Source organism: Megalobrama amblycephala, linkage group LG5 (assembly GCF_018812025.1).
Source record: "Megalobrama amblycephala isolate DHTTF-2021 linkage group LG5, ASM1881202v1, whole genome shotgun sequence".
In the NCBI taxonomy this organism is placed as follows: Eukaryota; Metazoa; Chordata; class Actinopteri; order Cypriniformes; family Xenocyprididae; genus Megalobrama; species Megalobrama amblycephala.
Window position 1 is genome coordinate 7939324 of NC_063048.1, and position 121896 is coordinate 8061219.

At 37.1% G+C, this 121896-nt stretch overlaps 1 protein-coding gene across 2 annotated transcripts; it reads right to left on the minus strand.

Moving 5' to 3' along the window:
- Nucleotides 1-27316: 27316 nt before the first annotated feature.
- Nucleotides 27317-121103, minus strand: prkd3 (protein kinase D3). 2 transcript variants are annotated; one of them, XM_048190545.1, is made up of 19 exons: nt 120421-121103; nt 119489-120075; nt 76582-76720; nt 66330-66461; nt 58427-58584; nt 56483-56675; nt 56308-56379; nt 56036-56219; nt 45810-45933; nt 44834-44911; nt 39442-39733; nt 35724-35776; nt 35395-35467; nt 34653-34759; nt 34369-34530; nt 32429-32527; nt 31762-32029; nt 29024-29109; nt 27317-28934 (listed from the first exon to the last, which is right to left on the minus strand). In XM_048190545.1, the coding sequence occupies exons 2-19, from the start codon at nt 119771-119773 to the stop codon at nt 28761-28763; spliced, it is 2679 nt and encodes an 892-aa protein (XP_048046502.1). In that variant the 5' UTR covers nt 119774-120075; nt 120421-121103; the 3' UTR covers nt 27317-28760. The 2 variants fall into 2 exon arrangements, with proteins under 2 accessions (XP_048046502.1, XP_048046503.1); XM_048190546.1 differs by lacking the exons at nt 119489-120075; nt 120421-121103 and having other exon boundaries at nt 66330-66523; nt 76582-76718.
- Nucleotides 121104-121896: the final 793 nt, after the last annotated feature.

Sequence of the window (121896 nt, forward strand, 5' to 3'; positions counted from 1 at the left end):
CACAGCAAAAATGTAATATCGCATAACCCTCCATTGCTATTCATCGGTGAGGGAACTGCAAAGTCAACACACATTTTAATTACAAGCCAAAAGCAATTAAACGTGAGGACAAGCGTCAGTATGCTAATTAAATGGCAGGCTCCCGTGGGAAGAGAAGCTCTTAAATATCACTGCTATCAGTCCAGATTGAGCACTACGAGCTGCCATCGTTCACACTCACCTGACACATTTTCACCTCCGAGCTGCAGTAAAGTAAACACGGGCTTGACTGAAATCAATTCATTAGGGAAAGTTATTAAAGAGGTGACAGCATGTGTAACGAGAAGTTAGTAAGAGATTAGAGTTTCCTGTGCTTCCTTGCCATCTCTTTCTCTCATTTCATTAGGAAGGTTGGAAATGGTAATGGAGGAGTTTAAGACCAGCAGCGCTCCTTTTTAGATTTTTAAGATATAAGGATATGTTTCAAATCTTAATTGGTAGATTCAGTAAATCAATGCCAGTAATTACCGGTGTTTCCGCTGCTTGAACTGACTGATGCAGGCATTCAGACCCCCTTAAGAAAACGGTCACGTTTCCGTTTTACATCAGTAAGAAGGCATTTGACTGTTCCCATTTTCCATTATTCCCGTGTCTGCCGGAGGGCTGTCTTATCTGTATTCCGGGCTGATAGGTGATAGTGAGTTCGGGATTAAAGTAGCTGGAATGAAGGCTGACCCAAGACAACCATCACCAAGAGCTTTACTCTGTTTTCAGCTTCACATATTCGTATATTAACTTCTTTAACGCTTTCTATATGCCTAATAAATCTAATAATCATTGCAGAATTCTTTTAAGCCTTATGTAGTTTTTAACCCTATAAAGTATCATACTTGATACGTACAATTCTAAGACCTCTAAATTATCAAAATGAGCAAAACTTGTAGTACACAATCTTTTACAGTCCTTTCGTCATCTGTTTGATAGTTCATACTTTTTTAGCAAGTAAAAGGCCTTGTAGTATAATTGTAAAAACATCCTTCAGCTCAGGATTCATGTCTTTTTTTGGTGTGAAATCAGATTTTTATAAAGTAAACATATGAAGAACTTTTATATTGTTTTAAATAATTCAGTATGACCATTTATGAATATGATCAATCAGGCTTTTGAGGAAGGTTTATTTATTCATCTCTCAATCCTCATTATATTGTATAGAATTATATATTTTAAAACTACAGAGCTTTCATCATTAAACTCCACTTTTATTCAGAGGCCCAAATGAAGCAAAGATATGCAATTTAGTGCAGTTGCTGAAATTTAAATGACCAAAAAGATGAAATTCTGATAATGTAAATCAGTGAGATCTTTATAGCAGTATAGCAGACTGCTTGCATAACATGCATATAAATATGAGTTGTTACTCTGTATATCTCAATAATATGTCTTAGTAAGATGATATTTAAATATTATTAATTTCTTCCTAGAGTATGAGCTCCATATTCTCCTGTATGGGTCAATGACGTGACGGGTCATTTTTTTGTCCAAAGGCCTTAATAATAATAAAAAACAAAGATATGACATCCAAAGTATGTAAGGTAGTACAACTAGATCTCTTTTATTGAATCCAAAATGTTTTTTTATATATTTTGCTACATATTAAGGTATTTTAAAGATTTTTAAGAGTCAAAAGGCCATTCGGTTTAACCGTCCAAAAGCTAAATACAGTCATTTAATTTGTGATTAAATTTCTTAAAATGTAATAAATGTATATGTTTTTATTCTGGCATGATTTTATAACATCATATATCAAAATAGTGCAAAATGGTATTAAAATTATGAAGTTGTTGCTTTGTTATGACAAAAATGTCCGGAAAAATGAAAGCGACCATTTTGGATCAAGTCATTCGGTCAATATCATGTGACAGGATGTGACATCATCCATCTGCGAAGGACCACATGGTCATGAAGCAAAGTAACTAAATCTCTCTTAATTATTTGAAAAAAATCATGTTTTCACTTCCTCATACACGTGTCCCGAAACATCACGTCATTCGGTACAACTGCTATAAAACATGTTGTAATATTTTGAAAACTTGTACTAAATATAAAAGGTTTGATTGTTCTTTTGCTAGATAGCTAGAAATCAGCCTGTTAGCATTGTTTGAAAATATCGTCATTCGGTATAACCAAAAGTGTTATTCGGTAAAACCAAAATTTTGGTTAAACCAAATTACTTTTTGTCCATCTTGTAAAAAATGACAAAATCAGTGCTAATTGATTATAAAAACCACATAATCTCATTTTTAACATTGAATAAAACTTCAAAATTAATTCTATCTCCATTGTTTTTTTACACTTTTAAAAACCTTATTCGTCAATGACCCATATATGGGCCAAATATATCAAATGTGATACAAAACATAATTCATAAACATTCTTTTAGATTTTCTCTAAAGTTCAATAAACTGTTCCCTTTCTTTCTTTCTTTCTTTCTTTCTTTCTTTCTTTCTTTCTTTCTTTCTTTCTTTCTTTCTTTCTTTCTTCTGACTATAATTTCTTATGTCAGGCATTACAAGGTAAATCCTAAGTATGAATTCTTAGATGTTGGGCTATATATGCCCTAATAAACACTGATATGTGCTGATATCTACTCAGTCACCTGTCCCCCTGTGTCCCGTCAGACTCACGAGGGAATGTTATTAGAATTCTGCCCTGCAATTCCTTCCTGCCTCACCTGAAGATGCATCCATATGCAGATGGCTAATTTGTAATGTTTACTGAAAAGCAGCATGGGGGAACCGGGGAAGCTCAATCTTTTTGTCATCCCAGCCGTTCATTCAAAGGTCCCCCAGACACCACCGCCCCAACATCAGTGCCCAATCTGTGTTTGCTTACCCATGAACAGTGGCAGAATTCAGGGAGGGGAGCCCATAAATTCAAGCTCTGTTTTACAGGCCTGGATAGCTAACAAGCTAGCCCGCTAACAAGAAGACTCCAATGGCGAGGCCCTCAACAGATTAGCACCTCATCAGCCTCCCGTGGCTAAGGACAAATATAGCCTTCCCTCCCATAAAATACAATGGGACCGCCGGTGATAAACAACACCCCAGTGGGGGTCCGATTCCCCCTCACTAAACTTCCTGACCTTCCCCTTCTCTCTGCCTCACAGCTGCCTGAGCCACCAAGCCCTGCTCCAGCCCTGTGGCCCAATTGGAGAGTTGTGTGTATTTCAGGTGAGCAAATATTGCCACTTGCTTGAGAGTTCAATGGTTGCCCCCTTCAGAGGTTGCGTATTGCAGTCACTCACTTGCAGGAAGTAGGTGTGAAGCTATGGGAATTCCTCTCAGCACAGCTGGAGTCATCCAATCAGTCCATTCTTGGATTGGCCCTTAGATTTCAGCCTCTTTGTGGATTCTATCTGTCTCATTTATCTCTGACGTATGGACGCCAGAAAGGGAAAGTGTCATTTTTCTGAAACGGACACTCTTTGGATGGTCGATTCCATAATTAGACTGACCTAATCAAGCACTTGCTGTTTTTGAGACACATTTGTCCTCAATAAGCATTAACAAAGGTGCCAACTGGCTATTTAGCTCCTATCTTAATGCAAAGACGTTTGAAGTGACTGAGCCATAAATATGCACTAAAGAAGGAAATCATGTAAAGCTTGATTGTGTGTTTTCAGAAACCAGAAAAAAAAGCTTACTTTAGCTCTCTCTTCAAACCAAATCGAGTCACAAATCACAAGTGCACCTACACAGTTTTACAGACAGGAAAATGTACAGAACAGACAGTTTCAGAAAGTACTTAAAACAGTTCCAGTTGCAGTGTCAAAGAAATGGAATGCAGTAATTCTCCTTAGTTAACAGTCATCAAGTTTGTTATAATGTGAAAGATTTTTTTTTTTTTTTTTTCAGATTAGAAAGTCTGATTGTACCCTAAAGCTGGTCATTTCAAAAACCTTCACACTCACTGTTCCTTGGTGGTGAAACAGACTCCCAACCTTCATCTGAACAGTGGAATTCATTGCTTTGATCCCAACCCTCTTGGGAGAACTTGATAAACGATCTAGCACAAAAACAAATTAATGATTGAATAACTGAATAAAAGAATGAAGAAATACATTTGCACTTACCCATCCCACTACTAGAGCTGTACTACTCTGGTGCTTGCAGAAATTTGATATGGTAACATTTGTTTCCATCCAAAGTTGGGAATTTAAACATTTGCAAAAAAAGCAGCGTTTCCATCCCGTGCTCAAGAGAACATCATTTTTTTACTTCCTGGGAAATTGGCACGAAATATCTGCAATAAAAATGGAAGTTGCTGCAATCAGGGAAGAAACTGTGGCTCTTTTTTCCTACATCATAAATGAAATGCATGCAGACGAAAAGCAATAAACGCTGTCATGTTATCCTGCATTCAGATTATGTGAGACACTTCTTAAACCAAATCACTTTGATGACATACTTTGGCTCAGGGATTTCAGAATGATCAAACCAAATTTTGAGATGTTGTGCAATGTGATTGGTCTAACCATAGTCCAGTTATCCAATATTATCCTCACTTGAGGCAGTCACGTTAGTTTTTTGTTGCGCATTGATGGATTCATTTGGTAAATGTGTTTCCATTGTAGTTTATATGCATGTCTTAGCCATCTCAATAGTTTGCATAAGTTTTTATGCTCGTTTTTAGAATTTTAGATATTAGCATTTTTTATGCAATATCCCAAAATGCGCATAAAAATAGGTGGATATACGTAGCTACTGTGTTACTCTCTTGGTTTATTGGTTCTAGATGTGTTTGTATGTTGCAATGTGTAAATGTAAAATTCCTTTGCAGACTTAGATTATTTGTTAATAAATAAAAAAGCCATAGGCACTTTTGGCCCTGTGGACCTTTAGGAAATAAACTTTTAAAACTTTTTTTTTTTAAACTCACACTCGTTAATTGAATTTGTCCACCAACAATGTCCAACAGTCCACATTCATAACAGGAGAATTTTTCTAAAAATATGTCATAACTGAGGGACGGTCATAAGCTATGTAAAAATGTACATGAATCATTTTTAGACAGGAATATTTTATTCTGAGAAAAAAAAATGCTAAAATTGAGGGTAGTACCTCAAGTATAAGTATACTTCAAGTTCATTTTATTAAGTATACTTACAGTCATGTGAAAAAGAAAGGACACCCTTTTGGTTTTACCTATGAGGACATTACAACAAATCATCTGGTCCTTGGCAGGTCTTAATACAAACTCAGATGAACAACAGCACATGACATATTAGACAGTGTCATTATTTATTTAACAAAAATGAAGCCAAAATGGAGAAGCCATGCATGACAAACTAAGCACATACTATGATTCATTTGCTTGTAGAACCAACTTTAGCAGCAATAACTTGAAGTAATCATTTTCTGTATGACAGCATCAATCTCTCACATTATTCTGGAGGAATTCTGGCCTGCTCTTCTTTACAAAGTTGCTTCCGTTCACTGAGGTTTGTGGGCATTTGTTTATGCACATAACCCTTCCAAACATGCCATACTTGTCTGGTCATTTTCTAATTGTACTGTCATGAACTTTAACATTTAACATGTTAACTGAAGACTAGAATCTGAGGTGTAGTTCTTGGGTTTTTGCAATTTCTCTGAGCATTATACGGTCTAATCTTGGGGTGAATTTCCTGGAACATCCACTCATGGGAAGATTGGTGTCTGTTTTGAATGTCTTCCACTTGTGAATAATCTTACTTGTTGTAGAATGATGGATTTCATATTGTTTGGAAATGTCTGTATAACCCTTCCCAGATTGATGGCAGCGACAGTTGCTTCTCTAAGATCTTTGCTCATGTCTTTCCTCCTTGCTATAGACCAGCAAACTGACAGAACTTCAGTTTTTATAGAGGTGATTACACTTACTGATGATCACCAGCAGCACCTGACTGATTCTTACCCTCTTAATTCCTAAGGAAACAGTTAAGGGTGTCCTTAGTTTGTCATACTTGACTTATCCATGTTGGCCTAGTTTTTGTTAAATAAATAATGACACTGTGTAATATGTCATGTGTTGTTGTTCATCTGAAGTTGTATTTACCTAATTTTAAGAACTGCCAAGAACTGATACATAAAACCATAAAAATCAATAGTGTGTCCTTTATTTTTCACATGACTGTAAGTAAAGTTCAAGTATATTTTTAAGTATACTTTACATATTAAGTATACTAATATGAATGTACTAGTGTAAGGGTGCTATTTCAATACTACATGGGACTAAAATTGGCCCACTTTTTAGTGTATAAAAAGAATACTTTTAAGTATACTTTAAGTGTAACAGATTAGTATACTTTGAGTATGCAACTAGTTTACAACTATGTTTTTTGTTTGTACTGCAACTATACTACAAGTGAACTTATAGATATACTGATAGCTTAATAGTGAAATACTTTTTTAGTTTATGAAAGTACACTTTGAAGAGTACTCTCAGTAAACTAGTAGTTTTATACTGGAAGTATACTTGTAAGTTTTGTAAATAAACTTAACATCGTACTTTTAGGTTCAAATTTATATATTATTTTTGCACTTTAAGTAGGCCTACTACTATGTTCCTATTGAGGTATGAATTTTTATACTTGAAATACCTTTAACTGCACTTTAACTCTTTCCCAGCCAACATTTTTTTTTTTTTAAAGTTGCCAGCCAGCACCAGCATTTTTGATCATTTTCATAAACTTTCATGGCCCCCAATGAATCTAGAAAAGCTTCATTATTATTATTTTTTTTTTTTTTAATTAAAAAAAATAACAAAAAGTTGAGAAAATTGCATTTTCTCAAAGAATTCATCCAGATTCAGAATCATGATCAAAGCATAGATGAAGGAGATCGTCTCCATCAACACCCCCAAAGCTTCACAGTCCTATACCTCTTCCTGAGTCAATATTTCATTTGGTAACTGAATGAATGAACTGCAAAATTAATTGCCCATAGCAGATCTATACAGGTGGAGTCTGGAGCTGGGGAAGGTGGAGGGTTTCTGAAAGTGCACAGCAACTGCTACAGCAAATGCTTAGCAAGTACAGGTGCTGGTCATATAATTAGAATATCGTGAATTTTTTTTTATTGTAAATTATTTTAAAAAATGAAACTTTCATTTATACTAGATTCCCTACATGTAAAGTAAAACATTTCAAAAGTTTTTTTTTTTTTTTTTTTTAATTTGTTGATTAGAGCGTACAGCTAATGAAAGTCCAAAATCCAGTATCTCAAAATATTAGAATATTTACATAAATTCCGGGTATCTCTTGTTCTTTGAAACCACACTAATGGGGAAGACTGCTGACTTGGCAATGGTCCAGGAGACAATCATTGACACCCTCCACAAAGAGAGTAAGTCACAGATGGTCATTATTGAATGTGGTGGCTGTTTAGAGAGTGATGTATCAAAGCATATTAAATGCAAAGTTGACTAGAAGGAAGAAATTGGGTAGGCAAAGGTGCACAAGCAACAGGGATGAACAACAAGCTTGGGAGAGCTTCACAATGAGTCAAATGAAGCCGGAGTCAGTGCATCAAGAGTCACCACACACAGACATCTTCAGGAAAAGGTCTACCAAGCCACTTCTGAAACAGAAACAACGTCAGAAGCATCTTACCTTGGCTAAGGAGAAAAAGAACTGGACAGTGAACAGTGGTCGAAAGTCCTCTTTTCAGATAAAAGTAAATTTTGCATTTCATGTTGAAATCATGGTCCCAGAGTCTGAAGGAAGACTGGAAGCACAGAATCCAAGCTGTTTGAAGTCTATTGGGAAGTTTCTGAAGTTAGTAATGATTTGGGGGGCCGTGACATCTGCTGGTGTTGGTTCATTGTGTTTTATCAAGTGCAAAGTCAATGCAGCCATCTTCCAGGAGATTTTGGAGCACTTTATGCTTCCATCTGCTGACAAGCTTTATGGAGATGCTGATTTCCTTTTCCAGCAGGACTTTAGCCCCTGCCCACAGTGCAAAAACCACTTCCAAGTGGTTTGCTGACCATGATATTACTGTGTTTTATTGGCCAGCCAACATGCCTGACCCCTGAATCTATGGGATATTTTCAAGAGAAAGATGAGAAACAGTCGATCCAACAATATACAGATGATCTGAAGGCTCAATAATGCCTCAGCAGTGCCACAGGCTGATCACTTCCATGCCACACTTCACTGATGCTGTAATTTGTGCTAGGAGCAAGTCATTTGCTGTATTATGTGCTGCCGACCAAGTATTGAGTGTACAAATGAACATACTTTAAAGAACTTGAACTTTTCTGTTTTGAAAATCCATTTTTTGATTGATCTTAGGAAATATTCTAATATTTTGAGATACTGGATTTTGGACTTTCATGTACGCTCTAATCATCAAAATTTAAAAAAAAAAAAAAAAAACTTTTGAAATGTTTTACTTTACATGTAGGGAATCTAGAATATATGAAAGTTTCATTTTTAAAAATAATTTACAATAAAAATATGAACTTTTTCACGATATTCTAATTATATGACCAGCACCTGTATATGAAGGTTCAGCAACACGCTCATTAGCTACTGATACAGCAGGAACCAATCAGCTGTGCCTTATAGAGAATGATGTGATTGTCAGCGCCATCTAGAGTTTCTTGACAGAACTTATACACACAAGGCACTATATTTATGCGCACAATACACACATGGAACTTAAAATTAGTAAAGGAACACATAGTAAAATATTTACAACACAAGAATGAAATCTGTTAAAAGATTACATTTGTTCAATTAAGCCCTGAGTTATAAAAGTGCCCATAGCTGAAGAAACATCAGTTAGTTGGCTTTATATTCAGTGCCCTATGTTGAGCCCTCTAAACTCTTACAGTTGCCATGAAAACAGTTTTTTTGGCTTTTAGTATGAATATGTTAGCCTTACTCTTATCTATAAGTGTGCTCCAATACAATGACAAAATTCGTATTTAGAAGATATAAGCATTCAAACTTACAGTCTCTCACTTCCACCAAAATGGATCAGTGGTTTTGATGACATCACCCTGCACGTCAGCTTCTCATCAGATTTTCTGTTGAATCAAATGCTTTCTAGAATCTAAAGCGTCCCGCCCCCTAAATTATAAATAGATACTAAAGCTTTGGCTAAATCGGTCACTTGTTCACACATTTATTATTTTCTACATGGTGAAATGCACATAGTGCACTATATAGGGGATTCAAACAGTGTAAATATGCTTTCCACTGAGGATCTTATATGCGCGAGTTGGCGCAGATCACAAAACATATCGAACCCATTTGAATTCTGCACAGAATGCTATATATATATATATATATATATATATATATATATATATATATATATATATATATATATATATATATATATATATATATATATATTTGTTATAGTTTTTAAAGTTATATTTATGGGATTTTTTGTACAGACAGGAAAGCATTGGGCAGAATCGGCAAAGGACCTCGAGACGGGAATCAAACTTGGGTCACCGTGAACGCATTTGCGCCAGGTGTCGGCGCACTAACCACTAGGCTATCGACACCAACAGAATGCTATAATTTAAAGCGATATGGGGAAGATTAGGAGGAGAAACGGTTAGAGATTAGAAGAAAACTGAGGCTTTACCAAGCTCAACAGCTCTGGCCGAGCTGTGATATAAACAAAACGCTATTGGCTGTCTTAAAATAGGGGAGGAGCTGTTCAATATGTCTTCCTGTTTCACTGGAAATTACATCAACATACTGTGTGTTTCAAGGCATTTCAGTGGGCCTTTAAAAATAAAGATTCTTTATTGGCAATGATGATTCCATGAAGAAATCTCTTTCCATTGCACAAAAGATTCTTCACAGAGAAAAAGGTTCTTTCGATTAGATTGATTCAATTATTATGTTCTAAATGTTCTAGAATGGTGCTTTGGGAACTCTAAAACGAATTCTTCTGTGGTTCTTCTGCCAGAACACCCTTTTTAAAGTATATGTTGTCTTTACAGTAGTTTTTTTAATAGGATTTCAGGAATATCAAGATTATAGCAAGTAAAAATCAATCAAACAGCAAAACTAGAATTTCTGTTCACATTAGATGCATCTACAGACATCCACGGCCAAATGTCCACCTGTCAACAAAACCAGCATCATGTAACGTGAGGAGAACCAACAGGACAATGCATTCCAACAAGACGTAACGTCAAAGGCACACAGCGGGAGAGGGCTATACCTCTGTGGTCAATCAAAGCTCCAGATAGGCTCCTCTAGAGGGGGTGTCCATGAAAAAGACCCTCCTCTACTGCAATCAAATGAATCTGCTCCCTGATCCTGTTTACTCTTTGTGTGTTTGCTTGTTTGTTGGTTTGTTTGTTTGCTATAATGCCTGTCGATGCCTTGCATTGTGAAGGCAGACAGCAGCTAGACGACACTCCACATGGACCACCCTTGGAGATGGATGAGGAATGCTGATGCTAGACCGAATTATACTTAGATCATGGTGGGTTAATATGCATTCATGTTTGAGTGAAAGCAGAGTTTTGGAGTGGAAAGAAGGTGATGTTTATCAGCAGAAAATATTGATAGCATACACAGAGTAGCTCACAGATCCCATTCTTCAGGATAATCTGACAGACATATTTTATTGATTGCTATATAGAGCAGGTTATATTTCACTGATGTTTGGGCCATAGTGATTTCTGATATGTCATACATAAAGGTGAAGTTTATTCAACAGAATGCAATGAATGTGCTCTAAACAGCAGTGTTTTAAGACGGACAGATTGAGAGGGTTACGCAATAATTAAACAATAATTAAGCAATAATTAAACAATTGTTAATTAATAATTAAGTTGCATAAAATAAAATACCATTGTGGCTGCGTCCAAAATCGCATACTCTCTTGAGTAGGTGATTATTTTGAATAAGTACTAACTTTGCGACTGCTAAAAAAAGTATGTTCTATAGTACGAATATAATCTGGACGTACTACATTCACCATGTTGTCACTCTCATGTGACCTACCAGCCTCAGTTGTGCCATTCACAAATCCTCTCCTGTGGCCTAATGGGATAGTAAAGTGTCCATCGTATGCAGACTTCAGAATCTCGCTAGAAGATCATCCAGGTACGTTTGCTTACTCTTTTATGAGTGCTGTGAATCTAGACATACTTCTTTTGTCACATACTGTTTCCTGCCTACTATATAGTAAAGAAGTATGTGATTTTGGATGCAGCCGGTTTTTACATAGGGTGAGTTGTAACACTATGATTTAAAGGGTTAGTTCACCCAAAAATGAAAATTATGTCATTAATGACTCACCCTCATGTCGTTCCAAGCCCGTAAGACCTCTGTTCATCTTCATAACACAGTTTAAGATATTTTAGATTTAGTCCGAGAGCTTTCTGTCCCTCCATTGAAAATGTATGTACGGTATACTGTCCATGTCCAGAAAGGTAATAAAAAACATCATCAAAGTAGTCCATGTGACATCAGTGGGTTAGTTAGAAGTTTATGAAGCATCTACAATACATTTTGGTCCAAAAATAACAAAAAACTACGACTTTATTCATCATTGTCTTCTCTTCCGGATCTGTTGTCAATCCGCGTTCACGACTTAGTTCTTCGTCCATGTATTCGGGTTCAAATAAATATGGCTGAGCAAAAAAATGCAAGTCTTCCTCTATGTCGAAACCCTTAGACATGTTTGCGAAGGTTGTTTTGTTTACAGCGTGCGTCTCCCTCAGACTGTAAACGAAGCTCGGGCGCACCGGATAACACGTCAGCAGCGTCACTGTGGAGTCGTGAACGCGGATTGACAACAGACCCGGAAGAGAAGACAATGATGAATAAAGTCGTAGTTTTTGTTATTTTTGGACCAAAATGTATTGTTCGATGCTTCATACAACTTCTAACTAACCCACTGATGTCACATGGACTACTTTGATGATGTTTTTTATTACCTTTCTGGACATGGACAGTATACCGTACATACATTTTCAATGGAGGGACAGAAAGCTCTCGGACTAAATCTAAAATATCTTAAACTGTGTTATGAAGATGAACAGAGGTCTTACGGGCTTGGAACGACATGAGGGTGAGTCATTAATGACATAATTTTCATTTTTGGGTGAACTAACCCTTTAAGCTTATGAGAAACAAGATACAGGGGTGAAAGAACTATCATACATGACCACCTTCATCCTGAGAGGACAGCAGAAGCAGTTGTTGCAACAAATACTGGACTTACAGGACAAAACCATTTCTGAGCATTGTTTAAGGGACCTATTATCACATCTTAAATAAGTTAAAAATTCAAATTCATTGATTTATTTAATTATACCTTTATGTTCCCAACATTATTTTGATGAGCTTCTGTTGACATAACATTGATCATTACATCAACTTAATATTGTGTGTAATTTTAACTGAAATGTCTGCATGCAACTTAATGAAATTGCCTTGATAACTTTGAAAACTGAGCAGTGGATTTCCAGTTCCATTCATGCTTTGCATTGGACTGGATAATGAGAATAAATGTTGAAATTAAGTGTTATTTTGTGTGTCCCGTTAGGGTTTAATGCTGTTATGTTTGACATTTAAAAGCGTTTCTGCTATATTTCTGCTATTTACACTATTGTGCTGAAGAGTAGCGCTTGTTATTGGACGCTACATGACAGTAAATATTCACCATGTGAGCAATGACTGTGCTAATAGTGACAGATAATATCTTACTTGTTCATTAAATTTGCATGTTAAAGGGGTACTTCACCCCTGGAAAGATGAATGTGTATTTAAAATTGGTCATTTATGTAGTAGAAATGTGAAATTATTTTTGAATTTGGAGCTTTCTAGACTGAGAAAAGGCAGAAAATGTATTTTTGACTAATGTGGATGAAAGACAACAACTCCCAGAATGCACTTGTTTTGCTGCCCTTGCGAGGCCACGCCCAAACCACGCCTATCGGTTACAGGCGCCATTACCAGGAAAATTCAAACAACTAGGCTTGCTTTGTTACATATTAATTCTATAAATCGTGAGTTAGTTCATACATTTACAACAAAATTGTGCTAAATTGCTTTGTACCTGGATGTACACCCAAAACCAGGAAAGGACAAGTAAGTTTCCATCATTTTCCGATTAAGTTAAAGATTTGGAGCGATGTAAACAGTGGCTGCGGGCCATCAAACACCCGAAGTTTGGAGATGACACCGTTATAGAAAACCTAAAAAAACGCAGAATATGTAGTCTCCATTTCAAGCACGAGGACTACGAACCAAATATCCTTGCAATGAAGAGAACATTCTGAAGGACACCGCGATACCATCGATATTAACTTTCCCAGAGGACGAACAGCCTGGGCATCTGGTACTAAGCGTATTCGCCTAGAGGTAAGACTCGCTGATACTAGACTGATAACACAGTAGCCTATATGTAGTGTTGTAGGCAGCAGTAAAACTGCAAACTTAGCAAAGTAACGTTAGATAGACAATTACATATAAGTTGCATATAAGTTGACTGTTATCAAAGTAAAGCCACTGTTCTGTAAAACTGAGTTAGTCTATTTATCTATTTATGCTAACGTTACCACAAAAGCCTGTTGCTGTATTGGTTGAGATGACTGCAGAGGCCGATAAATTTGCGAGATGAACCACTGATGTAGTGCAGACAAAATAAAGTTAATTACTGTAAGCTTAAAAATATAATTGACACCCACTTTTGATAAAATCTTTGATTTATGTCCGTGAGTAACCTCAAACGCGCATATGTATGGGCGTGGTGAAAAAATGCGGAACTACCTGCTATTACTGGCTGTAGTTTTAAGCCTCTGGCCAAAAAAGCCTCCGATGACGCAAAATGACGATTTTTGCGTCATCGGAGGCTTTTTTACAGAATAAAAATGCATAAATCTCTCATCTCGGGCTGATATGAAGGGGGAAAGCACGGTAATTCGAAAAATACTAGTGGTATTCTACTAATACAAAGCTTAATGCTAAATCCTGAAGTAACCCTTTAAATAAGTTACATTTAGCATGTGTTATACTAGCTGCTAATTTTCACTGAAATACACAAGGTTAAAGGGTTAGTTCACCAAAAAATGAAATTTCTGTCATTAAGTACTCACTCTCATGTCGTTCCACACACCTTCGTTCATCTTCAGAACACAGAACACTTTTTTGATGAAATCTGAGAGATGTGTGAGTAAAAAGCCTAAATTAAATCTTTTAAAAAGCGATCAAGTCTTGATTGGATCAGTTTTCCGATCTCTTTATGAACTTTTTGAAGCATCAAAGTGGTAGTTGCAAAGGCAGTCAGGGACAGACATCTCTCAGATTTCGTCAAAAAGATCTTCATTTGTGTTAATTATAATTAATGGCATAATTTTAATTTTGGAGTGAACTAATCCTTTAATTGGTTTCAGGGCCACCACTCAATTATGTTAAGATTATTTAAAACTTTTTTTTTTAATAATCAACTTACAAATTTCTGTTTATGCTACAAGTTTGAGTTCCTCCAACTCACTGCAGTTTGTTGGTTGAACATAATTTCATTAGAAGTAGTCAATATGGCTGAGCAGACAGGAAGAAAGTTTTTTAATCTCCTTCAGTTTGTAGCAGAGAAGTATGGGAATATTATATCAAAGTTTAAGATGCATAGCGCAAACAAATAATACTGAATTAGACATTTAGAAACCTAATGTTATAAAACACTGCAGGTTTCTCCTATGGTACGAGCTTTTTCTGCTAAACCTAAAATTTTGGTGTTGATTATTTTTATGATTTGTCTTGCAATCTGACACTCCAGGAATTCCTCATTAAAGGTCTCTTTGATCTTGTGAACTATTTTAACATATAGTTTTATTTATTTATTTTTTATTTATTTATTTTGCACCCCCTAATACCTTTGTGGGTCATATACATGTTCTGTATGTTTACGACAGTATGCAATGCACTTGCATTAATCTGATAATACATTTTTCATTTTTATTTTCCATCTGCTATAACAAAACATTATCCAAATGTTAAACACAGTGTTCATGTTCATATCTATATGTAATACGCAAGTATGGTTGTCATTTAGATGATATTTTATCCAGCTAAACAGAACAGACAGAGTCCACATGAGGTTAGATGCATAGATTAAGGCATGAGCACAATAGTATAAGACTATCACTCCAATGACATGTCTTCTTTTTTCATTACAGCTCAACATTCCCAACAACATTCACTTTTTCACACTGAGGTTGCTGTTTTACTAGTTTATAACTTATTATGAAATATATTAGTATTAAACATTTGATCCTTGTCACGTAAAACTTCAGAACTGAATAAAAGTTACACGAATCAAATAAAAATATATTTTTTTAATATATATATTATTATTATTATTATTTATAATACCTTAGTCCTACATATTTTTGTTTATTTATTATTATTTATCATTATTCACTTATTTTAATGATAATCTGATTAATACTCTGAAATGAAACGGAACCAAAAAGCAGGGAGAGAAGGTATAGAACTGCAACATGACAGTCCGGATTCAAACCTGCGCATAACGGCTCTGGCGAAATGAATAGATTTTAATGACAGGCACATACACACCACAAAGACGCGTTGCCCACATAAGGTTTGCTCTGAATTCTATGAGCAGAATGCCCTCTAGTGGTCTGAGAATGAAATGAGGTCTGTCCGACCCCTCCAAGAAGAATAGATGATGGTTAGGTTGCAGAAAAACGAGTTCGTTTTTGTATTCCACGGAGGTTTAACTGTATCAGTCTATTTTGTAATTATTAGCTTAATCAAACACTATAATTAGGCTAGGCCTATATATAGTGCACACTGGACCGCATCACAATTTTTTTAAAGAGTTCATGCATGATCATGAATAATTTATATATTATAGGATTATATTATATATTATTATATAATATATGTAGGGTAGAGTGGGGTAAAAGCCCCCACACCCTTACTGTTTTTCCCACAATAAGATATGAGAATAAGGCCTGTAGTTAGGGAGAACATGTTATTTACGAATATAAATATAATTATATTTTCAGAATGACATTTTTCAAACCAAGTCTCTGGGGTAAAATGCCCCCTTGGTACAAATTTAATTTTTGTTAAAAATTCAATAACATGAAAACTCAGGACATTTTTCATACTTGGTTTATAATTTATGTCACTGAAAACCAGGATAACTATTCTAAACACACTGGCCCTCATTTATCAAACGATTGTACGCCAGAAGACTCTGCGTACGCTCGTTTCCACGCAAAATTTGGCATTTATCAATTTGAGTGTGAGCGGTGACTACGATCAAATCTCACGTCAGGTCTCAGCTCAGCTTTTGAGTCAGCGGGAACTTGCGTGCAGCATAATAAATCTGGTGGAGAACTGTTATGAGAACATTTAGATTATTTTCCTGAACGACAATCACTCACTAACCGATCATTAACCATTAAACGACACGATTTAAATGTCAAATTAAAATTAAATTAGATGCGTGTCTTAAAATACCACAAATGTTTTTTTTGTGTTTTTTTTTTCTTTCCAGGGAGTTAGCTTTGAATGCGCAAATGGCAACATCAACTGGGGCCTCATTTATAGAACTTCGCGTACGCACAAAACAGGCCCTGAAAGTGCGTACGCCAGTTCCGACGCATAAGTTGTGATTTATAAAAACAAACTTGACGGGAAAATTTGCGCACATCAACGCAAACTCATGCGTACGAACATTTTTTAGACAGAGCAGTTTGGCGACACCAATGGTGATCTGAGGGACTGGCGGCAGATGAAGGAAAACCACTTTAAATCCAAATTATGAGTCCTAATCATAAATGCAGTGCATTTTCAAAATAACAGTTTAAATAAATAAAAGAATGATTTAAACTCGCGTGGAAACTCACATTTTCATTTTGATATACACATTTGCATTATTATTACACTTTCACTAATGGCGATAAGCACTGAAATTACATTATGCAGTCATTACGCAGAAGTTAAACAAAAATGAGATGAATTTAGTTAGTAGATGTGCTACTTTCTATCACTTTTCCTGTGACACGCTGTTTTAATGACAGCGAGAAGTGATAGGAGCACAATAATTCCTCTTTAAACTAAACTGCAGATGTTATGACTAAATATTTTAGAAAGAACGATAATCATTGATGCACAAATAACTTGGATATTATGGAAGACACTGCTGGATTCGGTGGTCGAATGGTCCGTTGTCCAGTTTGAATAGGTCCAGTGATAGTATCTTTGACGGTGTTAACCATGGTGTCACGTGGATGGGAATATGCATGGAAATAATATGCAGATGAGCTTATGAATAGTAAAACTAGGCGTCGTAAGCTCCATATATGGTGATTTCGGGGAGGAGACAGGGTGGAGATGCACGTACGCACAATCTTCTGCTGACTGGGATTTATAAAGGGATTTGTGCGCAGGTTCTGGCGTACACATGGCTTTATAAATCTGAATTTTTTGTTCGTATGCAGAATCTAGCTTTTGCGCGTACGTACACTTTTAGGATGAAATCTACGCAAAGTTTTATAAATGAGGCCCCAGAACATTAGGATTCACACCTCATACACCTGCAACGCAGAGAAAAACAGAATAATATAGCCTACAAGGAATAAAAAAATAGGACTACCCTAAATATATTTCACTGAAATAATTAACAGATTAACAAAACAAAAGAGAAAAACTGTGCATCAAGTAGGGCTAGTACAGTCTACGCTCGTGTTGTATTTGTTTTCTTTATTTTATCAAAATATTTATCTTTATTTTATTAAATTCAATTGATCGCGCGGGCGCCTCACTCACACGCATGCGCTACATTTCAGTTCTAGCGTTGCTAATTTTACATTTTAGCCATTTATCAGCAAACTAAAATGCAGAGAAAGTTAACACTGCTCAGTTTAATGGTCCGCTATCCGTCTGTACCAGTCGGCGTGTGCAACGCCCAACCAAACACATTTTTGCGCATGCGAAGGATGATGTTTTACGTGGATATTGAAACAAGAGTGAAATAGAAAGCCTTGTTTACATAATGAACAGTAGTTCAGCAAGCAATAAATGTTACATCGCGAATATGGAAACGTTTGGATTCCTCCCGAATGAGAGAGGTAGGCTATGAGAACCCAATTCAGTTAAATTCATTTCTGCTTTATAATGAATGCCACTATAGTCTAATTTGTGTTTCAATTTATACTTATTTTTCGTTCTTGTTCTCTTCTGAATAAAATAAATTTAAAGGATTTTCAGTGGAGTGAGGTACTAAAATAACCAAGTTTATATATATTAATAATGTTTGTAAGTAGGCTATTTAGTTTAATCTACCGGTATTTTTATTTAAATTAATTTTATTGTTTGCAATTAGGAGGTTGAGGGGTGTTTTTAGAGTAAGATAAATTCCTTTTTCATGCGATTACTTCCTCTTCATGGCCGGGTTACGTTTCTCTGTGTCGTAAACTATAGGGCGAGGCTTCTAAAATTTGGGGCATGATATTTAAATGACGACAGTTTTCAGCCACCACATTTATCAACACTGATGGAATTGGCCGCATACGAAAGTTTAATGAATCACACGCGAGCGTTGTCGTAAGCTGATTTTTACGTTCGGATGTGCGCTGCTTTCTACGTTCGTTTGATAGATGAGGGCCGCTGAACTTTTGTTTCACAGAAAACAGTCCTTAAGGGGGCGTTTTCCCCCACTCTACCCTAATTGTTTTATAGGATTATTGCAGATCTTATCTTTACATTTCCATAAGAATCATTGTACATATGCATTCATGTGATGCCATTAATCGAGATTAATGGGCTGTGATTTAATCAACACACATATGCAAATGTGTTATCATGTTGTCTCATAATTGACTGAATGAGCTTATAATCCTTCAATGGTGTCTATAACAAATGTGTCTAGCAAGATCATAGGTATTGCAGATGAGAATGAATAAGACCTCAGGGCTCCACTTACACCCTGCTCCCCCTTCTGGAGCAGCATCTGGACTTCATTACCCATATTTACACAATATGTGCATTTAAGCCCGTTTTGATCTCTACGTTTTCCCTCAATCTTTCCAGCATTTAATGGACTGCCAAGCCTTACATCTAGAATGAGACTGAATCTACAGCAATAAATCTTGCCTCATGACCGCAAGCACAGAGCTCTGCTTCTCAGTGCTTCATGGTTTGCGTGGCATTGGATGGGTGTACTTTTCCTGAACGACAGGTCAAAGCAGCGCTGTCTGAGGCCGTGCCAAGCCCTGTGGCTGCGGCCAGCATGGTAAAGATGGTATATTCCAGGCTTTATGGAAAGTGAGACCACATGTGTGTTCCTGTGCAATAAAATGAATCAAGCATTCATTCATGATGACTGTGAGCAGGTTGGGATGAAATGATGATGATACAGTACAACCAGGGGCATTGATTGAATTATGAAACTGCTGTGCCTAGAACCCAGTAAAATATTACTGTCTGACACGGTCTGAGATTGTCTGATAATCCTTTTCCCTAGTAATATATAGCAATCATGTTGTTTGCTATTAAAGCTGTCTCTGTGGCAGTGCCCTTCCAAAAGGTACATGTTTAACTTATTTACCCCATAGGTGTGCATATTAGTACCTTAAAGGTAGGCCTACAAATTTGATCAGTCAAACGGGTTTACAAAAATGTCTGCAATTCAGTTTGATTTATTCAGACAGTTCAGTTCACTCACGCATTGAATCGTTTGTAGCGGTTTCTCACCGTAATGGGATACTTTATCCACCTTATTTTTCAGGTAAGAGCGGGCGCGGCCATTTGTAATTTTGATGGTTTCAGCTGTCATTCGCTTACAGTTATTTTTAGCTGTACAAAAAACTCGTTACGCTGCTTAATATTGCAAACTGGTATTTCTTGGTATGGAGAGATTCTGAATGAAGGAATGGTCTCTGATCTCTTGTCAGGTGTTCTCCAAACTCATCAGGCATTAAAGGTGAAGACTCAGAGCTGTTATCTTGGCAAAAGGAAGTTGCAAAAAGTATTGAATAAAAGAGTGCCAATAATTGTGGCCAACGTATTTTGGAGAAAAACATTTATTTCATAATGTGATTTTTCCCCCCACTTTCAATTCTTTTCCTTCAATGAAAGGTTAGATTTTTGCTAATTTTATGAATTAAAGATCAAAATGATAAACAATGCAGATTTATTTTTACAGTCATCTTTGATCATATTTACCAAGGGTGCCAATAATTCTGACCACCACTGTATGTAAACATAGCACCTATCTGAATGTTTGTTTAGACGCTTTTGTAGATGTGAGCTCCAGGCCATCAACGACGGTTCAGCGCTCATGTACCCGCAGAGAACAGCTTAATCTCAGCCAGGCTCTTGTGTAGATAGTGTTTAAACATGAGGTGTAATTCGTTTTGGGGTATATCAAATGGGCAATCTTTGGTCTTTGGAACACAAATTAAGATATTTTTGTTGAAATCCGATGGCTCAGTGAGGCCTCCATAGCCAGCAATGACATTTCCTCTCTCAAGATCCATTAATGTAATTTCATATGAGTACAGTTGGTCAATATTAATATTATAAAGCGACGAGAATATTTTTGGTGCCAAAAAAACAAAATAATGACTTATATAGTGATGGCCGATTTCAAAACACTGCTTCAGGAAGATTCAGAGCATTATGAATCAGTGTATCAAATCCGCGGTTTGGAGCACCAAAGTCACGTGATTTCAGCAGTTTGGCGGTTTGACACGCGATCCGAATCATGATTCGACACACTGATTCATTTGTGCTCCGATGCTTCATAAAGCAGTGTTTTGAAATCAGCCATCACTATACAAGTTGTTATTTTGTTTTTTTGGCACACCAAAAATATTCTCGTTGCTTTATAATTTTAATATTGAACCACTGTACTCACATGAACAGATTTAAATATGTTTTTAGTACATTTATGGATCTTGAGAGAGGAAATGTCATTGCTCCCTATGGAGGCCTCACTGAGTCATCGGATTTCAACTAAAATATCTTAATTTGTGTTCCGAAGATTAACGAAGGTCTTACGGGTTTGGAACGGCATGAGGGTAAGTAATAAATTACATTATTTTCATTTTTGGGTTAACTAACCCTTTAATTAAAATATTGTTCAATAAATAATATTTTATATAAATAAGATGCCATATTTTTGGTATTGAGAAAGTCCGTTAGTGATTTCGGCTTCAGTTAAAGTTACATTAATACGCCATTAGATGGCGCCAAAGACTGCCTTTATGAGTGAGTAAGTGAGTTAGTCACAAGGACTTTTATATTGAAATGGACTGAAACAAGGAAACAAGGACATTGTTTTTACTTTAAACAACATCTTGCGACCCGCAACTGACAAATGCATTGACTAGCGCTGTCATGGGAAATCCTCTCAAATGTTAAAAAGACAGAAAAAGATGTTGCTTTCCTCAGCGGACATTCAAACTGATTTTGTGATTATGAATGTAAGATTGACTTGAAGATTATCAGCTAGATGCAGGTAATGCACTTGCTTAGGCGATCTTTCTCTCATAATACTCTACATATTACAATGAACTTCAATGAAGCGACTCAGCGTTCCTTCATTATTAGTTCTAAAGTGACATTTTAGAATTAGTAACGGATCTTGGGCTCAACTGTTAAACTGTAAACTTGAGATTTGAATCCGTGGCAGAAGGTAGTAGTGCTGCACAAAAGAAGGTTTTAAAGACACTCCATTGTTGTTTATTATTTATTTACACACTCGTAGCCGTGCGATATGGCTCTATATCAGCACGGCTGTGATTCGGCAAAGGCATGAGGCCGAGCTGATATAGAGCAATATCTCATGGCTACGATATATCGCATGATATTGCTTATACAATCCATTCCTCTGTATAAAACAAAACTCACAAATGTCTTCTATCATTCGTGTGTCCACGACGAAGCAGCAGTTTATTGCGCGTGCAGCTTGTGAAGGAATAACACGCTCTGTGCGTATATGCACATCTTTGCTCTGTACTGCAGGTAAAGACATTTTATATCTACATATCCAAAAACAGTATCTAAAAGAATAAAAAATATGAGAACATTTTTTGATGGCGGGTTGTGGCCCAATGCTTATAAAAGGTTAGAAACACTCTAGAAACGAAGAGGCAGGTACTAGACCCACTGATTTTCATACACGTGTCAACTTCAGCCTCATTCCAAACATGTTTGACTTTTTTTCATGCACAAAAGATATTTTGAAGAATGTTTGTAACCAGGCAGTTTTGGTTGCCATTTAGCATTGTGTGGACAAAAAAAAACTAGACATTTCTTGAAATATCTTTGTTCCACGGAAGAAGAAAAAAAAAAAAGTAATGTCAACATAAGCATTGGAATTTTACTGTTGTTGAGTCTTTACCACTGAATAAAAAAAAAAGTCTAGTTTTATGTTAGCTCATATTATTCTGAGGAAGATTGTCTTATTTCCGATCTCAGGCCTGGAGGTCCCTTATCTAAACCAGTTTATGATAAAAACCAAATGTATCCTTGGTTTGTCAGGTCTGGTCATGAAATAAAATTTATCTGCCCAGTTTTCCTGTCTCCCGAAGATGAACACTTATCAGTCAGCCATGTGGCACGGCGCACATCTTTAAGCCATTTGCGGAGAGAGCAGATAAAGAAGCTCATTCAGGGGTCCCTTCATCTCAGGGGAAGTGGGTGAGACTCTCTCTCTTAAGAGACTGACGTTCAGCAGACCTCTGTGCGCCGCTGTCTTCATACCCTGCAGTTCTGACTACTTTAATGTGTTTTGATAGACGATCCTAAATACCTGCATATAGCTGAACTATTTTAATTAAAGAGACAGTTGACCCCAAAATTCTAATCCTGTAATTCATGTCATTCTAAAAATAAATAAATATATAAATAAAAAATAAGAATTCAGTGATAGTTATTGGGGTTCAGTGTTGCTTAGACTGCAATGTTCTTCAATATACAGGTTTGGAACCACATGAGAATTTTTTTGCTGCATTTATTTGATAAACAGTAATATTATTGTGAAATATTATTACAATTTAAATAGTGGTTCCCTTTCAGTCGGTCACTTTGATGTTATGTCAGAGACTGACGAAATGGGGTCTCGCCCAAGAGCCCAATCACCTTCGAGTGTAACAAAACGAGCCAATGATACGAAGAGTATCTTGGTCTGCGGAATTTGCATGCGCAAGCTCCACCCCACACTGTGGGTATATAAGGAGCAGCGCGAGCAACTCGCATTCAAGCTTTCGCTTCGGAGCCGAGCACATCGTTGCCTTCACTGGAGTGTTTCTTCAGAACGAGTTTGCAGTACTGGTGTGATGGCGCATTTCAGCGGATTCCAGTGTTCCTGCCTTGCCTGTTTCCCCTGAGTGCTTCAGTACTAAAAGAGTGTTTTTCTGAAAGAGCTTCACGGGTTTTAAAGGTCACGTCCTTTTAAAGATGTCGTACCGCCCGTGTGTTTCTGGGTGCGGTCGGTATATGGTTCCTCTTGACGGCCATGATCGCTGTCTCACGTGCTTGGGCTTCCAGCACGCTGAGGCGGCTTTTGTGGATGGTTCATGTTCTCATTGTGGGAACATGACCATCAAGATGCTTAGATCAAGACTCGATTACCTGAAACAGTATCGAGTCCCCCACCCCAACCTGCATCAGCCACACCCCAACCTAGTTCCTCTTCTCGTGAGGGGGCTATCTCGGCTGGTGGCCACGGTGATCTGAGGGTTATGGTGTGGAACACCCTGACGAGTCAGCCTCCTCGGGCCGCGCCCCCCTCCCAGGCATCTCAGCCGGTGGAGCTTCTGGATGGGCCTGCTGCCTCCTCCTTTGGGGGACCCAGCGTCTCATTTGGGGCTCCAGAGGATGATCGTATGTCGATCGCTGCATCTCAAGGCGGGTTTGAGTCCTTGGGAGATGATGATTCGGCTGTGTTGCCTCCCACTGGGAGAGCAGCGTCGTCCGCGTCAGATCCCGAGCTGACGGCCATGCTTGCCCGGGCAGCTGAGAGCATTGGGTTGGAGTGGAATCTTGGGTAGAGCTTCCCAACCCGTCCCGATGGCTCATTCGAACGATCAGGCTCGGCTATGTGATTCAGTTCGCTCGGCGTCCCCCCAGATTCTGCGGGGTCCGCGCTATGATGGTGGGCAAGGACGCCCCTGTCATGCGTTCGGAGATTGCTACTCTTTTGGCAAAGGGTGCAATAGAGCCGGTCTCTCCAGCCGAGATGAAGTCAGGGTTTTACAGCCCATACTTCATAGTACCCAAGAAAACAGGTGGGTTACGGCCAATCCTGGACCTTCGGGCCTTGAACCGGACTCTTCACAGACTCCCGTTCAAGATGTTAACGCCCAAACGCATTTTCGAATGTGTTCGTCCACTAGATTGGTTTGCAGCGATCGACCTGAAGGATGTGTACTTTCATGTCTCCATTCCGTATTTATCATAAATGTACCCCGACTCTAAAAAACACCAGGAGAAATATGCCCAGGGTCTCTGGTCACGTGTGTGAACATGCCATAGACCTGCTGCAAGGAGGCATGAGGACTGCAAATGAAGGACAGCTGATCCATGTGTAACCATATGACCCCAGACATGTTTAAGAACTTGCAAGTGCCTTGGTGGAAGAGTGGAGTAACATCTCATAGCAAGAACTGGCAAATCTGTCCATGAAGATGAGATGAACTTAAATCAGCTGGTGGAAACACCAAATATTGGCTGCTACTTACAATAGCAAACCCCCCTTGTTCAGGGAGTCTAAATATCTGTGAAACTTGTTCAGATTTTTCAAATATTTACGTTAAGACATTTGCTGGAAATTAAAGCAGTTGAAAGTGAGAAGATGTTTCTTTTTTTACTGAGTTTATATGCAAATCTCTGAGTAACATACTAGCTCATTTCAATATGAAAGTAAACTAAGCCAGTCCTCTTCCGTTTCATAAATGAGTGTTGTGAGGAAGGCCACAGTGCCTGATCTCAGCGGTTACATAATTGCATCCAGCTGCTGTTGATTGGATCTGATTTGTGGTGCCACTGTTATACTGTGGCTAACTGCTCTGGGGTGCGTTTCCCAAAGCGAACTATGGTCACAAGTTCCGTCTTTACCAATAGATTTCAATGGGACTTACGACCACAGTTGACTAAGGATGCTTTCGGGAAACTCACCCCTGGAGGACAGACTCACTGATAAAGGCTGGCCCACACTAATGTTGGTCTCTGAATAAAACTATTTGGTAACACTTTACAATACGGGTGCACTAATATGCATTAATTCATGCTTAACTAATGCACAGATAATCATGTGTTAATGTATGACTCATGAAGAACTAAACCATTAATTAATGTCATACATTAACATGTGTGAGTCATACATTAACATGTGTGAGTCATACATTAACATGTGTGAGTCATACATTAACACATGATTATCTATTATATAATTTTTAAGTTGACCAAGATTTTTAAAATCTTATCAGATTTTCAAAATGCGAGACCACAAACATGATGATAAAAAAAAAAATCATAGTTTTAGTCATAGTTTTGTTCTTATTCGCCTTTATCCTACGCCCCATGACGCTTTGCATGAATTATGGGAGTAACTTCCGTTCAACTGTAAACAATCAACAAAAGGTTCACTCTATGTATAATAAGCAATTTCAAAAACTGGGTGCAATGAGATCACAATCTGCTCACCCTTCAACTGCTGAACATTAAAAGGACGTTTAAAATTGTAAAAGCAACAGTACATGTTATATGTTTTTCATACTGTTACAGCAGAATACAAGCAAACTAAAAAAAGATCCATATTTAACACGTTATAAAGTAAAATAACTAGCTTCTGCCAGACCGCCTTCCGTATTCAACTTACGAAGTGTAACACCTTTCGCAGAAGGCCTTTATAAACCCCTCGGATCCGTGTGGAGTACATTTATGATGGAAGCGCTTTTTTGAGCTTCAAACAGGTGGTTTCTGTTCACTGCCATTATAAAGCTTTGGAACATTTATAATATAACTCAGATTGTGTTCATCAGAAAGAAGAAAGTCATATACACCCTAGGATGGCTTGAGTAAATCATGGGGTAATTTTTATCTTAAAGTTAACTTAATTCTTTAAGGCTGGCAGAAGTGGTTGGAGATTCTCTTATTTAGGCTCATCTTTCCATTAAACACAATGTTCTGTCATGAAACTCTAGATGGCGCAGGCTGATAGGTCCTTCTGCAATCTGCTCACAGTCACATCATTCTCTATAGGGCACAGCTGATTGGTTCCTGCTGTATCAGTAGAGGGTTTCTGAAAGCTCACTGCTCAACCAAATTACTTGGTCAGCATTTGCTATGCAGTTGCAGCACACTTTCAGAAACCCTCCACCTGTATAGATCTGCTACAGATCGGGTAATTCATATATGCTATATTGTACAGCAGCAGCAGCAGCAGCATGTCTTACTTGCTCACAGCAGTGTGTCGTGTATGTATTGACAGTAGCAAGTCCTGTACTTGATCTGCAGCAGCAGCATCAGCAGATCTATTCCGCCAAGACCAAACATATCAGCACTGTCATATCCATTACCATGCTAATAACCCTCATAGAGTTGTCATGATCGAAATGTATTTCTATATTATGTACACTTCTGTAATTGTAAAAAAAAAAAAAAAAAAAAAAAAAAAAGTAGTGCTAGCCCAGGGGTAGGCAAGTTCAGTCCAAGAGAGCCGCTGTCCAGCAGAGTTTAGCTCCAACCTTAATCAAACACACCTAATGCTGATTGCCCCCTAATGATGATTGGTTACACATTTGTTGTTGGTGTCTGCCCGACTAACTTCCAAACAGTGTTTTTTAAAACTACATACCCCACCTTTAAACAGGAAAAAAACAACAACTGAAAAGCAATGTAATTAAAATAAATACTTGAACACAACAACACACCAAAGTGGATATTGCATCGCTAGAAACCTATAACAATGCAATTACAGACTGGCTAAGAACACACAGCTATGTTTAAGTATTTCTGGCCTTATGCTTTGTTTACACATGGCAATTTGATGGTAACAATTTTTTTTTTCATCCCGGCAAATTTCCAGAACTGATTTACCTGCATTTCTCAAAAGGTCTTGTTCATACAAGATCCGTAAACAGAAATGTACCGGTAATTGTGCGGAAAGGGCTACATGTGTGAAAGCTTACAACCCAGGTTCCTCAAAATAATTGTCTACCTTCCCACCAATATATAACCTGCCGAGGCAAAAAGTAATGTCAAATCTCTCCTTAACAAGGGACAAATCCAAAACCTTCAAACTGAAAAATCACCCCACACACATGGAGTGTATATTTTTTATTGAATCAGTATGTACTAAAATATACAAAACACTGACACTTGCCAATCCAGCGGCAACATAGTGATGCAATGATTTAAAGGAATCCTCAATCCTTTTCTCCCAAATTTCAATGTGTACGGAACAGCTTTCATTTCATGGACACTGCATAGAAATGGCTTCTTTTACCCTGATATTTGTTACTTCTCACAAGGGGGTGTATGTGTGTGTTTGTAGGGGGATGTGGGTACAATATACTGCCTACATTCAGAAACCCAATTTTTCCAGCTTTATTTTAATATTGTAGGTAGTATTTACAACAAAAAGTCCATTACCGAAAGTATTTTTCAGATTTTCCAGTTCTGGTATTCATAGTTCGAAAGGTTCATTCTTTGGTACAGTACATACCACAAAAAGAAAAAAAAAAAAAAAAAAAAAGGAATAAAAGAATATAACATAACACTGTTCATCTTCTTTCTCTAATAAAAGTTGTTAGCAGTTATTTTCAATACATTACATGTTTCGTATTAAAAAGAGCTTTGCTAATAGATCATAAAGCTTTCTCACAGTAGGCTTTTGACCAACACATCTTTCTGCTCTGCTTCGCTGGTATTATATTTTAAGACTGCAGCATGAGGAATAAATAAAAAGAATGGCTCTGCAAAGAATGCTGGTGAAGACAACGGCTCTAAAACGACGTAAGAACAAGAGTCACGACAGACGCAAATGTCTTTGGTCCGCGGAAGATAATCTCTCCCATTCCATCTGGCAGATTCAATTCCCACATTTATTCAGAGTTCAAACGTACTGTAGCTTAAGTGTAGTTCTCGTTGTATTCGACGACACGAGCGCCTATCTTCTTTGTTCTTGAAGAATGGTGTGCTGTTATCTCTCATAATTCATTTAATTGTACCAGCTGCAGTGGTTGTATTGTTTAGTGCAAAAAAACAACCCTTTTGAAATCATTCAATCTGCTATGTTGTAAAATGAATGAGAAAATAATAGAAGAATAGGAATTTAAAAAATGCACGTTCCAGTTTGATGTTGAACACTAATATAAACGACCACATCGCTCTCTCCGATGAGTTTTGTTTACTTCATTCACATCTGTTACTATCCTTTAAACGATTGTAACGTGAGTTTCTGACATAGCGAGCACACACCTCGATAAGAAACAAACATAACAGCACCTTTTGGAAAAGAACAGTCATTAAGACTTCTGAATGCACTCCCAACGGAAACAGCCGTCATCTTCATTAGCAGTGTGGATCCACAGTTTCCATGACTCGCTGACATCCAGAGAGCGCTCAACCTCGCTGACCTTGTGACAGTTTGCTCTCCTCATCGTCCGCTTCAGATCGCTGATGTGTTTCAGTCTCCATAGCGACAGACCGTTAACAGGTTGCTGCCTTCAAATGAGCTCGGATTTTAGTTCGGCTCACATGGCCACTAGGGGTCCTCGTCCATATCATCCAGGTTTGGAGCCATGATGAAGTGCTTAGGGTACACCAGACTGTGCTCGTAAGCGTACTTTTCCCAGCGTGCGTCATCGCTCTCGTGAGTAATGTAGCGTTCCCCTCGGCGCGTCTCAAACTCTCGCAGATCAAGCCATGTCTGGTAGTCCTGGGACAGTGCAGACATGGACAGGTTGAGGTACAAAGCTCTAATAAAACGTTCAGAGAAGTCATTTTACAGGTCTGTAGGCTCCTTACCTGTAGCCATGGATGACTGAGGGTCTTATCCACACTGTAACGCTTCCTCATCTTGACTTGGAGAAGATTGTTGATCAGATCTGTAGCTGTGGAGTTCAAATACATGATTAGGATGTTACAAAATTATGGATCTGGGGCGCATTAACCAAAAGAGCAATATGTACACTTAGAAAAAAAAAAGTTAATTCAAGTGTGCTGTTAGTAAAAGAGTATACTTTCAGTCTAGGAGGTTTATGAACGTATCGGAGATATACATGCAAGAATGATGATAAACACAATTATGGGAAAATTGAAAGAAAATAAGAAAAGAATACTTGGCATATACTGACAAATACAGATTTTTTTATTTATTGTTTTTTTTTTTAAAGTGAAGTTAAAAAATATATATTTATTTCATATTTTATTTTTAAATCATGAAACTTTATGTAAAAAAAAAATGTGTCCAGCATTTTCATGTCACTACCGAAACAGTGTATGTTTTAGTCCACTGAATAAGATCAGGAAATATTCCTGTCCCTCTCTCTCATAGCCTCTCTTTCATATCAGATAGGACCATCATTTTGAGTTAAATGTGTTCAAAAGTCTGAAATCTGTGTGTAAATATAAAGAACGTCACTAACCAAACACTTTTTTCTGCAATTAAGCAATCTTTATTCCATTAAATGTAGTTTTTATGTGTACAACTGTTCAGAGCTGTGCTAGCTAACCATGTCTGATTATCATCTTTGAGCGGCTCAAAAGTGTCGAAAATTGTCACTACCGAAACAGTCAGTACCGAAACATGTGGTGAAGTTTCGGTAGTGACATCATTGTTTTTTTTTGAGTGTCATTTGATAACATTTAGTTTGTTTTCTGTGTACACCTGTTCAGAGCTGTGCTAATGAACATCTGTGAGCTAGGCTCAAAAATATCTCAAATTGTCACTACCGAAAATGTGCAATCATGACCGAAACATGTCATCATTGTACAAAAGGGAACACATAATCATTTATTTGGGGAAGATAAACAAAATTTTAGTAGTTATGCAAACCATTAGTATTTTAATGTTTTAGTATGAGAGTTAAAATTCTGTATTGTGATGTGGTCGATACCAACACATTACTGTCACTACCGAAAATATGCAGTCGTGACTGAAACATGGGATGTTTTGTCAAAAATAAAGTATACTGAATTATCAACTAAGATGTTCTGACAGTGTTTGGTTCAATGTATATTCAGACTAATGAATCCTTAATTTTGAAATCAGTATGATTAACTTTATGCCTTTTACAAAGAAAGACTGGATTCAAAATACAACAAATCTCATAAATTACACTTGAAATATTGTTAAAAGTGCAACTGTTATTGATTTACCTGTGAAAACTATTTTAAAAAATAACAAAAACTATATTTACGAGGTAGATGTAAACAAAATGTTAATAAGTCAATGTAACCCTTCTTATTAAAATATTTATTATTGTATTTCAGGTATCTGCCAATAATATGTCTTAGCGAGATAATATTCAAATGCTTAGTTTTATGATCAAAGCTGTTGTTTTTATTGAGAGATGAACAAATAAACGTTCCTCAAAAGCCTGATGGATCATTTTAAAAATAATAATGTATAGATAATCAAGTAAATCTAAGTTGCTTCAGTCCAGTAAGTGTTCATCTTGAAATTACTAACAATATAAAAGTTATTCTTATGTTTACTTTATAAAAATCAGTAAAGATTTCACAGCAAAAAGACACGTGAACCACGAGCTGAAGGGGGACGTTTTTACTATTATACTAAAAGACCTTTTACTTGCTAAAAAAGTCTAAACTATCAATCAGACGACAGAAGGACTGTAGTAGATTGTGTGCAACAGGTTTTTTTCTTCTGCTCACCAAGGCTGCTTTTTTTTTTTTTAAAACAGTTAAAACAGTAATATTGTGAAATATAAAGTAACTGTTTTCTATTTTAATATATTTAAAATATAAAATGCAATTTACTCCTGTGATGGCAAAGCTGAAATTTCAGCAACAGTCTTCGGTGTCACATGATCCTTCAGAAATCATCGATGCTTATATGCTGCTCAATGAATATTTTTCATTATCAATGTTGAAAACAGTTGTGCTGATTAAAGTTTTTCTAGTGCATTTGTAAAGGATTTTTTGATGAATAGAAAATTCCGAACAGCAGAAATATTTTGCAACATTATAAATGTCTTAATGTCATTTTCATCAAATTAATACAGTAATATAAAACTGCAGTAATATAAAACAAATAGAGAGCTGTACAGAGGGTTTCTTCACACACAGTTCAACTATAAATTAAACTTATGTAATGATGAATTTAAGTATAATTGCTCCCACAAAAATAAACCAAGCAATAAAACTAAATTTGTAATGATGTGAAATGTAGAGACAGAGAAATGACATTTATAGTGTTGTAGAGGAGTATGACAGACTGAAATTGGGAGAGGCAGGTATAATCTTTCAGGTCTCGGGCGGAAAGAACTATTCTAAACACACACGGGGGTGGACAGTCTGCTCGCTGTCTGACACACATCTACACCTCTCCCTTTCCTCTGCGGCAAAAGACAGAAATCACACAGCAAAGTAAATGAAAAACACCTTATCCTCAGTCGTTTGTAAAACAAAGTCATGCATTAATGCCTCTAAGACCCGTTTATATTTGGTTGCAATTGCAACTATTTTATCCTGTGTTTTTTGGAACAAAAACATGGTGGTGTTTTTAGAAAGTAGCTACTTACCATCTGCAGAGATCTCTTTCCAGGGTGTTGGTGGGTACATGAACGCTGCGTTCTGGATTTGGTCATTAATATCCTCGTCCTCATTAAAGGGGAAGGTGCCACTCAAACTGACATAGATAATGACTCCCACTGACCACATATCTAGGGAACGGTTGTAGCCTTTGCTGCGCAGCACCTCCGGGGCCAAGTACGCTGGTGTGCCCACCACTGAGCGCCGGAAAGATTTCTCCCCGATGATCCGAGCAAACCCAAAGTCACACAGTTTTACCTGGAACACGAGAGCAAGCGCTCTAATTTGGTCATGTGTTGTTACAGGGATTTCCAAACTTTTTTTGTAAGCCCAACCCCAAGTATTTACATAAATTGTTAATATTTCAATAATCATGGTTTTCTGATGACAAGACATTTTTGGTGTTTTATTTTTATATTAAATTATTTAGTTATTTTAATTTTACTTTCTTTCTTTTTTTTAATTATTAGCTTTTCATTTTTTTCCCCAAGCATGTTCCAGGTACATCCAACTTTATCCTCATACATACAGTATACTCTTATATTGCCATAAAATGACTTTACTTGAAAACCACCAGAGGTTCATCAAACTTTGTGAATAATGTGGTTTTGTATTGTAATTTCTCAAGGACAACATGGCATATTCACTGTCGTTTACCTGAGGAAACGGCTCCGCAGACGCCAACAGCACATTTTCTGGCTTCAGGTCACAGTGAACAATGTTCTTGAAATGGAGATGTCGCAAAGCCACGAGGATCTACGACAGTAAAGCAGTCACTTAATTCCATGCATTTATCAACTGGATGGTGTTTCTAAAGCTTTAACTGGCCATCAATGCAATATTCACTTCAAATGTCAAGAAAAACCTTATGATTATCATCAACATAAACACTGTCCTGTTGCTCTGTCTGATTGAATAAATCGGAGAATTTAATTTCTCCCCAATATGAAAGCATTTTAGATGAGCAGCTAATGGGGGGTTCACACCAGACGCGACTTGCGCGAATAAATCGCGTCTTTAGTAATGTCTTTAGTAAATCCCGACAGTAGTTTTGCAACACGAAAAGAGGGTTTGTGCTGGTGCGAGCTGTTAGTAAATCTGTCTCCAAACCTCATGAAAACCACATATAAATCATATACTATCGTAATCGTGTGTTTATTAGCTTCATATTTCATGCATAGAAGCATTTCTTTGGGAAGTGAAAACACAAACAGACAGCGCAGGAAGCCACCAATGGTCATCAGATTGTATAAATCAGTGGATAATGAATAGAAATGATGATTCTGTCTATAATTTAATCTTTCTAATGAAACAGTTGGTCTGGATCAATCAAGTGCAGTTCTTTGCATAAATTCAAGCACGCTCCCCATCTTTCCTGTCGCAGTAACCACGGCTTCACCCACAACCTCTTTCATTTTGTACACCCTCTTTTCAGGCGAAAAATAACATGTAAAGACTCAAAGTTTGTCAGTGTCTGTTGGGGCAGTGTGAACATGACAGTTATATTTCATAAAATTTTAAACTTAATTGTCTGTTTGTTGGCGTCTGTCTGTGCGGTGTGAATTGGCCTTTAGAAATTCTTAATTTTACAGGGGCAATAGTCTGGAAACACAAATATTTTTCCATTCTCTGTTTTCTTTTTTCCATATTTATCCAGACCTGGAAATAAAATTCCATACTTTTCCATACTGCGTGGACCTAAAACAAAACTCATGTCCATTAGGACCTTATCCATATCTCATATTACATTATATTCAAAAGTTTGGGGTCAGTAGCATTTAGTTATTTATTTAAAATAATTTAATACCTTAATTCAGAAGGGTTAAGTTCAATTAAATCAATTAAGTTGATCAAAAGTAAGAGTAAAGACTTTTGCATTTTTACAAATAATTAAAAATACATAGAAATTCATTGAAAACATCCTGAAAAAATGTTTCACATTTTTCAATAATTAGAACTTGAGCAGCAAATCAGCATATCAGAATGATTTCTGAAGGATCATGTGACACTGAAGACTGGAGTAATGATGCTGAAAATTCAGCTTTGATCACAGGAATAAATTACATTTTAAAATATATTCACATAGAAATCAGTTATGCTTAAATTGTTGTAATATTTTACAATTTTGTAGTTGTTACTGTATTTTTTAAGCAGCCTTGGTGAGAATAAGAAGCATTTTTCAAAAACATTAAAAAAAAATCTTACAGACCCCAAACCTTTGAAAGGAAGATAGTTGGGTTGTGCAGGGTATAAAATGGACAACAATAATCATTCCTTTCAATGTTTAAACCAAAAAGCAAAGGCACTGACTATGAGGGTGGAATCACAATCATTCAATGTTTCCATTTACTTTCACAGAAACACTGCAGACAGAAGCATCTTAACCACATCGCAGCGGATCTGTGGCTTTAGAGCCATGGCTAACGGACGAGCTCCCGCAGCCCCCCGGGGACCCCAGAGCTCTAATCAACCCACAGACTCGCCGCTCTAAATGAGATCCAGATTACTGCCTCGTCTAAACAAAATGCACTTCAGAATAGATAAACGGGGAGAAATTTGATTTGAAGGGATAGGATGAGAGAAAAATATCTGCTAACCTGTGTGACCAGAAACTTAGTGATGCGCTCTGGAAGTTTGCTCTTCTCACTGGACAGGATCATCTCCAGCATGTCGCCATGGAGTTTCTCCATGACAACAAAGACTCGTTCTGGAGTCTCAAACATACACTCCAGGTTTACAATGCCAGGATGGTGCAAATTCTGTAAGTAAAAGAACAACCACATAAATATATTGAAGAGAACAGCTCTCTCCATCATTATGCATTATGTGTCCATATCCACAACTCTGATTATGGAGAGATAACATTAAAAAGACTGATCACCTGTAAAATGGCAACCTCGTTTCTCAGCTGGCTCTCCTGTTTGGTGGGGAATCTCATTTTGTCTATTACTTTGATGGCCACATCTCTGCCTGTTTTTCTATGTTTCCCTTGAAACAGAATAGAAAAATCATTTGAAATGCAGCACAAGCACATTTTAAGGAAATTATTTAGCAAAAAAGACTAAGTGATAAAACTAAAGATCGTTCAAAATTAAGATGAAATGTATTTGGTGTGAATAGTGTATATTATAAATAGTACAAGTAGGGGACACAATTATAAACCCTACAAAAGAAACCCAGATACCAGATATTTAAAAAAATGTAATTAGTTACCACTTGAAGTAAACTTGAACCCATCTTTTATACACTTTGTTTTCATACACAGGTTCTTTTGTTCTTTGATTAACATTAATGACAGATGGCAGCAGGTTTATTAGGCTGCTGTCACTTTAAGACTGGACGCCCATGATGCGGATCTGACACACATCCCATTTTCTCACAACTCTACGTTCATTTAACACATTTTATCTCATTTAAGACTGTGGTTACGAGGATTCTTGAGAAAGTGGCATTTTGACATAATTTTGTGTGTTTTTGTCTGTTCAAGCACGAAAAAGAATGTGGCAGGCGGATTCACAGATATATATATATATATATATATATATATATATATATATATATATATATATATATATATATATATATATATATATATATATAGAATACTTAATCTTCCTCTGTACCTCCATAAACGATGCCAAACTGTCCAGAGCCCAACACTTCATCAGCAAAGATCTGATAGATTGAGCTGATGTCCTAAAGACAAAGCAAACAAAGTCATAAGTTTGACAAATATTAAAATCCATTATAATTTCACCATTACATTCAACCCGATTGCAATTTCTCAGTCTAAAGTTAATGCATGAATAATAACCCCTAATTTCCTCTCTCAGCTTTTCACAGTTTTTTTGTGGTGTGACTTGACCGTGGCCACTTGACCAAACAAGCAGAAGTGCGAATAATAAGAGTTGTAGTTGTGAAATATTGTCGGTAAACACAGTCAAACACTCACCACGTTTTCCTGGATTTGACTGTTAGATACAGAAATGCTGATGGACAGTTCCTCTGCAATACACACGCACACACACACACACACACACACACACACACACACACACACACACACACACACACACACACACACACACACACACACACACACACACACACACACAAAAGACAATACAGATATTTGGATTAGCTTTGGCATTTCATAATAGGTAATATGAGTTCAAATTTGTATGTTGGAAAATATGAGGCAGAAAAATATTTCATTTTAATTAGTATAACATCCAACAAATGCAACAGATTATTATGTGAACTAAGGTTGGACATTTATCAGTTTGATTGCTGAGACATATTAAACAGCCCTTTTCCTGTTTGCTTATGCAAAATGCGAATAATTTAAGCAAATCCTATTGAAATATATAATAAATTGCACATTACTAGAATGACAAAAAGGGTGAGCTAGACATTATTTGTTGGGATGGATTTGCCCTGGTTTCGCTTGTCTTCAGACAAACTCTTAATTAAGTATGTCATTCATCTCTGGGCTGAAATCTCCTCTGAATACTGAATTAAAAGTGTTTGTTTCATAACTAAACAGCTTTCATTAATCCAGACCTGTCAAACCTATTTAATCTTCTGTCTCTCAACACAATTAAATGGAGGTGCATCAGGATATTAAAGACTAAAGCTCAGCTGTTTACTCTCCAGAATAGAGCTGCAAATCTGCCTGAGAGTCACCGTTCAACCATTACATTACAGGTGCATTCAGTACATTTTTGTTTTTGTTTCACTTTTCGCTTTTCTTCTTTTCTGTTGTCTTGGGCTTTATACTGACACCTATCAACGTAGATGCATGAGATCTGTTTATTAAGTGCTGCTACGTTTTTTAAATTCCATTCATACAAAACAAATAAAAAGTGCATTCTTGAATCTTCTTGAATCACAATCTGTGTCATCAATGACTGCACAGCATTTTAATAATCAATATGTAGCAATAAAGGTAACATTACTGTTAAAAAAGTTTGGGTTGGTATGAGCTGTTAATATTTTTGAGAGATGTCTCTTCTGCTCACCAAAGCTGCATTTATTTTATCAAAAATACAGTAATGTAGTGAAATATAATTACAATTTAAAATAACTGTTCTTTATTTTAAAATTCTGTAAAATGTAATTTATTCCTGTGATCAAAGCTGAATTTTCAGCATCATTACTCCAGTCTTCAGTGTCACATGATCCTTCAGAAATCATTCTGATATGCTGATTTGCTGCTCAAGAAACATTTCTTATTATTATTCATGTTGAAAACAGCTGTTTTTTGCAGATAGTATTTTTTCAGGATTTTTGACGAATAGAACATTAATTTAAAAGAACAGAATGTATTTAAAATAGTCACTTTACTGTCACTTTTGATCAATTTAATGTATTTGTGCTGAACAAAAATATTAATATCTATCAAAAAAAAAAAAAAAAAACGACAACAACTACTGAACGGTAGATTAAATAATGCATTAATGCTTTTAAATGCACAAATCTTTGATTTGCCCTTTTTATTTTTTGTTGGTGTGTTTGTTGCTTTGACAAACAACTGAGAATCAATCTGTACCTGTTGAACAGCTGAACAGAACCTTTTTATTAAAGGAATAGTTCACCCAAAAATAAAAATTACCCCATAATTTACTCACCCTCAAAGCCATCCTAGGTATATATGACCTTCTTCTTTCAAACAAACACAATCAGAGTTATATTAAATCAGTGGTTCCCTAACTTTTTAGAGTGAAGTACCCCCTGAGGCATTCACCATCCTTCTGCGTACCCCCTCTCTTCCGCTTAGACTTTTCCGCACCTTTTCCATTAAGGGACAATATTTGCCCCCTAAATTGACTAACCTTTACAACATTAATAATGTTTTAAATAAAAAATGTGATTATTTTAAATACTAAAACTGCCAGTAGATGGCAGTAAGCTAAGGCGATTTGCTAAGGCAGCAGACACTGACGTAACTATATGCAGCCATATGAACGCTGCTTATGTGGAAATGGACGCTGTCAGATTTGACCGCAAAAGATGTGGTATTTTTATCGGATGTCATGTAGTTACGGCATTGTGCCTGTTAGAAAATACATGCTTGGTTTTAATGTTATTTTAAGGTGGGGAAGAATTAAATGAACAGTAAAATTCTGCATTTTGTTTGCGTACCCCCTCTGTCACCGGAACCACTGTATTAAATAATATACTGGCTCTTCCCAGCTTTGTAATGGCATTGAATAGTGGCCGAGATTTTGAAGCACAAAAAACACATCCATCCATCATAAAAGTAATCCATATGACTCCAGTGGGTTAAGTGAAGCGATGGGTTTTTGAACAAAAAATATCCACATTTAAAACTTGGATACGCTTTTTGGAACTTCGGAGTTTTTTTGAAAAAAAAAAATAAAAAAAAATAAAGTCATATACACCTAGGATGGCTTGAGGTAAATTATGGGATAATTTTCATTTTTGGGTGAACTATTCCTTTAACATGTTTGTAGAACCACCTCATAACAAGTCTTAAAGGGACAGTTTGTCTAAAAAAAGAAATTTCATGTGTCATGAAGTGCAAGACGCACAAAATCTACAAAGACAACTTAGGGGCCAGATTTACTATCAGATTGTGCCAGCGCAAACCCATTAAAAAACTACTGTCAGGATTTACACGCAGTGAAAAATTAGTGCTGAATAGGCATGGACAGTTGTTTTTGTGGCTGACCTTATTGCATATGCATTTGTAGGAGTTTCCCTTAGAGATGCAAAATTTATGAGAGTATATAAATGAATCATGCAAGGTGATTTACCAAGGTTTGCACTGGTCAGTTTACTGGTATTTTCACCATTATTTACCACCCAAAAAGCATTTCTTAAACCACATGCTAATTTGCGCCGCTCTTGGTAGATTGCTTTGGTCGTTATAGAAATGATCCGGCTGTGTCAGTATTGTTTAATTGGTCCCACTTTTTATTAAGTGGCCTTAACTACTTGTACTTACATTTAAATTAATAATTTGATACAATGCACTTATTGTGTACATACATGTTTTTACATTGTACTTATATTTTAAAAACACCTGCATGTATTTACATCTGTAATTAATTTCTGTAATTACACTGTTGACCCATCCCTTACAATTTACCCCTACCCTTAAAACTACCCATACCACCAAAGCCTTAGCTAACCTTACCTGTATCCCACCTCAATAGCAGCAAAAGTGTTTTGCAATTCAATATGAACCCAATAAGTACATTGTACTTATTTTTTGATGTAAGTACAGAGTAGTTAAGGCCACTAAATATAAAGTGGGACCCTTTAATTTGTGCGTTGTCAGTAGATCACATGCAGAACTTTCCATTCCTATCTGCACTTTTTTGGAATTGTGCTCTGACACTAATATGCCCTGTTTAGTAAATGTTTAAACAGTGCCCTGTTTAAGATTATTGGAGTACGTTTTACAAGAAAACACTATTTCAGTCCTTCTACTCCAAAAATTCACATTTATTCATTGTTACTGTATCCTTGTGAAATTAACTAGCAATTTCTAATTGAAAATAATTTTGTCTATAGTGCACTAGTCATATGGACTTCTTTTTTGAGCTTGATGGTAGAAACTGGCAACCAATTTAACTGTATGGAAAAGAGCAGTATGAACACTTCACATGTTTTTAAAGACTTTTGAAGACTTTACTACTCACTGTGATCTTTATTCTGTCCCGCAGTGGCGCCCACACTGGGCTGTGGTGTTACTGGAACGGGCATCAGGGCCTGGCGGATGGCCCTCTCCCAGCCCTGGGCCACCTCCAGCCCCACACCGCCGGCCGCCAGCGCAGGGTTGTGTATGTGGAGGTGGGGGCCGCCAGTGTTCTCCCCAACGTAGTACACCATGGTGGCTGTGATGACCTCAAAGCAGTGTGGATTGCCCCCCAGGGCTAAACTACTGAAGTCACGTGCAACCTCTACCTGCAAGATCTCTGACAGGGGAATCTCCTGTGGGTCAGACAATGAGTCAGAAATTCAGACGCTGACTCACTGATAGATAAGACCGTTTAAACAATTAAACAACCTCGCATTTGCTTCGAGTCTGAAAATGAGTCATTAAATGAATCTATGCGATGTTGAATATCTCCAGTCTAGTTTGAAGTCTGGATCGAAGAGTTCACAGAGTTCATCAACTCTGTGGTGTCTCGCTGATGAGAAGTAAAGAGCGGTCACTGCAAGTCCTTTCCAAGTCCATGTGGTTCCTCCAGATCAAACAGATTTTCCTTATCAAATTGTCTTTATCACGTCAAAAATAGCACCATCTACAAATGCAGCACAAGTTTGCCATCCAGAGTTGAGCGTCGATCTTCATTGACGATTCAAAGCCTAATGTGCCAAGTCTGATAATGACAGTCTCTTAAGAGTCCACCTTCTGCTCAGCCCCCAAACTTGCTCTCAGGAAAAACAGTAGCTGTGGCCAATCAGAGCGAAAGCTGCGCCTGCGGTCTTCTCTGAATATGAGATGAAGTGCTTGTGGTTTGGTGGGTGAATCATGTGACCCAACCCTATGAAGAGCTCCATGATTACAGGGCAGCACAGCAGAAGCGCTCGTGTGCATACGTGTATGATTGTGTAGGCAAGTCACACTCTAGCCACTGAAACATTATGTAGGAGGTGGTCACACTTAAGGGGGTGGGCTGCGGTTATCCTGAGAAAGGCCTGAAACCCCCCTACCCAAAAACCAAAAGTAGAGGGCTTCAATCTTCAAAAGAGAACACTATGATTTCCAAATGTGCAAATCTGACTGGTTCCGTAAAGTTACATATTGAAATCAAATGCATGATCATGTCTCTCTCTGTACTTAAGCTTAAGGTCGTTTTGGGGATCATATACCTTACTCATTCATTGTGCTGAGAAGTGTGTGTTTCTCATACCTCACAATCAATTTGGTTAAGAAAACTCTACAGTAAAGCCAAACAGAGATGGTCTTTGTTAACAAGTTGATTGAGTTACTTATTTAGAATAATGTAGTGCTTCATTAATGGTGAATCTCTCTTGGAATATGGATTCATGTCAAAACTTAAATGAAGTAGTATCTCTTTTAGCGTTTAAGACCCGAGCAAAGCGCCAAGACGATAATAAAGTGGTGTGTAAAACAGACTTAAACACACCCTGAAGTCTCACCCAGGGCGGTGAGGTTTCCTGACTTTAGTTTTACAGCTGGGAATACAGGAACATTCAAAGAAACACACATGTACTTAAAGAAAAACAAAAGGGCATTAAAACTATTTAGATTTTTTATTTATTTTTTTAATCTATGGCAATATGACCTCCACATCCACAGATGTGTGCACATTAAAAAAGACGTAACCAAAGCCCAATTCCCAATGGTAATCATTCATATACCCTGTTCTGAAGTTTGAGGTCAGTACGATTTTTTTTTTTTTTTTTTTTTTTTTTTAAGAAATCTGCATTTATCTGATCAAAGGCAAAGCTGAATTTTCAGCATCATTACTTCAGTCTTCAGTGTCACATGATCCTATGGTAATCATTCTAATATGATGGTTGCTGTTGTGCTGCTTGATAAATGATAGATTTTTTTTTTGTCAGCATTCTTTGATGAACAAAGTCTGGACCCACTTTATATTAAGGTTTTTTTTTTTTATGTACTAACATTTAAAAATGAATAATTTTATAACAAATCACTTATTGCGTACATATATGTTTTTTTTCATTGTACTTAATACCTGCATGGATTTACATTTGTAATTAATTTCTGTAATTACATCTACAATTACACTGTTGACCTTTCCCCACACCTTAACCCACCTTTAAACCTACACAAACCATCAAACCTGTCCCTAGCCTTACCCGTATCCTCAATAGCAGAACAAGTGTTTTGCAATACAATATGAACACTATTAAGTCAGGGGTGTAAAGGCCAATTCACACCGCACCGACAAACGCCAACAAACACCAACAAACGCCGACGAACAAGTTGGCCATTGGATTTAGAATTCTATGAGAAAAAACTGTCATGTTCACACCGCCCCAACAAACACCAACAAACGAGTGACATCTGACTGGGAAAATTCCACAACTACATACGTGTAACCATGACAATGTTGTCAGGCAAGTTTATTACATTAATAATATAGCATCATATATATTTTCATTGTATTAAAGTATTGAGGCAAAACAAAAATACTAACCTGAAATCCGAAGCGCTGTAGCCATCGATCTGATCGTAACCTATTGCGGTGCGGTTGGTATACACCGGTTTTTAAACTTTTTTTAGCGTGACCCTTTTTATTAACGAGACCCATAAGCATATAAAACCATGTAACTAAACAAGCCAAAACGAATTATTAAAAAACGAAACTGAAGGTAAACCTGCGTTGCTCCCATGGTGGTTATAACGTAAGTGGAGCAGCTGCTCTTGCTGAATGGCACGGATTGCAATCGACTATTGTACCTTTTGTATATTTTTATTTTTAACTGTATTTTATTTTTTATAACGAACAAGCTGCGATGTCACGTTTCCAGTACTTTGTTGTGTGTGCGTGAGGCGCAGGCGCGATCAAACAGCTGTCTATTCAGGGGACTTGCCTCATCGTCATGGCAACGGTTCGTGATCAGGTCAGATTACGTCAGAGTTTGTTGCCGTTTGTTGGAAAACTGTTCACACCGCGCAGACATTCCACGACCCGATAAACGCCGATTAAACATGTTCAGTCGGGTGAAAAACGACTCCGACCAACAGCAACAAACGGCAACAGTCGCCAACAGGGTTATCACACCGATCCAACAAACTCCAACAGACGAGTTTGTTGGCGTTTGTTGGCTGTTGTCGGGGCGGTGTGAATTGGCCTTAACGGTACATGTATTCATCCCGAACTGTATGGTACGGACGTCACTGTTTGGAGCATACATTTAGATGACAAATACAGTCATTCACAGGCGATCCACACTCCAAACCAGAAGGGGGCGTACGCGGTAATGCAATGCTGTTTGCTAACCAACACAACAGGAAAAAGAGCAGAAGAACAACAAACAATCTAGTGCTGCGTCCGAAAACTGGAAAATTCTGCCTTCGGATGACACATTTCAAGGTAGGAAGGCATCAAGGCACATCCGAATCCAATCCAAAATTCCTGTTTCCTGAGATACCTTCATCTGATCAATTTTTGAAGGCAGCATAGATGTATCCCACAATCCTGTGTGTTCCATTCTGTGACCGTTGGGCTAAAAAAATAAAGATGTCCGAAAGTTGCGTTTGTTGGTCAGTTTGTGTGTATATGTACGTTTTTGACCAACATTTTCCACTTTTTATGTCATTTCTAGCGAGAAATTACTACTCTAGTAATTCAATATTTGTTTAGTTCTCACTAAAGCTCACGCTATTTTGCTGAAGATCATTAAACTGTTATGCTGCCTCAGAAGTCTGTCTGAAATCAGTTTTGTGAGGTGCCTTTGTTTGCAAACACTACCTGCAAAGTCATTGCCTGATAGGGCAGCGAGGCAACAAGTCAGCTGTCTAGGTTTCCGGATGCAGCCTAGATACGCATGTAACCTCTCATCCGGTGTTTCAACCGTGGAAAAACATCAATGAAACAGCTTGAGAGTAATATCTCACATAGCATTACATTTACCTCAGGTAAGTCATGTAGTGTCCAAAGCATGTTAGTTCATGAGAGAAATGAACTCTAGAGGGGAACATTTCAGTATATATATATATATATATATATATATATATATATATATATATATATATATATATATATATATAGTGTGACCAGATCCAGCAAAATGAGTCACAGTGACCCAAATTTCAAAATTGAGATTTTGGTATCAATGATGGAAAGATGAGACAATAAGCTTTAAAATGATATCCTAGTCAAAGTCATACCTTGAATCGTTTTAAAGATATACCCATTTGAATTATGGTCATCTGCCCTCTTTTTCCAATTGAAAACCTGAGAAAATCGCTTTTAAAGTTGGAGAGCAGAGATAGTGACGTTTCAGGGGATACCGGGAAATGCTCATAAGTCTGTTCTTTGAAATTAGCTTAAAAAAAAAAAAAATCAATTTTTTCATTGTTTTTTCACATCATCGGCCCATATCTTAAAATAGAATGTTGCTCAATTAATATGGATTAGATTTACGATCTCTTTATGAACTTTTTGAAGCTTCAAATTGGTAGTTGCATAGCTGTCAATGGAGGGACAGAAAAGTCAGATTTCATCAAAAAGTTCTTCATTTGTGTTCTGAAGATGAACTAAAGTCTTAAATATTTAAATACTTAATACAGGCTATATAGTAAAAATGAATTTTCAAAGTTGTAAATAAAAAAAAAAGAACAGTATTGGAGCATGTTTGACAAGAAAATATTATTTTTGTCTTAAAAATGTAATGTTTAATTCAATGTGTTACTTGCGGTTTATGTGTAATTTTTGTGAAAAGTACTAGTAATTTCCGAGTGAAAAATTTACAAAGAGAAAATGAGAGCAGAATTAAATGCTCTACCACTACTTTAAGCAAGCATATACTGTACAAACACATACCGTATAATGCAATACAGAAATCCAGTGATGCCATTCAAGGCTCAGAATAAAAGTTATAATATTGGTTTGTTCAATACAGCAATAAAATTACAATAACCATATCACTTCATGCTGTATGTGATGCACTTCCTGTCTCTATCTCTGTCTAAATGGCTTTTGGCTGAGCTGAAGCAGAGGAGGAGGAGGGGGTATTCTGTGGTACTTACCAGAGACCTCAGCGGTATTTATGAGTGGGGAAAATACTGCTGCCTTTAGCTGTCTGCAATGCTCTAGATGAGCAATTAATTATAATGTTTTGACATTACAAAGATCAAAGATGGACTGCAGCATAATCAGTTTCGTTAGAAGTATATGAGCAATATTATAATTTCCAGTGTCACTCTAAAGGTTGTTCTCAATGACATTAAAATATATACATGAATGTCATATTTTTCAACCAACAGAGAATATAATATATACATGAACCCCAGCAATTATAAAACTAAATTTTTTTTTTTTTTTTTGTAATCAAAGTGTTTTAGTTAAATATGAGTAAAACTCTTACTTTGTAAAATTTGGCTCCCGAGTCATTCTGAAACAGAGTCAGACTCTTGCTGTCCAGTCTCCAGTAGTGTCTCTTTCTCTAAGGACAAAACAGATTTAAATGACTTCAAAATTGAGTGGGCAAACATATATAGTCCATTTACTCTACTGCAAATTGATTTTTAATGCCGTCAAGACATATAAGACAAAGGTTTATGTTACTTATAATGTGTAACTGCAAATAGGACATTCAAAATATCTTTTTTGTCTTTCAGAGAAAAGGAAAATCATACTGGTTTAAAACAACATGAGGTTAAGTAAATGATGACAGAATTATTTTTAGGTGAAGTAAAATTAATGCTTTACAACAGACAAAACCGTAAAACAATAAAATAACAAAAGTAAACTAAATAAAATAACTACATATAATCTACATAATAAATTTTTGGATAAAATGACTTAAAATGTCACAGGGAAACCTCTGTGTGGAAAAATAAATTAGCTCTCTAGTTTACACATTTTGTGTCAATAAGAAATAAAATGATGTTGGAAGAATTATTGTGTTAATATTACACATCTTTGTGTTAACCTTCCTGACTCATTCACTGTGTTAAATCTTTAGTCAAATTTGACAAGTGTTGTCCCAAAAGTCACCCATTGATGTGTAAGAATGTAACACATTTTGAGTCAGTTCACGCATCCTTTCTCAGAGTGTGGGAACATTACTGATTACTGAATGATGACTCAAATTAATCTGTGAATCTTTTGAACCAATTTGTGAAAGGAACTGTCCAAACAAACCAATTCATTAAAACAAAATCACCAAAAATGTGATATAAAAACAGCAATTAAGCATGTTGTAACATTACATCAGTAGTTTTATTCATGCGCATTGTATTACAGTTATTCCCTTAGCAGATGCTTTCTTAACAAAGTGCATACATCACATAAATAATCAAAGCAGCAGCTTTACATTTAAATATGGAATAAAATCTCACAAGATTGTCTCGACTGGTGTAGTGCACCATCCATCCTTCTTTGACCATTGTGGAGCTCCTCCGTTTGGTGTGCTTGATGGACTGAACCACACGCATCAGTGGGATATTGGTGCTGGTAGATGGGCTTCAAAGAGACACGAGAAACATCAGATCAAGATCAATATGTGGATCAGTGATCAAGAAAAACAGAACTTTGGTAAATTTGCATAGTCTCACTTTACTTTGTTGAGGAAGAAGGACTTTGATACAGAAATCTTGGAAAACGTCTTAGGATTATGTATGTAACCCCAGTTCCCTGAGAAGGGAACGAGATGCTGCGTCAGTTGCTGACGCTATGGGTATGTGTGCCATGGAACCCGGTGTCTGAGGCATGTGTGAAATCATGTCAATCTTAAAACCACACCTCAGCCAAGTCCTCAGTACTACGTCCAGCAGCTGAACCAACTGACACATGAAGTATGGAGCTGCTCACAGCAAATCTACATATCATCATACTGGCCACTAACACCCCAGCTTAAAGGGTTAGTTCACCCAAAAATGAAAATTATTCCATGATTTTCTCATCCTCAAGCCATCCTAGGTGTATGACTTTCTTCTTTCAGATGAACACAATCGGAGATATATTTAAAAATATCCTTGTTCCTCCAAGATTTATAATGGTTGTGAATGGCTGGCCAGATTTTGAAAAAAAAAAAGAAAAAAGAAAAAAAAAAAAGCATACGACCATATGACTCCAGGGGGTTAATAAAGGCCTTCTGAAGCAAATCAATGCATTTGTGTAAGAAAAATATCCTTATTTAAAACTTTATATTGTAAAATAACAAGCTTCCGGTGTGACAGCCATATGAATTTGATGTACGTCCAAAAAAACATCAACTTCCGTGATGTAGTACAACAATGCCATGAGTTTGAAGAAGGGTTTAAGGTCGTAAGTACTATGTTTTTCAGCAGGGTCATTCCCCATGTCCTCGAAGCGTGCTGTGAACACTTTTACTATTATTGAAGTGTGGGTTTGTTACAAGGGTAACATGTGAGAGAGTGGGCCGTTTCTAATGACTTAATTCACGTCCGCTCCACCTATCAAGCTCTCATAGAAATATTTGCCAGGGATTTAACCCGCAACCGATGCATTGGGGAGGGCGACAGATTTTTAACCGTCAAACTCTACCTTACAGATATTTACAAAGGAGCATAGCTTATCCCCAATCTTATTGAATGGGGAGGGCAAAAGATGAGAGTGGGTCGCTTCTTGCGAATTGGTCCATGTCAGCATTCCTCCGTCTAGCTCTGCATATAACAATGATTATACTAACTGATACCCAAAGGGGTTTAAGCCCCAATCTGAAAAACTGTGGAGGGCAACAAGTGTGCAACATAGACCACACTCAATATCACCTCATAAGTGGCTCTTGCACCGGGTAGTTATAGGAACTTAGGTATAGGAACTAGCCACCAGGGCAGTTACCAAGAACTAAGCGATCCTCTAGGGCAGTGGTCGGCAATAGGCGGCCCGTGGGCCAAAACTGGCCCGCCAGCAATAATATCTGGCCCGCACCTGCAGCCAGATTATTTTGATAGCAGCTGGTTCTGAAATAGATCTTAATCTCGTGGTGCTGTCTAATTATTATCACCATGTCTATAACAGATGGGATTTTTTCGCATCGCGCCGCGCAGCAACAGCTAAAAGCTGTCTACACTGAGTGCGACAAACCGACCATTGCAAAGCACTTGGATTACGTCAGAAACAGAATGGGCAATCCGTTTACTGTCGGGAATGTGTTGTGTCACGTGACTCGCGTCACACCTCGTTGCATCCAGTGTAGACAATATCACTGATTGTAAGGGGTTCTATTATCTTTCGACATGTCATGCCGCTCGCATCCGGTGTAGACATGGTGTTATATTCTTTGAAAACAGCGACGACTTCGTTGCATTCACAAAACTAGGTAAGAACGCATTGTTGCCTTTCTATTCTTTGTATACCCTATTTTCACTGACAACTTCCCTCTTTAGACTCTTTGATAGTGCCATTTTCTCTCACCAGCTAGCTTAAATGTTAACATCACTCTGCACACGATGTAATAGCATACCTCCATAACACAAACAATTTTAAAAAAATGCAGTTTAGTGCATGAGGATGCCAAGGAATAATTCTGAGTGTAAAAGTAGGCTACGTCAAATAATTATTACAATAAGTCAGGATCCATTGTGTAACAAGCAAATTAAAATGAGACATTTATTATTCACAATATGGAAAGAGGAAATACAACATAGTTTGTTAAGAGCATGACTCAAACATGCTATTAATGGGCTTATTCAAGTTATTTTTTCCATTACGCATCTCCCACATATGTGTGTTATAGCAAGGCTGTCTGTGTTGCAAGTTGGTGAATGAAGACCAGTGTTAACGAAAACTATGACAAAAAATGTTCGTTGACAAACCTTTTTTCCATGACAAAGACGAGACGATGAGAGACAACACCAATGTCATTTAACAATGACGTGACTAAAACTATACAATATAGTTGTCGAAAAAAGACGAGACTTAAATGTGGCTAAAAGACTAAACACATGACCAAAATCACTCTTTTGAAATCACTTTTTGTGTTGTCAAATAAAGGAGACAAAACATTATAGACTGTCTTTACGAGCGGTCACACTTACGGTTGCCAGATTTCCAGAATTTAAACCCCCTTTCAGAGCTTTTCTGTTAAAAGAACACGTTTACTTAATCTTTGCTATCTGGCAACCCCGCACACGAGCCCTCTCTACACTGAGGAAGAAGCGCAGATGATGAAAACACAGACAAGTAAGCTGGAGTTCAGCGCTCTTCATTTGAGATTTTCTACTTAAATTAAAATGTCTATATTGCGCTGCTCGATTACTGACTAAATCTGGGACCAAAGTGCAGGCTGATATCCAGCAGTGGTTCTCAAACTGTCTTACGCAAAAAGTGCTGAGCTTTGCTGTTCATTTTATTCTACTCCACCTTAAAATAACATGAAAACTGAACATGTATTTCTAGCAGGTAAAATGTCGTATATACACGACATTCAATCAAATTACCTCATCTTTCGCTGTCAAAACTGACTGCACCCACACAAGCTAGCATCGCGCTACATTAGTGCTGTTCTCGACAATATAACATTACCTTTGTAAAAGTGGGGATTTTGTACTTACTAGCATGAAGAACAAATATAGACACAGACTGCATGTAGATTTAAGATTAAAACTCTCTTCGATACAAAAACATACCCTTCTGCGAGTTACTGTTTTTAATGTTGATCATATTATACCAGCAAGAATACTGCTCAAATATAATATAATATATAATATCCCAAATACTGATTTTATACAACAATTCAACAAACAAAAGGATAATATTAAGTGATGTACATTTTAAACAGTATTGTCAGTATTTTTGCTCTATTTTGCAATGAAAGCCACAGCAGAACTGCAGCACACAAGCGGTTTCGTGAACGAATCTGTGGCTTTGAACGAATCTTCAATGATTCAATGATCTATTCAAAAATAATAGATACTGAAAAAATGAATGACTCGATGATTCACTCATAAAAACAGTGACCTACCACCACCAAATGGCGGTTTTAATGTTATATTTAAAAGTATCACTTCATTTTTATCATCATTGTATTTATTGAATTTTTAAAAAAAAAATATTTAAGGCATTTTTTATTTTACAAAGGTATTTATAAAGGTAAAAAATTCACTGAAAAAAATCGATTTAAGAAGGCAAATATTGTCCCTTAATGGAAATGTGTAACTGCAGTCTAAGTGGAAATGAGAGGGTATGACAGAAGAATGTTAAATCCCTCATGGGGTACGACACTCTAGAAAGTTTGAGAATTTTCTACTGCTAGTCTGCTAGAGTGCAATGTCAATACAGCCTGTTACCTTGATTAAAATTTTTCATAAGCTTAAATGAATTGGTCTAAAGAGACAAATTATGACTATTTTGCCTAAAGACTTAAAAAAAAAAAGCTATCAAAATTAACGTTGGTAACTGTAGCTTAACTAAAAGTAATGACTACGACTTGACAAAAATGTGATGAATTTTCGTCGACTAAAACATCAAAAACATCAAAAATATGAAAGACTAAAATGTGTTAAAAGTTTTTCTCTTTCAGGGTTGCTGCACATTTTTTAAAAGACAAATTTAAGACTTTTTAAGACCTGAAGAAATAAAAATTAATACTAGCCTATACATTATGGCTGTTACCAATCAACTTAAATCATTATCAACAAAATCCATCTTTGCAATACAGAGGTGACACAGAATGAGAAGTGACATATATTTACACAGCATTTACAATTTGTCTACATAAATTTAATTCAATATTTAAATATGGATTTTTTTTCTAATTTTAACTTTTTAATTCAAATGTCCCTTAAATATGAAACTAAACTAAACTGAAAGTAGGTGGCAGCAAGTCACTGTCTTAATGAGTGAGTGAGTCAACTGATTTGTTCAAATGAGTCAGTTAAACAAAAACATTTCTGTTGCACGGGGGCTCTGTTCTGCTGTTTCATTTTGAAATTTTCGTTGGAGAAATAAAGGAAAAAAACAATATTAACAATACTGTCTAAAATGTAACTCACATTGTTCATTTAACAATAAGTTGAAGGAACACTGCATTTGTGCTGATTTGGGGAAAACTGCACTTTTGCTCATGTGATATTGTAAAACAACTACATCTTATAATATGATATAATGACAAAAACTCGTCGGGGCAAAAAATGCCCGTGTATCTTGAATTTTGAGGGCATATAACTGCATAGCTATATCACGCTGAATAAGAATAAGTAAAGAAAACGCGGTACTTATTAAAAGAATTGCCCTTTATTTAAATATATGAACACAGAAAGTCGCTGTTAACAAGTTAATATAACATTTCCCATTCCATGACTAGTAAAATAATCACAACTTACTCTCTGTAGAATGGCGTAATCTGCAGGGTGATGGACACCGAGGTAGGTAGAAAGGTTGGTGGTGTTGCCACCCTTCGCACTGACTGTAGCTAGGCAAATCCTGTGGATTGGGCTGTCTAAGGAGCCGAAAAACTCCCATACTGTCGAGCTTACTTTACTTTTTTCTGGTGCAGACAGAGCCTCTCACTCTCCCGCTTGGAATAGCTGCGCGCTGCGTCTTCTTCTTGTTTGACAGGTGTCAGCGTTACGGTGCAATACTGTCACCTGAGAGCTCAGCCAGGTACTGGCGCTGGAGTATTTACATGTCATGATATCATAAGCGTCCTATTCATTTTAAATACTGTGATTATTGCCAATACCAGTATATTGTCACACCCTAAATTAACACGATATCGATATTTCATGCTTTGAATATCACTGTTATTGTCAATACCGGTATATTGCGACACTCCTGGACTAAATCAAAAATGGCTGCCCAAATTAACACTGATGAAGACACTTGCCAGGTCACTACTATACTTTATTAATTTATCCAGGTAAAACCTGGACACCGCCACACAAATGTGGCTTTCTGTTAATGACTGTCCTACAACAGGATTAGACGGCAATGTGGGAGACTTTAGTGAGGATGCCGACCCAAGGGAGAGATAGCTAATGAGGTTCTCTTTAACCCAGGGCATACTCACATGTCCCTGCTTGCATAGTCCCTCCACATTTGAATAATTCAGCTGCACAGAGGTAACTACGCAAGATGAATAAGGATTCCTCCATGAACCCATCACCTCAGTGATGAGAGCCAAGTTAGAGCGGAGCTTCCTCACTGTGAACTGATCACAATGATCACAATCATGTAATCATGCTAAACATGTATGCTCTGCTCCCAAACACGGGCAACAGAAAGTGTGCATCACGGACACGGTGATGTACACTTTCTAAAATGCTTTGTACTTGCCATACTTTCTTTTTCTTTTGGTGAGACATATAAACACACTTTCTTTCACACAGCACACAAACAAGCAGCCTCCTGAAGACAAAGAAGATGATGACATGTAACGCAGGCTCCATGAGGTGTCATATGACTGCCGTCGGACAATAAGTTAGGCGTGATTTCACACGTGCCTCAGACACCGGGTTCCGTGGGACACGTCCACATAGCATCAGCAACTGACGCAGAGAGGAGTTCCCTTGAAAGGGAACATGTTATTCTGGTAGCAGACAGTTGTTAAAGGTGCCCTAGAATTAAATATTGAATTTATATTGGCATAGTTAAATAACAAGAGTTCAGTACATGGAAAAGACATACATTGAGTTTCAAACCCCGTAACAGTAGGGATCATTAATATGTACGACCCCAATATTTGCATATATGCCAGCCCATGTTCAAGGCATTAGACAAGGAAAGGCAGTATTAACGTCTGGATCTGTGCACAGACAAGGTAAGCCAGCAAGAACAACAGCGAAAAATGGCAGATGGAGCAATAATAACTGACATGATCCATGATATCATGATATTTTTAGTGATATTTGTAAATTGTCTTTCTAAATGTTTCATTAGCATGTTGCTAATGTACTGTTAAATGTGGTTAAAGTTACCATCATTTCTTACTATATTCACGGAGACAAGAGCCGTCGCCATTTTCATTTTTAAACATGTGCAGTCTGTATAATGCATAAACACAACTTCATTCTTTATAAATCTCTCCAACAGTGTAGCATTAGCCGTTAGCCACAGAGCATATAGCCTCAAACTCATACAGAATCAAACGTAAACATCAAAATAAATACTTTACTCACATAATTCGAAGCATGCATACAGCATGCATGACGAACATCTTGTAAAGATGCATTTGAGGGTTATATTATCTGTGTGAACTTTGTAAATGTGCTGTAATACAATCGAGAGCTCGTGTGGCAGGGAGCACGCGATTTAAAGGGGCGGCGCTGCCAAAATCAGTGTATAGTTAATGATGCCCCAAAATAGGCAGTTAAAAAAATTAATAAAAAAAAAAAAAAATCTATGTGGTATTTTGAGCTGAAACTTCACAGACACATTCAGGGGACACCTTAGACTTATATTACATCTTGTGAAAAAGCATTCTTAGGCACCTTTAACCCTCTGGAGTCTGAGGCTGATTTGGGGCCTGGAGAAGTTTTGACATGCCCTGACATTTGTGCTTTTTTCAGTTGTTCATAAACATATTAATGACACAAGTGTCATTACACTGTATTCAGCACAAACTAGGCTACCATAATATGTGAGGAACATGTGTGTACATGTTTGTGTTTTTGAAGGAATAACGTTTATGCGTGGTTACTGAAAAAACAAAAAACTTAAGTCACTGATATAAGGCCAATAAAAGTATATTAAATCTGTGTTCACAAGACTTTTGGGTATTGAAGGTTGTAGACTAGAGTTTTTGCTTCAAAATTATGTAAAAATTATGCTGACTACTCTTTCATTTATAACAATATACTGATTTAGTTTTTGTAAGACACTTTTTGCCAAGAAACACGGTATGCGAGGAGGCGTGAATCTCCATGAATAATGGCTCATTCTCACCTGTGAAGACAAAAGAATTGAATAGTAATGACCTGAAAAGACTTGCATATTAATGAGGCATTTCAGTCAGGTAGGCTGTGAAAAAAAACTTCTGTGATGTCTCAAGCTCATCATGGTATATGAAACATACAGAAAAATGTTATTACAATGTAAAATAATGGTTTTATATTATACTTTAAAATATAATGTATTTCTGTGATGCAAAGAGTCTGAATATAGGCTTTTAGTTTAAAAGCATGCACATTTGGAGAAATATAGGATTCTCATATGTTTATGTCAATTTTCTATACAGAGGAGTTATTTTTTATTTAATATTCATTGTTATCTCTATGAGCGCTGGTGTTTGCAATTCATACTGCAGCCGGAGGGCGCTAAAGAAACAAAAACTCACTTAAAACTTATCAATAGAAGAAAACAAACAGGAATTTACTGCATGTCTTCCAGAGATCGCTAACCATGGCTTTTTCATCCAGATAAACAATTTTCAAGGCAATAAATACACGATTGAATTTGCCTGTGAATAGCGCTGGCTCCGTGGGCGTGGCCGCATTAGTGGGTAATGAGCTGAATCACGGACTTCTGACATGGCTCTCTTTTCATACAGATTACATAAACACAGAATGTTTGTTTTCGATTTGACTTGCACGATTTAAAACCTGACATTTCAACGTTTTGTTAGACATAAGTATGAATTTTTTGTGATTAGTATTCACTAAGTTACACTTCATTTTCTGAGAACTATCAGATTGGACTTCGTTCAGAGGGAGATGAGAGATCACGCATCATGTTAGTTTTCTTTATTTTACAAAAAGCACAACATTTTGTTTTTACTCTGAGTGTATACAAATAAAAGGAAATATTCTATATTTTCAATTGATGTATTACTTATGTCTCTATGACAACAAATGACAGAGTATTTTAAGTCTGTTTTGCTGCAATGTGAAAAAAAACCTGCAAAACGCGCCGGCGCGTTTTTAGACCTCAGAGTGTTAAATGAATAGTTCAGCTAAAAATGAATTATTTACAAAGCCAATTTTGTTATGAGTCTCAGACAAGATAGCATATAACATTTTGGTGCTTGACAGCCCCAATCCTTATTGCTTGAAAGGTGGCCTATTTCATGAAACTGGTTTGAGTTTATTTTCTGGTTTAATATAAGTTTAGTTTGAGTTTCAGGTTTTTTGGGTTTAATATGGATTGGTTTTTAGAGGTGAAACTTACACTACATGGCTAACCTGCCTTGGAACAGATTTTAATCAGGTTAAGAAATTGCAAACCAAAAATGGACCAATCAGCTATGAGCAAAGTGACATATGTCTGACACAGTAATGTTACTCCCCCTGTGCCTCTTGCACCAAATTAAAGGGGCTATATGTAGGAATGACACCCAGTGGTCGAAATAGGTACTGCAGTCCAAATTCAAAATATTGTTTGCCCCGCCCCCTCCTTCAAAGACACGGGTTGCCAGCTTGAGGACACGCAACAAGAGGGAGCGCAATTGACAATGAAAGCTGAGGAGACTTACACACTGTAAGCTGATGAGTTGACTTATCTGTTTTAATATCCTGTCGTTCATAGACATTTTTAGATTGATGCAGAGGCTTTTTAGGTCAGGTAGAATCTGCGATTCTCTGACCCAGTTTGTTTGCTGGTTTCCATGGCTGCAATATGCGGTGTTTTCCGCCAACTGGCAACCTGTGATGTCGAAATACTATTGGATAAACTGGCAGCACGAGGTTTCGCACAGACCAAAACAAAGACAGACATTCCGACACGGAACGCACATTTCAAAGTAGAATATCTGGCTGTAGCATTGTTTTTCTGAGAAACAAGAGCTTAGCATGTTTCCTAAATATCTGGAAACATATTGGAGTATTTTTATGCTTTATTAAAGTGAAAATCTTACATATAGCCCCTTTAAAAGCAAAAACACGCTTTTTTTTTTTTCATATTTATTTTTATTAAAAATAAATAAATAAATAAAATAAAATTGTATGTGTTTGTTGTAGAGTATCATATTTGATACATCAGGCTTTTATGGCTCATATATGATATTTATATGGCCTAAAAGTAAGATGAAATTCAGAAAGCTTATAATGTAAATCAATAAGATCTATATAACAGTATAACAGACTACTTGACTATAAATGTCAGTGTCAGTCTATATCTCCCAATATTATGTCTTAATAAGATGATATTTAAATTCTTAGTTTTATGTTCAAAGCTCTGTAGTTTTTATTGCATTGCATTATTTGTTTATATAATGCCCCTTTAGAACATTTGAAGCTTTTAAAATGGCTAAACTTGCATTTTTTTTTTCTTTTAAGCTCTTTGTGAACCTATATAACTGAGTTAAATTCAGTTGATTCACTTGCATCAATAATAAATCAATCTCAAACGTTCTTGGCAACGGCATTGTTTATTCCTGCCTTGTAAATGTGTTAAATTAAATTTAATATTTTTCATAACAATCTCTTAACCGTCAGCATATTTTAATTATGGCGACTCTCTCGTGAGAAATGAAATCAGTTTGAGAAGTGAACTCTGACGCTCTCCGTGTTTTATGTCAGACGTCTTCAACCCTGCTCCTGGGGACCATGAAAAAAATGGTCCTACAAGTTGGAAACCCTATTTGATTATAGAATTTTTTGGGTGAACTATTCCTTTATGCTTTCACTCAAACCTTCAAAAGATATTTATTATTCAAAGCATATACCTGATGGTCTTCACAGGTTCTTCATCTTTCTCACGGTCCATGAAAGGGGAGTCCATAAAGAAGATCTTGTCTTCTGGTGTGGTTGGTTCCTCTGAATCATCCAGACCCCGACTGCTATCGCTGTTCACATCACTGCTGTCTACTTCCATCGTGGTATCAGAGTCAGGACCAGGACTGGCCGGCTCTGAACGAACATACAGTATACTTATGTGATGATTTTTATTGTCAGCACATTTTATAATTTTAATTGAAAGTGTCTGAAATGACCATACCTCCATTGAAGACTCCAAGACAGTCTTTCGGTACCTTTGAAGCACATCGCTTGTGGCAATTAAATTTACAGTCTGGTGAAGAAAAAACCCTTTGTGATAACTTTTTTCTTTCTTCCTACATTGACTAGAAATATTTTCTTTATTAGAAAGAGTGAAGGAAGACAGCGATACACACCTTTGCACTGCATGCCCTGGCGGAAAAGCCCCTTGAGCAGCCGTTTGCAGTACTGACAGATGGTGGGACGGGTGTAGGTGTGAATCACAAAGGTGTGAGGAACCTTCACTCGTCCCAGCACCATCTTCTCCATCCAAATTGGCCGACCGCTCCATGACGGTATCCGCTTACCTGGCTCCTGAAGGAGGCGCTGCTGCAGTGGAGAGCAATGTAATATAAAAACAGGCTCAGAAAAGAATACTAGCTGCAATTCACATGCTGTGCACAGTACACATACTGCAAACCACAGAAACAGTATGAACAGTATGGTATGATGAACATGCACTCCTGTTCAAAAGAAAAGATTTGATTATTATTATTATTATTATTTTCTTTTTTTTTATTCAGCAAGGATACATTAAATTGACCAAAAGTCAAAGTAAAGTCTTTCACGTTGTTACATAATTTTTTATATATATCAAATAAATGCTGTTCTTTCTATCTGTTTATCAAAGGATGCTAAAAAGCATCACGGTTTCCACAAAAATATATATATTTCAACAATAATAAGAAGAATTTTTCTTGAGCAGCAAATCGGCATATTAGAATGATTTCTGAAGGATCATGTGATCCTGATTTGTTTTTCACAGCACACATTACAGTGACAGCATTCCAGAATGGCAGCTTAGATTCATTACTGTAAATAAATAGAGAACTGAGAACTTCATTGGGTTCTTCTCAAGTTTCAAAACTGACCACTCAGTTAAAATAAGACCGGTTCAACCACAGATGGCTTTGCAGACATAGATGATTTTTTAAACCGACCTCAACAAAACACAGAAATCAAAAAAATTCTTGATCTGATTTACCTTAATTTCATTTAAAAATGACCTTTTCTACAGGTCAGAAACATCACAAAAGACCATTTTCTTTTGTTTCTTATGCATTCATGCGCTTATGTAGAGAAAGTTTCATTAGGTCTGAACTGCTGCCAGCCTGATTTTGTTATATTTCACAATGTACTCTTGCTTTAAATACACCTGCATGGTTTGGTGTGGACAGCAAATAAAGTGTCAGGCCCTCAAGAGGTGTTTATTTTAAATAAAATAAGCATAACATTAAAAGGGAAAATAAAGTGTCCAAGGGGGATATTGTGAGACAACTAAAAGGGACACACTGTCCTTGTGATGTTTGGGTTTGGGCTAATGCAAGGCCATCGCTTAAACAGTATTCATTCCATTGCATAAAATAGCAAACCAAGTGGTATCTACAAAAAAATAATAATAGACATTTTCTCAGAACTAACCACCATTTTGGTTAGTATTCTTAACCAAATATTTTGGATTAAATTTGGGAAATATATTTTAAAAAGCATGTGTCCAGGTGTTTGCAGATGTATGATGTCAGTTCCCCAAATGTTTACACAGGTAACCTATAATATTTCATATTTTTTAAAAATAATAAATAATTTATAATAACCCCAATAAATGCCACTTGTTTTGATTGCACTGTAGTGTGCTATGGAAAGACTCAAAGATTTAATGAATAAATCCAAATGACATCAAATTTTGACAAATAAGTCACAAATGTCAAAAAAAAAAAAAAAAAAAAAAAAAAAAAAACTAATACATTTTGGTTAACATTCAGTAAATATATTATAAAATATATTGTGCCCAGGTATCTGCCTATGTGTGAAGTCAACTCCCTTAAGGTTTAAAGGTAAACTATTTTTTTTTTTTTAAATTAATATATTAAATAAAATACATGTATATTAATGTATTATAATAACATTTATATTTAACATTTTTTATAAATAAATAAATAATTTATAACTCTAATAAATGGCCATTGCTTTGACTGCATTGCAGTGTACTACGGAAATATTCATAGATTTCAAAACAAATAAATAAACTCCATGAAATTTAGACAAATAAGAAGTCAGAGATGTCAAGATTCGTTCCTCACCTCTTCTTGGCCCACGATAGCATGCTCGGCTGGAGCAGAACGAGGAACGGACAGCGAAGGGCCGGGCAGAGACACATTGGAAAGACGTCTTTTCCTTACACCGCTACAGTTGTTAGGGATCTTAAAGGCGCATCGCTTGTGATAGTTCAGGCCACATCCTAAAAATCCACAAGGAAAGCTTTAGTGTTCAGGGTTAGAGTCAGAAGTTTAAAACAGGAATATGGTTAGGGTTCAGGTATAAGGTAAAGTAGATAAAAATCAAGTATAAGTTTTAAAGACTCAAGATAAGAATACACAGACACACACAAGGCTAATTTCATCAGAATTGTACTCTTAAACTCCAGCAGAGGGCTCCCCTTCTCTTTTCAAACTTACAGACCTATGGGCACTTAAGCATGTTTAGATCCTCCTGAGAAACCAAATGACTCTCCTGAGGACTGGGTGGGGACTTTAGATCTAAACTTCATGAGTTTTTTTTTTCTTTTTTCTTCACAACAGTCTAGCATGCCTCTACATATGAACAGCTTGTATCCATCAGTGTGGCTTCTTACAACTGGAGCCCATAATCTTCATGCCGCTTTTGAATGTCGCATCCAGCGCTTGGCAGAAACACTGGGTTCCATTCAAACAGCCCCTGATTTCAACTTCAAAGCCAGACTGATGGCAGCACTGACACATCGCACCGCATGCCTGAATCCATCGCCTCCAGTCAGACTCAATCAGAGATCTTTAAAGCAGATTCCAGCATTTGAGCCAGACTCAATAAGAACACTCTGAACCAGAAGAATCCTTTGATTCAGATCACTTATTCTTCTGTTGTTGTCTTCTTGTGTCAATATTCTGTTATGTCATTTTCAACAACTCAAACTGAAATAATTTTAGTTGAAAAGAATTTCTGTTGATGTTAATGACAAAATGCAAAATGAAAAAAAGGTGTATCAAACTTTAAAAGGCTCCCCTACTTGTTTAATTACTCATTTATTTAATAAGCGCACAAAATGTTAATCATTGTCCAACATTTTGCGAGCAATTGTTGATAAAGAAAAAAGTCACGTCGCAATATTGGAAATATTTCCATTTTAAACCATGAAGGCGAGCCAGTGGATGTCACACAAGCAATGTGCAAACTGTGCTAGAGTTAAGCCGGAAAAGAAGTCTCAAACCTCAATCAATTATTCACTACAGAAACTGAAATTAACAACTGACTGATGAGAGCTGAATCTACTTCAACATGTAATGGTATGGTCTATAACAGTCTTAATTTATTTTCGTAATATTTCTCTGTGGCCCATACGTTGTGAAAAAAGAATGCGAAGATAAGTATTTCATGTTAAACAGGTTGTTTTTTAAATGAGGAGTAAGCTAAGATCATCGCAAGGGGGGCTTGAGATCATCATGAGCCATGTTTCCACTGTCGGGCCAAAGGCGGGTGTGCTAGTGCGTGCCAGGGCCGGTCGCGTTTCCACTGTCACTTCCGGGGCTTGATCGTGCCTCTTCAGTGCTTCCCCGGTGCCAAAGGCACGGGTTTTTCGGCCCGCCGAAAACCTTGGTCCAAAGCGGGCCAGCTGGGGCTTGAGGCGCGGTCGAGGTGAAAGGCGGAGCTAATCGTAGTCAGGTGATAGTCTACACACTGAAATGGGTTGGGTTGTGTGACGTTTGATCAAGGGAGGTGTGTTTAAGGGCTGGCTCGCACTGGCCCGACAGTGGAAAAGCGGCTATGGGGGGGCTAAGTCCAGTTTTCATGGACCAGCATTGACTGTTCCAACATGGCGGATGGCTTACGTATCGCGGTCCATAGTAACAGCCGCTAATGAGGCATCTATGTATTTATTTTTGCGATCAGAGCCACTCCCTCTGGAATTGCTGATATCATCAACAGTATCACTCTTCTTCTACTTCACTTTCCTCACTTTTTAAACTTCACTTTTTAAACTTCAGTATCACCACCTAGATCTAGGCATACAGATCGTATTACATAAATCACTAGATTCTGTAAGTCATCCCTTTATTTTCCTCAGTTTTTGAAGCATTTTAATGATCAAACTCTACTAGCTGCTATTTCATACTTCATAAGATTCGAAAGTTAGCCAATATAAGTCAGCCTTACAAACATTTCATACATAAAACATAAAATAATTTACTTCAAAAGATTGTTTTAGTCGACATCCATGCTTGTTTTTCCGTGGAAGGCATAATGGGAAGCAGACAGACCCTTCTTGTTTTCCATCCGATCAAGTGTTTACATGCCCCATCGAACAGATTAGGAAAGGTTTATTCCACCTCTCTAAAACCGATTGAATTTTTAATCAGTTTGTTCTTTTTTTATTCTGATTGAGGTGTTTACATGGAGCATTTTCATTCTGATTGGACATTTAAACCAATTGTTATCAGAATACAATGCAACACAATGCAATACAATGTAATACAATGTACAATACAATTACACTCCATGTAAACGTACCCATTGTGCTACGATTAGCTTATTACCCATAGCTGTTTTTTTACACCTGGTTTTAGAGGGTAGTTTATGTTCCGTAAAGTGACTATTATTAATAATAAAGACTTTGCACTCTGCTGACTTAAATTCATATGAACATGGATATGGGAGACCGAAAACAAAAGATGTTATGCATAAAAACCCAGATATACTTCAAGAGAAATCAAATAATGAACTAATGTGACATCATTTACAACAAAATCAGGCCAAAACAAAGTTCTTTTCAAGAGTTCTAAACAGCTTGGCATAGCAAATTTTCCAGAACAGTTCACTCCAGCTAGTAAGCACCTTCAAACTACCATTGGTTTGTGGCCATGACGTAATATATATGTGCTCTGATGCTTCACCTTCTTTGACATGGAACTTTTCTCTGGCTCATTACTTCTGTTCAGTTCCTCATGCTCAGACTCGAGTAAAAACATGAACACACTGGAGAGCTGCTTTATAGCCCCCCATGTTTAATACTGTAAAGCTGTTTGCATAAAAGAAATCTGTTGTATAAAGTGCTATATAAATAAACGTGATGTGACTTGACTGGAGTGCTGAATTGCAGAGCTTGTGCAAACATCCACATCGCTACGATCAGATGCTTTCTTAACTGCTGATTTCTCAATTGTATTGCATTTATTTTTGTTATTGAGTGAAAAACGTACAGTACATACTTGCATATTCATCGAAACACTGCTTACGGGATGTTCACTAACAGTATACCACTGCCGAGGTATTTCAAAGTTCTTTTATCCCCAAACAAATAAAAAAAACTTTGCTGTGAGTACATCCCCTTAAGTTTGGAGAAATCTGATGAATATGAATTTGCATAACAGGAAAACACATGACCAACAGATGATCTAAATGGCACAGATTGACCTCTTGGCTCAATACAAATACACAAAATTCAAACCTGCAGGCTTGCAGTGTTGTGGGAAACTGGAGTAGATGGTGTATTTTCACATTCTGAATTTAATTGTATTATTTATTAAAAACACAAGCCCTAGTTTGTGATATGTCCTGTTCATTACGCAGACAAACTGGCTATACCGACCGTCTGCTAGCCGCCTCACGTCACAGAACTCAGATAATTCACAGCACATAGAAACTCTTTCACCTAGATATTATCACATAGAGACTGTGTCTGTACCTCGAACTAGTAAATACAAAAAACTTCCGAAACCTTTTAAGGGTAAAAATTTAATTGATGTTCAAAAAATGAAAATCACAGATAAATTAGATAAACAAATGATAAAGCTTGGGTTACTGAATATTAGATCTATTTCTTCAAAAGCACTTATTGTAAATGAAATTATCACAGACAATAAACTAGACTTGCTGTGTTTGACAGAAACCTGGCTAAAACCAGACGATTACATTACTTTAAATGAATCTAGTCCTCAAGGTTATGATTATCGACACAATCCTCGACAGAAAGGCAAAGGGGGAGGTGTTGCTGTAATTTATAGTAATATATTCAGAATCATTCAAAAGAATTTCAAATATAATTCCTTTGAAGTGATGGTGCTGTATATAACATTATGTAAGTTGACATTTGTGCTGGCTACTGTATACAGGCCACCAGGGCACCATACTGACTTTATCAAAGAATTTGCTGATTTTCTATCAGAGTTAGTACTGGCTGCGGATAAAGTCCTTGTTGTTGGTGATTTTAATATCCATGTAGATAATAATAAAGACTCATTTGGATTGGCATTTGCAGACATTTTAAACTCTATTGGAGTTAGACAACACGTGTCAGGACCCACTCATTGTCGTAATCATACCTTAGATCTAATACTGTCGCATGGAATTGATATTGATGCTGTTGAAATTCTACCGCAGAGCGATGATATATCAGATCATTATTTAGTCTCGTGTATAATACAATTAGCCAAGGCTACAAAACCACCACCCAGCCATAAATATTGTAGAACCATCACGTCTACCACTAAAGATTGCTTTATAAATAATCTCCCCGAGCAGTTTCATCGCCTTAGTATACCTGACAACTTAGAAGAACTCGATGCTGCAACAGAAACTATTGGCTCTCTCTTTTCCAGCACATTAGATGCAGTCGCTCCTTTACGTCTAAAGAAGATTAAGGAAACTAATCCAACACCGTGGTATGATGAGCACACTCGGGCTCTAAAACGAGCTGTTAGAAAAGCTGAACGTAGTTGGAAGAAAACAAAACTAGAAGTTTTTCGCCTTTCGTGGAAAGAAAAAATGATTGAGTACAGAACGGCTATAAGAAATGCTAGATCTACTTATTTTTCAAATCTCTTAATAGAAAACAAACATAATCCTAGGTATTTATTTGACACAGTGGCTAAATTAACTAGAAACAGAGATTCAACTGCTGACGTTTCCATAGAGCACAGCAGTAATGACTTTATGAACTTCTTTACTTGCAAGATTGATAATATTAGAGAGAAAATTAAAAACATGCAACCGTCTACAGTTTCGCTTCAGACAGTGCACTGTAGTGTCCCTGAGGTAAAACTAGAATCATTCGCCGCTATAGGAGAGGAAGAATTATCTAAACTTATCAAATCATCAAAATCAACGACATGTATGTTAGACCCAATGCCGACTAAACTACTGAAAGAAATGCTTCCAGAGGTCGTAGGTCCACTTCTTGATATAATTAATTCATCGTTAACACTAGGATACGTGCCAAAAACCTTTAAGCAGGCTATTATTAAACCTCTTATTAAAAAACCTCAACTAGATCCGAGAGATTTAGTAAATTACAGGCCAATCTCGAATCTACCTTTTCTGTCAAAGATACTAGAAAAGGCAGTTTCATCACAACTGTGCTCCTTTTTAGAAAGAAATGGAATCTGTGAGGATTTCCAGTCAGGATTTAGACCGTACCATAGTACTGAGACTGCTCTCGTTAGAGTTACAAACGATCTACTCTTATCATCCGATCGTGGCTGTATTTCTCTATTAGTGTTATTAGATCTCAGTGCTGCTTTTGACACTATCGATCACAACATTCTTTTAAAAAGACTTGAAAACTATATTGGCATTAGTGGAATTGCTTTGGCATGGTTCAAATCGTACTTATCTGACCGTTATCAGTCTGTAATAATTAATGAAGAGATGTCGTATCGATCACAGGTTCAGTATGGAGTACCACAAGGCTCAGTACTAGGACCGTTGCTTTTCACTCTGTACATGCTGCCCTTAGGAGAGATAATTAGGAAGCATGGTGTTAGTTTTCACTGCTACGCTGACGATACTCAGCTCTATATTTCCTCGCGCCCTGACGAAACCTACAAATTCACAAAACTAACAGAATGCATAGCTGACATTAAAAACTGGATGACAAGAAATTTCTTATTATTAAATTCAGAAAAAACTGATATCCTAATCTTTGGACCAAAAACTTCCTCACGAAAAAACCTTGAATACTCTCTAACACTTGACGGGTGCTCCATTAAATCTTCGTCCTCAGTTAGGAACTTGGGTGTGCTCTTCGATACCAATCTTTCATTTGAAAGTCATGTTTCTAGTATCTGTAAAACCGCCTTCTTCCATCTAAAAAAATATATCTAAATTACGACATATGCTCTCAATGACAAATGCGGAACAGTTGATTCATGCATTCATGACCTCAAGACTAGATTATTGTAACGCTCTACTGGGTGGTTGTTCTGCTCGGCTTTTAAACAGACTACAGTTGGTCCAAAATGCGGCAGCTAGAGTTCTTACTAGAACCAGAAAGTATGACCATATTAGCCCAGTTCTGTCAACATTACATTGGCTCCCTATTAAACATCGTATAGATTTTAAAATCTTGCTACTTACTTATAAAGCACTAAATGGTTTAGCTCCCCAGTACCTAAGTGAGCTCTTAATGCATTATAGTCCTTCACGTTTATTGCGATCTCAGAATTCAGGCCAGTTGATAATACCCAGAATATCAAAATCAACTGAAGGCGGCAGATCCTTTTCCTATTTAGCACCTAAACTCTGGAACAATCTTCCTAGCATTGTTCGGGAAGCAGACACACTCTGTCAGTTTAAATCTAGACTAAAAACACATCTCTTTGCTCTTGCATACACATAACACATTATCAATACATTAACATTTTTCAAATCCGTTAAAGGATTGTTACGCTGCAATAATTAGGTCGGCCGGAACCGAGAACATTTCCTATAACACTAGATATACCTGTACATCAGAATAAGAATGGCATCTACGCTAATATCTGTCTCTCTGCTTATCCCGAGGTTTGCCGGGTGCTGGATCCAGGCCGTATCCAGATCAGATGGAGAACCTGTGTCTGGACCTGACTACAACGCAGCCCAGGAGACAATGGGCCTACAGATCCAGTTCTGGCTGCATAGATTTTTAAATCCCCGTATCCGCTTACAAATATATATATATAATCTATTTTTAATCTCTATAATAAAAATGTATAATTCAGATTTTGATCTCCATATCCATTTACATATATTATATATATCTTCCAAGGGGTTTTTTCCCTCCTAGGACTTTTTTCCCACGCTGGGTTTTCTCCTAGGGGGTTTTTTCCACCCCTGGGAGTCAGCCGACATTGGCTTAATGTAGCACCATCTTGTATATGTTACATATTACCACGCTTGTTTGTACAGCTTATTTTTAACCACTTCCCTTTTTTTCTGTGCTTCTAATATGTAAAGCTGCTTTGAAACAATTGCCAATTGTAAAAGCGCTATATAAATAAATTTGACTTGACTTGACGTGTCTGAAGAAATTTTGCATGCTCAAAAAAGTCTAGTGAGATGGCTTTAAAAAAATATACAGCCAATATGTTTTTTTTCACCTGTATTATCAGTTATTTTTGAAGCATTGAAAAGGGTTTTACAAACTTGAGATTCTGACTTTGTTTTAATAAACAGCATGTTATTATAAATATGCATATATATATATATATATATATATATATATATATATATATATATATATATATATATATATATATATATATAGGTAATATTAGGTATATATATTTGTTAGGTAATATTTAAGTAAATGGTTTTCAAACATCTTCTAACAAACAAATGTAACATGAATTTACATGTCATCCACCACTCCATGCACGTGAATTTATATCAAATATATGTAAATGTTTAAATGTTTATATTATATGTTTAAATGAATGTAAACAGTATAATTTGTCAAACTTCATACTTGAATAGTGAATGACTGTTGTGATGTTTAACATGGATAAATGTGATTTGGTTAATTTACAATATGCATGTGTCTTTTAACAGTTGTGTAACCCATGGTGGCGATATATATACACAATAGGATCAAATACTAAAATCATTACTTTAATTTTTCATTCACATGCTTAAACAATGATGAAACCTTTCGGCCAAATATTTCTTTGGAATATATATTTTTTATATGAGAGCTACCTTCACATTTGAGGCCCTGCCGGACGAGTCCCCACAGCATCTCTCCGCAGTAGTCGCAGAAGGTGGGCGCTTTGTAGGAGTGGACGTAAAGCGCATGAGGTCGGATCTGGAAATCTTCCACTGTAGCTTGAGCTGGAATCAAAATGCAACTTAAAAGGACAACTCAGGCAAAGAATGGATAATGCAACAAAATACTAGACAAAATAATACAAATGAGAAAAAAAAAAAGAAACAAAATACAAAAAAAAAAAAAAAAGACAGCATTAGAAGCATATAATTAAGGGTCTAGCAGTCATAATGTTTCATAACATTCCAAAGAACAATGAAACTACTTGTTTTATGTGCTTTTTAACAACTGGTCCAACCTTTTTTTTAGTCAGCACTCTACAAACCAATGGGAGATGAGCAGTTTGATCTCCTGAAGGCAAAATCGCAGACAAAACTACTCAAGGCTGTCCTTTAGTTTGATTCAAGGTCGGTGATTAACTGATGTGACTCAGACTGGAATGAATCCATTTAGATAATTCATGAGGTATGATTCAGAGGCTGAAAGAATTAAATATCACTTCATGTGTATAATGAGAACGTGAACATGTAAGCCTGTGGAACAACACTGTGCTACAAATGTGTTTCTACAGTTCCTGTTTAATGGTTTGTGGTTTTCTCTTAATATGCGACAGCTCTAAGTGTGAATCCAACACTGTGACTGTACTGGCAGTACAGTATGACTGTTCTTGGAAGAGCCTGAGGTTTAGTCTGATACGCACAAAACATTAGCACTTTCCTGTCAGTTGTTCGGTAAGAAAGCATCTGCCAAGGACATAAAATACACTCCTAAAATGAAAGTATAAAGTCTGGAAACATTTGGTGCTTGGCAAACAACATGCAGTCTCCCGTTTCAAACAAGCAGAAAGAAACTGTGCCCTAGATTTCTGTCACAGGTGGATGGTATTTCTTAAAATTACGAGCAACTAAAAAGCAACTTGTTCTTCCATTGTCGAAAACTGTAAATGCACACTTTTTTTTATTTTTTTTTATTCACTTGACAGAGTAATTTTTTTCCTCATTTTGTGGCATAAGAGTGAAACATTCAGTAAGGTCAGTAATCCACAAACCAGTAATCCACAAACTAGCATGTGACATCAATACAATTAGGGATGTCCCGATCAGGTTTTTTTGCCCTCGAGTCCGAGTCCGAGTCATTTGATTTTGAGTATCTGCGGATACCGAGTCCCGATCCGATACTTCTATAATACATCAAAAAAAGAATAAAGAAGAGCGAAAAAAAAAAACAGATCCAGGACGTTCCTTATTTTTTATTTAATTACAAACAGAGCACTTCTGTGAGGTAGCTTGAACAATCAAGTAATAAATAACATAAATTGTTCACTTCACTTCACTTTAGTGCAACAGTAAATATAAAAAAGGCTAATATAAAAACAAATATATTTGGTTTGATTTGGGTATGCTGCAGTCTGTGTAATAACTAAAATAATGTTTATATATATCATATTTTCTGGCTAGCTTACTTTAGTTTTTTTATAATACACCATATTTTAACCCAAACTGAATAATAAAAAACAAGTTTAAATGGGTAAATCTTCTATTATTATTTTTGATTCTTAATTTTCTTTTCTGTCATACTCAAATTCTTGTTAAAACACATTAGACATGCGTATTGTGTGCATTTTAAACACTTTTTGTGTGAAATTATATTTATTTTGTCCATCAAAAGTGTGCTTTCACTTTTCACTTTCACTCAATCAGCTCCCTAGTTCAGTAGTCAGGGCACTGATCAGGGTATCAGCCACATTCACTTTCATTATATACTGATTCACGACCTAGGGAGCTAGGGAGCTGATTGAGACACAGGGATAGACTCGGTGCCGAGACGATCGCGGCACTGCTGCTTACGCGACGCTCCTGCCTGACGCTTTACGAGCTGCTCCTGCTGCCTGTGTGAATGCATCCGTTGGTTGACATGCACGCTGAAAAAATATGCGCTACTCACGCGCCGCTTACGCTTGCAGTGTGAAACAGGCCTAACTCTGTGCCACCGCATCACTATAGATGTGTTAACAATGAGAATATATATACATATATATCCGAGTCCTGATCGGGAGGTAACGTCCGATTCCGATCGAGTCTGAAACCACATGATCGGGCCCGATTTCCGATCACGTGATCGGATCTGGACATCCCTAAATACAATATACAGTTAAACCAAAATTTATTCAGACACCTTGAACATTTCATTCATTAATTCAGTTTATTCACTATAGTTTAAAATTTTTTTAATAAAATAAGACAAGATCTCAGAGTTAAACTGTGTCAGAAAAAAATTATCTTAATTATGTCAGATAACACTTAAGCAAAACATGGTCAGGTCAAAGTGTCTGAATAATTTTTGGTAACAAATCTTTATAAATTTTTCTGGTAGTCCATTGCATGAAGAATGTTTGGGTATAATATGTCACAGTTTAATATATTTTGCTATCCTCACTTACATAAATGAACTATAGTGTCCTGCACCCACTAGTAAAAATATCAAAAATATAAAAATGTCTGAATAATTTTTGGTTTGACTGTAGCACCAAATTCACTTTGTAGTGATTTTGACGGAATGGGAAGGAGGGGATCTGACTATTCTGTTCTAAAGTACAAGAGAGTACCAAGTTTGCTGAATTTTTTTATGGCATGTAATTTTGTTAGTGATGGGATTTTAAAGGAATAGCTACCCACCAAAATAATAATTATATAACTAAATAAAAATATTTAATTTCTGTCATTATTCACTATGTCTAGTCTAAAAGGCGCCTTTCCACTGCAAACAGAGAAATGGTATAAAAACCATAAATCTGCCTTTACGCCAGGGCTCTATGCTAACATTTCTTTTTAAGAGCACTTGACAGACATTAACCTTCGCACTATGAGGCGATATTTGACTCCTTAATATTACTTTCTAGGGAATGTTTTAAATTTTATTTTATTTTTTACCTTTGTTAGGGCATTTTTTTTAACCTTATTACATGTCATCTTTTATGTCAAATTCATAAATTAATAATCTGAGTTCAATTTATCAGGAAGAATAAGTTACCAATTAAATGAAATCAGTATCAACAAAATTCGATTTTGCACTGCAGAGGTGGCACAAAAGAACAAAAAGGTGGCATTTGTTTGTTAAAATTGTTATTATAATTGTTGTATAAACTCAGTATTACATTTGCAAACTGCCTTAATAATCATTAAAAAGCTGTCACTTGTTTCATTTCATCGTGATCTCACAAACTTCCATTATAAGCAATGGAGTTGTTTGTTAAATTGTCTTATTTACATAGAGTCTATACTTTGTTATAATGAGAGGATTTGCGAGCTTGCATAACTCAGCACTGAACAAACTCTGATGTTGTGAGCGGTGAGTGGATTTTAACTTAAACACCTCTGATTGGCTATTGTGTTCAAGAAATCAACAGATATGTATGTGATTGGCTACATTGCTCAACGCTGCAAACTCCAAACGCTTTTTACTCCAAACTCACCTCATAATGACATTTGAGCATCCTTCTGTGAGATGATGTGGCTTCTCACACAGAATAAGGCAGTGTTTATTATGTGTTTATTAGTCATGTTTAATCAATCAAAGCGTTTCAATCTTCTGTTTATCAGCTACAGCGAATATGATGCGTGTTATCTTCTTCTGCGGCAGGGCATATTTTGAGTTTCTGCGCAAGAGCGCCCTCTGGCTTTCAGATGGAGAAGCATTTACTACTGATCACAGAGCCGTAGAGCTCTGACAAGCTGCGCATTAAATAATCGCAGCCTTTGCCAAATTGCGTGCGATTTAATCGCGATAAATCGTGCAGCCCAAATAGGCTCCATTGCGCAGTGAGTTGTTGCAATGCATCATATTTGTCATCAATCAACTTTATGAAATGTCAGGTTATGTACGTAGGACTAGGGTGGGGCAAGTGCATTAAATGCGTTAATAATTTTAATGTTATTTTTTACCCTAATTAATTAATCTAATTAACATGATAATTCGACAGTCCTAGTTTTTACATAAAACATCTATTGTAGCTTGTCAGAAACTAAAATACACACATATATACATATAAAAATAAGAAATTATAAACTCTTGTGTAAAAAAAGTTCCCCCCACAAAATTGACCCGCAACAGAATAAGTAGGCCATTGAACGAGTATGCATATAGACTTGCATATAGTGACTGAAAATTTACCAAACCAATGATTAAAATATCAATTAAATCTCATGTACAGGGAATAATGAACATCTATAAATCAAGCATGGTGACAAAATTATTTGTTTGGTGATTAGCCATGTTTTAAGTTGTTGGTCATTACTGCAGACAGGTGGAGCACATCATAACCCAATAACTATAATTATGCTGTATTCTCCAAATATTCCAGAATACACCCGTAATTGCTACCTATGCCGTATGACAAGGCCAAAGCTTAGGGTGGAGCTGATGCATATATTTTATGCATATTTTATTATGCTGCACAGTTCAAATTGGTGGAAGAATGAAGATGTTCCAGAAGTGTTAATGGAACTAAATATCTTGAAAATCATTTAGATTTGTTCCTGTCAATCTTCTTTGTACAATTGTGATTCTTCAATTCACTGTTTGTCTCCATTAGATGGCCACATTTTCAAATGTGGTTTATGACCTTCTGATGTTAGGATACAAACCAAAGGAACAAAGAATCTAAAACTTAATCAAACTGGGTAGAAGAGAGAAAAAAGAGAAAGAGTGCATTCCTTTTTGAACATCAAAGAGAGAAAGTAGAACATTTGAGCTTTCAGTGAATCACATGGTAGGCAGCAGTCCAGAGCACTGGAACACAGGCTCATAATGAGGCATTCATGAAGACACTACATACATTATGACAAATGAGGAAACCGACATCTCAAAACTCATCTATTTGTCTTCAGGCAAAAAATCCAAATATGGTTAATAAACTCTAAGCTCTTACTCTTGTAAACCGGGTAGAAACAATACATGCAGTCTTTTAGATCTTCTTCAAAGTCCTCCTCAGAAAGTGTTTCAGGAGTTCCTCAAATAAAGTGTGATGAGTTCCAATGCTGAACTTGAAATCGATCCAACACACACAGCTAACAGTTTGAAACTCTACTTGAATTCACAGAGCAAGGAAGGACAACAATGTCCAATACAGCAGATCCTGTCGACACACGATCTCAGACAAAAGCTCACAGTGATAGGCGTCCTGCTGTTCACTGAACCAGAGCTGCTCTCCACAAACCCTGTTTCTTCTCAGCAGAAGCACGACCATCACCTACTGCAACAAAAACAAGCTTTTGCCTTTGAGCTGAGCGCCAACAAAAAGATGTCGAGTGTTTTATTAGCACAGCCGATGGATGCAGGGAAGAGAAAGACGAGACAATATTGAGGGGCAGTGTGTGAAAGAATACTCATTTGTTTTGTCTAAACCAGAGGTTATCAACTAATGGATCGTGGTCCAACACTGGTTCTATCCAAACCATCTTAAATAATTTCTCATAATTGTCATAATATTAAACTATACGTTTAATGACGCACAGAAGTGGTATACATGTATTTACACAGGATTCAATGACTCAGCCCTATGTTTAAAGAAAACAAGAAACACACCGATGACAATTACATTGTGTAGAGACAGCTTTCGAGTAATTCCTCTTTGTCCATTTGCCAATTAAGACTCAAAGGAGAAATTCTCAATTTAAACCCTCATGTTTTATCATATGTCGGTTTATTTATTTCTTTTGTAAAAAATTGTGACTCTAAACTGGACAAATCAGCAGTCATGAGCCGCTTTTTCACCTTCGGAACAGGAACAGTTCCTGTTATATTTCCACTTAAAGGGTTAGTTCACCCAAAAATGAAATTTCTGTCATTAAGTACTCACCCTTATGTTGTTTCAAACCTGTAAGACCTTCGTTCATCTTCAGAACACAAATTAAAATATTTTTGATGAAATCCAAGGTTTTTTTTTTATCCTCCATAGAAAGCAACAAAATTACCATATTCAAGGTCCAGACAAGTAGTAAAAACACAGATAAAACAGTCAACGTGACAGCAGTGGCTCAACCTTAATATTACGAAGCGACAAAATTACTATTTTAACGACGTCTTTAATACCTTTCTGGACCTTAAATGACGGTAATTACATTGCTTTCTATGGGGGAACCTTAACAAACTTGGATTTCATCAAAAATATCTTAATTTGTGTTCTGAAGATGAATGAAGGTCTTACGGGTGTGGAACGACATGAGGGTGAGTAATAAATGACAGAAATTTTATTTTTGGGCCGGTAGTGGACCGGTAGTGTTTTTTGAAAAGTACTGGAACCGTGCAAAATTTCAAAGTTTCGGTTCCGAAAATGGTTCAAATGTGATGGGTGGGCGAAGTGAGGGGAGCATATCCTTTAATAGAGACGTCTCACCTCATGAATATTACAGCAATGAACGCACTGAAAAGCCCTTGTCCTAGTCATATACATCAGATATCAATGCAGAGAGGGATGCAAAAAGCTGCACAATTAATCTTAAAAAGCTCGCATTCTCGATTTCATCGCCCACATGATCTAATTCCTGAATGACAATGATTCACCCGTGTATTTTTGACAAAAAAAACATTCAAATGTGCGTTTGTGCTGCTGCTGCTCTTGAGAGAGCTGTTGGCATGTTTAGATATAAACAGCTTCACAAACAATATTTTCAAACACAATATCATTATTTCTGTGTTACAAATATTCCATTTATCACAGAAGTATAGAAAAGTTTATTATATAGATATAAATGCTGATGCGTATGTTTCCGATCAAAATAGAATAAATCACCTTTTGAAAGTAACTGGGTGCTTCAAATAATGACTGTATTGATTGCATTGTTACGCCACTAGGTGGCAACAAATTACTGTTAAAAATGTATCACTGAATCATTCTTTCAGAAACAAGTGAAGTCTTTATGAATCCAACTTACAAAATATTCTGTTTCACCTGTCTGGATCTTATTTTTGTTGAATTTGTGGAAACACTTTTACAATAAGGTTCATTAGTTAATATATTAACTAACATGAACTAACCATGAGCAATACATTTGTTACTGTATTTGTTAATCTTTGTTAACCTTCGTTAATAAAAATACAGATGTTCATATTGTTCATGTTAGTTCACAGTGCATTAACTGATGTTAACAAATACAACTCTTGATTTTAATAATGTAAATGTTGAAATTAACATTAACAAAGATGAATAAATGCTGTAGAAATGCAGTTCATTATTAGTTCATGTTAATGTAGTTAACTGATGTTAACTAATGAACCTTTTTGTAAAGTGAATTTGTTGAGATTAACTTCATTTTACAAGAATAATAAACATAAAAAGGACTATTACGGTTGAGTATTGTACATTTTTCCCCTTACTGCTATTTTTTATTATTTTTTTGGTCGTATAATAATTTTATTGGGACCAGAATCGAAATTGAAATCGGAAAATTTCTTACGATTTCCAACCCTACATATAATTACAAATAAATGGCAAGCAACACATTGAATTAAACTTGAAATTTTGAAGTAGAAAGACTGAATAAGAATCTGAGTTCTGGGAGACCACTTGGGATTTTACACAGAATAGTCCAGAATACTGGCTTGGAATCAGTCATGCATATTGTGTTGATTTCCAGTGCTGAACACATGAATGTGTGTTTGCCACTGAGTGAAGAGGATGTGAGGAGCAGGTGTGCTGTACAGCTCCCATGTGAACACCACCGGCAGGAAGATCAGTCTTCATTCAGCAAGCCTACACAGGATGTACAAAGCATTCTGCACGGGAACAGAGATGAGCTCAAACCCTCAGCGGTGGAAATCTACTATACTAAGTGACAGCAGAACAGGATAGTCCTAGTTGCAATATATTTATTACATAAATGTACCTGACAAAGTCACTTGTTCTTGTCAAGTAAACAGAACCCTTGAGCCAACATGACTGACCATAAATCTTTTAACACATGGCTCTGTACATTGAGCATGTGGTAAAATTAGAAAACTGATTGTGATATGTGGTCTTAGGGGAATTGGCCTGCCTGTGTTAACAGGCGTTTGAAGGGAAACCACCTGAAGCTCACATTGACTAGATTAACATGGGCCCCTCCATCTGGCACACATGTGCCATAACCGACTACAATCTAATCACAGAGTGAAACTCATCTGTTCTGTCTAACATAGATGCGAGCAATATACAGATATCAGTTTAGCCAGCTGCAGCCTGTAAAGCTAAACGTCACTGCATAATTTAAAGAAATTAAATCAAGTGAAGATAACCTGTAGGGTTTCTGGCTACACTACAAATTCCTAAAAAACTAACCAAGGAAGCTACTGTGCATATCAGTTTCTTCTTATGTGATTGTCACTTTTGCTATGGATATTTTAAATGGTATTTTTATTCCCAGAACCAGTTTAACTAGAATTTTTTTCACCATTCTACTGATTCTAATAGCTTGTTATTTAGTATATCCCAAGCACTGTACATATACGTTACAATTCAAATGTTTGTGGTTGGCAAGAATTTATGCTTTTAAAAGAAATCTCTTAAGACTATGGAATGGAAGCTTGTTTACAGCACAGAATAAAAAAATAAATAAATAAAAAAGCTAATAGTTTTTCTCTCACAATTTTCACTTTTTTCCCCTCACAATTGCAAGTTTTTATATCACAATTATGGCATTATTTCTTAGAATTTTGAAATATAATTCACAATTGAGAGTTAGAAAGTCTGAAATGTGAGAGAAGGTTGCAACTACCTTTTTTTTTTTAGTTTTTCTTGCAATTCAGGGTTTATATTGGGTTTATAAACTTGCAACTGCAAGAAAAAAGGCAGAATTGCGAGCATCATTACGCCAGTCTTCAATGTCACGTGATCCTTCATAAATTATTCTAATATACTGATTTGATGTTCAACAAACATTTTTTATTATCAATGTTGCGCTGTTTAATATTTGTGTGGAAATTGTGATAAATATTTTTAGGATTCTGTGATGAATAGAAAGTTTAAAAGAACAGTGTTTATTTGAAATAGAAATCTTTTGTAGCATTATAATTAGCCATTTTCACACTTCTAGGTTTTTGGCTTCCGGAATAGCCCAGGCCGGGTATAAGTTTTTCCGGTAACAGTGATAGACAGCCTAGTCTAAGAACCAGTTCAGGAATTTAAGTTTTTTTACAAATTAAATGTCATGAAAATGTTTGAACGGTCTTGGTGATTTACTGGTGAGACTACAGAGCTCTCATTTAGAGCTAAATTTATGAACTAATTCGAAGTGATGGCGGTTAAATTGGTTATATTCTTCGTGTCTGTTTGGTGCGGCTGTGCATTATCGCGCTCCATGTGCTGTAAAGACAGTGACTGCGTCTCAATGTGCATACCATCCGTCTTAAATAGTATGTGACATTAGTAATATTCAATACTTTTTATGGCAGATAGTATGCACATTTGGATGCAGGGAGTGTTTTTGGCGACGTGCTGGGGAAATGATCGGCTGGCAGCTCACTTATCACGCAGACCTGATCCTCTGATTCATCTCAATAAATTAGAATATCATGAAAAAGTTATTTTTTTCTGTAATTTATTTCAAAAAGTAAAACTGAAATATATTATAGATTTATTAGACAAAGTAAAATATTTCCAGACTTTTTTGTTTTCATTTTGATGATTACAGCTTATATTGGGAGTTTTGATTTTTTATGAATAAATTATATAAATAATGTTTGTTGTATGGTGATACGAGCTAGGGAATTTCTGAATGAGTAGCTGAGTAGCCTAAACTGTATGACAGCTGGTGAAATAAAACCACCCTCCGGTAAATTCAAGCAACGGTCTGAGTGGCCCTATAAGCTACAAACAAGTAGAAAATAATTTCTATGTAGATTATACAACAGCTACTTGGAAAACAGACAAAACAGAAAAGGTAAGAAGTGATTTCCAATTCTTGTGAAAAAGGCTAATTGTGTTTACGGTTTATTTTGATCAATTCTTGCTGAATAAAAGTATTAATTTGTTTAAAAAAAAAAACAACAACATTGTGCTGACCCTAAACGTTTGAACAGTGGTGTATGATAAATGGAATACATAAGAATTATATACATGAAATTTATAAGAATGGTGATGGCGTTATTTTAAAGTAATACTTGTTTCTCATACAATGCATATTATGAAAAGGCACAGCTAGTATAACTCACCAGACAGGACAACCTCAATCAGATCTCCCTCATGGATATCCTCTGCCGACGTTAGCCGCTGGAGGATGTTGTCTGAGTTCAGATCATGGCGGAAGAGCAAGATCTTATCGTACAAGCCAAAGAATCCACATTCTGGGAACTGAGGAGGGGAGGATGGGATATGTTATTAATAATCAAATCAAATATCAAAAGAGCTTTTTTTCTTCATCAGAACTTTTCATTTCATATTGTAAACTTTTGAGAGTATCTATCCATTCATCCATCCATCCATCCATCTAGAGTGTTGATATGAAAAGAACAGCATATGAAAGTAGCATCGGTATGTTGCTATGGAAAATTATGGAATATTAGCAGTCATTGCACAATAATATCTGAGCACTCAATGCCACACACGAACAATCAAAATCAGGTATTCCAGAGATCCATATAATGATGTGTGATGAATCCTAATTCCTGTGCTAGAGCCAAAGACAATATGACAAGAGAGGGAGACAGAAAGAAACATCCAGGCCTTGTTTTTCAACAATGGCTCCCCTCTAAGGAGATTACTAAAGCTGGGAGGCATGCAGAGCAGAGCGCCTGGAATATTAGCCCTGCAAAGGGAAGGTCTGTAAAACATCTGTTGAAATCAAGCCCACAGTGATGAGTCACACTACTGTTCTCCACTTCCTCCACCACAGCTCTTCTCCACGTGGAAAAAATGCCAAACACTAAAAGAAAATGACTTGCAAGATAGAGAGGGCTGATTAACCTTGCTTATATGACCTTTTTTATTTCTTTGCATTTTTAACATAGCTTTGTAATGGAGGCCAACTAGTAAAGAGCTGTGCAGGTAAACCTCACTCCTCTGGCCTCAAGAGGCGTACTAGGGACTGACGCTAGAGGCTGTGGTCTTTAGCGTCCGTGTTAACGCACCCACATCCCATGGCGGTGACGCTGGTTTGAATCGGAGCGAGCGTGAGTAGTTACACCTAAACATACCCATAAAAACAGAGCAAATATAGAAATATTTAATAAAACCTACAAAACAAATACACTGTAAAAATGATTTTCCAAAACTGTAATAAACCAAAGATTATTTGAGTACTTTTTTACAAGCAAATATTATTTCAGCCTTCCTTCATTTTTAATTCTCTGTGTTACTTACTTTTTCTTTAGAATTACTTGTTGATATTTACTAGCAATTTTTAGCTCCATTATGGTCAGGAATTTGAGCAATTGACCTGGTATATTAGTTGGTACTAGTTCAGTTAGTCAACTAAGTTTAGAGGAAAGCATAAACATTCCAAAGTGGAATAGTCACACAGTCAGAGGTGAGAAGTCCTGTCAGGATATGGTGATCACAGCCAATTCTGAGGTATTTCCTCTTATCAAGAATCACCAAACACCCTCCCATTCAGAATATTTCACACTGACATGTCCCTGGTGTACTCTGGAATCTCTGGGATCTACATCAGGTCTTCTTTAAACTTGCAGGGGTTTTGAGAGTATTTAGAGAAAGAATCATTGAATATGTCAAGCCAAGTTGTATTTGTGTAAACATGTATTTATGTAGCACTTTTTACAATACACATTTCTTCAAAGCAGCTTCACATCAAAATCATCATGATGTTAATGTTTATAAAATCTTAATATCTTCACGCTTTATAGTGGCATTTAGCAGATTAGAGCTGGGTAAGAATATTTTGCGATGATGCAAGCAATCAAGCAGTTGAGATTTTCTATATAGTATATCTTGCCATAACACAAGATATTCTGTATGTACGAGGATAAAGATGGACATACTTGTATATATAACTTTATATAAAGAGCTGGGTGATAATATAGCTACAAAAAAAAAAAAATCAAGCAGTTGAAACTTACTGTATATATTGCTTTACATGAATGTACTGTATGTATTGGAATAAAGTTGGATATCATATATCTTACGTTATATATACAGCTAATAATACAATTTATATTTTTGCAATGATATAAACAATCATGCATAGCATAATGATTAATAATTCCCTTTACTAAGGCAAGCATCACTGTAACTTGTAAACTGTTACAGATTTGAATCTTTTGCACTATGAGCATGAATGATACCTGAAATCATGTGAATTGATGGATAAAACATAAATATATTTATATATATATATATATATATATATATATATATATATATATATATATATATATATATATATATATATATATATATATATACACATATACGTATAATAATGTAATAAATACCCACAGACTTAAGCCTTGACTGTCATACAGTCTGACATTAATGACAGCTGAGATCCCACAGTGTGACAAGAGAATAATGTTTGTACAGTATGACAAGCAACAATCTTAAAGGACTATTATAAATCGCACAGTGTGCATCTGGCTTTACACTAAAGGTGAAAAAACCATAGAGGATCTGTGTTCATTCAGGGTCCGTGTATCATTTGTTCATTCATTTTTTGATTTACTGTAAGACTGAAAGTAGAACAATGAGAAAACGGCACATTTTTCGTTTTTCATTCAGTCTGTTGAATCTCATTAGTAGTGTGCTTCCGAAACATGCTCGAATCGGTTGATTGATCACAACACACTGGCCCAGCTGACCAATCAGAGCACATTGTGCTTTTGGGAGGAGGGGCTTCACAGAGACAGGAACTAAATAGGCCTGCGTTTCATAAAAGCATTGTGCGCTAACTTGATTGTAGAGACAATTGGTGCTACAATCTACTTAGGCTTACAAAGCTTTTGAGAAAAGCAGCCCAGAGCGTTACTGGCAGACTGGGAGGAGAGGTGATGTAACAATGTAAAATATGTGAAAAATAAGGTGTTGTTTCATTCAAGCATGAAAACCAAACAAAAGACTTTGTAAAAAGGGCATAATATGGCCTCTTTAACACTTTTAAAGGGGTGATGAACTGAGAAATCAAATTTTCCTTGAGCTTTTGACATATAAGAGGTCATCATACTTTAAGAATATCCTGTAAGTTTTAGAGCTGAAAACTTCCATGTTAGTCCAATAAAAGCTTTAATTGACACCAGACCCAGCAAACGACAGGATTTTCAAAGTGGGGATCTATGACGTCAAAGGGCAGCAAGCACCGCCTCTGCAGAAGAAGATCAACGCCTACTTCATCACTGCCTGTTTAGCCCCGCCCACCGATTCACACATGACATGCAATAGAATAGGTAGCCTAAGTAACAGGCCTACGTGGTGCTAAACCAGATTGAGATTGACTAAACGTCAACTTGCGTTGTTTCTCTTGGTAGGATGAAAATAATCTGTTATTTAACGGTGATTAAATTATATAAAGAAAGCGATCAAAGAAAGTCTCCTTTGCAATTGTTGGAGCAGCGCTTTAGAGCAGAGTTTATCAGTGACTGACGCGCAAAACTCCCGTTTTATTCAACGAATCTTTTAGCTATATCGCGTTTGCACTGTTAGTGAAGATGAAAGCATTTGTTAGTGTGAAAAAATTGAGTTGCAATAACGAGATGCTTTCATGCGCTCAACAACATGTCTACAGTGTTCATCTCTGCAACCTTTCATGCCACTATCTAAATATAATGCCATAGATCTAACTGTAATGCAACACTTTTCACAGTTAGTTAAACTTGAGAGCTGTAATAGTAAAAACACGCTAAAAGAGAGTAATACTTGGCTATTTCAAATGGAAAGATTTCAGCCAATTACAGCAGTGGGCATTTACACTGAAGTCTCTCAGCAGACACGCCCCTTAAAACAAGAGCGTTCAAACCAGAGGGCTAAAATCAGGGTAGGAAAAATTTCTTTTATTTATAAATTATGACAATTTTGGATGTAAAAAGCATACTAACATTATAAGTGCACCACAGGACACATTATAAAACATTAAAACAACGCATTTCATGACACATTTAATGTTAAAGTTTATTAAATACCAGCATTCTGTGTCTCGCACATTTCCAGGGATATTGTCTCTCTGTCTAGCAGGAAACATCTATATCTTTTTTTTTTTTTTTTTTTTTTTTTAAACCAAACAGTTCTTTGGAGTTTGCTAGCTCTCAGGAAACATTTCTGAAGCCTTTCACAACAGGCCAAATGGAAATATTGGATATCAGAAACGAGGGGATGAAAGATGGTGGAGAGGAAGAGAGGGGGAGATAGGAATAGATGGGTGAGGATCAAAGATGCCCCTTGGTGAAGGGTCTGGATGGGGTTACGCCTCACTGCCAACTAACACGTCTGAAAAAATCCATGTGACACAGCTGCTTCCCGGCTGGGTCCCGACACACAATGTACCTAAAACAATACTGTCCGTAATGCCAGGGCCAATGAAACTCACGGCCACTGTTTTTGGCATTGCCCCAATGTCACCTGTCTGGCTCTGGAACAGCTGTGTACTGACTCCAGACCAGGGTCCCACAATCACTCAACACAATGAATTCACCTCAACACACTCCCCATCAAAAAGAATATCAGCTGAAATCATGAAAGGCAAAAATAAGAATAAGAGTGAACTGTTGATTCACTGTTAGTCCACAACATATCATGTAGAGAAGGTTCACATAAAATGGATTTGCGAACAGTCAATGTTCTGGCAAACCAGCCACACTGTGAGACAATCTATGTTCTAATTAGAATACTATCATACTATTTCTGCAGCATGAAAATGTTCTGTATTGTGTCAATACCGCTAATACTGTTCACAGAACTTGTGCAAACGTATCCACATTGCTATGATCAAACTGTTGTTTTCTCACTGCTGTCATTTCTGCTGTGCGTTTATTTTGTTATTGAGAGGAAAGCACAAAGCACATATTTACATATTCATCTAAACGTCGCTCTCTTCAGTGTTGGGTTGTTTGCTAACAGTATATCCCTGCAATGGTATTTCCAATTTCTTTTCACCCCTAAGCGAAAAGCAAAAATTAATTTCGCCCCGAGTAAATTTGGGCCTTAAGTGTTCTCTTAGATTTGATGTGTTCTCTGAGTATTTGATTTTGGCATAGCTTATTCTGCAAAAAACAAATGAGTCCACACTTCAGCTATGTAGTGTACACCACAGTGGGCACTGGAATAATTCTTTCGTCGTCCATTGGTGGTAACTAGTGAGCTGGGTTTGCTAATGCTGATGTTAGCGGTGCACCCTTGCACTTCTCTGTGTCACGGTTTTACATTCATAGATAACAACATTGCCATCTAGTAGTCAGGGTTTAAACCCAAGACAAAGCCACTGTCTGTGAAAATGGAGTGAATTGCGGAAAAAGTAATTGGGCACCTGCCCTTCTATTTCCAATGTCATAAATAATAAAGTATTATTTCAAATTTCACATTTTTATTTCTTTTCTGCCAATCTTTTTAACACAAAATCAGGTTAAAAATGTAAACATATTAATTTATGTGATGATAGCCCTCCTTGGGTTAGGGTTAGTGGCTCATTTCTCACACATATGGTCAATTGGAGCTATACATTGATATACCAGCCAATATTTGGCCTTTTGAGAGCATTATATATTGATTATACTGAACAGTCACCCTGGTTTCTAGACATTGGTATCGACATCAACCACTGAAAAACACATATAGGCTGCACACTGAATGCATTGCATTGCATAATACATACTAGATCCTGAAAAAATAGTATGAGAAAAATCAATAGTGATATGCTTTTCTGAATATAGCCATTAGTTTCATAATGTCTTTTCACTCCTTAAACGACATTAAAATAACTAATCTGCAAAATGCAGCTGAAATCCATAAAATGGCTTGGTCATGTTAAAGCCAGCATAAATCCTTGCATCTAGGCATGCTTTATCCATTAATGTACAAGAAACATGAAAGCCTTAGTCTTTCTGTTGAATTACATAAACTCATTTGACACAGCTGGACACTGGTCATAATCTGCATCCACAATATGAGCATCCCTCGGCTGTCTAAATGACCCTGCTCAAGCTGGAGTTGTCTGCTGAAGATGCATACAGACACCAACAGAAGATCAGCTGTTAACTCAGTTGGACGCTAGCAACGCCAAAGTAATGGGTTTAACTCCCAGGGAATGCATGAACTGATCAAATGTATACCTTGAAGGTGTCTGCCAGATGCATATGTTATATTAAACAATAAAAAAAAAAATTATGTCATTGCTTCCTTTAAATAGCAAACCTGCCTCCATATGCTGCTTCTAACTTATGTCATACCCCTGCTGTTTTACAGGCTGCTCCTGACATGCATCCTTCCTGAGAGAAGAGTCACTGAGAGCTTTCCTCTGGATCTGGACCCTTCAACTTCCTCCTGCTGGCACAGCCCACACACTTTCCACCCTATATATCCCATTCCCTTTCATCAGCAGCTGGTGGTGACCAGGCTAACGGTTGCGAGAGGCCGCAGTGAGCCACACTACTGCTAGGGAGACACAAAGAAACTGCAAATGTTGCCCACACCAAGACAAAAAATCTGTAAGAACAGAATAAAAATACTCTGGTTATTGACTTGCATAAAAGGAAAGAACCGTCTTACAGATGCTGTGTGTGTGTTGTTTACAAAGCTGATTTATGGATGCATACCCACTCATAAGCACTGTGCAAGTCATGGGATTTAATCATTTAAGTCTCAAGCCATTTGTTGGTTGACTGTCCTAGACAGTGTAAACACTATAGAGCTTTTAAAACAAAATGTTTGAGCAGCCTGACATGTCTGCTTCTGGACATCTGACCAATTGCATGAGGTTGGGGCAGGATTTAAGTCCCTTTAAAAGGTTAGTTCACCTAAAAATGAAAATTCTGTCATTAATTACTCAACCTCATGTCGTTTCACACCCGTAAGACCTTCGCTCATCTTCAGAACATAAATTACGATATTTTTGATGAAATCTGAGAGGTATATGACTCCTCCATAGACAGAAATTTAACCACCACTTTCAATGTCCAGAAAGGTACTAAAGACATCGTTAAAACAGTCGACGTGACTACAGTGGTTCAAACTTAATTTTATGAAGCGACGAGAATACTTTTGGTGCCCAAAAACAAAACAAACTTAATGACTTTATCCAACAATCTCTTCTCTTCCTTGTCATTATCCTTACGTAGTTGCCGCAGTTAGCACAGTGAAGGCTTCCGTGTTTATGTCCGAATGCCGGCTCAGTATTGGCCAAAGCTGATCATGTGATCAGCACGACACATGCGTGTGATGCTGATACAGGAGCCGACCAATAATGAGTCACCGGTCTGACATAGAACCTGGAGGTGCTGGATGTAAACAAAGTATGAGAATGACACAGAAGAGAAGATATTGTTGAATAAAGTCGTTATTTGTGTTTTGTTTTTGTGCACAAAAAGTATTCTCATCGCTTCATAACATTAAGGTTGAACCACTGCAGTCACGTCGACTGTTTTAACAGAGAAAACCTTGAAAGTGTCAGTTAAATTGCTGTCTATGAATGAGAATATACCTCTCGGATTTCATAAAAAATATCTTCATTTGTGTTCTGAAGATGAACAAAGGTCTTACGAGTGTGGAACGACATGAGGGTTTTAATTTTTGGGTGAACTAACCCCTTAAATATGTATTAATGTTAGTGGAAGGATGTTTGCTAATAACTTTGAGAGAACCTTGCCAGAACGTTAATAGCCACTGTTCTGAGAACGTTTCCTGTTAGCTGGGTTTGCAATCTGTGCACTTTGCAATGCTGGTTGCAAATGTTCGTTAGCACTATGGTTTCGGTAATGACAGAACCTGCAACCGAAGTTTCCTAATGATGCTTTTGGTTCACTCACGAATACAGCTGATCTGGTTTTCGAGGTCCAGGCCATGACTCTGTGGCAGGAGTTAACAACTTAGGGGAAGATTGTCATTGGATATGGAAACATATTTAAAGTCTGTTTTCTGCACAAAGATATTGCAGAAATCAGAAGACTTGAAATACACTTTTATGATACGTCTGCAGTGCATTGGCATTCTTTTTGAAGCTTGAAAACTTGTTCAGTGTTCCTGCATGAAAAGCAGTCTTGTTTGCTTGCTTGTGTTTTGTGGAAGAAAAAAGTCATAGGAGTTTTGGAATTAAATGAGGAGTAAATTGTGACAGAATCTTCAATTTTGGTGAACTATTTCTGTAGGGTAATCGCAAAATAAGGCTTGGGGAAAAACCTGTTGAACAAACAGAATCAAATTTATGTCAAATCTGTATGTGAATTCTGAGGTTCAAACAATTGCCATATTTGTTTCTAATAAACATTACATTAATAAATACTGTAATATAGGCTTGCTGCAGTAGTCGGTCTTACCGGTGTTACACAGTATTTGGTCGTATACCAATTACATTACTTGCTTTTTTTAATAGAAATAAAAACCATTTTGTTTAGTTGGACAACGGATGCTACAATTAAAAAAACTGAAAGTGTCTGTTCCGTTCCATACAGCACGAGCTGCAGAGTCGCAGCAGGAGTCAGACTTCACTTATCACGTGACGAGAGTAAGGAGATGGCTGACAAGACGATGGTGGAGGATTTGGTGCACAACAGATCCTAAATGTCATCGACAAATACCATCTTGTAAAATGTGCTGTCAGTATCGCAGCTCTCTATAAAGTATGTGTAATTGCAAATTTGATCGTAAAAGGGAAAAATGAGCACATATTCAAAAGTGATTTCAAATACCATTATATAGTTAGCGGCTCCCTGATGCCTCCAAATTACAAGCCTATACACAGAGTATATGTAATTGCGAATTCAAAAGCGAAAAGACCAATCTTATAGAACAATAAAGTGTACATTTTTCAAGCATCTGTACTTAATCAGAGTATTTTTATTTTGGGAAACATTTACTTTTACTTCACTGCATCACAAGCATAATATTGTACTTTTTACTCCACTACATTCCATAAAAAAAATTAAAAAAAAAAACATCATTCCTCGTTATTTCGAACTGAAATTGACACCCCCTCTGAGACGCAAGAGTGATGTCTGATTCATGAATCGAGTTGATTCTTTCCAATTTACCTACTGAATAGTGTTGCTTCCGTCAACGAAAATTATGACTAAATATCGTCGTCAACGAACCTTTATCACGTGACGAAAACAAGACGAGACGCAACGTAAATGCTGGTCATGTGACGATGACTATAATTAAATGTATAACGCAATATTGTTGACGAATAAAATCGAGACTAAATGTGGTTTACAAAATAAAAACTATGTTAAAATGTCTCTTCATTTTCATTAACCAAAACGAGACGAGACAAAATGTTATAACGTTATTTTGTCTCGTTTAGTCGCGCTATTATTATTATTATTTTGCAGTATTTCTGTTTCCTGTGTCTCATTTCAGGGGCTGCATCAGGTTGCACTGCGCAGACGCAGGCGAAGTCACTTCCTCTGACATAGAGAAAGGGACCGATATATAGGTAAATATGTAGATTTCACGTGCTCATAACTTAATGAAAAATGCATCTTAAAACTTAGAAACTCAGCTTTTTAATGCATCTAACCATTTCGAAAAACTCCTAACAAGTGCTGAGAAGCGCCTCTAAACCGGCGTTTACTGCCCATGGGCGCCATCTAGCTGCGAAAAAATGAATAACACTTTATCACCACAAAATCTGAAAAAGATGCAGCTGTAGGAGAGCATCACCAAAAAATAATTTCTCTGATCTTATTGCCTTCCTGAGTTATTCCATGTCAAATAAAAAAAAAAGGAAAAATTATAAAATTAAATATATATATTTTTTGTCTTTTATCAGCAGTTTTTTTAGCATGAAAATGTCCTAATGTAATTTATATTTTCTAGCACATTAAAAAGTGTTCTATCAAATGATACCTATCTTTTGACTCTCCTTGATACAGTTTTGGAGTTATGAGTCTTTACTTTTGTATTTGTCGCTCAGAAAACAAAAACAAAAAAACAACTCCAGGTCTTAAAGGGATAAGAGACATTTCAAGGCATTATAAGGTATTATCTATATAATGTAGGTAACAATATAATAAGATAACCTTGTTTAAAATGGGTTTGGCTAAAAGAAAATTTTAGTTTCGTCTATACTACTAGGTACTATATTGATTGGGTTAAATAGAATTGCATTACTAAAAAGAGACTAAAAAATAATTTTCATTGACTAAAACTAGAATGAAATGAAAATGTCATCAGTTTTCGTCGACTAAAACTAGACTAAAGTAGTCAAGGATAATTCTGACTAAAATAAGACTAAAATGCTTAGACTTTTAGTCGACTGAAACTTGACTAGACTAAAAAAAAAAAAAAACTAAAACGTGACTAAAACTAATAAAAACTAAAATGACAGCTTGACACAAAGACTAGACTAAAACTAAAATTAAAATTAAAATTAAAACAGGATACCAAAAACAACACTACTGCTGAACTGGTTCACAAATAACACCACAATTTATTTGCAAACTCCATTTTTCAGCTGTTCGTTCACTGATTGAACACTTCGGTCAAAATGAGCCAAGAACAGGGCTATCGTCTGAGCTTGAATGTAAAAAGTTAAGTTCCTTACAAATTTTTAAATACTAATTATTGTCAATGAAATCATATTTGTGTCATGACTGTCAGTTTTGTGAACTAAATCTCCTATAAAAGGGCAAGCTATTTAAGTGCATTGAACTGTTTAAATGTGGACATGACGCATCTGTATGGGGTAGGTGATTTTTGGTAATATCGAACAAATTAATGCCCATGCATCTTTCCCACTGCTGGAGCAGTTTCAAATGATATAAACTAGTATGTTTGCATAGTATTCTTCTTAAAATGTTAATGCATTTTGCCCCATGTGACATCTGTACATTGTATTGTTATACTATTTGTTGCCACATATTTACACAAATTTAGATTTTCCCCATTTTTAAAATACTATATGGTATATTATTTCACTTTTTTGAATACTTAAACCCAACAGTAAATTTATATTTTAGTATAAGGTGTTTGAACACAGATGTATGTCCACAGTGTGTGTACACAACCAGCCTATAATGATAAAAATTTACCCACTCCTTTTTTTTTTTTTATAATCCCCATAAATCAAAAACAGTCCAAACAAGCGGTTACAGATTTCTCTCTATTCTCAGGGAAGCCCCACCCATTTACTGGCACGGAATCTGCCCTATTAGCTTAGCTCCTCCCCTGAGTGAGCTGTATAAAGTTAGGGTTAGGGCTATCTCCTCACCAGAGCATTTAACAGCAGCAAGTAAAACATTTATTCTTATTAAAGTTACTAAAGTTATTAAATCAAAGAGCAGTGAGTGATTTTCTGTTTTTCTTTTGTTGTTTGGTTTATATTAACAGCATGCAGCAGTTTGTTACCATAACCTTGTATGTATTTGACAGTTTAAGCACAATAACAGGTGAAAGATAACTTAGTTTAACCCTTTAAGACCTGAAGGCTTTTTTAGAGTTTTTTTTTTTTCTGAGCGACACACACAAAAGTAAAGACTCATAACTCCAAAACTCTAGCAAGGAGAGTCAAAAGGTAGGTATCATTTGATAGAAAACATTTTAAATTTTAAGAAAATATAAATTACATTACATTTGGACATTTTCTTGCTGAGAAAAAGCTGATAAAAGACAAAAAATACATATATTTTTTTTTAAATAATTTTTCTTTTTTTTTATTTGACATGGAATAACTCTGGAACGCAATAAGATCGCTAAAAAATTCTTTTTTTGGTGATGCTCTCCTATATGTGAGCTGCATCTGGTTCAAATTTCGTGGTGATAGCATAAAGAATAGTTTGAAAAATTGTTGTTCATCTTTTCCGCAGCCAGGTGGCGCCAACGGGCGGTACACTCCGGTTTAGCGGTGCTTCTCAGCACACGTTAGGAGTTTTTCAAAATGGTTAGATGCATTAAAAAGATGAGATTCTAAGCTTTAAAATGATATCTATTTTGTGTTATTCCACGTTGGAAAACGAACATGGATGGGTCCGGGAACATTGGATACACACTGCATCCCGGAGAGATGAGAGACATGTTTTTAGCCAAGTATGTTAAATCATTCCGTGAGTAATATCTTGTGATCAACGCAATATATTATATATTTTGGATTCATTTTAATCTTGAGAATCTGCTTTAAATATTGATGTGCCATTTTTATGATCTGTGCATTTTTCATGAAGTTATGAGCAAGTGAAATATACATACTTGTATTCAGTTAGCGGCTGGGCTGTTTTTGTTGTAAACGCATATTTCTCAGACTCATTAGTGTCACGGGTGCACAAGAACAAGATGTAAAAGATCCAAGTGCAGCATAAGTATTTATTGGGGAGTCCAGAAACGTAAATCCAAGGCAGGCAAGAGGTCAAAATCCAGGTAATCAGTCCACAAAACAACAAGCCAGAGATATAAAACAGTGCACATAACAAATACAACAAACCACAACCAAGGACAGACACAACTGAGTATAAATAGACAGACACTAATGATGAAACACAAAACAGCTGAGTGCAATGAGTGTAATAATGAGTCCAGGGGTGAATATGGGAATTGTAGTCCAAGGGGTGAAAACAAGAGTCCAAGATGGAGTGCCCTCTAGTGGCTGATGGGCACTCTCACAGGTGATCGTGACATTACCCCCCCTCAAAGGAGCGGCTACCAGACGCTCCACCAAAAAACAAACAAAAACACAAAAAACTCAGGAGGGAGGTGGACAGGAGGAGGATCAGGGGGAGGGATGGTGGGCCAGATCCAGGGTGCCCAACAGATAGCCAGGGCGGTGCTGGAGGAACTGACCAGGCTGGTTCCAGTGGTTCTGGAGTCCTGGCTGATTGCCAGGGTGGCGCTGGAGGAACTGACCAGGCTGGTTCCAGCGGGTCTGGAATCCTGGCTGATTGCCAGGGTGGTGCCGGAGGAACTGACCAGGCTGGTTCCAACGGTTCAGACGGCCTGGGCAGTGGCGGCAGGGCAGAAAGCCTGGGCGGCGGCGGCGGCAGGGCAGAAGGCTTGGATGATGGCGGCAGGACAGAAGATCCGGGCGGTGGCGACAGGGCTGGCCAAGGGTGCTTCGTGGCCGTATCAGGGAGAACGAGCAGCTCGGTGACGGCCTCCGTGGCCGTATCAGGGAGAGCGGACAGCTCGGTGACGGCCTCCGTGGTCGTATCAGGGAGAGCGGAGGACTCAGGGACGGCAGCGGGCTCAGACTGGAACTGCTCTGGGATGGCAACGTGTTCGGACTGGAGCTGCTCAGGGACGGCAACGTGTTCAGGCTGGAGCTGCTCTGGGACGGCCGCGTGCTCAGGCTGGGGCTGCTCTGGGACGGCAGCGTGCTCCGGCTGGGGCTGCTCTGGGACGGCAGCGTGCTCCGGCTGCTCTGGCGACGCCGGCAGGGCAAGGCGCTTCGTTGGCGCCGGCAGGGCAAGGCGCTTCGTTGGCGCCGGCAGGGCAAGGCGCTTCGTTGGCGCCGGCAGGGCAAGGCGCTTCGTTGGCGCCGGCAGGGCAAGGCGCTTCGTTGGCGCCGGCAGGGCAAGGCGCTTCGTTGGCGCCGGCAGGGCAAGGCGCTTCGTTGGCGCCGGCAGGGCAAGGCGCTTCGTTGGCGCCGGCAGGGCAAGGCGCTTGGAGAACCCACAGACAACCTCTAGAGTGGTCTCCAGGCCTTGTCGGACGGAGGAAGCCCTTTTCCTCCTTCTCCTCCGCTTATGAGGGTGAGGCGGTGGCTCACCCAACAAGGATTCACTGGCTGGAGCGGACTCACTGGCTGGAGCGGACTCACTGGCTGGAGCGGACTCACTGGCTGGAGCGGACTCACTGGCTGGAGCGGACTCACTGGCTGGAGCGGGCTCTGTAGTGGACTCACTGGCTGGAGCGGGCTCACTGGCTGGAGCGGGCTCACTGGCTGGAGCGGACTCACTGGCTGGAGCGGGCTCTGTAGTGGACTCACTGGCTGGAGCGGGCTCACTGGCTGGAGCGGACTCACTGGCTGGAGCGGGCTCTGTAGTGGACTCACTGGCTGGAGCGGGCTCTGTAGTGGACTCACTGGCTGGAGCGGGCTCTGTAGTGGACTCACTGGCTGGAGCGGGCTCACTGGCTGGAGCGGACTCACTGGCTGGAGCGGGCTCTGTAGTGGACTCACTGGCTGGAGCGGGCTCTGTAGCGGACTCACTGGCTGGAGCGGGCTCTGTAGCGGACTCACTGGCTGGAGCGGGCTCTGTAGCGGACTCACTGGCTGGAGCGGGCTCTGTAGCGGACTCACTGGCTGGAGCGGACTCACTGGCTGGAGCGGGCTCTGTAGCGGACTCACTGGCTGGAGCGGGCTCTGTAGCGGACTCACTGGCTGGAGCGGGCTCTGTAGCGGACTCACTGGCTGGAGCGGGCTCTGTAGCGGACTCACTGGCTGGAGCGGACTCACTGGCTGGAGCGGGCTCTGTAGTGGACTCACTGGCTGGAGCGGGCTCACTGGCTGGAGCGGGCTCACTGGCTGGAGCGGGCTCACTGGCTGGAGCGGGCTCACTGGCTGGAGCGGGCTCACTGGCTGGAGCGGGCTCACTGGCTGGAGCTGACTCCAGGCCTTGAAGGATGGAAGAAGCCTTCTTCCTTCTCCTCCTCCTCCCTTTACCGGAGTGAAGCTGAGGCTCAGTGCCCACCTCCTCTGAAGACTCTGGAGTGGACTCACAGGCGGGAACGGACTCACTGACTGGTAGATTAGGTGAGGTTCTCCTACCCCGATCCTCGAGGTAGAAAACGAAACCCCAAAAATCCAGGGTCTGGAGCCCCTCCAACTCCCACTGAGACAGAGGGTTGTCGAGGCATCCATTAAAAATCCCTTTTAACGCCTCATCATTATACCGCAGTCCTCTTGAAAATGTCCAGAAAAATTGGGCAAAACACCCTACCTCACTCCCCTCCTGTCGCAGCGCCAATACTGCCCGAACCAGAGCCATCCGCTCTCCAATGGAGGCTGGGGAACTAATCCGAATACTCATGCTGCTGGATCCTTTGTGTGGTGGTTTGTTCTGTCACGGGTGCACAAGAACAAGATGTAAAAGATCCAAGTGCAGCATAAGTATTTATTGGGGAGTCCAGAAACGTAAATCCAAGGCAGGCAAGAGGTCAAAATCCAGGTAATCAGTCCACAAAACAACAAGCCAGAGATATAAAACAGTGCACATAACAAATACAACAAACCACAACCAAGGACAGACACAACTGAGTATAAATAGACAGACACTAATGATGAAACACAAAACAGCTGAGTGCAATGAGTGTAATAATGAGTCCAGGGGTGAATATGGGAATTGTAGTCCAAGGGGTGAAAACAAGAGTCCAAGATGGAGTGCCCTCTAGTGGCTGATGGGCACTCTCACAGGTGATCGTGACAATTAGAGGGTGAAAACAACGCAACAGAAGCATGTTGGAGGCTTGATATGAAAGTTTAAAGTCTCTGGATTTGTATGCAAAAAGAATTTTTGTGCTACCTATATGGATTCAATTTTTATTGGCTTTTAAAGAGAGACACGCAAATGGGAGCGCCGGCGCTCCATCCGGTCTTAAGGGGTTAATACTCACGAGACGTGCCATCTGACAGCCAGCTTTCTGTGCACATGCTTCGGATGTGTGCGCTCAGAAAACCATATATCAGAAGTTTAGACTTATACGGCTTTAAAACACATGCAAATAATAAACTTTCCTGATGAAGAAGAACTGCAATGTCACTTGAGTGTGACTGCGATAGAGACGATAATCAAAACCAAACAGATGTTTTGTTAGTTTCTGGCAGAATATCTGAGGCACGAGCTGTACAGTCTTCTCTTCTAGAAAGTGGGGTGGGGACCAGGAGATCATTTGCATTTAAAGATTCATGCACGAAAACCGCATGTTTTTCCTTCCACTCAAAAATATCCATTTACAACATGGTATAATAAATGATCTGTGGGGTATTTTGAGCTGAAACTTCACAGACACATTCTAGGGACACCTGAGACTTATATTACATCTTGTAAACAGGGGCATAATAGGTCCCCTTTAAATGTATACACTAATCTTTCTTATTAGTATTATTACTAGGGTTGGGAATCAAGAACCGGTTCTCATCCCGGAACCGGTAGTGTTTTTTGAAAAGAACCGGAACCGTGCAAGATTTCTAAGTTTCGGTTCCAAAAACAGTTCTGGTGTGATGGGTGGGCGAAGTGCGGGGAGCGTATCCTTTAATAGAGACATCTCACATCATGAATGCACTGAAAAGCCCTCGCGCAGCGCTACTCACATACGTAAGATTTCAATGCACAGAGAGAGAGAGAGAGAGAGAGAGAGAGGTGCCCAAAGCTGCACGATTAATCTTTAAAAGATAAAGTTCTCGATTTCATCACCAACATGATCTAATTCCTGAATGACAATGGTTCGCCCATGTATATTAAACTTTTGACAAAAATAAAATTGCAATATTCAAATCTGCGTTCACGCTGCCACTGATCTGAAGAGAGTTGTCATGTGTAGATATAAACAGCTTCACAAACAATCTTTTCAAACGCACAGTATCATTATTTCTGTGTGACAAATAGGCCTATTCCAATTATAACAGAAGTATACTAAAGTTTATAATTCAGATAGAAACACTGATGTTTATGTATAATAAATTACCTTCTGTTCTGAAAGTAACGACTGTATAGATTGCATTTTTACGCCACTAGGTGGCAACAAATTAGGCCTACTGTTAAAAAAATGTCTATCACTGAATCATTCTTTCAGAAAAAAGTCTTTATGAATCTAACTTACAAAAATATCTGAAACTTACATGTGTTCAAGCTTCTTATCTAATTTGTGGTAACACTTTACAATAAGATTCATTTATGAACTAACCATGAGCAATACATTTGTTAATGTATTTGTTAATGTTAGTTAATAAAAATACAGCCGTTCATAGTTTGTTCATGTTAGTTCACAGTGCATTAATTAATGTTAACAAATACAACTCTTGATTTTAATAATGTATTAGTAAATACTGAAATTAACATTAACAAAGATTAATAAATGCTGTAGAAATGCAGTTCATTATTAGCTCATGTTAATGTAGTTAATTATGCATTTTCCCCTTACTACTATTTTTTATTTGTCGTTTAATTATTTTAATGGAACCGGAATAGGAATCGTTAGGCAGAACCGGAAACTGAGAATTTCTTACGATTCCAAACCCTAATTATTACTGCTTATTGACAAGTCTGACTAGTGCTGGCTAGAATAAATATATTGTTCATCAAAAAGTACTTTTTACTTTTAATACTTAAGTACATTAAAAAAAAAGTACTTTTGTACTTTTATTCAAGTAAACTCGAAAATGAGTACTTATTTTAATAGGTTATCTGTACTTATACTCAAGTACTTGACTTGTGTACTTCGTCCACCACTGGCATGAAGTTAAACTTGTCTCAATTTTATTGCGTCATCTTGACAAGCATGTTGGCAGAAACCACCAATGGCTTCCGGTCGCTTAGTCGCTACAAAACGCTGTCATTTTGAACGCCCTTTCAGAGAGTAGCAGAAAGCTTCTGAAGGTCTTTTAAACTTCCTTGTGGTGTGATTATCAGCTGTGAAGATCACTTACTTGCTTGACAGACAGGAAAACACAAACACTGCATAACAGAGTTACGACAGAGTTTTGTCAATCTGTGCAAATTATTCTCATTGATAAAGTTAGCAGCGTGTTTCAGAACTCTGAGAAAAGTGAGGCCTCCATATGGTTTGCATTGTATGAACCTGCCACTATTAACATAATAGGAGGAAATCTCCATTTTTTGTGCACTAACAGTGGCTCCATTGTTGTGTCTCCGTGGTATTTTTCTGTTAGGAGTTGTTGTTGTCTTTGCTTCTGAGCTGCAAAGAGACATAATGGAACACAAAATCTTGACAGCTGTTTTTCTTTTTGGGCAGTAAGAGGTCAAAATTGACAGTGCCATACCATCTGTGTGTGATTTCAAACTTCATTATGGTGTAAATTTGATATGTACGCAAGATTTATCTGCCAATAACACAGGCCACAGAAAATATGACTTCAAAATACGACTTTTAACTGCCTATTTTGGGGCACAATTAGAAATGCGTCGATTCATGTTGCGGCCCCTTTAAATGCTCACACTCCCCGCCCACGGAGCTCGCGCTTGCCTTAAACAGTGCATAAACAAAGTTTACACTGCTAATATAACCCTCAAAATGGATCTTTACAAAGTGTTCGTCATGCATACTGCATGCATACGTCGGATTATGTGAGTATTGTATTTATTTGGATGTTTACATTTGATTCTGAATGAATTTGAGGCTGTGATCCGTGGCTAACGGCTAATGCTACACTGTTGGAGAGATTTATAAAGAATGAAGTTGTGTTATGAATTATACAGACTGCAAGTGTTTAATAATGAAAATAACGACGGCTCTAGTCTCTGTGAATACAATAAGAAACAATGGTAACTTTAACCACATTTAACAGTACATTAACAACATGCTAACGAAACATTTAGAAAGCCAATTTACAAATATCACTAAAAATATCATGTAACCATGGATCATGTCAGTTATTATTGCTCCATCTGCCATTTTTCGCTATTGTTCTTGCTTGCTTACCTAGTCTGATGATTCAGCTGTGCACATCCAGACGTCCTGCCCTTGTCTAATGCTTTGAACATGGGCTGGCATATGCAAATATTGGGGGCGTACACCCCGACTGTTACGTAATGTTGAGATTCGCCTGTTCTTCGGAGGTCTTTTAAACAAATGAGATTTATATAAGGAGGAGGAAACAACAGTGTTTGAGACTCACTGTATGTCATTTCCATGTACTGAACTCTTGTTATTTAACTATGCCAATATAAATTAAATTTTTAATTCCCTGGGCACTTTTAAAATTATTACTATTATTTATTATAATTTTTCTTATTTTTTGTGGTTGTTGCTGTTATTAAAATACCTAAATATTAACTTAAAATCTCAGGGGAGTACTTCAAGAAAATATTTTATTTCAAGAGTTCGGCAGAAAAAAAAAAGATTGGGAATCCCTGGTCTAAATCATGTATCTCAAATAATATCATATTCCCAAACCTGTGATCTGCTTAGCTGGCCATCAGTGCATGGCACCCAATGAAGTTCTGCTATATATGGTGCCTTAGAGGCCGTTTCTGGTTGAAAATAAATAAATAAATAAATAAATAAATAAATAAATAAATACAGTAGGTGGCCATCCAAAACGGTGTTTCTACCGCCGCGCATGCCGCCGCCGCCGCGTCGCAAAGTGCATTTGCAGCTTTTGACCGCTGAGTGGCGCTTTAACCACATGTTATCTAACAAATGCATCAAAGCACATTTATCTTTATGCAAAATGTAAATTTTCTCACATATTAGGCCTATATTTATCACAAATACATTTTCTATTTATATTTTAAACTCCTTTAATAAAACAGCATGGATTTTTGACACGCACATAGGCTACTTTGTTATTCGTTGCCTGTCCTTTATATGACAGATAACTACTTAGGAAAAATATAGCCTATCTGTTTGGACACTGATTAATAAATTGTTGCGTGTTTCATGAATTACCCCTTTATTTTAGTAAAACGTGAGTCACTGAATAATTTCGCTCCCATTATTAAGGCAATTTAGCTAAATCATTTTAAGGCGATTTAGCTAAATCATTGAAACTAAAAAGAATGGACGGATTAATAAAACGTCATAAAAAAACTGCAACTCCTGCAGCCGTATTTAAATGCAGGAGTGTATTCTATTCCTTAAAATATCAAATACAAATTCAGAAAAAACACATTCCAGCTGATAGATCACCTCTTATTTAACACAGACCTACGAATTTATTATCGAATTGAGATATTTCTTTCTTTTTAGGTACAATTATTCGCTGAGTTTAAGTTCATTTTTGAGACGTTTCAGTTTCTCGCAGAGAGACAGCTAAAAGCTCATCCTGTTTTTATTTATTTTATTTTACTAAAGCACAAGGTTTTGTTGTTAACGTGAGCGCACACAAATAAAAGTAGACCATTTGTAGTCTTGTACTAATCTGTAGGCTATCGCCAAAAATGACGGAAGGCCTGTTTTAACCCGCTGCATTTGTTTAAGACAAATGCAGCGGGTTAGACATAAGTTCGACCACTTCATTAAGTTTTGTTTTATAGTAAGTCTTTCTTTAAAATGAATTTCGTTTTGTAGAAATTGTATCTTAATTTCAATCAATGTTTCATCAACCAATTGTCTATATTTAATTAGGAAGAAAACCTTGAACGTCGGGTGTGGAATGGAAACGAACTCATGTTTCCACGGCCTTTGAATAAGGCTGAAGCAATAGACTTCTTTCTGTTTTTATTAAATTTCTTAAATACATGTGTTTATTACTTAATTAATTGATAAGATGTTTTGGTCTAACAATATATTTTAGCTGCTCTAAATTCTAAGTTAGACACAAATTTGCATAATAGGCTAGGCTATATAAGGTTCCCTTCTAGACAAGCGCGTAAATTGCTGTTTCGGCCGCAAATTTTCAGTAATTTCGATCGGTGCATCAAATGATATATAGGCCTAAACTAAATTCATGTATTTACAGTAAAAGAATAAAGAAATAGCCTAACTCTAGACTTATTGGCTATGCTATTTACGTTTGGGCAATATAATAATAATAATAATAATAATAATAATAATAATAATATCTCAGCAAAGACCGAACATATTTATTTGTGTCGGCACACGACCGCTAACAGTAACACAGTAACAGCGCATCAAAGCTTGCTGTTGTCTTGGCTACCTTACAAACATATGAATATTTTATGGGCCTATTTGTATTTTGACTGCAGTTAAGAGCAAAATGACGAGAACATGTTTAACATTGGAAGTTTAAGATTCTTAATTAAATATTCTTACATTATGCAAAACATATAGGCATCTGTACATTGTACTTCTATAACATCATAACATAAATCATTAAATTATAGTTCAGATGAACCATACAAACCCAATCTTGTTTTTTGCTATTTAGTAAGGCCTATTTATTTATATCAGCAGATCTGTGTTGATTCAGTTCATTTCAATAACTGCTGATGTTGCAAACTGTGGTTAAGCTGTAAAGCAGCTCGAAAGAATTGACCAAGATATGTAACATTATGGCTCTGTATTATTAGAACAATAACTGTACAGAATCTTTACTGCCATCCAATGTTCCTAAAAGACAAAGAAATAAAATAAAAATGTTAACGAAAAACAAACAAAAACAACAAACCGATTGTGTTCCATTTATATATCGATGTATAATTTTTACATTATCTTGTGTGTATAAAAAGCACTCACCCAACCTAACAGTGCTTGACAAGTTTGAGATAGGGGGAAGGGCGCTTTGTTTAAAATGTTTGTCACCAAAGCCATTAATCCAGAGGGCGGGAGACTCAAAATATTAGCCTATGCGCGTGACAGACCTTTTTGCAATCTTAGTGCTTTTTGTTAATTTTAACATCCTGATCTGATCATATGAAATAAGCTGACGAAATACACAATTGTTAGACTCTGTTATGAGTATTTGCAGTAAGTTTCTTTATTTGTTTGTATTATGGAGATTTGCAGTGTTTTGCAGTGTTTCACGCTCCACTCCAGAAGTTCCGAATGGGATCAACCCTCCCCCCGCGCGTTTGTCAGCGCCTGCTGCTGCCGAGCAGAGTATAGGCCCTATGTGCGAAGTTTTGACTGGAGCGAGGAGGGATTTTGTAAAAGTCGGAGCGTCGTATTTTTTGTTTGTTTGTTTGTTTGTTTGTTTTTTAAATCTGCAAGAAATGTTATGAGTTTGGCGTGTGGTAGGAAAAAAAGTTTGCACAATAAGCCACTACGCAAATGTGTGTCTAAGTAGACCAGCTAAAATATATTGTTCGACCAAAAACATCTTATCAATTATTTAAGTAATAAAGACATGTAATAAAGTAATAAATAAATTTAATTAAAACAGAAAGACGTATATTGCTTCAACCTTATTCAAAGGCCGCGGAAACATGGTTTCGTTTCCATTCCACACCCGACGTTCAAGGTTTTCTTCCTATTTATTAAATATAGGCAATTGGTTGATGAAACATTGATTGAAATTAAGATACAATTTCTACAAAACGAAATTCACTTTAAAGAAAGACTTGCTATAAAACAAAACTTAATGAAGCGGTCAAACTCATGTCTGACCCGCTGCATTTGTCTCCCGACATTGCGCATCCGTCATGCTATTCCCTTTTCATAATGCACATAGGTGGAATTTATTCATTTAAAAATAATAGGCAATAGCCCAATATTTAAATATAAATATGAAACTAAATTGGTTATATTTTTATCCCTCTGGCCGACGAAAGCGCCGGCGCGTTCTGATGGATTTTTTCCTCATGACAGCTGAAACAACTTAAAACAGGCCTTCCGTCATTTTTGGCGATAGCATACAGATTGATGCAAGACTACGAATGGTCTACTTTTATTTGTGTACGCTCACAATAACAACAAAACCTTGTACTTTTGAATAATAAAATAAAATAAAAAAACAGGGTGCACTTTCAGCTGTCTCTCTGCGAGAATCTGAAACGTCTCAAAAGTGAACTTAAACTCAGCGAATAATTGTATACCTAAAAAGAAAGAAATATCTCAATTCGATAAGATATAGGTCTGTGTTAAATAAGAGGCGATCTATCCGCTGGAACGTGTTGTTTCTGAAATCATGGCCAGTGCTCGTTGCTGCTGTTATCATTTCTCTTGGCGCTCGTGCACACGCGCAGTTTTCACAGACAATCGAGGGTTTCGGTCTGGTAAAAGCACAAAACAAAATGCACACAACGTGTCCTTGCTCTTGATGTACAAACACTGATGAACACCTTTGGTTTTAATGAGTACATTTGCCAAAATATTTATTCCTGCCGGTATTTTAGTCTGCGATATCAAAATCACTAAACATTACATAGCATATATAATAGCCAATAATAATAATAATAATAATAATAATAATCAAGAACAATTAAAAAAATCAAGAACAATAGCAGTTAATAAGAATTATTGCTGTTAATGCGGTCTTAATGCTGGACCGTTCTCATTTCGCTCCGCATATGGAACTTGAAGGATTTTTTTTTTTTTTTTGCTAAGAGCAAACCAGAATGAAAATATTACATTTATAATCCGTGTGTGTGTGCTCCTAATATATATACATCAAAATATATATATATATATATATATGCCTAATGACTGTTTAATGACAATAGCATGCAGTAAGACTTTGTGTAAAGGTCTTTCTTTTAATTTTTGATGCATAGAGTAGCCTAAGACTATCCCACGTTTTGAAATTAACTCTCACTTTAAATTTTCTAATGGTTTTTAAGGATGTTAAAAGGTTATATTATAATGTTATTGTTGTTTTACTTCGTCCTTTCATCTCCGTTTACAAACCGACATTTTATTATTACAGTCACTTTCCAATCCGTCCCTTTGCGCCACCTGGCGGTAGTTTTTTACACGCGACTGAATTTCAGTTAATGCAACGGCCCTGCGGCGGCGGTATGCGCGGCGGTAATACCCATTTTGGTTGTCCACCTACTGTAACACTACCAAGTCACATTGACATGCAGTTGACTTCTGTTTCAGACATACCCAGTAACGCAAACGTCCCAGTGTGTCAAAGTTCACAAAAGGTCCTATATGCATGCTGGATGCAATGACAAATAATTTCATCAGAGCACCTTTCAGATGGGTTTGGACTTGAGATTCCTCTGGTGAACATCCAGAGGAAAGAGTTGATCATATTTTCCATCCTGTAACCGGCCATGACTTGAAGGGTTGAGCTTTTCTGAATTCTTGACACATTCTGGAGGATCATTGTACTTGAACAGTCTCAGAAAGAAACACATGGCAGTAGAAGCTTAATTTTAGGGATGTGCACATCATAAAAACAATTATGACTGTCAGAGCCAATGGACTCGTGGGCAGTGCTTCGATATGTAGCGCGGTTGTGCTTTGGATGATGAGTTTGAGTCCCAGATTGGGGACCTTTCCTGATCCTGTCCCCCTCTCTCTCCTACTTTGCTTCCTGTTAGTTCTCTATACTATCCTTTCTCAACAAACTCAAAAAAAAAAAAAAAAAGCAACTCATGACTGGTGTTGTCAAAACTACCGACTTCGGTGCCAAGTCTGCACTGAAATTTTTTAAATGTGACAATGTCAGCATTTCCTTCTAGCATTTTGAGTTCTACTGGGCGTATTCTTAAACAACTCTGATTGGCCATTGTGTTCACGTGCTCAACATATATGTCTCTGACTGGCCATTGTGTTTGACAGATATGCCTGTGATTGGCTCCAATGATCAATGCTTCAAAAACATATTGTAAATAGACATCTGTGATGCTCTTCACCGAGTGCTTACACAGATACACAGGGGAGCGTTTGAAAGCAGGCATCTATCAGCGGACCACTACCACTTTCAAACAGTTCCGTGTTCTTTCAAACATTCGCGTGAGTTGATCATTGTAGCCAAACATAGACATATCTGTTGAGCACATGAACACAATGGCCAATCAGAGGTGTTTACGAATCCACTCAACAGCGTTTGAGGGAAATGCTGGTATCACCACCTTTTTTAAATTTCCATACCGACTTGGTACCAAAGTCAGTAATTTTGACAACACTACTCATGACTAATGGTCAACCAATATATCGTCAAGGATGATATATATCTGCCAATAATTGACTTCTTTGTTGGACTTTTATTTTGACAGTGATGAGAACACCAGCAGATGAGCTCAATTAGTCAGCTGTATTAGTTTCTTCATTATAGGTCAAGTCTTTTGTATGTGCTTCGCTAAACATAGACCCGTTTAACTCAAGATACCTTCAAAGGAGAGAGCAAAGAGGAGCATAACCGATTTATTTCTAAAAGTTTTTCTTCTTCTTCTCGCTAACATTTAGATAATTAAATTGAATAAAACACTGCTGTTAACACTTTCTCCGACAAGTGGATGCAATGTGTTTTCTTGTTTGGTCATGTGATGTTCAGCATAAAGCCTATTAAACAAAGAAAGTAAATGGTTTACAAAATAGTATTATAATGATTGCTTTTCATTTTTTTTTTTTTTTTTTTTTTTAATAGAAAGACTAATGCTGTAACACTTTCTCACCTACCTTCAGCATTCAGCAAATATGCATTTATATAATTTAATGGCCCGGTTTCACAGAAAAGGCTTAGATTAAGCCAGGATTAGGACGTAGTTCAATTAGGACATTTAATCAGCCTTTATAAGCGTGCCTTATAAAAAAAAAAAAACGTTATCAGTGTGCATCTTGAGACAAAACAATGGCACTGACATATTTTAAGATATGACAGTGCAAGTTACTTTCAGTTAAAACAGCTCAAACATGCATTTTAGTCTGGGAATAGCTTAAGCCTTATCTGTGAAACATGGGGAATATCTAATAAACATTTAACATTTAATAAACATTCTCAAAACTGGTGTTGTTACACATATTTCTAACAATTTCTTCTTTTGTGAAAAATACTATAATAGTATTACAGAAACAAGAAATTGCCATCTAAAGTATAAATATGTTTTTTTACACATTGTTTTTATCATGTTCTAAACTTTTTCTTTATAATTCATTATTAAATTATTTATTTCTAATTTAGTAAATATTATGTAAAATAAACATACATTTCAGCAATTATTATGCATTTGTTTTCACTATATTAAAATTAAACAGTGTGATTTAGTATATATGTGCTTTACATTGGCCACCCTGCTCCATAGGATATTGGCATCAGCCATCAAAAAATTAATAATCGGTAAACCACTACTTATTAAAAATTATTCTTAAAATACATATTTGCATGCGTGTTGCTGGAGTGGGGTGCAAATAATGAAAGTAACAATAATAATGATAAATATGCTAGTTATGGCTAGGATTCACAGGCTAGTACAAAACACAAGCATATAAAGTTGCATTTCACTCCATCTATTCATCCACACCACACATCATGCAACACACACAACAAACATACTGACTCCAATGTCCCAATGGGACCTGCTCAAACACACACACACACCGGTTTGTTTTGCTATCAAATTCTATCCCCCTACACTACCCCTAAACCTACCCATCACAGGAAACATTCTGCATTTTTACATTTTAATAAATCATTGTTTAGTATGTTTTTAAAGGTATTTTAAATGTAAGGACTCATGAAATGTCCTCATATTTCATGTTTACATCATAATACCAGTGTAATACCCATGTCATTATACAAATTTGTGTCATAAATCACAAAAATGCGCACACACACACACACACACACACACACACGGTGGGCTGATCCACCGCAACATCGGGCGAGAACAATCGAAAGTGAAAGCACAGATGGTGGAGATTTCGAGTGGTAGCAGATACAAATGAGAACCACAGTCCTGATTTTCTGTATTTTTGCATTTTTATTCTAAATCTCTTCAGAATTTTAACCAGAACCACTGAATGCACAAGTAACCCTTCATCTTTCAAGAATGTGTTAAAGAAAGCTATAAAACATCCAGTACCCCCATGTGAAGTAAATCTTTAACTGGCTGCACCACTTTCAGAAGCAAAAACTGCAACCAAACACTTCCTGTAATGTTGGCTCCCTCCTCCTTGCAGAACTGCTTCAGTTCATGTGACATCTGTAAGCTTCCAAGCATGAACTCCATGTTTCAGCCTCAACCCTGGCCTTTCTAAAATGTTACTTTTTGCTGTTTTTCAACCATTCTGAGATTTGCTTGCATGTTTTGGATCATTATTTTGCTGCATCTCCCACCTGTGCTTCAGTTCAAGGACAGATGACTGAACATTCTCTATAGAATACTCTGATTCAGAGAAGATTCCTTCAATAGGCGCTTTCACACACAGACTTTTCCAGAAAATTAACAGCACTTTATGGGTATAGACCATGTATGAAAAAAAGGAAATCAGCTCTTGCAAATTTCACAGGATGATGTTATTGGTAATGTCTACAAAGCTGTAAGATTAGTGGTTCCAGAATGTACAAGCTTAGACACCCTGATGCAGTTGGTGCATCGAAATGAATTCAACCTGATTATAATCAATGTCTAAACTGGTACCCATGCGGTGGACGTTTTCATTTCTGACACACTGCAGAGCTACTCCAGTCCATGTAAACTCCCTGTTTGTCTAAAATAAGATGATTTTATTCATAAAAATCAGACAGATGCTGGAACTAAAAGAAAATAACTCTAAATTCTTTTTTTGATTAATATTTTCTATAATGTGATGTATGATGCATTTACCAATGAAACAGAAACTAACAGCTGTGTCCCAATTCAGAGGCTGCATCCTTCGAAGGACGCAGACTTTAAAGGGTAGGTGTGTAATATTGCAATATTATGTTTACCGATACTGTATGGATTCTTAAAAACACTGTATCAATATTTATGTGTTTACATCCAAGATTTGTGTCAGTGGCTTTGTGTGTACGGTTTAAACTCGACCACTAGATGGCAATGTTATCTGAGAATGTATAGCGTTAGCATTAGCAAACCCCGCTTACAAGATGATAGAATTATACCAGCTCCCGCCACAGTGTAAAGGGCTGAAGTGTGGACTCATTTTGGCTTCCACTATAAAGAAACTACTAAGGAGATCGACAAGAGTCATGTTGTTTGCAAAATAAGCCATGCTAAAATCCAATACTCGGGAAACACATGGGCTGCATCTGAAAACTTAGGCAGCTGACTTGTTGCTTCGCTGCCCTATCAGGCAATTATTTTGCAGGCAGCGTTTGCGTACGAAGGCACCTCACAAAACTGATTTCAGACAGACTTCTGAGGCAGCGTAATGGTTTAATGATCTACAGTAAAATAGCGCAAGCTTTGATGATAACTAAGCTAATATTTCTCGCTAAAAATGACAACAAATGTGGAAAACGGTGGTCAAAATCGTACATTTACACACAAACTGACCACCATTTGAAACTTTCAGACGCCATCTTTATTTTTTAGCTCAACTGTCATAGAATGGAAAGCACAGGATTGTGGGATATCAAAGACAGTGAAAGATACATCTATGCTGCCTTCAAAAATTGATCAGATGAAGGCATCTCATAAGACAAGAAGTGAAGTTAACATTGGATTCGGATGTGCCTTGATGCCTTCCTACATTGGAATGTGTCCTCCGAAGGCAGCATTTTTTAGTTTTTGGATGCAGCTATTGAATCTGAGACCTCACTTAACATCTCTTCCTAAAAAACAAGAAATATTGCAATATATCACCTTTCTTACAGTATCGCAATATATCACAATTTATACTACAGGGCTGTTGAATGCTTGAATCTACAGCACACTCTCTTTCTCACATTCTCTCCCCCGCTCAAACGCACACACATACGGCACGAAAACTGACTCACACAGAAATGTTGTCAGCGCTGCTCTGATGTCTTTATCAGTAAAATAGTTTAACAACTTAAAAGCTACATGACATTTATCACTACTAGCGAGGTAATAACACCTCTGCTGGAGCGTATGAACTTGCAGTTCTGCTTATAGTAGAGACAGGAAGTGCTGCCGAACACTGTTGAGAGACGCACAGACTCAGGTAATTCACACACAATTAATCTCTCTCTCTCTAATAACTGCATTAATAACTGTGTTAGTTTGCTATCAGTGGCTCAAGCCTCCGTTACTAGCTCTAAAATGACGTTTTGGAACAACAGAGGCTTGGGATTAGATGTGTAAGAAATTAGTCCTTAGCATTAGCATTTTAAGGACAAAACCCTGACAAATATCTTGAAATACATCATTAAATGTTTTGAGGTGTGGTATCTGTAGTGTAAGTGGAATAATTTACTCCGGGCCATTGAATTATTAGAAAAATAATGCCCACCCGAGATGTCATGGCCACACCAATTTGCATCGGCCTTCAAAGGATGCAGCCTCTGAACTGGGACAGAGCTAATATCTCTTCACTTTTTGCCCTGAACTTTGGCTGCAGACTAGCTCTGAGCGCTTTGAGTCATGTTGCATCATTCTGCACCAGGGATGTGCATAAGAGATGTGCGCCACTCTGTTTTGAAGCCTTTCATATTATGATTAGCCTTTCAGTTTTGCACACTGAAAGATTATTAATAACTTGCTTGTTTAGCTTGTTTTGTCAAGTCATTAATTTATACTGTTTTATCTTGTTGCCCCATTTAAAAGCTGTGCAATGCATTTTAAATAAATGTCTTTTAATTTTATAGTACTTTACAATACAAATGTATTTTAGAAGAATACAAATACTATACTTTTTATTAACATTTCACCATATTTAGCACTATACTTCCGTTCACATTCATTAAAGTATATAAATTACAAAATTAAAAACAGGAACTCATTACAGGATACGGCTGCAAGGTTATGACAAAAAAAAAAAAAAATCTATGTTGCCGTTTAATGATTTTGTTATTGTAATAATGATTACATAAAAATAATGTTTTTGTGTTCAGGGAAATGACAAGTCATATTCTGGCTACTAGTGTTGTCACGGTACCAAAATTCCAGTAGTCGGTACCGATACCATGAAAATTTTACGGTTCTCGGTACCAATTTCGGTACCACAGCAAAATCTGTTGGAACTATTTAACTATTTTATATAGCCAATTTTAAAAACATTAAATATGATTTGGAGTGTCCCGTTATTATAGGCTTTGATATAACCTACCGCTCTGCGCTTTGAGAGGGATGAGGACACGAGCAGGAAATAGACCATTTCTCTTTAATAATATCTTCATGTTATCTCCTGATGTTACAAACAACTGACACTTGTTGTAAAAGGTCTGAAGAGCGAGTTTTATCCTCCGCAGGGGCAAGACATTCAGGCTATGTTGGATTTAGCGCTGCCAGAGAAAGCGAAAGTAAAAATCACTGGCGTGTGTGAAACGCGCTATACAAATAAACTTGACGCGCCTAGACTTTAAGTCTAATAACAAGCGCAAACTGTGTTAAATAGAAATTGACGTGCAAGCAAAAAGGTTTCTGTCCTACGGTGTTTTTCTACTTTACCACAGTAAAGAATGCGAATAGCCTATAATAGGCCTAAATGCGAACGAAAGGAACGTTTATAATCCCCTGCGTGAGTGAAGATTTGGGAAAAGAAACGGAGATTCCATGTGGAATAACTAATGGAATATTGTTAATATTGTAATATTGTGGAATAACTAATGGAATTCTCTGCTAAGCAGGAGACCAGATCGCGATTCGCAAAACAGAATACAAAGCTTAAATTTATGGACTCACGTACCTCTGTCATTCGGCATGAACCAATATGTTTCCATGGCTGCGATGTCACATTTAATTGCTAACCTATTATTTCTTTTGTAGCTAAACAAAGCTTTGTGATTCACTCGTGTCATATTCAAGTAAATACTGCCAACAGCCTTATCAGTGGGTACCGAATATACCCGGAATCTCGGTACTACCGGTACTACAGAAATGCGGGTATCGTCACATTTTCAAAATTTCAGTACCGACTTGGTACCGAAGTACCGGTACTTTTGACAACACTACTGGCTACAAAGTCAAAACAATCTAAAAACCGTTTATGAATTAGTTTATTGCTTTTTACACATTTGAAAATCAAGATTTCACATTGTGTATTTTAGTAGCATGAAAAACTCTGGTGTTTTCAGTGTGTTCTAAACACATCTGATTGGCCACTGCATTCATGAGCTCAATAGAAATGTGTGTGATTGGTTAGAATGCTCAACGCTGCAAAAATGCATAAAAAGAAATCTAAAGAGATCTAAAAGTAATGCCACAATTGACCCTTTTCATTTTCACATTTTACTTCAATCACAACAGCCGTAATTGATCTAGTTTAATTGTGCAAGGGCATTTTCCCCTTAATTTTAATGTGAGCAATTTAGTTCATTTTGGTAGTATTTTTGCCCAGTTATATTCCGACCTTGCTTTACATGAATTATTTGCGATAATCAGAAAACGGGTTCGCATGTAAATGGAGACATTTTAACTCTATGATTACAAAGAAAAGTCAAAAGATCACATTTCCTTAATTCCACTGAAGTGCACAAGATGCCCTTTGGAACATTCTCACATCACGCTGGCATAACATGAATCATCAGCTCTGGTAACTTGTGGAGTCCATGCCAGCTTAAGTGCAAGCTGTTATTAATGCAAAAAGGGGACATGCCGAATACTAAGAAATACTGAAATTCATTAACCATTTTAATGTGGATGTTTCCAGGAACTGTATAACAGTCTGGCCAGTAGACGAAATATGGTTTCTTCCATAGGAGGTTGCAGATGTGGGCTTGCTATATGGGCCACTGGGGTTGGGCTGGGGGAAATTTATTTCCTGCCCATTTTGCAGTTAGTTTTGGCCAGTGGGAACACGGCATAGTCCAATTTCCAAGTGCACCCTCTATTTAACTACTTTTCTCCTTTTCTCTGACTCCCTATTTGAGTTCTTTTGCAGTCCATGTCCAGGTCTCGGTCACCATGGTAACGCTGTAATATTGTCAACTAACCTCCAATGAACTTGTGAGAGTATAATGATTAAGTGACTCAAAAAAACACAAGACAGATTTCCCCCTTTTTCTGTCAGCTGCTGGTGTGATATATCTGCAAGAATTTTCCATGGAGATTAAAATGGCCAGATGTGTTTAAAACTATTAGACTAAGACCCAAATAAACACCCTGCACTAGTTTAGTACGCAAACACTTAAAAACTAGGCTAATCATTTCACATACAAGACGTTTAGCTAAGTCAACTTGAAACAGCATGGCAACTACATGAATTTGCAAATTTGTATGAATTTTATTTCTGTAATGCGATGTATTTACGAGTGAATAAAAAATGTATAGTTAGCAGGAAAAAGTAGGTCGGGAATTAATTGTTCCCCTCCAGAAACATAGCCAACACCCACTTTTTTTTTACTGGAGAATAGAGACTTAACATCAAGTTTATTTCTTCTTCAAAATCTATCATTATTTGCTATCATTGCCATAGGTTTTACTACAATAATGCAGGCAATCACCCAAAACGCAAAAATTTCCCTCCCTCACGTCGTTCCAAACCCATAAGGCTTAAAGGCGTAAATCTTCGAAACACAAATTAAGATTTTTTTTTAATGAAACCTGAGAGGTTCTTGTCCGTCCACTGAAAGTTCAGCCAAAACTGAGAAGATCAAAAAAGCCTGCATTAAATCTGTTTATCATACAAAGCATAGCACCATATTTCTTCATATGACATGGATTAAACCGCTTGATTCGCATGGATTTGTTTACGACCTTTACAACATTTTATGACCTTTTTGGATCTTCTAAGTTCCTCTTCGGTTTCATAAAAATATCTCAAAGATTAACCAGTGTGTGTGTTTGGAACTACATGAGGGTGAGTAAATGATGACAGAATTCATTTTTGGGTGACCTATCCCTTTAACAATCCAAAATTTTAGAAAGGCTACATTGCCAACATGAGTCTTCTCTCCATTTAACAATTAACGAAAGAGGAAGGAGAAATACCGGTAGACACAATAAACCAAAACCAATGGAAATTTGACTACTGCTAGAAATTTTGGCTTATTCTCTCAATTGTTTTTAGTGAGTTTTTATTAAGAACTTTTACCTTAAACTAGTTAGCCATGTATTAGTATTTACTGATATCGAAATTGGTATTTAGAATTGTGAAATTTCTCTCGTATATAAAATGTTGGTATCATAAGATAATTTTCAGCAAATATAAATGCAAAGTTCTGTCATGAAACTCTAAATGGCACAGGGTGATAGGTCCTTTACTCAATCTGCTTGAATCACATCATTATCTAAAGGACACAGCTGATTGGTTCCTGCTGTATCAGTAGCCAATGAGCTCGCTGCTCAACCTTCAAATACTTGGTCAGCATTTGCTGCAGTTGCAGAAACCCTCCACCTTCCCCAGCTCCACCTGTATAGATCTGCTACAGATCGGGTATTTCATGTACGCTATATTGTACAGCAGCTGCAGCAGCAGCATGTTTTACTTGCTCACAGCAGCATGCCGTGTATGTATTGGCAGTAGCAAGTCCTGTACTTGCTCTTCAGCAGCAGCAATAACCAACAGCAGAAGCAAAAACAGCAGGAGCAGTGTAGCAGAACTATTCTGCCAAGACCAAACATATTGTCATATCCATTACCATGCCAAACACTCTGAGAGTTGTCATGACAGAACTTTATTGTGATATGTATAGTTATCGTGAAATAAAATTACTCATATCATGACATACCATATTGTTCCGAATATAAGACGAAGCCCCCTCCTTTTTCAAGATGTACCTTTTGGAAAAAGGTTTTTTGAAGATCAAATCTTGTATTTTATAAAGAAAATGATTTTATTTGAAAATAATGTTCATATTGCATATTTTTCATATTTTAATTTTTGTATTAAAAGTATGTTAAATACTGGTAAAATGTACCAACAATCATATTTAAAAATAAACACTTTTTGGCATACCATAAAAATAACCTGTAGCCCATCTGAATTCTATAACAATTAGGCCATCATCTCATAGTGAAAAGTGAAAACCATGTAGCTTACCAAAATTTCATTAACAGTAGAAGTGAAATCTTATTGTATTTTTGAAATCTGGCACGCAAACGTGACAGTCACAGGGCTCTTAAACTGAAAGCTTTTCTTTGACTGTTAGCGTTTTTAAGACAATCTTCTAACATTAAACTCTGACACACCATATTTCTTGGTACACTCGTTTTATGCATATTTGGCACCAGCTATTGTTGTGGGTGTATTATTAACATGTAAAAGTCTAGACCCTGAATATAAGACAAACCCGTTTTTTCAGATGCATTTCTAAGAAAAAAAAATATTGTCTTATATTCTGAACAATACGATTTTGGTCATATTACTCACCCCTAATCAATTACATGTTTTCATCAAACTACACACAGACCCACTATCCTACTTTCATGAATGACATCCACATTTGAGCAAACCCTGTTTCCAGATGCCCCGATATTCCAAAGACAGGTTTCATTGTCTTTTGAGAGATAGAGAAACCCCTTTTTTTTCTTTCCCAAAAGAACTTGCCAAAATGTCATTTTTTTTTCCACTGAGTTTGCTTTATCACTCTCTGATAGGAGAAGAGGGGCTGTTAAGTTCTGGGCTGAAAAAAAAAAAATGTAAACTTACTATTTTACACTGTGAAGCAGAACAGAAAACTGCAGAAACCCGTAACCCACAAACCACCAGTTGTCCAGCAGGCCAACATTTCATATGCAGTTCAAATCAATAGACTGTCCTCGAAACAAAGGCAGCAGTTGAAAGAAATGACCTAATTCACATTAGGTCAGTTTGAGATGTTTGATTTGACATCAGCACTCAGGAATGTGAGGAACGCTGATTGCATGCCGGTGTTAGTGCGATGAACTCTTGTTTTACGATGCCTCCCTCCGTGGCTGCAGACAAGAGCCTGGGTGACACCAAAACAGGAAGTGCCTTGCTATCAGATGTTTATTGCACAAGTCATTCTGAACTACACATCCATCAGATCTCAGGAACAAAAGGGCCACAGCAGTGCAGAAACATGAACAGTGACTTTTGTGTTGAATTAGTCAAAGTCATAATGAGTCCACTGATTGGTAATGAGAGTATAGGGTAACAGTGAAGCTGAGCGCAGATCACCTACATAATTCATAAGTGATCCTATTGCTCATCCCTCCCCATAGAGAGCCAAGTGGTGTGGTTTTTGCATTCAGGAGCAGAATCTTATGTGGTCTCAAGTGCCCTACTCATCCACAACTACACATCTAAAAATTAATACCCAGGAGTTTTTTTGAGGAGTCGACATTAAATTAATGACATGGCCTGTCACCTGTCCCAAATGTATTTTTCTTATTCTGGGCCATTCATTTAAGAAATCACACATACAGTGATACTCTAATGAATGAACTCTTGCTCAACCCCTGAAGCATGATATAACAGCCACTGCTGAGGGTGAATTATTGGCAACTTGTGCTTTTCAACATTCTGACATGCTGATTAATAGGGCTGTCCACTAATAGTTGACGAGGAGAAGCTTAGTTGACCAAAGATGGTATTAGTCGGTTAGTCACAGAAATTTTTTTTTTTAAATAAATAAAAACTTCCACAGGAAGTGACGAAATCATGCAAACTGTGACGGACAGATCGTTAACGGCAGGAAATCCAAATATTCACCTATCATTCATTGACCTCAAATATGGCTTATCACTTGAAACATGCAAGTAGTAGCAACTTTACAAGTCCACTCTAATGTTAACCTAGATAAATGTGCACTAATATATGGCACATATCCATGTGTTTGTGTGGAGTGTGCTTACTGCATGACATGGAGGCGCCGGCGCGATCATTTGCATTTAACTTAAAATACTCCGTCACTTTTGGTCATACAGATAAGAATAATCCAACATTCAAAACTGTAAATGGTTTGCTTTTATTTAAACTCACAATAATAACACAATGTCGTGCTTTTGTAAAATAATGAAAACAAAAAGGATGCGCTTTTGCCGTCTCGGTCTCTGTGAACTTGAGCGCGTCAAAAAAATAAACCAAAACTCAGTGTATACTTGCCTCAAAGACATGAGAAATATATCTATAGAAAGCTTGAAATGTTAAGTGATTGTCAACCAATTCAAATGGAATTGATTCACCCACAAGCCATGCTAGGTGTATATGACTATCTTCTTTCAGACGAACACAATCGAAGATATATTTGAAAATATCCTTGCTCCTCCAAGCTTTATAATGGTAGTGAATGTTTTGAAGCCTAAAAAAATGCATCCATCATAAATATAATCCATACGGTTCCAGGGGAATAATAAAGGCCTTCTGAAGTGAAGCGATGCATTTTTATAAGAAAAATACCCATATTTAAAACTTTATTAAGTATAATAACTAGCTTCCGAAAGACTTTTCTGTTGGCAGGTCTTTTTCTTTTGGAATGACTTTGTGCTTTGTAACTCTGCAGATTGTTTACATGCACAAACAGCTATATTGCACAATAAAGGAAAGTTAGAACCAAAAAAGCATAATAGGTGCCCTTTAATTAATAATTTGCATTAAAATGCATCACATTGGCCGCAAATGTCCTGACCGGACTTGAATATATCATTACTGTAAGTTGGGATGGACAGCACATCTGCCGTACTGCATTTGTGAATAAATGTACTGTGTAAAGACTGGCGAATCACTTCCATGAGTGTCCTCCAGTCGCGTAAATAATAGCCACCAGAGACAGAGTTCATCCAAAAGCATATCTAATGAGGCATCAGCATATAAAACACTTTCCTGTCTGCTCCCTGTTGACTGTGGCAGCGCTGCTTTCTGCTGAGTGCTAGAATTCATGCTTTCCCAAGTCAGGTCAAATTCCTCCAGCAGAGCACTGGGGAGGCTGAGTGACTGTATTAGTAACAGCATGCAGAGTGTGTGTGTGTGTGTGTGTGAGTAAAGATGGCCAGGATGATGGGAGAAACCAGAGTCATATTTTCCACCGATATCAAAGCCATATGATCCTGCACAACTGGATGTCAGCAGATGGCGTTTGCTGTTCATCCCTTGGGTTTGGAGAGAGAGTGATGCAGAACAGCACTGAAAAACGTTCCTGGCCTGCATTCTCTTCAGCGTTTCCAAGATTGTATCAGAAAATGGATTTATTGTTGTAGAGACCAAGGTGCAAATTAACAGAAATCTACACCTAGGGACAACACAAAAACAACCTTCTCTTGGTTTCATTTATTGTTCAGCTTACTGAAACATTGACACATACCTTGAATATGAAGTCAACGTTTCAGACCCCTAACTATGCTGACAAAAGCTGATGCTGCCTTCTAGTAATATCTGTATGACCACATTAAAAAAAAAATTGTTTCAATTCAAATTTGTACCCTTTATATATTTAATGCTGTATTGTGAATATAGAACTTTAGCAATGACTAATCACAATATACACTACACTAGCGGTCAACTTTGGAATAATTGAGATTTTTTAAATGTTTTTAAGTGTGGTAGAGAAAATCAAACTAAAGTGCACAAAAGCATTTAAAATGATCACTGCAGCTTGTAAGCATATTGAGATAAAAATTCTATAGCGATTACAATCTCATTTAGTATTTGCGTTTCCTAGATGCACACTACAGTGCATCTAGGAAAGTAGACTGCAGTGAAGCGATCGCTCTCTTGATTATCACATGTGAAAACTACGGGTGTGACAAGATTTAATGCCACTCGCAATATTAAAATGTGACAAGATTTCTCATCGAGTGAAAAGCTGTCTTGCGACATCGAAATTAGCATAGAATATGCCACGGCTACGTATACATTAAATTACGGTGCCCACCACGGTTGTTTTGCTTTTTTTATAGAAATAAAAACCATTTCATTCAGTTGGATAACGGTTGCTTCAATTGTAAACTACTAAACTATCTGCTCTGCTCATCCAGCACGAGCTGCAGAGTCGCACACATTGCAGCAGGAATCACAGTTCACTGATCACATGACGAGAGTAAGCGGCGAGATGACTGACAAGACCATGGCGGAGGATTTGCTGCACAACAGAGCCTAAGCGTCTGATAAATGTCTTATCTTGTAGAATGCGCACTCAGCTCCACCGCTCCCTATTCACAGAGTATGTGCGATAGCGAATTTAAAAGCAAAAGTAAAACGCGAGCTCCCTGATGCGTGCAAATTAGGCTACGTAAAATAACTTGTCTCCCAATATCAAACCTATCTTAGGCTGTGTGTAGTTGAAGAGTTTATTTGCAAAAACAGATAACTCCATTTTTATGAATTTTCAGAAATCCTGTTTTTTTTATTGTGCATTCCAAGTAATATCAATCAAACTGCAGTTGGGTTGTTTTGATTAAGTAATAATAACTCTAAAAAATACAGGTAAATTAAAAAATTAAAGTTCATTAAAAGTATGTTTTATATATATATATATATATATTAAAAGTATGTTTTTTAGCAAAAGCAGATAACTCCAACAGTCGTTTTTTGGCAAAAGCAGATAACTCCACATTTCATGTTTCATAGTTAAACAAAACCCAAGTAATTACATTTAAAACACACTCAAACACACGTGCACACAAACGCGCGCACACACACACCCACCCACTCACTGTGCACGCGCACACACGCACACACACAAGCAAAAGGACAACCAATTTTTCAGCATGTAAGTCGTGTATGGTGTACAAGGACTTACAGGAGTCGAAATTATAAATCCTCGATCACTTTTAGTCAGCTTTGACAAAACTTCCCTCAGCTAGCGCGTCTTTTTAAAGTGACTAGAAGCCTTGTCACCTGACCTGAACACTATGCACTGATTCGCTAAAACGGACTTATCGGTTTCTGTACACAAACAACAAGGGCGCTGTCGGCTTCTGCTGTAAAACGTGAACTTGCGATGCCTGACAGTGGACAAAACCGGCTTTTCTGACTAAATGGATTTAGGGTACAGAACGTGCTATATATGGAGAATAATGCACAGCACTTTTTTTTTTAAAAATGGCGTTTATCGGTTTTTGCAAATGAACTCTTCACTTGTAACCACCTCTTAGCTCTGGTCTCTGTTTTGGTCTCTGAACTTTGAATATTGAGAGAGTACTTTGATTATGGTTGCACTGATTGTTTGCACTTAATATGACTAAGAAAAAACTGTTATTTATTTTTATTATTTATACTGTTTTTATTTCTATGTTCAATTTAAAGGAGTTCAATTAGGAGGTGACACACAGCCTCAATCAGAAGTTCTGGAAGGTCATAATTCATGTACAGTAAGGTCTGAAGTGAAATCATACAGAAGAGAAGCCAGTCGGTTGAGTTTGTGGCAAAACCTTTTACAGTGCTTGTATATTGTTGTCTTGTACTGCATATGATCATTCATACTCAGAAAGTAGAACTGAAATGACATTCATTACAAGATGACTAGTTAAAACATTTCATGCACCTGCAGGCTATTTTTTAGTCATGAATTTTGTCATTGAGGATTTCTTTAAAAAATCTTGTCTCGTCTCGTCCTCGTGAATCCATTCCCATGTCTCATCTCGTGAGCTATAGTGTCTCGTCACACCCCTAGTGAAAACTCTAAAATCATTCCTTTAGAAATGAAAAACACGCATTTGTCTTTGTTGTGTATGTGTAAGCACTTTTACAACTACAAAAAAGGGCAAAAGCCGCTCAAATAATTACAATATTTAAATTATATTAATAACATTATTAGTAATAATGTTTATAAGTGATGTAATTAAAATAATTACACACCTAATTTACATTCATTATACTGGTGCTAAAAATCATCCTGCCTTTGTTTGGAAGTGAAAAAGAGACTTCCAAACTCCCAAGCACCTTGATGGCCTTTAAGGCAGCACAACTGCCCCTCCACAAGTGACCGAGGTTGATTTCAGGTCAGCTGGAGGGTGTGACTCATCAATGAAAGATGTTTGCTCAGAATGCCTGTACTGGGACTTTGGCCAACATTCTTGCATTTAAACCAACATCTTATAAGATTCCATAAATTATCAATGGAGTATTTTCCTCTCTGAATAACTCAACTCCACAGCACCAGCTTCATAAATAACAACAGCAGCAGCAGCACACTGGCCTGAAAGAATGTGAACTTGACCCGAACTTCACTGGACAAAGTGAAGCATGTCATTAACACACTGCGCTGCTCTTATGTGGCATATTGACCTGATATCCAGCCGCTTTTACCAGACTACAGGCACAGCTACTGTCATTCACAGGTCACCTGACCGCATAGCTGTTCTCAGAACAAGGGCATGATTTGATGCCACTGCTTTTCAGGCTTCAAAAGGTGACCTTTTATTTATACAGTTTCTATGAATTGGTAGAAAAGCCAAAGCCTGAAATTTAGGCTTAAAGCTGCCCAAAAAAAGCCAGTACGACTAAAAGTGTATTTATAAAAAAAAAAAAAAGAAAAATCCTTTACTCAAGACTGTAACTCCTACAGCTTTTAAAAACACCAAAATCAAAATGGACAATTCTTACTTTTTAACGGAACATTGCAGTATTCACTACATATGATCCATGCACATCCTTTTTTATTCTTGTGCACACGTAATCAAAATAACTCTTGCAGTGACATCTCTTCTCTTCTCTGATGATGACGTGTTTACTGGCGTGAAGGCGGGGCAACCTTTCACTCACATGAGATCGACCAATAGGAAACCTCAACCATCCAATCAACTCCCCATGGACAAAATCAAGCCCGCCCTACATTTTTTTCTTGTTCGAGATGCCGTTTAACTTGAATATACGTCACAATAGGGAAGAAAAAACTAACGCAACTTCCATTTCATGCCGACTTGAAACATCCTTCAAATTTTGCACAGTCCATCAGTCTGTTCTGAACTACCCAAAATAGACATCTTCTGAATGTGTGTGATGTACTGTGCAATTTTAAATATGAAAATACATTTTAAATTTAAAATATGAAGGATAACAGCAACATAAAACACATTTATCATTTGAAAGCAGGAGAATAGAAAAAAAAAAAAAAAAACTTTAAAAAGGTGTCAATGACTGTCAGTGTCAATTAACATCATCGAATTATAATTTTCAAACATTAATTTCTACAGCCCAACTAGGGTAATATACACCTCTTGGTTACTATCTGATTGATAAAGAGTGTTTCCGTTCTCGAACAGATTGCATGCATGCACTTATCTGCCTCATGCATCACACAGACACACAATCTCATGAAAAACATTATGAGGTAAAGATGTGCTTGTACTGTCCAAAAATCAGCTTGAGAGTCACTCTGTCATTCTATTTGCCCACATCATAATAGTGTGTCAAATTACCAGACCTCTGTTTGAAATATCAATATTACATTGATCAACAATGACACATGGCTTCATGTAACTGTAAAGTCAAACCAGCTGAAGAAATGTAATGCAAACAACACTAATTATATTTTATATTTTCAAAATTTCAAAACATTATTTATGCAACTGCTCTTGACTGATTAACTTTAATAAAGTTTAATGTATAGTTATATAGTTTATACATTAGATTACAATTTCTGTACATGAAAATCTCCTGTTTAAACCTACATTAAAAAAAATGTTTATTTAATTTATGCTTGTTTTGTTGTATTTATTTGTGCTATTACTCGTAATTTGATTATTTGTTACTATTTTAATACTTACTGTTTATTTGTCTAACAATATGTACAATTTAAATAAGTTAATCTAGTAACTTCAGGTGTCATAAATGTATTTATCAAGGTTACATGTATAATAAAATTTAAAAGGCACAATATGTAAGATTTTAGGATTAAAATATCCAAAAACCACTAAAACAGTGATATATATTATTTTTACTTGTGTATTTGCATTATCCCAAATGTTTCCAATAATGTTTAAATCCAGAGAAATAAGCAATTTTAACCAGGACACAGACCATGTCCGTGCGTCGCCCATCAATGACATCACACCCACATTACCCTTGATTTCCGGTTTTGTAGAAACCATGGAAACACCAAAGACGCTTTAATATATGATGCGTATTATTACACAGTTGAGCAACTGTTTGGATACATTCATCGACAGAAAACTAATCATGTTACACAGCTCAACACGGTAAGTCTTATTGTTTGAATCTTGTTTTCTTGATTTACCGCGAGTACCATGTTTTACTATGACTAATATTGATCTAGTTTACTGCAGTGTGCAACAAGTGTCTCATAGCAGCCGCCGAGTGAACGCACAGAGTAGCATTATAACATCTTTCAACACACAAATGTATCTTGATGATAAAACACCAGAAGAAGCGGAAGCGGCGACTGTGGCATTCGCTCCAGCGGCCTCGTTCCACTCCAACGGCTTTCAGACACTCTATTGTAAATAAATCTTTAATACATTAGCTCATCCATGAATATGATTTCTGCCCGAGTCCCACCAGATTCTTATCCACCGGCTATAAACGTGAAGACAACAACTCCCATGTTTCCGTGAAATCAGGGCGTCATCAAGCTACGCCTTTGTTTTGAATAAGCGACATCTAGTGGCAAAAATTACATATTGTGACTTTAATGATTTTTTTGTCATGCAGTGTAACCATCAAATCAAAATAACATATCTTCCTTAAACCCTAAATACATACATCTTAATAATTTTTTTCCAAAAAGTTTTTAAATATATTTGTAGAAGTAAAATGTTTTTTTATGACCCTTTTAAAAAAATAATAAATTAGTTCAGTAAAGATTTTTCATTTCTGTTCTGATTTATTTTTTTTCTAACTGACTGGACTTGTGGTTTTCCTGTAGTAAACAATCCAAAAAAAAAAGTGAGTCTGTCTCAAAATCTTTGAGATTGTGATTTCTAAATCCAACTGCCTCTCTGTGTATCTGTCATTTAAACTATCAACACTTAACATCAGTATCCCTCTCTAACGTCTAAACTACCTAGAATGTCCTACAAACCACTAACACACAACAGAAATGGCCTAGCAACACCCTAGCAATCACAGTATCCAAATTACATTCATCCAAATAACATTTACTCTAACACTAAGTTCCTACTGACTGAGGTCAAAAATTCACAATCATTGCCTTCGCCATCTGACCAGCGGAAACGCATCCCACCTCATCTGCCGTGTTTGTGGAAATGCGAGTGGATCAAAGCAGATTTAGATGAGATTGAATGAAATGTGTTCTTTAATCAGTCACTAATGCTCCTCATGCTCATCCACCTAAATCAACTTCCTGAAGATTACAGGAATGAACTCGCATCAGTCAATTAGTCTCACCCTTTTAGAAAAATGAACAGAATTCAATTTCAAAAATAATCATGCGCTCTAAATATTAAGCTTGTGTAGAGATTTGATAGGTACATGTGTGACCAAGGGCCTAGATTCAGATTCAGATGAAAGTGATCCGATCATGCAAATATATATATATATATATATCTGTAAACGTATTACCTTTTGATCGACTATGGAGCAGACCAGGTCTTTCACAGAGCTGAGTGACAGATCGTGCGGCTCCAGGGTGACCATCTCCCTGGTAAGTCCGATCTGGAGGAGGAAGGACACTCCGTGAAGGGAGCTGGTGGGGCTCGGGACGCTGTGATTCCCATTGGAGAGGCGGACGTAGAGTGGCACCGGCGGGCTGGGTGATGGAGAGGGGGTTGGGGGTGCAGTCTGATGCTGAGAGTGGACGAAGGGTTTAGGTAAGGTCAGAGGAGAGGTGCTACTACTGGCAGACATTAGTTACCTCCACAGGTTGAAAGTAAACTGTGTAAAACAGACAACGTGGCTGATTAAAGACGATATTCTTCTGTCCTAGGCCAGGTGAACAGAACTGCCACAGTCATGTGCAATCCGTGGAATAAGGCGCCTATTTTCGGCTACGTCACCCTCTGGAAACATGGATATTCATGGCTGTCCGTGCATTATCCAGCATATGTCGCACATGCTGAATTGATATTGTGTCACTCCACAGCTGAGCAATCAGGATGCCAGCATGATGCTTGACAAAGTGGCTTCCATTGTAATCCGGCTCCTCATATCTGTTTGAAACAAAAACAGATTCAAGTGTTTATTCCACAATTCCCTCATTTAGCCATTCTCCATAAGCATAGCAGGTTATTGAACGAGTGTGAACTCAAACTCCATGTATTCTGGAAGAGTTTTGCACATTTTTGTCTTTTGCCATGAAGAGCTCCAGCTCACATCTGGAAGCACATCTGGAGACCCTCCCACTCTAGATCACATAACTGGCACAAGACCACAAATACCAGCAAAACAAGTTATACAATGACTTTGTTCAAGCTTTATCATCATGCAGCATGAACAACTGAATCTCGAGACGAAACAGACACACTGGAGAGAAGAGGAAAAGAGAAGAAACATACCTTTAAAGCTGGAAAGGCGTTTCCCACACAAGATGAAGGGGAAAAAAAGCTTACTATCAATGGAAAGCGAGCACTTGAAAGCTTCGGGGTTTCTTTTTTAAAGCTTCTGGGGTTTAATTTAGCCAGTTAACCATCGCTCGGTTTCACGAGCTCGATTTGAAAACTTTCTCTCCTCTTTTCATGTCACATTACACGCGTCTTAATATGTGCTCTCCATCCCCGCGGGCGAATAACGAACGCCGCATGAAGAGAGAAAGTAAAACCTGAAGGAAATGGCAGGTCTGTCGAGCTGTAGAAGTGAAGTTGAGCTTCATAAGTGCAGAAATGTTTTTCTCTTTCTCTCTCTGGCTCGCGCGCATGTCTCTCACGCGCAGTTTCCGTTATGTGAGCGCGGAGCGAGTGCTCGCGCCCTCTAGCGGCGTCATTCCACGACACTATGACGCAATGACGCTTGCGATAGTCCACTAAACTCATAATTATAGCGTTGATTACAAGATATCTCACTGTTAAGTGAACGGAACGGTTCAGTAGTTCGTTGAAATATAAAATAAAACTCGATTTATGCATTATATTTCTAGTTATTTCAATACACATTAAGTAATGACCTGTTAAGCGTTGTATAACAACGTTTGTTAACCCTAAAAAGGGCAAGGCCATAAAGAGACATCAGAAAATTAATTTATTGCTATTTTCCATCTTCTTAGGACAAATACAATTCCTTGATTTTTTTTTTTTTTTTTTTAATGTTAATGTTTGTATCACTCATGTCATGTTGCTGTTTGGGAGTATAAATCCACTGAAAACAGAATGCTTGTTTGTCAATGCATGTTACAACATTATAGCCACATTTTTAAAACATTTATTCTCTCATAACTTAAACTAAACATTCTTTGTAAAATTCTGCTGAACAATATGAAATGCCTATTTATGAATATATTGTATAATGCTATATAATATTTAATACGCAAATTTCTAGGCCCTCTTAATTATCAATACGACCAAAACTTTATTGAAAAACTTGTTGTACACAATCTACTTCATGTCTTTTGTCCTCTGATTGATAATTCATACTTTTTTTTATCAAGTAAAGTCTTTTTTGCTCAGAAATCTTTAATGATTTTTATAAAGTAAATGTAAGGTAAACATTTATTGTACTGAAGCAACTTGAGTTTAGAGAAGATGTTTGGAAAAAAAAATTGTAAAGCGTTTTCTTTACTCAAAAAACACTATGTCTATTAAGGGTATGTATTTAAAGGGAGCAAGAAGAGGAAGCGGAGAAGAGTCTTCGTCTGATATGTCCCGTCTAGTTGTAGCCAATATGCTATGCTATGCTATATATATAAGGTAATTATCAAATTAAACATAGCACAATTCGACTTGTTTTGGAACAAATAATAGATTAAAGGTCCTAAAGAGGTTCTTTTTGTCGACTGAGTTTTTGAAATGAGCTCATGGGTAAGAACAACCCCCCTCCTT

Bases quoted from the DNA above. Each gene is read 5' to 3' on its own strand.
- prkd3 (XM_048190545.1), bottom strand. From the start codon at position 119,773: ATGTCTGCCAGTAGTAGCACCTCTCCTCTGACCTTACCTAAACCCTTC. The intron at 39,734-44,833 runs GTAAGAGTTTTA...TCTGACCCACAG, and splicing joins CGGGAGCCAAATTTTACAAA to GAGATTCCCCTGTCAGAGAT. The intron at 34,531-34,652 runs GTGATCAGTCTT...TTTTACTTACAG, and splicing joins ACGAGGTTGCCATTTTACAG to AATTTGCACCATCCTGGCAT.